General features: G+C 38.7%; 2 protein-coding genes across 3 annotated transcripts; one reads left to right on the top strand and one right to left on the bottom strand.

Moving 5' to 3' along the window:
• The first annotated feature begins 52,551 nt into the window (after positions 1-52,551).
• LOC103722587 (D-lactate dehydrogenase [cytochrome], mitochondrial) lies at positions 52,552-128,309 on the top strand. Of its 2 annotated transcripts, none has more exons than XM_039117739.2 (18): positions 52,552-52,984; positions 53,066-53,159; positions 54,889-54,989; positions 64,677-64,725; positions 64,929-65,021; positions 68,793-68,907; positions 74,611-74,671; positions 74,802-74,838; positions 74,920-74,981; positions 80,354-80,450; positions 81,255-81,329; positions 90,378-90,486; positions 94,497-94,606; positions 98,966-99,028; positions 107,004-107,083; positions 107,267-107,397; positions 111,963-112,006; positions 127,939-128,309. In XM_039117739.2, exons 1-18 carry the CDS (start codon positions 52,740-52,742, stop codon positions 128,056-128,058), a joined length of 1,686 nt encoding a protein of 561 aa, XP_038973667.1. In that variant the 5' UTR covers positions 52,552-52,739; the 3' UTR covers positions 128,059-128,309. The 2 variants fall into 2 exon arrangements, with proteins under 2 accessions (XP_038973667.1, XP_088577202.1); XM_088721076.1 differs by having other exon boundaries at positions 52,636-52,984; positions 74,795-74,838.
• On the bottom strand, positions 60,167-62,196 carry LOC149768537 (uncharacterized). The gene has a single exon (XM_089930485.1). It carries the CDS (start codon positions 62,050-62,052, stop codon positions 60,313-60,315), a length of 1,740 nt encoding a protein of 579 aa, XP_089786611.1. The 5' UTR covers positions 62,053-62,196; the 3' UTR covers positions 60,167-60,312.
• Positions 128,310-144,179: the final 15,870 nt, after the last annotated feature.

Below are 144,179 nucleotides of genomic sequence, written 5' to 3'. Positions count from 1 at the left end.
GGCCCATCTGTAGTCTATGTGGATTCCGGTACCCACTAAAGAATTAGGAGTAATTCTTCGGATTAAAGTAGAGGCTATTGATTTGTACAAAATGGTGGGAGGATCTTTGGACTAAAATCCAAATTTCTTGATTATATTGATTCATTTACTGATTAGGCTTTGTTGTCATTCTTTGCAGAAATGGCCACTCAATTGTCACTTAGGTCATTGTTAGATAATGATAAGTTGACCGGTCCCAACTTTTCAATCTGGCTTAGAAAGCTTAAGATCGTCCTAGAACACGAGAGGACCATGTATATAATTACTGATCCGGCACCTGAATGGCCTCCTGCTAATGCACGGGTAGCAGTCCGTGACGCTTACCAGAAATGGACGAGTGATCGGATCACTGTCCGGTGCATTATGCTAGCGGCAATGAGCGACAAATTCTCGCGGAGATTCGAGAGTGCTCAGCCGAACGAGATCATTCAAGTGTTGAATGAACCGTTTGGTGTTGCCCAAGGTGACAAGCCAAGAAGGGGGGGGGGGTGAATTGGTTCCTTTTAATTTTAACTATCTTACTTGTGTTAAATGATGAGTTAGTGAACTTAAACAAATCACAATACAAACAACAAGAAGTATCGTGGTTCGGTGCTCTCCTTAGCACCTACGTCCACTCCCCAAGCGACCCCTTGGGAATTCACTATAATTCCGCGGATTACAGTTGGATTGTTTTCCGGGCTCACAATCCAAAAATCTTTACACTTTGGTTTTTCGGGTTCACCAAAAACCTATGTTGGTTTTACGGGCTCACCAACGAACCTATGTTGGTTTTTCGGGCTCACCAACGAACCCTTACAATTGGTTTTCCGGGTTCACCAATCAACCTATGTTGGTTTTACGGGCTCACCAACGAACCTATACAATTGGTTTTACGGGTTTACCAACAACCTACGTTGGTTTTACGGGCTTACCAACAACCTACGTTGGTTTTACGGGCTCACCAACGAACCTTTACAATTAGTTTAATAAACAAAGGAAGAAGATTTAAACTCCTAGATGAGCAAATATAACAATATAATCTACAAAGAAGAGTTTAGAGAATATTTATCGCTTGATGTGACTTCTCTCTTCTTTGTCAAGGATGCTTCACTCTTCAAGGGTGGATAGAGCTCTTGATGACTCTTTGAATCTGCTCAACCACTTTCTTTTGATTCTTGAATGAAGCACTTGGATGAAGCTTGCCTTGCTAGGGTTCTCTCTTGAATGCACTTGATGTATTTTCCAAAGCTTGCTTCCTCTGATGAATACTCCCTCTTAAATACTTCTCCAACCTCCAAATAGTCCTTCCTGACCGTTGGATTGAAGAAACTAGCCGTTTATAGCCATTGGGAGTCCAAAAACCACTTCTGCACAACTAGCCGTTATGCTTCTGCCCGTGCTTGGGTCGACCCAAACTTTTCTTGGGTCGACCCAAACCTTGGGTCAGCTCAAACTTTTTCTTGGGTCGGCCCTCTCAGAAAATTCGGAACCTTGAATTTCAGCCTTTCTTCACTTGGGTCGACTCAACCTTCCTTTGGGTCGACTCAAGCTTGGGTCGACTCAACTTCATCTTGGGTCGACCCTCTCAGTAAATCCAGAGAACCATTTTTTGAGTTGTTTGAGGATCTTGAAGTTTGGGTCGACTCATGCTTTCCTTGGGTCGACCCAACTCACTGTTCATCTGTGCCATTTTTGCAAAAGTGTGCCAAATGATTTCTTGATGTGCCGGGGTCGACCCAATCATCCTTTGGGTCGACTCAATCCACACTTTGCTGCATCTCAAGGTTAGATTCATTCATATAAACAATGAAATGTATCTATATCAATTTATACAAATATACTGAGAGTAACAGACTTATAAATGAAGTATCGTTTTAACTTATAACATACTCTTATTAAATGCTTGTTAATCATCAAAATAACACTATCATTCTCAATCTTCCCCTTTTTGATGATTACAAAATAAAGAGTATGAGCCTATTGATACTTATTTTAAAATCAATTTTTTGAAAGGGCTTAACTTGCTGAATTTCAGCTTTTCATATATAAGAGTGAAGTCTCCCCCTATATCATTCAAATGTTGCCAATTTGACTTTTTGAATTGCTCCCCCTCGGATGCATATGCTTTTCTATATGATTTTCAAGTTATTTTACAAGTTATTTCGTTATTTCTCCTTCTTTCTTTACTTCTTCTCTTATTACTCTATCTTTACTTCTCCCCTATTACTCTTTCTTTACTTCTCCCCCTTTTTGTTACTCTATTTACTCTATCTTTACTTCTCCCCTATTACTCTTTCTTTACTTCTCCCCCTTTTTGTTATCATCAAATAGGTACATGGGAAAAGACACAATAAATAACAAACATTCAAACTTCATTGATCAAAATAGGAACATTTTAGTACAATCATGCCAAAAACAAAAGCAAATACAATGTTCCTCAATCAAGGTTCAAAATACATGATCAACACAAAATACATATGAGAACTAGATACATATCCTAGGCTCTAAACAAGATCGTGAGACTCTCCCGGATCGCTTGGCTACGGCTCTCTTGGGTCCCATTTCTCCAAGATATTGAAGTAATCTACTGTTTGGAGATGATTGGAGAAGATTTGAGAGTAGGAAATAGAGTTTTCGGAAGAGGACAAAGGGTAAACAGTGCCCTAGATAGCTCACGGGTCCCCCTTTTAACAGTGGGGTCCCAACGTTGGGTCGACTCAAGAATTTTCTTGGGTCGACTCAACGTTGGGTCGACCCTATTCTGGGTTGGGTCGACCCAAGTTCAGAAATTTTTCCTTTCTCTTTCTTTTCGCTTCTAAAATTTTTCCTTGCTTCCAATCCTTACAAATTCTTTCTGGGACAATGATACATGAGTAAGGAATCTATAGATTACAAGTTTGACTCATGTTTCATAGGTTTTTAGAAATGGGAGGAATGTATCATGAGACTGCTTGCTCCCTTTTATATCTCTTCAATAAAAAGGATCACATATGCCTAATTCCCTCCTTAGCGTGCAGAATCTATCTTCACTCAAGGGTTTTGTGAATATGTCGGCTAATTATTTTTCAGTGCATATATGCTCAATACATATGTTTCCATTTTGCACACGATCCCTAATAAAATGATATCTTATTTCTATGTGTTTGGCTTTAAGAATGAGATATTAAGGATGTAAGCCAGAAGTGATCTCTAAATGTAGATTCCAAAGATAGTTTTGAAATCAAGTGTAGATGGAATCTTTTTCAAGTTATTTCAAGGAGTATCAAGAATAATATTCAAAGAAAGCACGAATGAAAATCCAATACCCTTTTTTTTTAATATATTAAGTATATAGCAACATGAGAGCAATCTAATTAATTTTTAGAATATAGTATAAGAGCAGATAAAGATCAAAACTTATATACTCGAAAAACATAAGATTATGTTGAATCCTTAATTCTTAATGACTTCAAAATTCTTTCATGATATAAAAGTATTGGAGCATAGATACCAAAATATGAATTTATGCAATGTAAGATACATAAAATTCAGGGCTTTGAAAGTTCTTTTAAAGCTCTCTTAAAGACTTTCTTTTACTCCTTTAAAGATCATAGCATCAAAATCAATTAAAATGAATTGGCTCAGGATTGAAATACGAAAGTGCAAGCCAATAAGAGCTCATTAGTGGATTCCAAAGTAAATTTTCAATACTAAGACAAATGGAATTCTTTTCACTTAGTTTTCAAAACAAGTGATTTACCAATTAAGTACACATGAAAATCCAACTTTCAAAAGATATTCAATGAAGCACAAAGTCTAATACCAAAATATGCTTAAATTGATATCAGTTTGAAACCAATTTGACATTAAAAGCATGCTAAAAGTCCTTTGCCAAATTTACATAGAGTAATCTTTAATGATTTAGCTTTAAGTCATGTCTCTTTCTTGTATGCAAGGCTCTTGATATCAATTCATGCTTTGTAAGTAAAACAGTTAAATTCAGAAATTAACAAGAATGATCATGAATCAAATATAAAACATTCAAGGTGTATATTTATAAATTTCAATTTCTTAGTCATAGTTTCTCAGCAATGTATACATGAAGCACAATAAATCTTTTTAATATCAAAATAACATCATATGTTTAGAACCATTTGTTTGCAATCAAGATCATTGAAAAATGCATCATTTAGACAATTTTAATAAACTTATAAGATAGAAAATGATATGTTTCAGATGCGTATCGGAGCAAACAATCAAGGCATCAAAAGTAATTCTATTTTTCTTAAACCGTAGTTTTTATCTAGAAATCATATTGAGTTATTTTCCAAAATGATGCAATCATTGAAGCATATAATGAAAGTTACAAAAATGCAATGATAGAAGCATTTTTAAATTAAGTTTAAGCTTTTATACAAAATCAGATTCTGAATTTCATAAAAATTTTCAAGGAGGCTTTCAGGATTATAATTTGAGATATGCATCTTCTACATTGTAGCTTATCTTAAATTATTAAGATTGAAAAGACATATTTCAAGAACATTAGAGCACATCCAGAATCTTTGTAATTCATATTGAATTTTGGTACAAATTGGAGGACATTATGTACTAATGTTAGGCAAGATAAAAGATAAATCGGAATCAATTCATTTTGCCTAATTTGCAAATTCAAATTATTCTTTTCTTTTATTTTTCAAAATATATTCATTAAAACAAAATGATGTTGTTGTTGGTAATAACATGTTTCAATCAAATTTTATAGGCATGAAGCATTACAAGTTATATTTAGGAAAGATCTTTGTTATTTGAATATTGAAAACATATAATTCAAAACATCATGTGACATGCAAAATATATTATGCATTAAAATATTAAGAACAAGCATGTCAAGGATCAAAATCAATTCTTTTCAAATAAACTCCCTCTATTTAAATATAATCTTGTACTGATTTCATCCTTAAAGTGTGTTTTCAAGTGATTAAAAAATTTGACTTGATTCTTCTTATATACTTTCATTTACTTTGTCTTTCATTTTTACCTTCTTATGCTCTATACTCTATTTGCTCCCTATCCGGTGGAGTTGGAAGGGGCACGAGGTACTACCACTAGCCTCCCTCTTGTGCCGTCCCTAATATACCCTACACCGAATAGTTGGGTCAAATAGTGCCGGATACTACCACTAGCCTCCCCATTGGCACCATCCCTATGATGAGCAAAATAGAAATGTTAAAATGTTCACTTCAAACTCTCCCTGTTTAAGTGTAATTAATTATGGATTTTATCCCTTTCACAAGTCTCATAAATATGCCGAATGTATTATGCTTGTTTTTCTTTTCCTTAAGATTGAAGTTTTTTGCCTTTACTTAGATTTTACTTCTCTTGAATAAGATCCATTTTCTTTTCTTTATCTCTCTCTCTTTTTATTATTCTCAAGTAATTTACATGAAAGAGCAGAATAAAGAAATAATCTTATGTATCATATAGATGTATATCATGCAAACAACATTTTCATTATGCTCAAGAATTCATAGCTTCTCACAAGTCAATTCAAATCAGCATTTTAAGCACATACTTGTGTATTTGATGGTTATGATATAGGCAAAGGAACATTTTAGTTTGAGCAAACCATGAATCAATTTCTAAAAGCATAAGTCAATTAATACATATATAGACATGATATCAAGAAATTAATAATTAAAGATTTTAACTATGCCACAATAAGATTTAAGTTATAGACTTTGCTCAGCTAATTTATGAGAGAGGTATCTAAAATTACCGATTCATTCTATATTCTTCAAGTCAAACTAGATTTCTTATGTGTGAACGTTTGGCTGAAGAAGGTCCTCTCTCTTGTTTGCATGTGAATGTTTATTGTATCTTATGTGGAGGTGTCCTTCAAGTTGAAATCTCTCATTTTCTTGCTCAAGGATTCTGCATTATTAACAAACTTCTTTTCTTTCTTGAAAGAAAGTCATTAGTTGCTTCAAGATACAAAACATTCATACAACATATTTCTTAACTAGATGACTCAACATAAGATATGACAATAATTGAATGTTGAGTTACTTTACTCAAGAGATTGCCTAAATATAAGCAAGCACATGTCACTTGAACTAAAGAGATAGTTTCATTAACCAAGATGGTTCAAGAACAAGTATGTGAGGCAATAGGAAGATTCATCAAGGTCAAATCAATTTCTTGTTTTCAGAATCAATTTAGCTTAGATTCTATTTGCTTAAGATAACTATCAATAAGACGTGCTAGCTAAGTTTTAATCAAATTATCTTAAACAGTTGTTTCTATCAAAATTCAGATTGTTACATAGAATCAAAATGATAAACTATATTCTCTATAAAGGATCTAGTTTTAATAAAAATAGTATGAATTGATATCTCTACAACTAGTATCTTTTCATTGAATATTCTATATGCATTGCTTGAAGAGTAATATCCAAAGAAATATTTGTTTTATCAGATTTGACATTATTTTCATAAGAACATATCAAGCATGACATGTATGACTGAAAAATATAAAAGATATACAATATATCATTTTTTATTTTTCAGAAGATCAAAAGGAGTTTTCTAATAGAAACCATATGTATGACAAGCAATGATGATAGCTTTTAACAGAAATCATTTAAGTAGATGACTATCATACAACATTGTCTTTTTCATTTCTTCAAGGATTCTATCAACTCTATTTTATTTATGGTGTTCTTGGTGTAGAAACAATTGTATTCAATATTATTTTCTGTGCACAACTCAATAAGAAATTGGTTTTCAAAACTATGCCATGATACAATTTTATTTTCATAGTTTGCAAACCTTTTTCATTTGAACCCTTTTTGTGAGTTTGTGCCAATGCAGAAAATATTTTAATTTAAGTGCCAAGAACAAAACCAATATTAGCTTTGAGAAATTTTCCACAATTACAAAATCAGAATGCTTATCTCCTAGGTTCACAATCCTAGAGATCCAAATAAATTCTTATGGAGAATTTTCAAAGGCTAAAGGTGAAAACCATATTTTCAGATTTAGAAATGATTCTAGTTTATTTTTCTAGATGACATACATAGCAAACTTTGACCTTGCAAAAATTAATCTAAGTGAACCAATGACAAGGTCTTTTGAGATTAAGTCCATACTAGTATGAGTTGATTTTATACGCCAAAACTAGTCTATTTAATCTTGGTATTCTTAATGTATATATATAAAAAAAATATACCAAGTAGACATTCTTGTGTTTATGATCAATAGAAGATAATGCCGAGGATAAGAACTCTCAATCAAGTATATAGAGAATTCAAAGAGTTATTCTAAGAGTATTGATTAAGTAAATTATCCATCAATAACTGAAGCATAATATAGGAAGATGGAGTGATTTGGATATATTTTCTTTTTATACCAAAAGTATCACTTATATCACAGAAATGATTAATACTAGCTACAATTTCAATATGAGAGGATGCAAGGATTACTAATTTCATTATTTCTTCCATTTTGGTCACTCTTCTTAATTATATTTTAAGTTCTATTCTTTAACACGTGTCTAGAGAACCCATTGTCCAGATTCATTGGAATCTTGGGTAGCTAGACACATTTGCTAAAAATGATCATGTTTTCAACTTAGAAACCCAAGCTCTTTTGGGTCCTTGCAGGTTAGCTATAATTGTTCCTTTTGGAACCCATATTCTCTTAATTATCATTTTGTCTATTAGTTTGCAGGTTTTAGAATTACAAGTAATATACTTCTGCATATTCTTGCTAAATTTAAACAACATAGATTTAGCAAAAATAGATAATGAATTTTCAGTTTTCTGTTTTTGTTTATTAGTTTCACCAGATTTGTGAAAAATTATTTTAGGATGAATAGTGGAGGATTTAAGAATTATATTCTCGAAAGATTTTTGAGTGTACCAAGGTTGATATCCCAATCCAGCTTTGTCATATACAGCTCTTGAATTTTCTATCATTAAATTTAGTTTTTTAGAGCTGAGAGTGAATCTTTCAACAATATGTTTCAAATTATCAATTTCTTTAGTTAATTTTTCATTATCTTCTGAAAGCAGTTCATTGTTTTTCTTAAGTTTATTATGGCTTTCAGTAAGAAGTTGATTTCTCTGATTTAGTTCTTTATTTTCTTTAATTAAGATTTCAATTTCATTAGTCAGTTTTAGTTTTTCATCTATTAGGATTTGATTTTCATTCTTCAAGTTCTTGTTCCTACAAATAAGTTTCTTATGTTCTAAATACAAATCAAAAAAGACATCATGAAGTTTATCAAATGTAAAATCATCTTTAGTTTTAGCATGTACCTCATATATCTCATCTTCATGTGCCATTAAGCATGAATTTGCAATATGATGCTGCTCTTCTTCTACACATGATGTTTCAGATTTGTTAGTGTATTCATATTTAACTTCAAGCATATTCCATATTTCCTTAGCAGTTGTGCAAAAAGATATGCAATTAAGTTCACTATCATCTAATGCACAAAATAGCACATTCATGGCTTTTGCATTTTGCTGATCCATTTTCTTATCATGATTAGTGCTTGTGTGTGGTCCATTGACTATGATACTCCATAAATCATAGTCATGTGCTTGAATGAAAATGCAAATGCGTGCTTTCCAATATGTATAGTTTATGCCATTAAAAAGTGGAGGTCTATCAATTAATTGTCCCTCTTCTATAGAACATCCCACTTGGGTTGTCATGATCTTTAACTCTTGATTGTGAGATCAATGAGTACTATTGGAGCACCTTGCTCTGATACCACTTGTTGCCTAAGGTGACAAGCCAAGAGGGGGGGATGAATTGGTTTCTTTTAATTTTAACTATCTTACTTGTGTTAAATGATGAGTTAGTGAACTTAAACAAATCACAATACAAACAACAAGAAGTATAGTGGTTCGGTGCTCTCCTTAGCACCTACGTCCACTCCCCAAGCGACCCCTTGGGAATTCACTATAATCCCGCGGATTACAGTTGGATTGTTTTCCGGGCTCACAATCCAAAAACCTTTACACTTTGGTTTTTCGGGTTCACCAAAAACCTATGTTGGTTTTACGGGCTCACCAACGAACCTATGTTGGTTTTTCGGGCTCACCAACGAACCTTTACAATTGGTTTTCCGGATTCACCAATCAACCTATGTTGGTTTTACGGGCTCACCAACGAACCTATACAATTGGTTTTACGGGTTTACCAACAACCTACGTTGGTTTTACGGGCTTACCAACAACCTACGTTGGTTTTACGGGCTCACCAACGAACCTTTACAATTAGTTTAATAAACAAAGGAAGAAGATTTAAACTCCTAGATGAGCAAATATAACAATATAATCTACAAAGAAGAGTTTAGAGAATATTTATCGCTTGATGTGACTTCTCTCTTCTTTGTCAAGGATGCTTCACTCTTCAAGGGTGGATAGAGCTCTTGATGACTCTTTGAATCTGCTCAACCACTTTCTTTTGATTCTTGAATGAAGCACTTGGATGAAGCTTGCCTTGCTAGGATTCTCTCTTGAATGCACTTGATGTATTTTCCAAAGCTTGCTTCCTCTAATGAATACTCCCTCTTAAATACTTCTCCAACCTCCAAATAGTCCTTCCTGACCGTTGGATTGAAGAAACTAGCCGTTTATAACCGTTGGGAGTCCAAAAACCACTTCTGCACAACTAGCCGTTATGCTTCTGCCCGTGCTTGGGTCGACCCAAACTTTTCTTGGGTCGACCCAAACCTTGGGTCAGCTCAAACTTTTTCTTGGGTCGGCCCTCTCAGAAAATTCAGAACCTTGAATTTCAGCCTTTCTTCACTTGGGTCGACTCAACCTTTCTTTGGGTCGACTCAAGCTTGGGTCGACTCAACTTCATCTTGGGTCGACCCTCTCAGTAAATCCAGAGAACCATTTTTTGAGTTGTTTGAGGATCTTGAAGTTTGGGTCGACTCATGCTTTCCTTGGGTCGACCCAACTCACTGTTCATCTGTGCCATTTTTGCAAAAGTGTGCCAAATGATTTCTTGATGTGCCGGGGTCGACCCAATCATCCTTTGGGTCGACTCAATCCACACTTTGCTGCATCTCAAGGTTAGATTCATTCATATAAACAATGAAATATATCTATATCAATTTATACAAATATACTGAGAGTAACAGACTTATAAATGAAGTATCGTTTTAACTTATAACATACTCTTGTTAAATGCTTGTTAATCATCAAAATAACACTATCATTCTCATTTGGCGTCCCTGATGACGATAAAAGGTATAGTACCAGTTGCTGTATCTTTAACGCCAAACTCAGGGAAGGGGCCTCTGTTACGGACCATGTACTGTACATGATCGAGTTGATAGAGTGCCTGAGCAAACTCGGCTTTTTCCTGCATGAACAATTGGGAAAGGACGCGATTTTGAATTCCCTGCCTGATTCCTACCGACCATTCCTCACTCATTATAGAATGACAAAGCTTGTACTCAACTTCCATGGTCTTTTGGGGTTGTTGCAGAACTTTGAGAAGGATAACCAGCTCAGGAAAGGGCCGGTTAATGTGGTTGGTGGTGAGGCAGGACGCCGTCCCTTTGGGAAAGGGAAAAACAAAAATAAAAATAAAAATAAAAATAAAAGGCCTATGTCAAACGTTTGAAAGCAGATAAGCTGGAATCCAAATCTGATAATTGTTTCTTTGTCAGATATCCAAAAAAAACCTTAGGGTATTACTTCTATAATACTGATACGCAAAAGTTGTTTGTCAGTAATAGGGTTGTTTTCCTTGAGAAGGAGTTCCTTGGTGAAGGAGCGAACAGCTCTGATGTTGCACTTAAGGAAGTTCAACGTATACAAGAACCAGTACAGACTAAAGAATCGGATTTGATCAGATCAGATCCAGAACCCATTATAGAGACATCCGTGAGGCGATCCGGTAGAGTACCGCATCAGCCGGACAGATACTATGGTTTTCTGATTCAGGATGGCGAACCGGTTGGTCTCGATGAGAACACAGAGGATCCCGTCACATACATGGATGCTATGCAAAGGTCTGATTCTGAGAAATGGTTTAATGCCATGAAATCCGAATTGGAGTCCATTGAGGTCAATGATGTATGGACATTGGTTGACCCACCTGAAGGAATCAAACCCATTGGGTGTAAATGGATTTTCAAGAGGAAGAGAGGCGCAGACGGAAATGTGGAAACCTACAAAGCCCGTCTGGTTGTCAAGGGATTTCGCCAACGTTATGGCATAGACTATGACGAGACGTTTTCTCCTGTGGCAATGCTGAAATCCATTCGGATCATGCTTGCAATAGCTGCACATCTGGACTTAGAGATTTGGCAGATGGATGTTAAAACCGCCTTTCTGAATGGAGATTTAGAGGAGCAGGTGTATATGATACAGCCTGAAGGTTTTATTTCTGCAGATAAATCTAAGGTATGCAAGCTTCAAAAGTCCTTATACGGACTGAAGCAGGCTTCTCGAAATTGGAACATACGCTTTGATACGGTGATCAAGACGTATGGCTTCGTTAGGAACGGAGAGGAACCTTGCATATATAAGTGGGTAAATAGTTCAGTAGTGATGTTTCTTGTACTGTATGTGGATGATATTCTTTTAATAGGAAATGACATTCCTGCACTACAGGGAATAAAGATCTGGCTGTCATCACAGTTCTCCATGAAAGATCTAGGAGATGCATCCTACATCCTAGGGATGAAGATCTATAGGGATAGGTCTAAAAGGTTGCTTGGGTTATCCCAGTCCACGTACATAAATACTGTGCTGAAACGATTCAGCATGGCAAATTCCAAGAAAGGCTATCTTCCGATAGGTCATGGAATCACTCTTTCTAAAGGAGATTGCCCGACAACTCCCTAAGAAAGAGAGCGTATGAGTAGAATTCCATATGCCTCTGCTGTGGGATCTATTATGTATGCTATGACATGTACTAGACCAGATGTGGCGTATTCACTAGGAGTAGTGAGTAGGTACCAATCTGACCCAGGAGAGAGCCACTGGAAAGTTGTAAAGACTATCCTCAAGTATTTGAGAAATACTAAGGATAAGTGGCTTGTTTATGGAGATACTGAGTTGAGACTTGTCGGTTATACCGATTCAAGTTTTCAATCAGACCGAGATGATAGCAAGTCTGTGTCTGGTTATGTGTTTACCCTGTTAGGTGGGGCCGTGTGCTGGAAAAGTTTCAAGCAGCATACCGTGGCAGACTCTGTATGCGAGGCTGAATACATTGCTGCATCTGGTGCCGCCAAAGAAGCTGTCTGGTTACGAAAGTTCATTGTTGAGCTCGGAGTTGCACCCTCCGCTGATGGACCAGTCCCACTATACTGTGATAGTACCGGGGCCATCGCTCAAGCTAAAGAACCAAAGGCACACCAACGCACCAAGCACATTCTGCGCCGGTATCACCTTGTTCGTGAGATAGTAGAACGAGGTGACGTTGATCTTCAAAAGATTGACGGGAAGGATAACTTAGCCGACCCCTTCACTAAGGCCCTCAGTATAAAGGAGTTTGACCATCATTACTTGAAGATGGGTATACGATACTGTACTGATTGGCTTTAGGTCAAGTGGGAGTTGTTGGGAATTATGTCCTAAATCCAATCAATTGTTGATTGTAAATGTATTTGAATCAATTATAAATAACATGGTATTTATTCATCACCAGAACATCTTCACAAACTCCGATGTGATGAAGTCCTTAGGACTGCTTTGTGTAATGAAATATGATTTTGTCACACAGGTCCTTAAAAGTTCATGATCGTATGATATACTATTAATAGGACGATAGTATTATCGGGCGTAGGTCATTGTGTATCATATTTGTTGGTTGTCTTCTAAACCAAAGAGTATAGAGATACTAGTATGGTATACAGGTGAATGGTAGTGTACATTCACTGAACGTGACCAATTAATGGACTCTCTCTTGTCAAGAGTTGTTCCGAGTGGATATGGGTATATGTATCCTTTAGACCTAAGATTGCAACCGGTGGCTTGCAAGCAACTCACTGTACTTTGGTGCCGGACTACCTGGATTTCTAATCCAGCGACGGAAGGTTTCTGGGTCCAGTCAAGTACTTGTGGTAGTCAGTTGCAAATCAAGATGGGATTGACCTCCCTTAGGAATAAGGGTGAATGCCTTGTGTTTTCAATTAAGTAGTATCCTGGCCAGGGAAAGTCAAATCTCTATCACTTGACTTATTGAATTGAAACATATTTCCGGATGGATCGTTTCAGGGTAGACAGACTCTGAACCCACCCTGGGCATTTTCTGGTCAAGAGGATGAATTATGCGGTAACCATGGTCCATAGGTTCTAGAATGTTGCTTTGCATCTATTCGGCCTATCCGGTCCTATGATGAGTTAAGCGTGGCTCTCCACCCGGGGGCTCATATGATGAGTGCTTTAATAGGCACGTGCGGGTGTCACCCTATGTATTGGGACTGAGCCCGTGCCACATGTGATGTGCAGTTGAAGATTGTCTTCGACTGGTACCAGAGTTAAAATATCTAAAATATCAAGCATGTTATGGGTTAAAATGTTTAACCCGTTCTTTCCGCATAAAAATTTTCTGAAATTCATGCTTAGCCCTCTGCACGCATACTATCAGTAGAGGGGTTTTTCAGGGCTAGGTGGACGGAGATGACAGGGGGTGGGAGCCGAGTGGTGCTGCCGGTGCCTGGAGTCTGGATGTTGGAGGAGGAGACTGCAGAGCTGATTAGGCCGATGACGGCGAGGGAGATCAGGGAGGCAGTGTGGTCCCTCGAGGGGGACAGGGCACCAGGTCCGGATGATTTTCCACCCTTATTCTTTTGGAGGTATTGGATGATAGTGGGACAGGATGTAACGGTGGCTATACAGCAGTTTTTCAGTACAGCAGTGATGTCATCAGATTGGCAGAGGACCTTCATCACCTTGATACCGAAGCGATAGGATGCTACTGAGCCGGATCATTTCCGACCGATTAGCCTGTGTACCATGTTGTACAAGGCTACGGCGAAGATACTTGCCGTTAGGTTGAGGGATATTCTTTCGAGGTTGATTTGTCCGGAGCAGGGGGCTTGAAAGTGAATCCTAGGTTCTTCGGTGTTAAGCATGCTGATTTTTTTAAAAAAAAAAACTATGGCTGAATCTGATCGGGTTGCCTACGTACCCCTTCATAAGGGGGATCAAGTCATACGTAGTTCTTTTTAAGTTTTAAAACGCAGCGGAAAAATCGAATCAAACAATTTAATTCATGCATGCTTACAAGATCAAATCTAGAAATCAGCACCTTAAGAACACATAGGATTATGCCGGAAACGTTTAAACAATTATGCTAAAACTTTCATGCATGATTAACTATCAGATCTGAAACTTAAGAACTCTATTCTGATTAATCTCCGAATATCCATCGAATGGATTCTGGAGATAACTCCGTGAGGAGCCCCAAAGGAGGATAAAACCTCGGGGAATCAGACCTAGACCCTGACTCCAAAATAAAATATTGATGTGGGATTAATACCTTTTATGATGGAAGAAACTTATGGATCTAATCCTTGACTTCGCAGCCACGCACACGAATGGCCTCTATGAGAAGTACACGCAAAGCCCTAGGTAGATCGTCTTCCGCGGGAGTGCTAGCTCGCGCAGGAACGCAGCAATGGCTGAAACTTTCTCCTTCTAAACACTCAACCTTTGATTGTTCTTCAAGGAGATGGAGGATGGACGTGAGTAAGAAGGAGAAGAAGGGATGGAGGCCCTCAGAGAAATTTTTTCAGAATTTTTTGAAACATCTAAATATGGTATATCTTAAACCCAAGGCATGGGGGTCTTTTATAGCCAAAAGACCACCCCACGCCTCACACCTATTTTAGCCAACTAATTTGGCTGATAAAATTCCCAAAAAATTCTGGTGGTTTGGCAGCTAAGAGGAGATAAACATATCCAAATTTTGTGCATTTTGAATCCCTAAAAGATAGGAATTCATGCATCCAAAATTTAGCCGCAGACCACCCTATTTCATGCACCATGCAATCCCTACAAATTAGGAAATTCATCTAAATCTTTCTAGAAAGATTTAAGGCACCATTTTTATAGGAAATATAGCCCAACTCCTCCTCTCTTCTCACGCCAATTTTTGGCCAAAAATAAAGAGGATAGGAGTAGAAACTATTGGGGATAAATTAAGGTGTCATTCTTCTCCAAGAAGATAAGGATGGGTTCCTAAAATTTAGGGATTGTTCTCCTTATCCAATTCTGATTATTTGGACTCATAATCCTCATCAAATAAGGTCTTCTAATTGATTTGGATCAAGCCTAATCCAATTGGGTCAAGTCCCATCAATTGGGTCAAGCTCAATCTACTTGGGTTGAACCCAATCCAATTAGGTCAAACCCTGATGCAGCCCAAATTGAATCCTATTCAATTTGGCTCAACCTAAGCCCAATTACTCTATCAAATTGAGTTCATTAGCAATCTAATTGCTAATTAATCCTCCAATAATTCAATAATTATTTTAATGCAACTTTTGCTTAGGATAATTTGTCAATCGAATTGACCAAATTACCCCTGAATGATTCTTAATCATCAATCAGCCATTTGATCAACCTAGAAACTTCTATACGTGTGACCTCATAGGTTCGAACCTAAGCTGGTAGTATAGGAACGTCTTCCTATACTAATCGATGTGACCATCTAGCAATGGTATCCGACGTCCGGATAGGCCGAATATAAGCGAAGCAAATATTCTGGAACCCTGGACTATGGTTACTGTATAATTCAATCCCTTTGACTCCTAATACTAGGATGACTTAGAGCTCACTGTCAATCCTATAGTTAGTACATCCATTATGTGATTAACTTTAGATATCCCGTGACTCCTCACTGAGATTACCCTGGCCAAGGTTTTGCTAAATTAATCACAAGACATTATCTCCTGTTTCCAGGAGGGGTCAATTCCATCTTAACTCACAACTGACTACGCAAGTACTTGACTGCACCCAGTGACCTTCCGTCACTAAATTAGAAATTCAGGTAGTCCGGTACCAAAGTACAGTGAGTTGCTTGCTAATCACAGGTTGCGATCTCAGGTCAGAGGGCCAAACTTATACCCATATCCACTCGGAACATTTCTTGACAGTAGAGCATTCCGGAATTGGTCACGTTTAGTGAAATGTACTCCTACATTTCACCTGTATGGCATACCAGTGTCTCCACACTCCTTGGTTAAGAGGACAACCAACGTATATGTCACACAACGACCTAATCTCGATAATGTTGTCGTCCTAGTAACAACATATCATTTGGTCGCGAACAAGTTTAAGGACTCAAAGATAAATCCTCCTTTATCATAACATAAGTCCTAAGGACTTCATCATATAAGAGTTCATTTGAAGATGAAATGATGAATAATGCCAAATAATACTTTATTAATTTATCAATTTATTTACAAAATTCAATCATCAATATGCTGACGATTGACATTTAGGATACAATTTCCAACAACTCCCACTTAGCCTAAAGCCAATCAGCACAGTATCTAATACCCATCTTCGACTTGTATTCGTTGAACTCTTTGATGCCGAGGACTTTGGTAAATGGGTCAGTCATATTTTCTTTTGTATCAATTTTTTGTAGAATCTGCCACTGTGTGCTGCTTGGAACTCTTCCAGCAGATAGCACCACCCTTAAGAGTAAAGATATAACCCGACACGCTCTTGCTATTATCTTGATCTGACTGAAAACTTGAATCAGTATATCCCTCAAGTTTTAAGTCAGAATCACCGTAGACAAGCCACTAATCTTTAGTATTTCTCAAATACTTAAGGATGGTTTTTACAACCTTCCAGTGGTTGCTACCTGGATCAGACTGATATCTGCTCACTACTCCTAGTGAGTATGCCACGTCTGGTCTAGTACATGTCATGGCATACATTATAGATCCCACTGCCGAAGCATATGGAATTCTATCCATACTCTCTCTTTCTTGAGAGGTTGTCGGACAATCCCTTTTAGAGAGGTTAATTCCATGGCCCATTGGAAGATAGCCTTTCTTGGAATTAATCATACTGAACCTCTTCAGTATAGTATCAATGTATGTGGATTGGGATAATCCAAGCAATCTTTTAGATCTATCTCTATAGATCTTCATTCCTAGGATGTAAGATGCTTCTCCCAAATTCTTCATGGCAAATTGAGATGATAGCCAAACCTTTATTCCTTGTAATGCAGGAATGTCATTCCCGATTAAAAGAATGTCATCCACATATAAAATAAGGAATATAAATGCAAGGTTCCTCTTCATTCTTAATGAAGCCATATGATTTAATCACCTTATCAAATCGTATGTTCCAACTCCATGAAGCTTGCTTTAATCCATAAATGAATTTTTGAAGCTTGCACACCTTAGACTCATCTGCAGATATAAAACCTTCAGGTTGCATCATATACACCTCCTCTTCTAAATCTCCATTTAGAAAAGCGGTTTTAACATCCATCTGTCAGATCTCATAGTCTAAATGTGCTGCTATCGCAAGCACAATCCGAATGGACTCGAGCATTGCCACAGGAGAAAATATCTCGTCATAGTCAATACCATAACGTTGACGATATCCCTTGTCAACCAGACGGGCTTTATAGGTCTCTACCTTTCCGTCTGCACCCCGTTTCCTTTTGAATATCCACTTACACCTTATGGGTTTAATCCCTTCGGGTGGATCAACTAATGTCCATACATCATTGACCTTCATGGATTCCATTTCGAATTGCATGACTCCAAGCCATTTATTAGAGTCATACCTCTGCATTACATCCATATATGTGATCGGATCCTCATCGTTTTCATCAAGTTTGATAGGATCCCTGTTCCGGACTAAGAAACCGTAGTATCTGTCCGGCTGACGTGGTACTCTACCCGATCGCCTTAATGGTGCATCTAATATGGGTTCTGGATCTGATCTAATCAAATCCGACTCAACTAGTTTAGTAGATGGTGTCGGATCTTCTAGATGTTGAACTTCTCTAAGCTCAACATTAGAGCTTTTAGTTCCTTCACTAAGGAATTCTTTCTCTAAGAAAAGAGCTCTATTGCTTACGAACAACTTTTGTTCTTCAGCAAAGTAGAAGTAATATCCTTTAGTTTCTTTAGGATAACCAACAAAGAAACATCTGTCAGACTTAGGTTCAAGTTTGTCTGTTTTCAAACGTTTGACATATGCCGGACACCCCCAAATCCTAAGGTGAGAGAGCATTGGCTTACGTCCAGTCCACATCTCATGTGGTGTTTTATTTACAGACTTACTTGGAATCTTATTTAGAATGTAGCAGGCTGACTCAAGTGCATATCCCCAAAAGAATATGGACAGACTCGCAAATCCCATCATGGATCGAACCATGTCTAACAGAGTTCGATTTCTTCTTTCTGATACACCGTTATACTGTGGTGTACCAGGAGGAGTCCATTGAGAGAGAATCTCATTTTCTCCTAGATATGTCAAAAACTAACTGGTGAGGTATTCACCTCCTCGATCTGATCGAAAAATTTTAATACTCTTTCCAGCTTGTTTTTTCTACTTCATTACGATATAATTTGAACATTTCAAATGATTCAGATTTATGTCTCATTAAATAGACATAACCATACCTAGAAAGGTCGTCTGTAAACGTAATGAAATATGAATACCCACCTCTAGCATCTGTGCTCATTGGCCCACATACATCAGAATGTACAAGGGTCAATAAATCACTGGCTCGTTCACATTTTTCGGTAAAAGGTGATTTGGTCATCTTACCAAGAAGACATGACACACAGGTTGTCAATGATTCACAATCATTAACACTGAGGATTCCCTCTTTACTTAACATGTTCATCCTGTTCTTGTTAATATGATCTAGCCTATGATGCCAAAGGTAGACATCCGTGACATTATCTATTCCAGGGTGCTTACTTGACGTGTACATTACATTAACAGGTTGTGATAACAAGTAGATGCCATTGCTCAATCGTCCATTCATTACAGTAACACCATTCATAATGATATCACAAGAACATTTCTTTATTGAAATTTCATAACCGTTCATGGCCAAAAGGCCTACGAAAATTACATTCAATAAGAACGTAGGACAATAGTGACAATCACTCAAGACAACTATATGAGAATTGAAAACAAGTTTGAGATTTCCTAAAGCTAGAGCTGGAACAGATCTTCCATCTCCAACATTCAGGAATCTCTTGCTATTTTCAAATCTCTCATTGACCTGAAGTCCTTGCAACGAATTGCATATATTAAATGGACTTTCAGTATCTAATACCCAGGTCGAATTATCACATATAGAGAAATTACAAGGTGTTATCATATAAATACCTTGATCAGCAACTGATTGTCCTTTTCTCTTGCTTGGCCTATTCGGATCAAGTGAGGCAAGGTACTGAGGATAATTTCTCTTCTAATGCCCCTGCTTCTTACAATAGAAGCATTCTGTCAGATTGTGGTCAGCCTTAATCTTTTTGGTCTGACTTGGCTTAGCACGTTGCACCTTTTTCTTTTGATTCTTATTTTTCTTCTTTCCTTTCTTAAAGGTACCACGACCCCTGGACGAACCTCCCACTAAATTCACCGACCCTTTTAGGAGTTGGTGATCCTTCTCAAAAGTTTGTAGTAAACCCAACAATTGGTGATAATTTACGACCAGTTTCGTCATACGAAAGTTGGTGAGAAATGGGCAGTACGAACCAGGAAGAGAATTCAGTATAGCATCCTTCCCCAATTGATCATGTAGGGGAGATCCGAAAATGCCTAGGCGCTCGATTAACTCAATCATGTACAATACATGATCGGTCACCGAAGCCCTATCCTTCATACGTGCGCTGAAAATAGCACAACTAGTCTTGTGCCTTTCAACATCATCAAGAATACCGAAAGATTCATTCAACACTTGAATGATGTCTTCCGGCTTCGCATTCTCAAAATGCCTACTAAACTCATCATTCATTGCAGCGAGCATAATGCAACAGACAGTGATATGATCACTGAGCCACTTCTGATAAGTGTCTCTGACTGTACCCCGTGCATTAGCAACAGGCTGCTCAGGTGCCGGATCTGTTATCACATAAAGGATCCATTCATGCTCTAGCACAATTTTCAGTTTCCTATACCAATTATTGAAGTTGGGACCAGTCAACTTGTCATTATCCAATAATGAGCGAAGTGACAAATTAGTGGCCATTTCTGTATAAAAGAAAATTTGGCTATTAGTATATGAATTGACTAAACACATTAGACTTGGACTTTAGTCTAAAGGTACTTCCACTATTTCATACAAATTGGTAGCCTCTACCTCCAATTCGAAAAATTACTCTTAATTCTTTAGTGGGCACTAGAACCCAATAGGTCGCATATAGGCCCGAGTGTGGCTCGGCTAACCCATATGCACCTATTGGTAGGTTCTAAACCAGTTGCTTCACCAAGCAACTCTAGTGATAATTTTGCCCTAGGTTCTTCGGCAGGCGTGTGGCGCCTCCACCGAATACCCTAGTCAGGTCCAACCATTAAATGATAGGATTAAGTCTAATCAACTAATAGACGACCAAGCCTGAGTGTGGCTCGGCTCACCTGACCGCCTATTGAAGGTACACTTAACTCATCATATATTGAATGACAATTCCAATGCTTGATAAGTACCAGGCGTGTGGCGCCTCCAATAATTATCAAAACATTGGACCCATTATCACCCAACTTAATCGGAGGCTATGACCTAGTTATCCCCATAACCATTTCATTTTAAGGACCTAATAATTTTAGAGGATTTCTTAATTATGATAGATAAGAAGATCCGGTTAGTCTAATTTCTCCCACTGACTTCACCAAATCAGATTAGACTCAAACCGGTTAAGGAGGCACCTAAATCAGTCAAACTGATTTTTCTTATAGGCATGGGCTAACTCGAATCATTAAGTGATCCAATCAAAATGTGATTGACCATGTCGGCCAGGTAAGTGAGATCGGTGGAAGGAATATGCCATTAACTCGACAAAGACGAATCAGTGCGAGTAGCTCCCAATTAAAAACCACCGGTCAAAACTGCCAAACTTACCTTAGACACCGACTGGTTAATCAATTTCGATTTGATTACTCAAATGACTCGGGCTACACCTCTGAGCCTAAATCAAGTTTCATCTTGGTCTAATCAAAGACATGGACTTGATCCATCTACAACTATTGTAAATTGACCTAGAATTTCCTTGACCTAATATAGTTACTACTTAATTAGATTTGATCAATTAATTCTATTTGTCCATGTATGATTCTAACCTTAGGTCTAACCCAATCCTAGGAACTTGATTCAAGCTAACCCATATGCCCAAAGAATTATGCAATGTCAATTAATTGAGTTACAATTCTATTTCATAACACTTAATTCTCAATTAAGTTTAGACTTATGAAAGTTTTGATCATTGCATATTTCTTTTTAATTATATATTAATTACAATCTTTCAGTTCTTAAAACATATTTTCAGATCTGAGTTTTTGTAAGTAATCACATGTAATCAGATTTAATTCATGTTTAAGTCATTATATTTAATATTCATGCATCATATATACATAACAACATGAATTAATACAAACAACATACATCTTATGTATTTGTTTTTTCACTTTTATTTTCAGATCTAATTTGTTCATTAAAATCAGAGATCATATAAATCATAAACTTTATTTAGATCTAATCTAAATAATATTATAATTTCATATTTATTCATGTTACTAATCCTAATACAAACATGCATCATATGCATCCAAAATTTTAGATCTACTTAATCATGCATAATCAGCAATTAAATCAATCATAAAAAATACTTTAGATCTAATCTAAATATGTTAATGATTTCAGATTTAATTACAAGAATTAAAACATAAAAGTTTAAACATGAACCTGGCTCTGATACCACTGAAAGTGGGGGAGTCTCCACTCCTACATGGGTTCGGTCCTATTAAAAATAGGGTGACACCCATGTATACCTATCAGAGCACGCATCTCTATACGCCCCCGGACGGAGAGCCACGCTTCGTCACACGATCACGCGTGAGAGTTTTCGAAGATCGGTCACAACTCTTGGACCTTTGCTCTGATACCACTGAAAGTGGGGGAGTCTCCACTCCTACATGGGTTCGGTCCTATTAAAAATAGGGTGACACCCATGTATACCTATTAGAGCACGCATCTCTATACACCCCCGGATGGAGAGCCACGCTTCGTCACACGATCATGCGTGAGAGTTTCCGGAGATCGGTCACAACTCTTGGACCTTTGCTCTGATACCACTGAAAGTGAATCCTAGGTTCTTCGGTGTTAAGCATGCTGATTTTTTTTTTTAAACCATGGCTGAACCTGATCGGGTTGCCTACGTATCCCTTCATAAGGGGGATCAAGCCATACGTAATTCTTTTTAAGTTTTAAAATGCAGCGGAAAAATCGAATCAAATAATTTAATTCATGCATGCTTACAAGATCAAATCTAGAAATCAGCACCTTAAGAACACATAGGATTATGCCGGAATCGTTTAAACAATTATGCTAAAACTTTCATGCATGATTAACTATCAGATCTGAAACTTAAGAACTCTATTCTGATTAATCTCCGAATATCCATTGAATGGATTCTGGAGATAACTCCGTGAGGAGCCCCAAAGGAGGATAAAACCTCGGGAAATCAGACCTAGACCCTGACTCCAAAATAAAATATTGATGTGGAACTAATACCTTTTATGATGGAAGAAACTTATAGATCTGATCCTTGACTTCACAGCCACGCACACGAATGGCCTCTATGAGAAGTACACGCAAAGCTCTAGGTAGATCGTCTTTCGCGGGAGTGCTAGCTCGCGCAGGAATGCAGCAATGGCTGAAGCTTTCTCCTTCTAAACACTCAACCTTTGATTGTTCTTCAAGGAGATGGAGGATGGACATGAGGAAGAAGGAGAAGAAGGGATGGAGGCCCTCAGAGAATTTTTTCAAAATTTTTTGAAACATCTAAATATGGTATATCTTGAACCCAAGGCATGGGGGTCTTTTATAGCCAAAAGACCACCCCACGCCTCACACCTATTTTAGCCAACTAATTTGGCTGATAAAATTCCCAAAAAATTCTGGTGGTTTGTCAGCTAAGAGGAGATAAACATATCCAAATTTAGTACATTTTGAATCCCTAAAAGATTGGAATTCATGCGTCCAAAGTTCAGCCGCAGACCACCCTATTTCATGCACCATGCAATCCCTACAAATTAGGAAATTCATCTGAATCTTTCTAGCAAGATTTAAGGCACCATTTTTATAGAAAATATAGCCCCACTCCTCCTCTCTTTCACGCCAATTTTTGGCCAAAAATAAAGAGGATAGGAGTAGAAAATATTGGGGATAAATTAAGGTGTCATTCTTCTCCAAGAAGATAAGGATGGGTTCCTAAAATTTAGGGATTGTTCTCCTTATCCAATTCTGATTATTTGGACTCATAATCCTCATCAAATAAGGTCTTCTAATTGATTTGGATCAAGCCTAATCCAATTGGGTCAAGTTCCATCAATTGGGTCAAGCTCAATCTACTTGGGTTGAACCCAATCCAATTAGGTCAAACCCTGATGCAGCCCAAATTGAATCCTATTCAATTTGGCTCAACCTAAGCCCAATTACTCTATCAAATTGAGTTCATTGGCAATCTAATTGCTAATTAATCCTCCAATAATTCAATAATTATTTTAATGCAACTTTTGCTTAGGATAATTTGTCAATCGAATTGACCAAATTACCCCTGAATGATTCTTAATCATCAATCAGCCATTTGATCAACCTAGAAACTTCTATGCGTGTGACCTCATAGGTTCGAACCTAAGCCGGTAGTATAGGAACGTCTTCCTATACTAATCGATGTGACCATCTAGCAATGGTATCCGACGTCCGGATAGGCCGAATATATGCGAAGCAAATATTCTGGAACCCTGGACTATGGTTACTGTATAATTCAATCCCTTTGACTCCTAATGCTAGGATGACTTAGAGCTCACTGTCAACCCTATAGTTAGTACATCCATTATGTGATTAACTTTAGATATCCCGTGACTCCTCACTGGGATTACCCTGGCCAAGGTTTTGCTAAATTAATCACAAGACATTATCTCCTGTTTCCAGGAGGGGTCAATTCCATCTTAACTCACAACTGACTACGCAAGTACTTGACTGCACCCAGTGACCTTCCATCACTAAATTAGAAATTCAGGTAGTCCGGTACCAAAGTACAGTGAGTTGCTTGCTAATCACAGGTTGCGATCTTAGGTCAGAGGGCCAAACTTATACCCATATCCACTCGGAACATCTCTTGACAGTAGAGCATTCCGGAATTGGTCACGTTTAGTGAAATGTACTCCTACACTTCACCTGTATGGCATACCAGTGTCTCCACACTCCTTGGTTAAGAGGACAACCAACGTATATGTCACACAACGACCTAATCTCGATAATGTTGTCGTCTTAGTAACAACATATCATTTGGTCGCGAACAAGTTTAAGGACTCAAAAATAAATTCTCCTTTATCATAACATAAGTCCTAAGGACTTCATCATATAAGAGTTCATTTGAAGATGAAATGATGAATAATGCCAAATAATACTTTATTAATTTATCAATTTATTTACAAAATTCAATCATCAATATGCTGACGATTGACATTTAGGATACAATTCCCAACAGGGCTTTCATTGGAGGGCGCAGCATTTTCGACAATGTCCTAATAGCCCAGGAGTTCATGTTTGATTTGGGTAGGGCCCCGATGAGGAGGAGCTTGATGGGAGTCAAGCTTGATATGGAGAGGGCCTACGACAGGATGCATTGAGACATTTTACAGCAGTCTTTGCTGGGGTTTGGTTTTCATGAGACAAGGATTCGGTGGATCATGGGATGTGTCAGGGCTCCGTCATTCGCCATCCTGGTGAATGGCACGCCATCTTGTTTCTTCACATCCTTAGGAGGGCTGCACCAGGGATGTCCCCTATCCCCCTTGCTATTTATTATCTGCGCGGATGTACTGTCTAGAGCCTTGCATCAGGCGGTGATTACTCAGGAGCTGGAGGCTTACAGGCTAGTGGTGGGGGCTACACCGATTTTCCACTTGTTGTTTGCTGATGATTGCTTGTTGCTTGCCCGATCGATGCGGCAGGATGCACGGGTTATTTGCAGGATTCTTCGGGACTATTATGCCGCATCTGGATAGCAGGTTAATCTTTCGAAGTCAGCTATTAGCTTCAGCCCGAAGACCAGACAGGCGGTGAAGCAGTCTATTCTGGAGATCTTGGGGGTGGGCGAGCAGGATGGTACCATGAGATACCTGGGAGTCCCGATTCTAGGTCGGCGGTTGCGTGGCGGGGATTGCTCTTCCCTCGAGGTCAGCATCAGGCAGCGGTTGGAGGGCTGGCAGATGCACTCTTTGTCGATGATGGGTAGGATCACCTTGGTCCGGTCAGTTCTCTCTTCGATCCCTATCTACTTACTTTCTAATTCCTTCGTCCCAGTGTCGGTGTTGAGGTCTATTGAGCAGCTACTTAGAAATTTCATCTGGGGGAAGCATGGAGGGAGGGGCAGTGTCCATTTGTTGGCATGGGAGATTTTGTGTCAGCTTACCAGGCTTGGAGGTCTGGGGGTGCAGTCTTTACTGGTGAGGCAGGAGTTGTTGGAGGCCTGACACGTCGTAAGATTTGTTTTGGAGCCTAACAGTATGTGGTCCTCGCTGATGAGGGCAAAGTATGGGGTGTTGTTGCCTGGAGTGAGAGTTGCTCGCCATCACTCACCGGTGTGGAGAGAGATGTGTGCCAGAGCTATGTTGGTCCTTCCGGAGATCAGTTGGGCCATTGGTGATGGTAGATCCATCGATGTACTGGAGGATTGCTGGGTGACTACGCAGCCGCTCAGCCGATTGCCGACCATGGTGGATTCTGATCGATTGGCGGGCCACATGGTTAGTGATCTGATGTCCTCGAAGGAGGGTCGATGGAGGAAGGGGCTAATTCGGGAGGTTTTTGGGGAGCACTTGGAGGAGATGATCATGGCTATCTCGGTACCTACTCGGGGGGCACCAGACGGGTTAGTATGGACGCTGATGAGGCGGTCGCAGGTGCGTGAGAGGGACTTACAGGTTTTGTTCAGTGGGGAACCAGTACGGCAGATCGACGGAGGTTGGATATGGAGGATGTGGATTTATCCACGGGTGGCACTCTTCTTTTGGAAGGTGGCCTGGGGATGCCTTCCTACTAGTAGCGTGCTAGGAAGGCAGGGCATGCGGATTCCTGGGTGCTGCGGGGTGTGCACGGATTCTGAGGAGACTATTGGGCATGTTCTTCTGTAGTGCCCCAGGGCTAAAGAGATATGGAGAGGGTCACCAGTCTCGCTACCCCAGTCGGTGGTGTCGGTACAGGATTTGCTACAGCTGCTGAGAGACTCGTTTTGGAGCCCTAGATCTGCTGAGGTAGGGGTGATTAGAGCATATCTGGCCTACCACATTTGGTTGGACAGGAATGCGGGCTTGTTTGAGGGCAGGAGGTCTCCTCCGAGGTTGGTGGTCAGTAGAGTAGTGCTTCAGGCCGGGGAGGTGATTTCATGCGCTGCTATGTATTCTCTTGGGATGGCCAAGGATATCTGGGGTACCCACTTTGCTGTTACAGCGCCCAGGTATGCTCTTGTTTCTTGGGTGCCCCCACCCCCTGATTTTCTCAAGGTGAACTTTGATGGCAGCGTGGCTTTGGATGGGCGGTCAGGAGGGGTTGGGTTTGTGATCAGAGACCATCATGGTAGTTTGGTTGCAGCAGGGGTCGCGTACTCCAGGTCTCACCGTTGTCGTGGCAGAGCTTTGAGTAGCTTGGGAGGGTATATCATATGTGAGACGGGTGCTTGGTGCCGAGCGGATGTACATCGAGGGAGACTTATTGATGGGGATTGAGTGGATACGGGGTGTGGATAGGTTCGGAGATGGTCACCCCCTTATTCGTGACACGCACAGATTAGTGGCGGAGCTGGGCGAGTTCCAGGTTGTACATGCTTTTCGTGAGGCAAACAGGGCTGCAGACTGGATCGCCTCCTATGTTGCGAAGTATTCTGGGGAGTTCTTGTGGACGCCCACGGTAGAGCTCCCGCCCTCATTGTATTCTTTACTTTCTTCTGATTTGGCAGGATGTACTCACTTTAGAGCTATATGAATTGCCGCTTTAACCAAAAAAAAAAAAATTGCCTTCCGACATTCATAATAGGTACTACATTAGCTGATGAGGCACATGCTCCCTAGTGTTCACAACAAGAACTGAATTAATTGTTGGAATGACATACCTTCTAGTATTAGTTCCTCCCTCCATTAAAGTCTTCCCATTGGTCCCTTGGTATGACATTTTAGGTTCTATCCTAGCTGCCATGTTCGGCCTAAGGCCGGCCAACACAGCAATTTGTGCTTGAGGGACTTGATTCATTGCATTTGTGGATATGACATTATCTTGAACATACCCTTTTGTTCCATAGAGTTCAGCTAGATAGAATTTGGCCTTTCCTTTATCATTTATTTTTGCAAGTCTAGCCTCTCTGGAATCTTCATATTTCTATATTGTAGATCATGGCATGGTGGTTGTGGAGTGATTGATTATAACCCTATTTGATTTTGATGAGCTCAAAGCATTTGAGTATATCTTTTGTTTACTAATGAATTCAATCGAGTGTTTCAGTGAAAATCTTGTCTAAGTGTTTCTAGATTTGGTTCAAGATATTTTGGATAAGTTAAGAAATCAGTTTGAACCAAAGTCTGAGACTCGAGTCGACTCCAAGCGTATCAGAAGCACTGGCACGGGCTCGAGTCGACTCCGGAACATTACAAGTCGACTCCGACTGAGAACAGACAGATGAACAGAAAGACACAATTTAAAACCTGTCAGCGAGTCGACTCCTGAAGTGTGCGAGTCGACTCCGATGCTTACCGAGTCGACTCCGGAGTAGTTTGAGTCGACTCCAGGGAGTTACAGACAAAAAGTCAGAGAGCAAGTTTCGACCCTGAGAGCCGAGTCGACTCCTGAGGAACGCGAGTCGACTCCAATGGTTGGCAGGTCGACTCCAAAGAAAGCGAGAGTCGACTCTCAGTTGTATTCAAGGCAAAAGTCAGAGAGCAGTTTTGGGACACTGAGATTCGAGTCGACTCCCGCAATGCGCGAGTCGACTCCGAGACAACGCGACCCCAAAAAGACAGAAGACCAAATTGTTGTCTCTGAGAGCCGAGTCGACTCCAAGACAGCTCGAGTCGACTCCAAGGCAGCGCTACGCCAAAAGACAGAAGATAGGGAGTTCGGGCTCTGAGCGCCGAGTCGACTCCCAGGACTGTCGAGTCGACTCGAGTGGGCCAAGTTGAAAAATAGCTCCATGAATTCCATGGGATGAGCCGACTCCAAGAATGCCAAGTCAGCTCCAGTTTTTGGCGAGTCGACTCCGGGTTAAGTTGAGTCGACTCCCAGTCGAGGAGGTCACTTTAATTCAAATTCGGAACAGTTGCCGAGCCGACTCCAGAAAAGCATGAGTCGACTCCTGTTACAGCCGAGTCGACTCCAGATCGCGCGAGTCGACTCCGACCCCAACAGACACATTGTCAGGATGTGCAGAGTGTGCAGAACGGGCAGAAAAATGTGTCTAACGGCTAGTTTCCATGGGGGATGGCTTAAATAGCCACAGAGGACTGTAGCAAGGCAGAGAAGTACCATTCCACTCAAAGAAATCAAGCATCCTTTCTCGGCAAACTGATTTCAACGGAAAAGAAGGAAGAGGGCCATTAACTCCATTCAACCGACTCTTCCCAGCATTAAAAGAAGTCTCCTCCTGCCTTCAAGTCTTCCAGATTTTCAAGAGGAGACCCAAAGTTCAAGAAGCCCTTCTCTTCTCCAACTCAAACGTGTTTGAGGGCTCTTAACTTTACTCTTATTAATATCGCTGTATATCTGCTTTTTAGAAGCTCTGTTTTTCTATTTGTCTTTGTTCTTTCCATCTTGTCCTTACTTGATTCAATCAGGGGATTGAATCAAGGGTATATAGGTTTGTTGGTGAGCCTAGGTTGAAACCAACGGTGTAAGGGTTCGATTGTGATCCCGGAGAAACAATCGGGGTGGTTCTAGTTGGTGAGCCTGGAAAAACCGACCGAGTTCGTTGTGACCTCATAAAACAACAAGTTTGGTTGTGAGCTTGGAAAACAACCGGCTGTAATCCGAGGGGTTATAGTGAATTCCCAAGTGAGACTTGGGGAGTGGACGTAGGAGCAAGGGTTAGCTCCGAACCACTATAAAAACATTGTGTTTGTGATTGCTTGTGTCTCTCTCTCTTACTCTCATTTCACTCACAACACATGGCAACTAATTAATCATCTTGCAACAGTATTAATTAGTCATCCACAAACGTTTTAATTGCAAAATTATTTTAAAACCCAATTCACCCCCCCTCTTGGGTTGTCTATCTGGGCAACAAGTAGTATCAGAGCCTAAACTCTTCTACCCTAAGAGTAAAAAATCAAAATGACAACCCCATTTGGATCTTCCCACATTGAGGGTCAGTCCACCCAAAGACCCCCATTCTTTAATGGATTCGACTACTCATATTGGAAGGCTAGGATGAGAATATTTATCCAAGCCCAAGACTATGAGATGTGGACCATTATATTAAATGGACCATACATCCCATCCATCTATGTAGAGGGTGTCACTGTACCCAAACTTGAAAAGGATTGGGATGACCATGACATGAGAAAGGCACAACTCAATGCCAAAGCAATGAATGTGCTTTACTGTGCATTAGATAGGAATGAATTCAATAGGGTCTCTACTTGTAATTCTGCAAAAGAGATTTGGATAGACTCGAAGTGACCCATGAGGGCACGAATCAAGTCAAAGAATCCAAAATAAATATATTGGTTCATAAGTATGAACTATTTAAGATGGATTCTAATGAAACAATCACTTGCATGTTCACTAGATTTACTGACATTGTCAATGGCCTAAAAAGCCTTGGCAAAAACTATACTAACAGTGATCTTGTCAGGAAGATTCTTCGCTGTCTACCAAGGTCATGGGAAGCCAAAGTGACGGCAATCCAAGAAGCCAAGGACTTGAACAAGCTACCACTTGAGGAGCTTCTTGGATCCCTAATGACGCACGAGCTAACAATGAAGCAACACAGCGAAGAAGAGTCCTTCCATAAGAAAAAGGTAATAGCTCTCAAATCTACATCATCTAACAAAGACGTGTCTTGCAGTAGCAGCAGTGAAGAAGAAGATCATGAGGGAGATGATGATGAGGCTCTTCTCGTGCGTAAGTTCAGAAGATTCATCAACCGGAAGAAATCCTCACATCAAAGGAGATGCCCCTCAAATTCCTATCACAAGGATAAAGGTAAGAAAAGGGAAAATGAGGGGATCGGTTGTTATGAGTGCAAGAAGCCGGGGCACTTCAGAGCTGAGTGTCCCTTGGTGAAAAAGGGGAGCAAGTACAAGAAGAAGAAAGTCCTCGTCTCCACCCTACCGGACTCCGACACCTTATCATCATCATCGGATGAAGAACAAGAAGAAAAGGCCAATCTGTGTTTTATGGCCAACGACAATGAGGTAACATCCGCACCACATTTAGATTTTACTTTCGATGAATTATATGATGCTTTCAATAAATTAATGGATGAATACAAAACAATAAACGTTAAAAACAAAGAACTAAAAGTAACTAACCAAACTCATCTCCGTAAGTATGATTCATTAGTTAAGGATAAAGATGTTCTTATCAAAGAAAATGCAGAACTTAAAACAAGCAACCAAATCTTGATACAAAAGAATAATACCTTAACTAAAGAAAATGAAAGGCTGAACAAAGGAACATTAGAACCCAAAAACAATAAACATATAAATGAGAGTCTCACAAAAGAACTAAATGATCTAAAAACAGAAAATAAAAATTGACACTAGAACTTGAAAAATACAAGCCCATTGTAGAAAAATTTACATATAGCTCAGAAAAATTAGAGATGATACTTAATAGTCAACGAGCTGTATTCAATAGAGCGGGTTTAGGGTATAAACCTAAAAATAAGCAAAAACTCCTTAGTAACTTCTTTGTTAAAGCAGGAGAAAGTAAAACTAAGAAAATAACCTGTTTTTGTTGTGGAACTTTAGGACATAAAGCAAATGTATGTGATTATAGGAAAGGGAAAACTAAAAGAAAAATTAGAAGAATTTGGGTTCCAAAAGGAACCAACACTACTAACCATGAAGGACCCAAGAAAACTTGGGTACCTAAAACTATATGATTTGCTTGTGTAGGAGTGTCTTGCAGCCAAAGTCGACAAAAATTGTTGGTACTTGGACAGTGGCTGCTCAAGACACATGACGGGTGACAAGGATCAATTCTTCATCCTTGAAGCTAAGAAGGGAGGTGCTGTGACTTTTGGAGACAATAACCAAGGTCACATCATTGGTATAGGTAAAGTACAAATTACCCCTTCAACTTTTATTGATAATCGATATGTTGATGGTCTTAAGCATAATCTACTAAGCATTAGTCAATTGTGTGATAGAGGTTATGATGTTATGTTTAAACCATCACTATGCATCATAACAAACCCAAATGACAATAGTTTAGTTTTTAAAGGAATAAGACATGAAAATATGTATGTTGTAGACCTTGAGGATCTTGCCAAACATAACCCATGTTTAGTTGTTAATGAAACTAAGGAAAATGATGCTAGTTGGTTATGGCACCGTAAGTTAGGTCATGCAAGCATGGACACCATATCAAAACTAGTTAAAAGAGATTCCGTGATAGGTTTGCCAAAACTAAAGTTTGAAAAGAATAAAATATGTGAAGCATGTCAATTTGGCAAACAATCAAGGAACTCCTTTAAATCTATAAATTGTGTCTCTACCTCTAGACCTCTAGAACTACTACACATTGACCTATTCGGACCAACTAGAACCACAAGTCTAGGTGGAAATAAATATGGTCTAGTTATCGTAGATGATTATTCTAGATACACTTGGGTCATGTTCTTAGGTCATAAGGATCAAGCATTTTCAATTTTCAAGAAATTTCATAAAGAAGTAACAAATGCTAGAGACACTTCAGTCATAGCTATTAGAAGTGACCATGGAACCGAATTTGAAAATCATTTATTTGATGAGTTTTGTAGTAAAAAGGGGATAACTCATAATTTTTCTGCACCTAGGATACCACAACAAAATGGAGTTGTGGAAAGGAAAAATAGAACTCTAGAGGAAATGGCTAGAACCATGTTATGTGAAAGTAATCTCCCTAAGTACTTTTGGGGAGAAGCCATAAATACCTCATGTCATATATTAAATAGAGTTTTATTAAGACCCATTATAAAGAAAACACCTTATGAACTTTGGAAAAACAGAAAACCAAAAGTGAACTATTTTCATATCTTTGGATGTAGGTGTTTTGTTCATAATAATGGAAAAGATAATCTAGAAAAATTTGACTCTAAATCGGATGAGGGTATATTCTTGGGGTACTCTACAACTAGTAAAGCCTATAGAGTCTTTAATAAAAGAACCCTAGTTATAGAAGAATCCATACATGTCGTTTTTGATGATTCTAGTGATATCTCTTCTAGTAAGAGAGTTAATCTTGATGATGATGCTGAAATTCTTGAAGAAAAGATAGATGAGATGACATTACAAGATGATAATCAAAAATTAATTGGAAATGCATCATCAAGCCAAGAGGCTATTATGGATCATGGGCTAACTAAGGCTTGGAGGTTTGCTCACGGGCATCCTAAGGAATTAATTCTAGATGATCCATCTCAACCTGTTAGGACTAGAGCATCTCTTAGGAACTTAAACAATCATCTAGATTTCGTTTCACATTTTGAGCCCAAACACATAGAAGAAGCTGAAAAAGATGTAAATTGGATAAATGCAATGCAAGAAGAATTAAACCAATTTACTAGAAACAAGGTATGGAATCTAGTTGAAAGACCTCCTGAATATTCAATCATAGGTACCAAATGGATATATAAAAACAAACTTGATGAAAATGGAATTGTAATAAGGAATAAGGCTAGACTAGTAGCAAAGGGGTATAATCAAGAAGAAGGTATAGATTTTGATGAAACCTTTGCTCCTGTAGCTAGACTCGAGGCAATTAGATTATTATTAGCATTTGCATGTTCTAAGGATTTCAAGTTATTTCAAATGGATGTAAAAAGTGCATTTCTAAATGGGTATATTAATGAGGAGGTGTATGTAGAACAACCTCCTGGGTTTGAGAATCATCAATACCCTAATCACGTGTATAAACTTAACAAAGCACTTTATGGTTTGAAACAAGTACCTAGAGCATGGTATGAGAGGCTTAGCAAATTCCTATTAGAACATGAGTTTTCTAGAAAAAATGTAGATACAACATTTGTTGCCCAGTAGATACAACCCAAGAGGGGGGGTGAATTGGGTCTTTTAAAACTTTTATGCTACTTCTACTACTTTTTGATTAACTATGCTAAGTTGTATAGATGCACAGTGAAAGTTAAACTTAGCAAGGGTTTGATGTATAGACTTCGACTTGATTAAATATGCTTGCAACTAAAGGATGTGCGGATAAGAATTAAGCAAGCAATTTATCTAAGTAAGTAAGTGTGTTAGTTAGACAATAACTAGAGGCATTACAAATACAAAGAACATATAGTGGTTCGGTGCACCCCAGCACCTACATCCACTCCCCAAGACCTCTTGGGAATTTCACTATAATCCTACCGATTACAGCCGGTTGTTTTACAAGCTCACAACCCAACTTGTTGTTTTACGAGCGCACAACGAACTCGGTCGGTTTTTCCAGGCTCACCGACTAGAACCAACCCCGATTGTTTTTCCGGGCTCACAATCAAACCCTTACACGTTGGTTTTACCCTCGGCTCACCAACAAACCTAAACCCCGTTGGTTTTCCCTTTGGCTCACCAACAAACCTTAATCCCGTTGGTTTTCCCTTTGGCTCACCAACAAACCTTACACCGTTGGTTTTCCCTTTGGCTCACCAACAAACCTTTAACCCCTTGATTCAATCCCTTGATTGAATCAAGTTACAAGATATTAAAACAAAGAATAAAAACAAATCAAAGCTTCTTAAACAAGCAAATATGACAATATAAACAAATAGAGTAAAGAGAAGCCCTCAAACGAGTTTTGAAGATGGAGGAGCTCGGCTTCTTCTTTACTTGATCCTCCTCTGATTTGGCATGAAGTAGAGGATCCCCGAGGCAGCACACGGATGGAGAGGAAGCTTTCGGATTCACTTGGATGCTCTTCTTCTCTCTATTTCGTTTTGGATGGCCCTTTTGTGCTTATGGGAGATTTCCTTTGTAATCTCTTTGAGATCTCTTTCCTAGATGATCTCTCCCACTTCCATGATTTCTCCCCTAGCTCTCTTCTTGTTTTTATAGCTTTAGATGGCGTGGAAACAAGAATATAGCCGTTAGAGACAAAAATAGAGCCGTTGGACACAGTCTGCACTTCCTGACAATATTACCGTTGGGATCGGAGTCGACTCGCGCGATCAGGAGTCGACTCGCCTGTTGCAGGAGTCGCCTCGTGCTTTACTGGAGACGACTCGGCCACTGTTCCAAATTTGAATTAAAGTGCATGCCTTGACTGGGAGTCGACTCGACTTAACCCGGAGTCGACTCGCCAACATCTGGAGCTGACTTGGCATTTTTGGAGTCGGCTCATCCACTGAAGTCCGTGGATCCAATTTTGAATTTGATCCACTCGAGTCGACTCGACTGTCCTGGGAGTCGACTCGAATCTCAGAGCCCGAACTCCCGATCCTCTGTCTTTTGGCTCGTCCAGTCTTGGAGTCGACTCGAACTTCCTCGGAGTCGACTCGGCTCTCAGAGGCAGTAACTTGGTCTTCTGTCTGTTGATGGTCGCGGAGTCTCGGAGTCGACTCGTGCAATGCGGGAGTCGACTCGAATCTCAGAGTCCCAAAAATGCTCTCTGACTTTTTCTTTGTGTTCCGCTGAGAGTCGACTCTTGCTTTCTTTGGAGTCGACCTACCAACCATCGGAGTCGACTCGCGTTCCACTGGAGTCGACTCGAAGACTGTTCTTTTGAATTTTTCTTTTGATTTTACTCCTCCAATTTGAATCCTTTGAACTTTAAACTTGGGCCAATAAATTGTAGCTTTCTTCCAACTTGAGAGCATTGGAGGCCTTCTTGTGTTCTTCCAACTTGCTATGTTCCTTGCAAAATAAATATCTTTCTCCTTGCAACATAAACATTAGTATCTATACTTCAAGGTTTTGTGATCATCAAAATCAATCTATGAATCAATCTTTGGGTCATCAATCTCCCCCTTTTTGATGATGACAAAACTTGGAGTATGTGCAATATAAAAGATATTGATTTCTAGAAGTAATACATAGCTAAGTTGCATGAAGTGGAAAACATATATATTTAAAAACATACTTCATGATAATGCTTTAGATTTAATCAGCTTAACACAATCAACATATTTAAATTTTAAGCTGATTTGTATTCAATTCAAAGTAATAAAGCATTCTGAGTATATAGCATATACTTAGATATTTCTCCCCCTTTTTGACAACATCAAAAAGATAGTGAAACATTAAGTACAAAGATCAGAGCAGAACACATCGAGTGTGAATTCAAGAGGTTTTTTTTAATTTGATACCACAGATAGTTTTCTAAACAAGTGTAGGTGGAATCTTCCTTAGGTTAATTCAAGAAGTACTACAAATGATATTCAAGGAAAAACATGAGTGGAAATCTAACCTCTCTTCACTAAGTATGAAAGCTTGTTCATTTAAGACCTTTTGCCCAATCTATTAAGTATTTTATCAACCATGAGAGCAAATTAATTAATTTTCTTAATGACTTCAAAGTTCTTTTATGATAATAGGAACATTGGGGCACAAATATCAAAATATACATTCATGCAATTTTTGATACATCTTAGAGCTCTTTTAAAGACTTTCTTTTATTTCTTTAGAAAATAAGCACAATTTTGATACATAAAATAATGAATTTGCACAAAATTGAAGTTTCAAAAAGCAAGCCAATTAGAGCTCATTAGTGAAGTTTAAAAAATAGATTTTCTAAGAGATACTCAAGAAAAGTTAACACATTATTCTCCTCCTTTTTCATTAAATTAGAGGCTCTTAAGATTTGCAATTTGGTTCAAGAGTGATGCATGAGATATACTAACCAAATAACACGCCTCAAGGTGTATCATACAGATTTTCAGATTTAAATTTCAGATGATACATATTGGAGAGTATTAGAATCACTTTTCATTTAGTGTTCTTTCTCTCTCCTTTAGTTATAGATTTATGCGATTAAGTTCCATAAGACCTCTCCTTCTGAAATTTTCTTTCTCCCCGTCAATTGATCATTCCATTTAAGAGTTTAGAATCCTAAGATAATGTTCAATAAGATTGTCAATCTCAAAAATATATTTCAGCTTATTTTCATAAGACTCAAGGTTTGAGATAAGACAACCTTTATAGAACTCATCTCAAGGAAATTAAGGCATGTCTTGCAATATAAGGAGGTTCATCAAAATCAATCCATAAAATTCAAAGTATGCATCAAAATAAAGTGTCTTTGGGATAGAATACTGAATATCTAAAGCTCCCCCTCAAAAGATGCATTCTTCTTTAATCATTTTAAATTGTTGAATTTCAGATTTTAGTGATAAACGTGAATAACACTGAAATTCTGTAATATCGAGAATGTAGAGTAATCTAGTATTATTCCAAAGTTTGTAGTAATTACTCTTTCTAATCCTTTACGAACAAGTTATGCTTTCTCTTAATCTTAGAGAAAATGTATAGAAATATTAATCAGAAAATGATTCATTTGAAGCTCAATTTCTTTCAAAAGCATTTACATTTTCTTTCTTTTAGAGTCATTTGAGTGAACTGAAATATTTCTAGTTTTAAGATCATTCACTCTATTGATGGAAGTCTTTAATAATGTAGGAGAGAAAAACATATAGATGATCATTGAAGTATATCTATTTATAGAACTCAATTTCTTAATTATAGTTTTTCTGCAATGGATACATGAAGCATAATAAATCTTTTTAATATCAAAATAAACTCATATATTTAAAAATATTTGTTTGCAATTAAGATCATTGAAAGACACATCATTTAGGCCAATATTAGTATACTTTGAAGATAAGAAATGATATGTTTCGGATGCGTATCGGAGCTATCAACCAAAGGCATCAAAATTAATTCTGTTTTTCTTTCATTAAGATTTTATTTAGAAATCATATGGAGTTTAAGCTTTTATACAAAATCAGATTCTGAATTACATAGGATTTTCAATTGAGGCTTTCAAAATCATAATTTGAGATATGTATCTTCCAGATTGTAGCTCATCTTAAATCATTACATTTGAAAACACATATTTCAAACATGTAAGAGTATATTCAGAGTATTTGTATTTATGTTGAGTTTTGGTATGAGTTAGAACATTATATACCAAAGTTAATCAAGTTGAAGGATAAAAACAACTCAATTCATTTTGCCTAAATAGAGATATCCTTCTCTTCTCCTTTTTACAAATTTATTCAACTTTCAGGTTTTAACGATGATTGTTAACGACAAATCTGAAAATTTCTTTTCAATAATACCAAACAAAAGATGTTATGTAGTATTTCAAACATTCAATCAAATTGTCCAAGTATGAAGCATTTACAAAATATTGAGAACCCATAATTCAAGACATCATGCCACATGCAATATATATTATGTATTAAGTCATGCATTAAAATAATAAGAACAAGCATATCAAGGATCAAAATCAATTCTTTTCAAATAAACTCCCCTTATTTAAATATAATTTTGCACTGATTTCATCCTTAAAGTGTGTTTTCAAGTGATTAAAAATTTGACTTGATTCTTCTTATATACTTTCATTTACTTTGTCTTTCATTTTTAACTTTCTTATGTTCTATACTCTATTTGCTCCCTATCCGGTGGAGTTGGGAAGGGGCACGAGGTACTATCACTAGCCTCCCTCTTGTGCCGTCCCTAATATGCCCTACACCGAATAGTTGGGTCAAATAGTGCCGGGTACTACCACTAGCCTCCCCATTGGCACCATCCCTATGATGAGCAATATAGAAAGGTTAAAATGTTTACTTCAAATTCTCTCTGTTTAAGTGTAATTAATTATGGATTTTATTCCTTCCAAATGTGCCGAATATATTATGCTTGTTTTGCTTTTTCTTAAGATTGAAGTATTTGCCTTTTCTCAGATTTTTCATCTCTTGAACAATGTCCATTTTCTTTTCTTTATCTCTCTCTCTTTTTGTTATTCTCAAGTAATTTACATGAAAGAGCAGAATAAAGAAATAATGAAATGTATCGTATAGAGGTATATCATGCAAACACTATTTTCATTATGCCCAAGAATTCGTAGCTTCTCACAAGTCATTCTAAATCAGAGTTTTAATCATATACTTGTGTATTTCATGGTTATGATACAGCCATAGAAATATTTTAGATTGAGCAAACCATGAAACAATTTCTAAAAGTATAAGTCAGTCAATACACATATAGACATGATATCAAAAATTAATAATTAAAGAATTTAATCATGCCATAATAGGATTTAAGTTATTGACTTTGCTCAATTAATTTGTGAGAAAGGTATCTAAAATTACCTATTCATTATATGTTCTTCAAGCCAAACTAGATTTCTTATGTGTGAACTTTTGGCTGAAGAAGATTCTCTCTCTTTTTTGCATGTGAATGTTTAGTGTATCTTACATGAAGATATCCTTCAAGTTGAAATTTCTCATTTTTCTTTCTTGAAGGAAGGTCATTAGTTTCTTTAAGATACAAAGCATTCATCCAACATATATATATATTTTTAATTAGATGACTCAATATGAGATATGACAATAGTTGCATGTTGAGTCACTTTACTCAAGAGATTTCCTAAATATAAGCAAGCACATATCACTTGAACTAAAGAGATAGATTCATTAACCAAGATAGTTCAAGGACAAGCATGTGAGGCAATAAACAGATTTATCAAGGTCAAATCAATTTAGTTTAGATTCTATTTGCTTAAGATAATTATCAATAAGATGTGTTAACTAAGTTTTAATCAACTTATCTTAAACGTTTGTTTGTATCAAAATTCAGATTATGACGTATTTGTTATCAATAAAATATGATTAATTAAAGTTAGATTGAAGTCTTGCACAAGGTCACATAATGAGCATACAATCTGGTCTACTAGCTGTATGATAAAATAATTATTCTATCATGCTTCAATACAGCTTTAAACAATAGATCTACTTTGCTCATCCTTTACAATTTCTACACGATGGGGTCATAGATATACCTTCTTCACGCCAATCTTCTATAGGAGTTTTCTTGTGGACTAACGTTGGTCAATGAAGATCCCCTTTCCTGTTTGTCTTAATTTGGAGTTTGAGAGAAGATGTTAATTCATTCATCATACGTATTTCAAACTCTCCTTGCATGAGCTAAGTAAAGTCTTCATATAACTCTTTATTAGTAGAACCAAAAATGATGTCATCAATGTAAACTATGAGCAAGTAAGATATCACAAATTCTTCTTTTTGATGCAAAGATTTATCACTATTACTTTCTATCAAAAAGGTTGCTTAAGCTTTTGTATCATGCTGTTGATGCTTGTTCCACATTATATATTGCTTTAACATATTTGTAATGAGTGTTTTCAAATATGGTGGTTATTTTTCATAGATCTCCTTTTTAATGAAGTAACCACATAGGAGTGAATTCTACACATTCATTTGACAAAATATAAAGCTCATGAAGCAAGCACATGATAATGATGATCTTTACTTCTAATCATGCAAGAATCTTTATCAAGATCTATTTCCTCTTTTCTTGATTTAGTCTTTTAGTAGTCATCAATTTTTCTTCATTAAGTGCATATCTGAAAAATCCAATTTTGATTCTAATTATTAACAAGTTTTCAGATTGTTATATGTAAAAGATTAATGGTATACATATATAATTTAATTTTAGTATCTTCATAATAAATCATTAGTCTCATAAAGAATAAAATGAAATGATACTTCTACAACTAGAATTTTTCATGAATGTTCTATATGCATTGCTTGATGAATGGTATCCAAGGATAGAAATATCTTTATTAGATTTGGCATTACTTTTCAAGAGAACATATCAAGCATAACATGTACGACTGAAAAATATGAGAGATACGCTTTTTTATTTTTCAGAAGATCAAAAGAAGTTTTCATCAAAAATAGATCTAATAGAAGTCATATGTATGACAAGTATTGATGATAGCTTTTAAAAGGCATTTAAGTAGATGGCTATCATACAACATTGCCTTTTTCAATTCTTCAAAGATTCTATTAATCCTATTTTACTTATAGTGTTCTTGGTGCAGAAACAATTGTATTCAATATTATTTTCTGTGCACAACTTAACACAAAAATTGGTTTTCAAAACTATGCCGTGATTCATAGTTTGCAAACCTTTATCATTTGATCGCTTTTTGTGAGTTTGTGCCAATACAGAAAATATTTCAATTTGAGTGCCAAGAACAAGGCTAATGTAGACTTTTGAAAAATTAGTGTTGGAAACAACATCTCTAGATTTAGAAATTATTTTTGTTTGTTTCCTTAGTTAGCATGCATAGTAAAACTTTGACCTTTAAGAGGATAATCTAAGTGAGTCTATGGCAAGGTCTTTTGAGATTAAGTACATACTAGCATGAGCTGATTTCATATGCCAAATATGGTTTCTTTAATCTTGGTATTCATAGTGCATATATTCAAAAGCATACCAAGTACACATTATCATATCTATGATCAATAAACAATAATGCCATAGATAAAAACTTTCAATCAAGCATATAGAGAATTCATAGAGTTATTCTTAATAGGTTGATTAATCATTTAGCACCTTATCCAATAGTGAGTAGAATGAAATGATTTGATTATATTTCCAAAAGTATTTTCTATATCACAAAATTGGTCACTAATAGCAAATCATATCAGATACTAAAGGACAAATAATGATGAGATGCAAGAATTACTGATTTCATTTTTTTTTGTTAATAACTTTTTAAGTTTCTTTATGTTCCATGGGTACCTTGGTACACCTATGTGTACATCCTCATTTTCTCATTTTGGGTACCCAAGCTTGCTTGAGTCCTTGAGAGTTAGGACATATGGTTCCTTTTGGAACCCATATCTGTTTAATAGTAATAACTTTACCATTTGATTTAATTATACTAGAACGATAGGTAAAGTTGTTATTCCCATCCTTTTCATTTTTGAAATAAGTTATCTTATTTAATGGTTTGCTTGATGAATTGATAACCTTTTTCTCTAGAGATTTATTGTTAAGTAAAGAAATCAAGCCAAGTTTTGATTTATCACAAGCAACATATTGGCTTTCAAACATCATTTTTAATCGTTCTGAACTTATGGTGAATTTGTTAATAAAAGATTTTAATTGATTAATTTCTTTACTTAAGTTTTGATTTTCTTTAATTAAGCTATGATTTTTCTGAATCAATTCTTCTGAAAATGACCTTAAACTTTTATTTTCAGAATTTAGTTTGTCTTGTATTTCAGTAATAGAATTTCTTTCTTTTGAAATTTCCAAATTTAGCTTTTTAAGATTTTTATTTTTCCTAGCTAATTTTCTACATTCACTATACAAATCATGAAAAGCATTTAAAAGTTCATCATAAGAATATTTTTTCATGAAAGTCATTTGGTGTAAGATTAGATTCAGATTCTACTTTATCTTCTTGTACCATAAGACATAAGTTAGTTACCTCTTGTAGTTCATTGTTGCTCCTAACTTTCAATTCCTTGTCTGACTTTCTCTTGGTCAAGGTTTTCTTGCGCTTTACCTCTTTCTTCCTTTCTTCTTGCTTCCTCTTCTTCTTTGTCTTTAGGAAGCTGATTTGCCTCGGAGTCGACTCGGACCTTATTGGAGTCGACTCGACTAACTTGGGAGTCGACTCTGAGCTACTTGGAGTCGACTCGACTGAGGGAGATTCATCACCCTTTTCTGCAGTCTCATTGTTAGTATATAATTGAAGCATATGAGAGCTAATCTGAGATTTATCATAAATATTTTCTAAAGTATCCCAGATCTCCTTAGCAGATAAGCATGCAGAAATTTCATTAAACTTTGTTTCTTGAATAGCACAATATAATATGTTCATAGCATTAGCATTTAATTGTGCTAAGTCCTTCTCATTAATATGAGAGAGTGTGTGAAGGTCATTTATTATGATTTTCCATAGATAATAGTTTTGTGATTGAATGAAAATGCGCATGCGTATTTTCCAATGTGGGTAGTTTATACCATTAAACAGTGGAGGTGTATCAATTGATTGTCCTTCTCCTAGAAAACTATCTATTTGAGTTGTCATGATCTTTGGCTCTAGTCGGTTAAGACTACAAATAATATTTGAGCACCTGCTCTAATATCACTTGTTGCCCAGTAGATACAACCCAAGAGGGGGGGTGAATTGGGTCTTTTAAAACTTTTATGCTACTTCTACTACTTTTTGATTAACTATGCTAAGTTGTATAGATGCACAGTGAAAGTTAAACTTAGCAAGGGTTTGATGTATAGACTTCGACTTGATTAAATATGCTTGCAACTAAAGGATGTGCGGATAAGAATTAAGCAAGCAATTTATCTAAGTAAGTAAGTGTGTTAGTTAGACAATAACTAGAGGCATTACAAACACAAAAGACATATAGTGGTTCGGTGCACCCCAGCACCTACATCCACTCCCCAAGACCTCTTGGGAATTTCACTATAATCCTACCGATTACAGCCGGTTGTTTTACAAGCTCACAACCCAACTTGTTGTTTTACGAGCGCACAACGAACTCGGTCGGTTTTTCCAGGCTCACCGACTAGAACCAACCTCGATTGTTTTTTCGGGCTCACAATCAAACCCTTACACGTTGGTTTTACCCTCGGCTCACCAACAAACCTAAACCCCGTTGGTTTTCCCTTTGGCTCACCAACAAACCTTAATCCCGTTGGTTTTCCCTTTGGCTCACCAACAAACCTTACACCGTTAGTTTTCCCTTTGGCTCACCAACAAACCTTTAACCCCTTGATTCAATCCCTTGATTGAATCAAGTTACAAGATATTAAAACAAAGAATAAAAACAAATCAAAGCTTCTTAAACAAGCAGATATGACAATATAAACAAATAGAGTAAAGAGAAGCCCTCAAACGAGTTTTGAAGATGGAGGAGCTCGGCTTCTTCTTTACTTGATCCTCCTCTGATTTGGCATGAAGTAGAGGATCCCCGAGGCAGCACACGGATGGAGAGGAAGCAGTAACTTGGTCTTCTGTCTGTTGATGGTCGCGGAGTCTCGGAGTCGACTCGTGCAATGCGGGAGTCGACTCGAATCTCAGAGTCCCAAAAATGCTCTCTGACTTTTTCTTTGTGTTCCGCTGAGAGTCGACTCTTGCTTTCTTTGGAGTCGACCTACCAACCATCGGAGTCGACTCGCGTTCCACTGGAGTCGACTCGAAGACTGTTCTTTTGAATTTTTCTTTTGATTTTACTCCTCCAATTTGAATCCTTTGAACTTTAAACTTGGGCCAATAAATTGTAGCTTTCTTCCAACTTGAGAGCATTGGAGGCCTTCTTGTGTTCTTCCAACTTGCTATGTTCCTTGCAAAATAAATATCTTTCTCCTTGCAACATAAACATTAGTATCTATACTTCAAGGTTTTGTGATCATCAAAATCAATCTATGAATCAATCTTTGGGTCATCAACATTGTTTCTAAAGAAGAAAAACAAAGATATGTTGTTAGTGCAGATTTATGTTGATGATATTATTTTCGGTGCTACTAACAATCGCCTCTGCGAAGAATTTGCTGACTTGATGCAGAGTGAATTTGAGATGAGCATGATGGGAGAGCTGAACTATTTCCTCGGGCTTCAAATCAAACAATCTGAAGAAGGCATCTTCATCAATCAAGCCAAATACATCAAGGAGATGCTTAAGAAGTTTGATATGGAGGGAAACAAGTCAATCAGCACCCCCATGAGCTCATCATGCAAATTAGACCAAGATGAATCAGGTAAATCTGTAGATCAGAAGTTATATAGAGGGATGATAGGATCTTTATTGTATCTTACTGCAAGTAGACCTGATATCATGTTTAGTGTTTGCATGTGCGCTAGATATCAGTCTAATCCTAAGGAATCTCATCTAATTGCAGTCAAGAGAATCTTTAAATACTTAATAGGAACAAAGAATATAGGGTTATGGTATTCTAAAGAATCTAGCCTGAACTTAATAGGATACACAGATTCAGACTTTGCTGGATGTAAACTTGATAGAAAAGCACCAGCGGGTCATGTCAATTCCTAGAAGAAAACTTAATCTCATGGTTTAGCAAGAAACAAAATTCGGTTGCATTATCTACTGCTGAAGCTGAATATGTTGCAGCCGGGAGTTGTTGTGCTCAAATCATGTGGATCAAACAACAATTGGAAGATTACGGCATTAAACAGGATAAAATTCCCATTAATTGTGATAATACTAGTGCCATTAATCTAACTAAAAATCTAATTCAGCATTCAAGAACTAAACATATTGAGATAAGACATCACTTCATAAGAGATCATGTAATGAATGGTGATGTGACACTTCAATTTATTTGCACTAATGATCAATTAGCTGATATCTTCACAAAACCCTTGAGTGAAGAGAGATTTAGTGTACTTAGAAGAGGATTAGGAGTGATTGATCCATCCTAGTGATATTCTCTTCTAGTTCATTGATTTTGATGATTAGATTGTGGTTAATATAGAGTTTCTTTTCAATGATCATCAAATCAGACCATAACTTAGTGATTTTCCCTCATTCGGCACGAACATAGCATGATTTTTAGGTGCGTGCCAGAGTTCGAGTCGACTCGAGTAAGTTTCAGAGTCGGCTCATAAGGAGGAGTCGACTCGCACACAGACGGGAGTCGACTCGAGGAAGATGAAGCATAAGGGGAGTCGACTCGCACATTGACGGGAGTCGACTCAAGGCCAGTGGAAGCATAACGGGAGTCGACTCGCGCATATTTTGGAGTCGACTCGAGGTCGAGTCAACTCGCAACTCAGTGGAGTCGACTCGAGGTCGGGATCCAGGTTTTTAACCCTAATCCAAGCGTTTAATCAACACTTCCATTCACCGCCGCCACTGTTCGAAAACCCTAGAGCCGTCTCCTAGATCGTCTCCGACCATCCTTAGGACTTTTTCCGTCGACCTTCCTCCGTCCATTAGCGTTTTACCCCATTCTAGGTCGACCATGCCTCGTAAAGTCGTTGTCCCAAGCCGGAAGAGACCCCAACCCGTGACCGGTGCCGAGAGACGTTCCAAGGCTCGGAACGATCTCGTGAGGCCACAACCTCCGGTTCGTTCCCCGCCGAGGGAGGTTCCCTCGAGGCCGTGCGCCGGGAAGGCGGTCTCCACCGGGAGATACGTCGATTTTGACTATCTCTCCCAAGAGGGCTTTACCATAGGAGAGAGATTGCAGGCCCAGGGTTTAGAGTATTTTTGTTCCTTAGATCTCCCCACATACCCTGGCCTAGTTAGAGAGTTTTATGGTACTGTCCATAGGGGCAATGGGGGAATAGAGGGAACTGTAGCCGGTGTCCCATTGTTTATTTTCGAGGATTTCATAGCCCAAATCCTCCACCTTCCACAAGTAGGGGTAGCTCCCACACACCCCGAGAATAGGACTGAGGCCCTTACGGCCATTCTAGGATATCCACCCCAGTCCCCCTTAGATGAGGTGTCCGCTAGCTCACTTTCTGTTGAGATGCGGCTCCTCCTTAGCATCATCTCTAGGACCCTCTTTCCGAAGACTGGCCGCTTCGATTTTGTTTCTGAGAGGGACCTAGCCCTTATGTTCTACATCCTCCAGGACACCCCAATCAACTTCCCGAAACTCATTTATAGATATCTATGTGAGCCACTAGATAGACCTAGGCTCACCCTCCCCTATGGCATACTATACACACTTATCTTTAGGAAGGCCGAGATTTCTATTCCTGAGGGGGAACCCTCTCGCGCATTGCGATGGACAGATCGCATGCGTCCGGGAACCCTACACAGGATGGGGTTTCGTAAGGTAGAGGGAACCTGGGTTAGGAAATCATCTACCTCCACACATACTTCCAGACACTCCCCCAGTCCTGACCCTGATTCTGACTTCCCTACCTTTCCCTCCACCTCAGCTCCCACCACTTCAGCCGGACCCTCCTCCTCAGCTCCACCTACTCAGCCCATGGAGGTTCGCATTTCTCCTGAGCAGCTCCGGGAGTTGCGGCAGGAGATAGTGAGGGATCTTCAGGACGACCTGCTGAGGGAGCTCCGAGGTCCAGCGACTGCTCCCTCCCCTGCACCCTCTTCTGCATTGGTTCCTTCCCTGTCAGCCGTGACCGAGATGACGGCCCATGTGCGGAAAGAAATCTACAATGTCAGAAGCCTGGTACAAGCCCAATTCTCAAACATGAGCGATATCACAAGCAACACACGAAAGTTGCGAGATAGCATCCGACAGGATATGGGCACCACTAGTCAGGGGGTCGAGCGCTTGGCGAATGTGCTCATCGCCAAGCTGGACACACTCCAGGAGACAGTGACTGAGCTCTCCACGATACACAGCAGGGCCACCTCGGCCATTATCAGACAGTTAGAGCACGTCACCACTGCGGTCACCCTATTCATGGAACAACAGTCCAGACTGCCCAAGGGAACCGCATCCTCCTCGAGGAAGCCCTAGTTTATTTTGTTTATCTTGACATGTATTTACTGCTTTACTTATTGTATTCACAAATGTACTTACATATACATCAATACAATGAGTAGACAGCTTTTCTTCAATATTGTGCACATTGATCTCTACTTGCTTGTGTGTTCTGCTTGCCTCCTTTTTGATATGATGACAAAAAGGGGGAGAAATATTTAATAGATATGGAAAAGGAATCAAAATGAAAATCAAAAAAAAAACTCTTAAAACAAATTGACAGATTTTTCCTCTAAAAACCAAAAATTTCAATTCAAAAATTTCAATGCACTAAAAGAAAATTCAGAGAATCAAAACAAAGTTGAATGCATATGTTGAGGGGGAGAATCTAAATTTTTTAAGCAAAATCATTAAATATATATAAGCCAAACAATTGATTGCATGATATGAAGGCTTATATAATTCCAAATGAAAGGGGGAGCTTTAACTCCAAAATTTATTGTTTCACATCTTTCAAGTTTGGATAAATTAAAAAACCAGACACTTGAATTCATTTATAGATTTCATTTTCTTGTTTATTGAGCAATTCACTTTACATATACTCAATGTTTTGTCATCATCAAAAAGGGGGAGATTGTGGAGTGATTGATTATAACCCTATTTGATTTTGATGAGCTCAAAACATTTGAGTATATCTTTTGTTTACTAATGAATTCAATCGAGTGTTTCAGTGAAAATCTTGTCTAAGTGTTTCTAGATTTGGTTCAAGATATTTTGGATAAGTTAAGAAGTCAGTTTGAACCAAAGTCTGAGACTCGAGTCGACTCCAAGCGTATCAGAAGCACTGGCACGGGCTCGAGTCGACTCCGGAACATTACGAGTCGACTCCGACTGAGAACAGACAGATGAACAGAAAGACACAATTTAAAACCTGTCAGCGAGTCGACTCCTGAAGTGCGCGAGTCGACTCCGATGCTTACCGAGTCGACTCCGGAGTAGTTTGAGTCGACTCCAGGGAGTTACAGACAAAAAGTCAGAGAGCAAGTTTCGACCCTGAGAGCCGAGTCGACTCCTGAGGAACGCGAGTCGACTCCGATGGTTGGCAGGTCGACTCCAAAGAAAGCGAGAGTCGACTCTCAGTTGTATTCAAGGCAAAAGTCAGAGAGCAGTTTTGGGACACTGAGATTCGAGTCGACTCCCGCAATGCGCGAGTCGACTCCGAGACAACGCGACCCCAAAAAGACAGAAGACCAAATTGTTGTCTTTGAGAGCCGAGTCGACTCCAAGACAGCTCGAGTCGACTCCAAGGCAGCGCTACGCCAAAAGACAGAAGATAGGGAGTTCGGGCTCTGAGCGCCGAGTCGACTCCCAGGACTGTCGAGTCGACTCGAGTGGGCCAAGTTGAAAAATAGCTCCATGAATTCCATGGGATGAGCCGACTCCAAGAATGCCAAGTCAGCTCCAGTTTTTGGCGAGTCGACTCCGGGTTAAGTTGAGTCGACTCCCAGTCGAGGAGGTCACTTTAATTCAAATTCGAAACAGTTGCCGAGCCGACTCCAGAAAAGCATGAGTCGACTCCTGTTACAGCCGAGTCGACTCCAGATCGCGCGAGTCGACTCCGACCCCAACGGACACATTGTCAGGATGTGCAGAGTGTGCAGAACGGGCAGAAAAATGTGTCTAACGGCTAGTTTTTGTGGAGGATGGCTTAAATAGCCACAGAGGACTGTAGCAAGGCAGAGAAGTACCATTCCACTCAAAGAAATCAAGCATCCTTTCTCGGCAAACTGATTTCAACGAAAAAGAAGGAAGAGGGCCATTAACTCCATTCAACCGACTCTTCCCAGCATTAAAAGAAGTCTCCTCCTGCCTTCAAGTCTTCCAGATTTTCAAGAGGAGACCCAAAGTTCAAGAAGCCCTTCTCTTCTCCAACTCAAACGTGTTTGAGGGCTCTTAACTTTACTCTTATTAATATCGCTGTATATCTGCTTTTTAGAAGCTCTGTTTTTCTATTTGTCTTTGTTCTTTCCATCTTGTCCTTACTTGATTCAATCAGGGGATTGAATCAAGGGTATATAGGTTTGTTGGTGAGCCTAGGTTGAAACCAACGGTGTAAGGGTTCGATTGTGATCCCGGAGAAACAATCGGGGTGGTTCTAGTCGGTGAGCCTGGGAAAACCGACCGAGTTCGTTGTGACCTCGTAAAACAACAAGTTTGGTTGTGAGCTTGGAAAACAACCGGCTGTAATCCGAGGGGTTATAGTGAATTCCCAAGTGAGACTTGGGGAGTGGACGTAGGAGCAAGGGTTAGCTCCGAACCACTATAAAAATATTGTGTTTGTGATTGCTTGTGTCTCTCTCTCTTACTCTCATTTCACTCACAGCACATAGCAACTAATTAATCATCTTGCAACAGTATTAATTAGTCATCCACAAACGTTTTAATTGCAAAATTATTTTAAAACCCAATTCACCCCCCTCTTGGGTTGTCTATTTGGGCAACAGTGGTTTACTAACTACTTGGAGATTTCTTTCTGGCACTTGTGCAATTCGGATGTATTGGAAGATAAATGTGGCAATAGATGCTTATCGGCCAAAACTGTAATTAGCCTCTCAACTTGCTTAGCAATTTAAGTCGAAGAAGAGTCCTACTGATTAACAAACAGCCTCATGACTATAGCAACTTGACTTGTTACTGCTTTCAGAAGATCCTTCTGGCTTTTATCCAAATGATACTTGAACTATGTGATAGCATCATAGAGCTGAGTCACTATCCATTGGAACAATCCCACATAAGGAGGTTATCCTTCATGGCCAAGATCCCTTTATGGGGGTATTTCCTATTGAGCTCCAGAACCAGCATATGGAGATTGCCGTATTAGTGGACTATTCTGCAATAGTTTTGCTTATGCTATCCCTCCATGGTAGCAATATTTTTCATAGGATTCTTAGACTAAGTAATGCTTGAGATTTGTGCATCACTTCTTTTTTCAATAGTATTCCAAGTAATTAGTCCTATCAGGCATGCCAAAACTTATTTCCCTCTTTTTCTACAAGATGGGATAACAAGCTTGCAATTGGATTGAGAAATTACATGGATGTGCCATTGGTTTGTTATCGGAATTAGGAGGAGAAGATGTTGGGTTTGAGTGCCTTGAACCTTCAAGAATTTTTAATTACTAGAATGCTACCTAATCTACTGATAAACTTTTGATAAGCTAAAAGATAATGAAGAAGAAAATACTGAAAAAAACAAAAGATTCATTCAAATTCATGTATTGTCCGAAGAGTCAACTCTTTTCTTTACCCATTTTCCTTTTATACTTTTCATTCTCTTGATTAACAACTGTCTGAAAATGTCTAGAATTTAGTCCACTGCATGCATTGGTTAATTATGGCCGGTAATCCACTTCTTATGCTAGTTATCAATTTTAATTTCAAATTTGAAAATATCACTCCAATTCTTCATTACTCGCCACTCTCCATTTAAAGCATAATAAAATGTAACCTGGGGCTTAAATATCCGATTAATTTTATGTAACTTTAGCTCCTTAATAATGACAATGTTCGGGCCCACCTTCTAGAATGAATTCTGCCAGGTTGATATCTTTTCTGAGTTCTTTTTCGCCCTCTTCTTATCTAGTACAACGTTATCTGTCTTCAATTTCTTCTAGTAAACAAAACGTTTAGTCTTCGTTCTTAAATATTATCTATCGGCCAACTTTCATTGACACTCTTAACTGATGATTCTTGCCTAAAAATGTGCTATATCAAGACATGGTGCAAACAAATGGGTTCTTGCCTAAAAATGGCAATCAATGTTGCCATATATGAAAAGGTTCATGATAATTAAAATTCTATAAATATTAGGGGTTGGACCAACTAGCAACCAATCATATGCTGAGTGGGATTTTTTCTAAAGTTTAGGATATTTTTGGTATTGCATTTGTTTTATTAGAACAGAAGGAGAAGCCTGAAGTTCAGTTTTTTAGCTGTTCGTAAAAGTATTTTTCTGACTTTTTTTTCTTATAAATACATTCTTTGATAATATTATTAATATTTTTTAAACATATTTTTATTTTTAAAATTACAAAAAAATTTCTTTAAGTAATATCAAACACATGCCCTTAGCCCTATCATGCCTGCAAATGCTGATGTTTTGGGACTAGGGCTGGAAGTGGGCCGGGCTGGGCCGGGCCACACCCCTACCCAAGCCCGGCCCGAAATTTTTTTCCGGGCTTCGGGCCGGGCCAAGGCCCGAACAATTTTACAGGATAGAGGCCCGAGCCCGGCCCGAGCCCGGCCCGGGCCCGGCCCGGTCCCATTTGGGCCAGCCCGTTTGGGCCGGCCCGTTTGCCAATAAACTTCAAGGCAGTCTCTGTTTACAAGGATTTGGTTTCGTGGAATACTACCATCACCTGCTACACTCACAATCTCCATGACATCAGATTATAGCAGTAATATGGTCCCTCTTAAGCTCTTCAGATGCCTCCAGTCCATAGGAACAGAATTTGATGAGTTCATTATGGCAAGCATTCTGAAGTCTTGTGCTATGCAAAAGGATTTAGAAACAGGAAAGATGATCCATGCTTGCATTATGAAACTTGAAATAAAGTTGGACGCATATGTGATCAGCTCACTGATTGATATGTATGCCAAGTGTGGGATTCTTGAGGCATCTCTCTGTCTCTCACAGTGTTTCAAGATAATCTAACATTTCATTATACATCCAACGAGGTAAATGGTTTCATCTCAAACACCTCAGCTTTAAGATTTAATCAGTTTTTACATAAGGGGGACAAAATTATCTGCTGATACCTTGTTCTGTTTGTCAGTATCATGATGATGGGTAAAGTAACTGCCGGCCGAAGTGTAATCAACCCAGGTCCCAGCGACCGGCGACCGGCGACCGGCGACGAGCCGACAAGAAGCGGAGAAACCCTAGCTCCACGCCTCCGCCGCTCGGCTGCAGAGCGCCTCGGCAAATCCCAACCAAAACGAAGAAGATCCCAACCAAAACGAAGAAGATTCATTCGTAAATGTAATCGTACCTCAAAACCTAGCTTCGCCGATGATAGGTGGTCGGGACTCCTCTTCACCACTTCGCCGAGCTTGGACGGTCGACGACGACGACGACCGGTCGACGACGACGACGACGACGACCGGAGAAACCCTAGCTCCAGGCGGACCACGCTTCGTCGCCTCCGCCGCTCGTCCGCGCCGCCTCTGCTGGCCTGCTCTGCAAATCCGTCGGGCTGCAAATCTGAAATCCCTAATGGGCAATGGCAACTCAGCCGCGATTCGGGCTAACTGGCTAAGGGCCTAAGGCATTCGACAATCGGTGGCCCGCGTCGGGCTGGAAATGGGCTCGGGCTTGGACGGGCCCGGGCCGGGCCAACCAAATACCCGAGCCCGGCCCGAAATAAAAATGGGCTGAATGATTAAGCCCGAGCCCGGCCCGAAATGCAGTGAGCCGGGCCCATAGCCCGGCCCGCGGGCGGCCCAACCCGATGGGCTTCGGGCCGGCCCGAGCCCACTTCCAGCCCTATTTGGGACCGTCGCCGCCCGTACCCGTAGGCCATTTTTGACCTTGGTGCAACAAAATCCGGGACAAACTCATTGAACACTCACAAGAACTAGCCAGATAGGCTGGAATAAGAAAAATGGGGGGCACGAAAGGACAATGAACGCGTTGAGAAAGCACGTGTCCCAGAGAGCGAGGCTCCTCCCCTCGCTGGCTTTATTAGTGCCTGCGTTTTACTCTCCACTACCGCCGCCACGTCACTCCCACGGATCGCGGCAATAAGGCCAACCAAAAACAAGGAAGCTCTGAGCTCTCCAGACTAGTCTCTCCCATCCCTTCCTCATCGACCATGGGCTTCCTCTCCGCCTGGCTCTCTCGCCTCGCCTCCAGGCCCTTCTTCTATCGAGCCCCCCGCCACCCCTTCTCTCCTTCTCCAGCCATCACTGCCCTCGCTCCTGGATCCGACGCCAAGGAGCGCCTCCTCTCGTGGACCCGCTCGCTAATCCCTCTCGCCGTTGCCGCCGCTTCTGCTGGAGCCCTCGCTCTCGATCTCCGTCCCCATCCATCCCTCTGCGATCCCGCCCTCGACCACCGGTTTCACATCCTTAAATCCTCTCTTCTTGCTCGATTTGTTCATTAATATATGTAGTGATGGTTTATTCTTGACGGTTGTAGAATTGGAGGGAAGGACAGCACCGAGCTAGTGGTACAAGGTTCTCGCAAGGAGCTCCCGAAAGAGTTCATTGAAGAGCTGAGATCTTTCTTACAAGTAAAATAAGGAATTCCTTTTGCATTCTTTATGGTTTGTCTATTGGAGATTATTGGTTTGCTTTCTTTGGATAAATGTTACTTCTCTTAGTAAATTTTGCTTCTCATTTTCTACGTAAATCAGAAAATTTGAAGTCTCCTTTGTTTTTGCTTTTATTTTCTGTTTCTGTTTTCAAAAAGCCAAGAACAAAAATGAACTAGACTGAACAACAAATATGATAAAACCATTTTTGTTTTCTTGTGATGTCTTTAGATCTTCTGGTAGCAACGACTTCTTGCTTTCTAAAGGAGTGAAAATAGAAGCAAGAATAGTAGGAGTTTTGCGCAAATGCTATTTTCATTGTAAATCTCCATATGGTATTTCACTAATTTCTAGAAGCAAGAACGCAAAAACAACAATGATACCAAACAAGTCCTAAGTTACGGGAGTCTCCCCATGTGTTAATGCAAATAGAAAGGCAGCGGGCTACTCTCAAAGATATGGTGAACCTCATCATGGCTGCTTTATGGTGCACTCTGAGAAGATGGCACCATGGTGAATGTGAACCAACCTTAGAACAGATGCGAAGGAAAAAAAATAGAAAATACTCTTAAAAATAGGGATCATAGGCCTATAGGAGTACTCCTTCCCATTTCTTGTTCTCTTGGGGATGCCTTAAAAGCATCACTCCATGAATCTCTCTTCATGTTGAAAATAGTATTTACTTTGGAAGTTTAAAAGAGGTTGACTGTTGGAACCAAGTGGAGCTACCAATGGCTGTCAATTTCTTTTAGTTTTGATGCCTTTTGGAATCAAGCAGATGCTGATATACAGTGGACGCATCTTATGTCTTTCTATATATTGGAATGCCTCTCGCAGGGGCTAAAATAATCTATTTTCCCTTAGATGTTGTGGTTCTGTGTGCAAAGAACCTAGAAATAATGAACATTCTCTCTTCCACTTTTTTGCATACTGTTAAAAGTTTTTGGAGTGACTAGAGGCTAGGGGTGTAATCGAGCTGAGATTAGGTCTGATTGAGCTTAATTTGTGACAATTTTTAGCAGCTCGAAGCTCCTCTGCCTCTCTCTTTCTATCTCTCTCTCTCTCCCCCCTCCTTCCTCCTCTCCCCCTCTCCCTCTCCCTTTCCCCCTCTCTCTCTACTCTTCTTCCCTCTCCTTCTTCCCCTTGCCCTCCCTCTCCTTGTTTCAATAGGCTCCGGCATGGTACGGTATGGACCCGTATTGTACCAAGCTAGCCATTGGCCAGTACGAGCTCCGGTATAGGTCCAGTAGGCCTTGATTGAAAGGACAATGTCATAGATGTGCCTCCATAGCCCGGGCCATTCGTAGGCTTTTTCGTTGTCTATTTAGTATTTGTTTTATGCTTTTATTTATTTTTTTATTTACCATTTGCTGATATAATTAACACATATCCTACACATGTCCTCTTAAATCGTAATTATTTCTGACTCTCCATGTTTCTCTCTCTCGTAAAGGCCACATACCTTCATAAAGAGAGGCAAGGAGGTCCATGCCTCTAAGGATGCATCTTATGGAAATGGTGTTCCTTGGAAATCCACCATATCCTAAGAGATATAACTCTTTAAGACATCCGTAAGAGAAAAGCCAAATTCAGAACAAAATATAAATAAATTTAAAAATTGGAATCACCATATGATTGAAAATTGGGAAAATAATCTATAAATTCTAATAAAAGATTATAAACTTTCTTTGCTGGGATCATTGGACAGGGTAACATCACACTGGACTATGATGAGAGATTCTACCATGGGAAGCCACAAAACAGTTTCCATACTGCTGTAAATGTTCCTGATGTGGTTGTCTATCCAAGGTGCATTTCTTGCTTTTATTTTCTTGTATTCCTCCCCTTCTTCAGCCTACTTTATTTATACATAATGGGATTTATTTTAGTCTTTCATATTGGCTGTTTGTGGTGCATGCGATGATTTACAAAACCTAGCTCCACTCTGTAATTGATAGTTACTTTAATGTGATATGTGTTCTCTGCATGGCCATATGCCTTAAAGTATGATTGGCCTTTCCAAAAGTGACTCTTCTGGCATCTCTCTCTCTCTTCTCTATTCTTCTATATCTTTATACAGGTTTAAAAGGAATTATTCTATTTAAAAAAGGAACTGCATCTTTAAGCGAACTGCACAGCATAAGTTCTAATATGTTTAAGGGCAAAGGAAAATGTTGCAGCAGCATGTAAAGTGTAGAGTACTCAAGGCATTGCAAAATCAGTCATCTTTAAATTGCACTAAGCTGCTTTTATTATCTAAGAGAGGTGATGGATCATGTTCAAAAGCTTTCTGCTACAAAGCATAAAGTGAGAAATTTACTGAACCAAGATAATGTAAGTGGATTTTCTCTTGAAAACAGTCATTGGTTTCACATTCTTTGAGTTCAGTTGTATGCATCTGTTAAAATCTTTTAGTATAGAGTTGATGATTCATTTGATCAGAACATGATGATTCCTTCTTCTATCCAATAACTTTAATGTGAATCATAAAATTAAATATAATGTGCTTGAGATTTAGTTGCACATTTTGGTTAGGTTATTATTTAATGATTAAATTTGGTTTTATGCAGAGTGAAATATGACAAACTAGACTTATAGATACACACTCAAGGCATATTTTCTTCAGTTGTCATAACAATAATTATATGTGTTGCACTTTGTTGACTTATGAAATGGAAAAAGGTGTTTTAGTTGCATTAGTAAATCTCATTTTCTCAAACTTAACGTAATTAAAATACTCTATTGACTTCTATAATGCAATTTCAGTAGGTCAAAGTCAATAACAAAGAAATTTTGTGGGACAGTTCCATTAAATTTCTTGCATGGCTACCAATTGACTTTTAAAGGATTGCTTGTTTATACCACTTCAGCTTATCTGTTGTATGACATTATTCAAGTTCTTCAAATGGCAATCAGTTGACTTTAACATTTCTTGTTATACCACTTCAGCTTATGTGTTGTATGACATAATATTTGATTGCCTATGAATGTCTAAGAATGAGGAAAAAGAACAAATGCTAAAAGTTTTTTTGGTATGGAGGTTATAGGCTGGAGCGTTTGACAACCCCTTAGATATTAATAGTGATGTGTTATATTTTATTTTACACATGTCATGCTTTGATTGTTATGCAGAAATCAGGGATAAACTTTGCCTCTTGTCACTCCTTAAGATAATTTCTGAGCTAGATAATCCAATTTTGTTTGGCAATTGACCAAGATCTCACACAAATCCGCCACCTTCATGTATTAGCCAATTTCATGTTATCATTGACTATATTTACTTATAATGAGAAATCTAATATTTAATTGGTTTTTGATGGTTGACAATAGTCAGCTGCCTTTGAATTGAAAGTTCCTCGACAATTTGTCGTAATAATGTAAAAATCAACCATCTTTTTGGCTGATGCCATCATCGCATATAATGACCACCATTTTGGTTGGTTGATTTGATGATTGGTGATATTTGACCATCTTTAGTTGATAAGTTGATTTGATCAGCTAAGGGTGGCCATTTCTTTGTTTTCAATGACTATTTCTTTGGGTGCTTCAAATATAATAATATGATTGAATTAGGCTAGAAATTACCTTTTTGTTCATCCAGTCATTATGCTTTGGTTTGTACTTTGGTGTATATCAATTACCTAATGTCGGTGTAGAGTCCAACGAAATTATCATATGAATTATCTATGTCTTGTGTAACAACCCATTTTTTCTAGATTATATTATAAAATAAGAGAATTTGATTGTTTTGTATTGAACTTTGGGGTCTTGGCAATTGGGTAATTGAAAATATGAATTATCTCCATATCGGACGCCAGGAGCCCTTACATGATTACGTGCATTGATCATCACATGAGAGTAGCAGGATATGCATTTCATGGCCAAGGAGGATATTAAGGTGGTCTTCGATTCATCGAGGAGTCAAGGTTCACTCATGCCACATAGGATAGGGACCATAGTACATGACCAATAGGCGGTGAGGATATGATTGCATGCAGAAGATGGGGTCCTTGAAGTTGTGAATGCGAGGTTGCTAAAGATGACATAGCACATGGGGTAGGATCGACGTATCAAGTTCAGAATGTTGTATGGGATCCTATTACCCATAGGCTGGCTACTTTCCTTATTGATATGGTGCTTCAGATATGTCGCCCTCTAGTAGCTACCTAAATGAGCTTGGAGCACTTTACAGGTCGGAAATTCATGCCGGCATATTCAGATGTGTCGCTCCACAATCACTGTATCGAGTAGACAACTCCTAAAGCGACACCATCTGCAACACGGATAGGGACTATCTTAGCTATGTACCCTATGGCAGTCCGATGAGCTTATAGGAGCAGGCGACCATGTGGATAAAGCATTGGGTTGAGCCCATTGCATATGAAGACAATCCCAACATCTATGAGAGACATCGCCACTTCACAAAATTTTAAATATTGATATGTATTTAAATTGACTTTGTATTCTATATTTTATTGATTTTCGTTATGAATATAATGATTTATTTTCTTTAACTGCTTTTACCATTAAAATTATGGTCATTTTGTAAACAAGAAGCATGAAAAAAGAAATGACACATTAAAGAGCATCAAAACACCTAAAAAACATCAAAATTAATGTTCAAATCACTCAAAAAATTCTTCAAACATCATTAAATATCAAAGAGTTTGGAAAACAAAAAAAATGTAAGCCGATTCAGAATTGGTATGCTTGACCATACCGAGTGTCAGTATGGTACCATATCGGTACCTGATTTTTGCAGGCGTCGGTATTGGTACAGAAAATCTTGCATTCAAGAATTTAGTGATTATGTTGATGAAAGTTTTTTCTGTTAATAATTTGTGAAAAATACAGTAAGATCCCACCAACTTAACTCAAGAAACATCTTACTCCCAAAATTTTAAAATTGTCAAGGGGCTAATTGAAAAAAATTTAAATTTTGGGGGCAAAGCGTTTCTTGCAAGGTTCACAATCTCGGTACCGGATACCATATTGGTACCTTATTGGTTTGGTATACCTCTGCTTCGGAATAGCTCTTACCTATTTTCTCAATTTTCATCTTGATATGCCTCGGTACGAACCAGTATGTATCTTAGTACGCCATGGTATAGGTCGGTACGCTTCAGTATAGAGTGGTACATCTCGGTATGAGTGGTACGAGCAAGGTTCGCGGTACCGATCGTACCGACGTACCGGTCGGCTCCGTATCGGTACGGTACCGTTGCCGAACCGAGCCGAACCGATACCGTACCGATAGGGTACATTTAGCGACCCCATCGTCGTTTTTTTTTTGAAGTTTTTTGGATGTTTTTATGTTTAGGTTTAAGGTTAAAACTAGATGATGCAACTTATTACTTCCAAATGATTCAAATAATGAGATGAAGAACATAAAAAATTTTCAAATTAAGATACAATCAATTACATACGTTTAAATCACTCTCGAATATCTAAAATCGGGTCGAATGGCGATGCTTCTCGTCAATATCTGGATCATCAGCATAATATGGAGGCAGATCAACCCATCCCTCTAACCAAGCGGCATTGTAGTCTTGTATGCTCAATCCTCGAGGAATGCGCGTTGGATCATAAGAACTCTCGGATCTCTCGCTGAAGCTCTGGCTCTGAGAGGTGTCTTGATAAGGGGCCCATCCGAATATGCCGGCACTAAAATCCGATCCGTAAGATCCTCCGGGTTGCACAGGATAGTAGCTACCGGAAGATGACTCTGATGCACCATATCCATAGGCTGGTTGAGGCCGCGGATAATAGGAAGACTCGAAACTTGATACATCAATGGATTCGACTCCATATGGAAGGTCATCTGCAGCTGCATCCTGGCGTCTTGAACGACCTCGAGGAGCTCTTCTTCGATATGCAATGGTATCTGACCGGCCTATATCAGACGGCCTACCGTGGTCCGTATCTTATGTAGCATGTGTAAACTGAGACTCACCGGTTTATCGAAAATCTCCCTCCGGCTGTGTCTCATAACTAGTACCATACTGTCCTCCACTTCCTCCATGGCTAGTAGATCCATCACCACCAGAATCTTCATCGCTGCTGGTCCAAGTCTCCTCCTCGACACTCTCCATTGGGGCCCTTTCCTTTCCTTTTCTTGTTTGTTGGGATTGACGCCCTCCTGATCGAGTCGACTGGGTAGTAGAGCGTCCTCGTCCTCGTCCTCGCATGAGAGGATCATAACGGGAGCATCGGACCAGTCATGCGGTGACTGGCTCCCCTCTAACCACGTCATATCAGCTGTAGGAGTGCGTGGAATGTTGCGCTCAGCCCATTGCTGTGGATCGACCATAGCCTTGGTGGCTATGATACTGGCTGGTCGTCGAGGCGATCCCGGCTCATCAAGCTCGGGCTCCTGCTGCTGGGCCGCAAGCCAGTCGAGCATAGGATTATCATCATCATCTGTAAAAGTTCTATAGATGGGATCTGCATACTTGAGCTCCACTTCTTCTTGAATGCATTTTAGCCTCAACCGTAGATTGTAGTGCACATAAACTAAGTCGTTGAGGCGCTTTTGTGTCAAACGTTTCCTTTGTTTGCTGTGGATGAGGCCGAAGGTGGACCAGTTGCGCTCACAGCCAGTCGAGGAGACCGTTTGGGAGAGAATCCGGATAGCTATCCGCTTAAGATTTTTTGCGGATCCGCCAAAATGAATCCACCATTCAGCTGCAAAAATATTGAAAATAATTACATTTTATATATATGATGGCCTCATAGTTGAAGATAATTCAGATGCAAAAATGTCTTGCAGATTTGTATTGTACCTGGATTCATAGTTGTCTTGCTCACGACAGCTGGTCGCTGTCCAAAGCTGTGGCTACCCTCTCTAAATAATTTGGTCTGTGGAAAGAAGCTTGTTGTAGTATGTCAATAATATAAGATCTGATATATTTACATATGTTACTAAATCATAGTTACCTCTTCTATACATAACGCGGCGACTTCTGGATCAGGCTCCATCTTATAAATAACATTACGCAGAGCATGAAGAAGTTCATCATCCATACCAATTCCACTCTCGTACTGAAACCGGGGATTCAGATAGTATGCTGCACATAGATGACACCATCTTAGTATAACTATACAAATATATCAATCAATATAATTATCAATATTATCGCTTACCTACTAGATGCAATTCCCTATCCATTTGGGCTCCCCACCGCCGCTCAATGATGTCGATGTACTCCTGGGCATGGGCTACATCTGCCTCCATGATCTGAGCCTTTGCCTTCTCCATCATGTGATACAAAAAGCCCATCTGGGGATACCTCTCGCTATCCACGGCCCGCAGCATTTCATATAATGGTTTGATAGCCTTGACTATCGCATTGGCCCGCTGCCAGAATGACTGCCTGCTTACCAAGTTTTCCATCCTGCTTCCTTCAGTGCCGGCCTGGGCATATCTACTTTCCTGCCACTCGGGACTAACAAACATCTGACGTAGGGCTCCTTTCTTCTCGATAAGGCTATCAAGTGCAATGTAATTCGTAGCAAACCGTGTGACTCCTGGTCTAAGAATTTCTTCCCCTGCATACCTTCTCATTAATGAAAGAACCCAAGTATGGCTATAAATATACCTGGTGATGCGTTGGGCTATCTCCACCGTATGTTGCACCCTACGGATCTTTCCAATATCCATCAGGATGAGGTCGATGCAATGTGCAGCACATGGGGTCCAGAAAATTTGTGGTCGCCGCTCCATCAAGACCTGCCCGGCCAACTTATATTGCGGTCCGTTATCAGTGACGACCTGCACGATATTCTTCTCTCCAATCTGATCAATCACCTCCTCCATAAGTCTGAGGATGTATGAGGCGTTGTGCACCTTATTCGAAGCATCAACTGACTTGTGGAAGAAGGTCTTCGTATCACAGTATGTCAGAAAGTTGATGATGGCCCGCTTTGTCGGACCGGTCCAACCATCACACATCAGAGTGAGCCCATATGTGGGCCACTTGCTTTTATATGAACCAATCCAATTCTCTAGCTCCTCCTTATTGTTGTCAAGAAGCTCACCGTAAATGTCCCTCGGACCTGGAGGATCAACACCGGGACCGGCAGTCTGTATGGCAGAAATGGCAGACTTGTAGTATGTATTGTCTGCAGCATTTGCTGGAATGTGGCTGAAGTGGAACCAGGATCCAATAGCTCGCCACATATCCTTCTTCTTCTCCTTCTTCCACATTGTGTCTACTCTTTGCTGCTTCGAATCTCTTCTGGGAAAGGCATGCGGATCTACATCATGGATTGACGCACCTGGTGGAATCCCTCCGGAAGACTTCTTTCGGCTACCAAAACCACCCAGGATAGATGCAATCCGGCTACGTCCTCTGCCCTCGCCCTTCCTGACTGATGTTGTCCTTTGAAACTCTGGATCTTGTCTGCTTCCACCAGAACCGGCGCCCGACTCAAAAAACGAGGGCCCAAATCGAGCCTGATGCCTCGCCAACTCCTCCTGCTGCCATCGATCATCCAGACTCGCCCGCATGGCAGCCTGGATCTGTGCCTCCTCATCTGGACCCTCGACCTCCTGTGACTCCATCAAGTGATAGGAAGGTGCTTCTGCAGCTTGGCGTTCCACCTCCGCTTTCTGCTTGGCAGCCCTCTCCTTGGCTGCTTTGATCTCAACGAGGTTTTTCCTCATCAGCTGACGGATGGTCGGTGGGCACTCCGAGCATGCAGATATCTCACGAGAATTACCGGCTAAGTGCTGCTTTAATCTGGTTACTCCTCCTCCTTTGAAGCACTTGTGGCAATAATTGCACTGAAACTGGTGACGTTCACCGAGCATCTTCCCATGCTCCCAGCCAATATTACGCTCTTGGGGTTGCCCTCTCCTTGATGGCTCCATTCCTACGACCACATTAATTTTTTTCAATTTTTATTTTTTTGTAATTAAAAATTAATTTTTAAATTTATTAATTAAATTATAAATTATATAAATTCTGTAAAAAAACAGTTAATGTCATTGAATCATTGAATCATTTCCTAATTTTTGGCAATTAAATTAAATTATATATCAACAACATATAAAAATTTCAAAACGAAATGGAATCATTGAATCATTTCCTAATTTTTGGCAATTTTTGACTTAATTTTTTTAAGCAATTTAAATGAAATATTAAAAAAACAATGTAGGGGAATTTTACCTTATTTTGTTTTTGCTGGATTTTTCTTCAAGAAAAACGACGCTCTCCGACCTTTCTAATTTTTTTTCATGCCTTTGTCTTTGCCTTTCTCTTCTTTTCCTCCTCCTTTCTCTTTGCCTTTCCTTCACTTAAGCTGATGGATTTGGCTTCAGCCTTCAGCATTCGGTCGGCTTTTATAGCCAACCGTTGGGTCACTGTGGCACTTTGAAAAGTGCCACTGTGAGCCACAGCGCGGCACTTTCGAAGTGCCGCACAAAGCGGCACTTTTGGTCGCATTGCCGCACAAAGCGGCAATTTAAAAGCGCCGCTTTCAAAGTGCCGCGCAAAACGGCACTTTGAAAGCTCAAAGTGCCGCACAAAACGGCACTTTGAAAGTGCCTCTGGCCAGCGCTGTGGCACTATCATAGTGCCACAGCGCTGGCACCTCATTTCCAGCACCGAACCGGTACCGGTGCACCGGTTCGAGCATGTACCGGTGCGAACCAGCTCGGTTCGCACCGGTATGGTGCTCGAAACATTCGGTTCCGACCCATATTGGGTCGGAACCGATTTACACACTGGAACCGGACCGGTTCCAGTCGGTACCGGTCCGGTTCGGGCTGAACCGACCGGTACAGGTCGGTTCAGCAGACCCTGGGTACGAGGCTCTTACCAACTTGAATGTGTGTTTTGTACTGATTTTCTTTCGGTACGGTACGCTCCGTATCGGATGGTACATGGCAGTATGGCAGACCTTAGTTTCTCGAGAAAAGTTGGACGGTCTTACTATATCTTTTCCCTTAAAAATAAGTATTTTTATTAATTTAGTTCAACTTGGTTGAGTCATCATTGGTTTCGAGATGTTTTGTGGTTTCTTTAAATTTCAAGCTAAGGTTGATATGGTTAAATGATGGTGGTATCAAAAGGGGGTGGCTGACGGTTGTCCCACTGCTATGTGGGCGAAGTTGAATATGGCTTTCTGAGTTCTGCATTCAAAGCATAAAAAAGTGTTGCTATTCCACATAACCAAATTTTTTGCCATGGTAAACCTATCCTGTTGCTTGAATATGGCCTTTCAAAACTTGGAAGCTTCATGCTATGAAAGTTTATGGGATTGAACGGAAGTAGGATGATACAAAAGGAAAAGGAAGAATTGAAAAGGGTCGTGAATTCTCCTCTATTTAACTTGGGATATTTGTTACATACAAATGGCACATGTATATTAGACCTTGATAGAATTTGCACAAGTTTTAGAATGCTAATATATTTACTCAGTTTAAACATTCCTTCAAGTTGGAGCATCTGGTGTCTTTTCTTTTTTTGTTGGAATGTATGTAAAGTTCTACATAGCTGGAAGATTGTTTTCTGTCAATTTTACATTCTAAAAATTGTCTTTAGATTGGTTAAAAAAAATCTTTTCTTTGCAAGATTTACTGCACACTAGTTTCATGTATCACAAGAAAATGCTTATTTCTCTTTTGCTGAAAGAAAGACGCGATGTTCTTCACTTTTTCATGATGGTTGATTTAAAGTTTTTATGACTTATTTATTTATTATGTATTATTTATTTTTTTCTCTAACACTGTTCACATGAACAGTGTTTTCACGAACACTATTCATATGAACAGTGTTTTCGGCATTTTGTTTTTGTTTTTTTTCACTGTTCATATGAACAGTGTTTTAACTGGACACTGTTCATATGAACAGTGAATCGTGAATATTTAGTTATTATTATTATTATAAATTTTATATGAAGGCGGATAACCAATTGGTTGGGAATTGGCTTTGGATTTGAGGTGGGTCATGATCGTTGATTTGCTTAAACTTGTTCTTGAGCCCAATGTCTTCCAAATTTAATTATTGCTAAACTGCTTCAGACTGGACTCAACAGGGCTAAAAGCAGGATCGTGATTTAATAAGAGGGTTAATCAAATAAGAGGGTTAAAAAAAATCTTTTCTTTGCAAGATTTACTGCACACTAGTTTCATGTATCACAAGAAAATGCTTATTTCTCTTTTGCTGAAAGAAAGACGCGATGTTCTTCACTTTTTCATGATGGTTGATTTAAAGTTTTTATGACTTACACCTTTGCTTGCTTGAATATTCTAGTTATGCATGCGCTAAAAGAACATAATACACTTTAGTTCTTCCAAATTTTGGAAATTTCTCAAACATCTTATATGGTGGTACACGATATGATCAGAATTGAGTACCTACTGTGAACAAATCCTCCAATTTACCTCCGATTACAGTAAAAGGTTTTCAGTATCTCCTGAAATCTAAGCAGAACTTCAATCTAATTTTGCTCTTGTTTGAGTAAAAAATATTCAATTTCTTGTAATTACAGGTCACATGATGACGTACAGAAGATTGTCACATCTTGTAACAAATACAAGGTATTGCTTCTTTAATAAAACTTCTTTTTAAGTAACCAGGCTTTTGAGTTTAAATGGTGCTCGTCTAATATCTATATGCTGATTCAGTTTGTACGAAAAGTTCAGTTAAATTCTCATGATTCACACCCTTATTCCTGTTCTGTATATTTGGTCATGTTTGGCTTCTAATGAATGCTTACCTGGTAATTTTGCTTTGGAAGCAGGTTCCTATTGTACCATATGGTGGAGCTACGTCAATTGAGGGCCACACTTTAGCTCCTCATGGAGGTGTTTGTATTGACATGTCATTAATGAAAGTATGCATTGAGCTCATAGTGTCTATTTCATATCCTAATTATAATTTGTGAGTTATCAAAATAACTGTCTGTCTTGTTGCCATATCATTGCTTATTTTATTTATATGATTATCACATTGTTATGTTAACACTTGCGGAATATTATTTCACTAGGGTGTAGAAGTATCACTAAGTTGAATGCCTTCATATATTTTTATTATGTTAAAGAAAGAGATGGATGTTCATCCATGTTAGTTTATCTAACGACAGTAGTTGCTAAGTTGGTAGAGAGATTGGAAATACAGAAGATATCCTTGTAGATAGGGGATGTAAAACCTAAATTTCCTCTTTGCTTATGTATGCATCAATGGTAAGTATGTAGATTATCTTAGAGATGGCCTGCAACAAAGTAAGTAGGAGATCTTTTAGTTTGTCAAGAAAAATATGAATTTTAGTGGACAACTCTGTTTATAGGGCTTTTGGCTCCAAAAAAAAGTCTTAAGCAAAGGTATCCCAATTTCTGTGTTTTTTTCCTTTTACGTGGGTTGGGTCAATTTGTGGCTTCACTTTTGCATACTAGTTGATCTTATCTCACATATTGCAAAATATTATACTTTCGGTTGCCAAATTGGTAATCTTTGAAATTCATTTTATTTTCGTAAATATAAACAATTAATATTTATTAGGATGATCTTACTAGAGTTGGTATAACACCAAAAGCATGATCCATTTGGATGTCCTCATCTAGTTGACCTTATGTTATTTAGTATTGGATGCTTTTTTGAAAAGCCTTGGTCTGTAGGAAAATGTTGATATGGATAATGGAAGAGGTTTCTAAGTTTCAATGCTCTATAATGGGGAATACTTATGTTGCTACAAGATGAAGGATCCTTGGCCTCCTAAGCAATTTAGGGCCTGTTTGGATGCCTGCACAAACTATTCCATGGATAAAATACCCATGCAACTGATTTTTGAAGAGAGGCAGCAGCTGTAGAGAAAAATTAGACAGTGAAATATCTGGATAAAATACCCGTGAAATATCTGGAGCTTTCAGACCATTGAATTCCTTAAAATTAGGATAGTAGAATCATTATCAAATGTAATTTCCAGTATCTCAACATTTTTATATTCACACGAGCCAAAGTTTCCTTGATCTGAAACATTTCACTCTCTCATGCGAACCTCTTGCTACCGTTTACCATTAATTGTTTATCATCAAAACAGCTTATCTAGGCATCTTAATGTTGTCTACATCAAAGTCCCTGTCTTGGTGCTTGTAAAAATTGGGGATTGGGTCGGTTTGATATTGGGATGGTAGGGTACTGGCACTTTGTATGCATTTATATCCTGATGCATGCACTGGGACACCAATACATTTTATTTTTCTTCCTTTTGATGTTCTTTATCATTGCTTAGTTTTTTTTTTTTTTATGTTTGTCTAGGTCATAAGTCAAGGCTATATGAGGTTTTGATGTTTTTCCTATGCTTCATTTTTTTTTAATTTTCAAATTTTCTCCCCTTTTCCCCTCTCTTTCTCCCTTCCCCTTTCTTCCTATCCTTGTTTGAATGCCAACAACAAAAAAGGGAGAGGGGGTGGGTGCCTTTGTTGCCTATCTCGGTAGATATTGGTGCATACTGCTGGTTTTGATCCCCATTCCTCTTGTTACCAGTCAATAGCAATTGATAGTTTGATGCCAACCAGGATCAGAGGGGATAGGGTTCCTCTGTTCACCTTAGCAATTGATGTTTTTTTTTTTATGTTTGTCTAGGTCATAAGTCAAGGTTATATGAGGGTTTGATGTTTTCCTGTGCTTCATTTTTTTTAAATTTTCGAATTTTCTCCCCCTTTCCCCTCTCTTTCTCCCTTCCCCTTTCTTCCTATCCTTATTTGAATGCCAACAACAAAAAAGGGAGAGGGGGTGGGTGCCTTTGTTGCCTATCTCGGTAGATATTGGTCTGTACAGCTGGTTTTGATCCCCATCCCTCTTGTTACCAATCAATAGCAATTGATAGTTTGATACCAACCAGGATGGCTCGGTACGGAGGGGATACGGTTCCTCTGTTCAACTTAGGACTCCATAAATCACCTGTACAAGCCAACATGCCTGACATAGAGCAATTCTGATTGTGACTTAAAGCTTTGCTCCACACAACTATGATGGTTTTTGAAGATGGAATCATATTGCAGTAGATTTTTCTTGCTTAAGGATTTTGGTGAATTTAAACTTCTTGAGTATTGTTATTACCTAATCGTAGGATTAATCTGATGTTCTCAAAATTTATAATCAGCCATTTGAATTGTTTGGCAGACAAATGTTTGGTATGATTTAAGGAATTGCCAAATTGTTTTCTTAACTGCTCCTGAAAGTACATTTCTTACTAGTTGTAGTTCCTTTGCTTATGCAGAGGTTGATGTCAGGAAATATACTGGTTAGATACTATAAACATATTCTCATAGTTTGTTGTACCGGCTAGAACCGAGCAGTATGGGACGTACCATACTGATTCGGTACGGAAGGTATACCGACCCTCAGTATGCCAGAAAGACTCCGTATTGTACCATACCGACACAGTGCTAGTGTGGCACCAGTACGGAATCTGGTATCGAGATGGCGAAGCTTGCATATTCGTAGACATATCATTTGCTTTTCGTGAACTAAAAGAAAGGGCTGGTTGATGCGAAGTTCCTACCATTTGAACTTTAATGGAATATTTTGTACTAAAATAAAGAAAATTAAGACAATATATTTTCAGGGAGAGGGTGGATTTGGTATTGCATTCTAGTGTTCATAATGCATTGATCTTGTTACTACACTTAATATATCGTGCTTACTCTAACTATGCCTATCAAGTAAAACTATTATTCTTGAAAATTCACCTGGCATTTTGAGTACAGTATTGCATGGAATTTTTAGGAATCATTGAATATATAAGAATAATAAAAGTGTAGAAGTGTACTAATATGGAGGTTCCAATACCGAAGAAAAAATTTTGATTACGGGAATACATCTTACTCTTCAATCAAGTGATTTTCCCTGTCTTGAAATGTAGATTTTGGATGAACCTTGTCAGATGTAAGGAAATTTGTAGTGTCCTGTTTCCTCAATCATGAGTCCTATTTCCTCAGTCATGGGTCAAGCCGGTGTGTCTTGCATGTAACCTAGTCTATCAGTAAGTTACCATGCTGGTACCAAACACTTCTAGATATGGTACCATATGGGTGCGCATTATATGCCTTTTGCTATGTGTGCCAATAGGTATACTGTGTCTCAATATTGTACTGTACCATATCAGTAAGGTACCGGTAAGGTTATTGTTGTCCTGGTCCTTGTATTAAACCTTGCATTCGTATTTCATGGGCTTGAAAAAAATTATCGAGAATCATAATTCATTGAAATTTAAAAATTTGGAAACATTTTAAGGTGCATGTAAAGAAAATTCCTAGGAGACTATACTTTCTTGATGAGTGTTTGGACATCGCTGGCTGCTGAATTTAGCTGTGGCATATTTATGAAACCTAGCTCTATAGATGGATTTCTAATATTTGTAGAGCTTCTAGAAGTGCATCTGCATAGGTGGTGTTTTCCTGGAATTTGTGACTCAATATGATTTCTCTTTTTGATATATATAATTATTTGTTCTTTTGGTTTGACCGTGCCCATGTGCTTTCCCCATCTTTTTGCCTTTATGCTAGCCAGTTATTCACTTTTTGTCAAACTAAGTACCTCTTGTCCTCTACCAAGAAAATTGCTTTTCTATCTAATGATAACCTTTTGATCTTGTCTACTGCAGAAAGTCAAGTCATTGCATGTTGAGGACATGGATGTAGTTGTTGAACCAGGGATTGGATGGATTGAACTTAATGAGTATTTGAAGCCCTATGGTCTCTTTTTTCCACTTGATCCAGGCTAGTAAATGTTTATCGTTGCATTCCTGTTCTCCTATGATGCAGTTTCTTATCAAGTTCTATCAAATAGGGAGCTTTTATATTGGTGATTATTTAATATTTGATATGGAAGCAGCTTGTAGTTTGATCTGAATTTCTATTACTTTTCTGGATTGTTCGCTTGTTTTTATATGATGAACCAGAGTAGCTGTTTTGTCCTTTCATCTGTAATCCTTTTTTTTCTTAATTAATTTCTACTGCATTGCTACTTGGTATCAAAGCATGGAAAAGGGGAAAAGAATCTCCATCGGGGAATGAAATAGAACATGAAACTGTGAGCTCCCAAGCTGTGGGAATGTGATATCTGACTACATGCTTGTTGAACAAATGAATAATAAGGTGTACCTTTTTCAAAAGATACATATAAAACATTGATAATGATTTAGGAGGAAACAATAAAATGATATCAATTCAAGTCCTAGATCTCCAGTTGAGATTTAACACACAATTTACAAAAATGCTGTCATGCATATTTCTTATGCTAGGGAATGGTCATTTATATAGCATTGAGGTCCACTAAAATCAATGCCCTCACTAATACCATATCAGTAATCAAGTCAAGGAATAACTAGACTACACTTCTTTAAGTGTTTCCTGCTCTTTGCTACAATTTAATATTAGATGAGGAACCCATGGTGATGATAAATCAAAGACATGTTGGAAACACTTATAAAATTTGTTTTAGATTATAATTCTGTGTTCTAACAAATTTTTTGTTTATCCATCATCCCTCCCTGACACAAGTGTATACATATATGATCACTTCCTGGTTATAAATTTGACATTTTCTTCCATTAATGTCAAAAGCGAATCTTGAGTTGAAAATTGATTGTTCTGTGTTCATTATCCTATTAAACCAATGCTTGGTAGTACTATAGTGGAGCCAAGGTCTGCAAACTTGGTGTTCAGAACAATATTGGTACCTTATCCTATAAAACCAATGCTTGGTAGTTTATGTACTATAGTGGAGCCAAGGTCTGCAAACTTGGTATTTGAAACAATATTGGTATGCCACTTGTTTGGTATGGTACGGTTGGTATGATATGGTATGCACTCCATACCATGGTACTGTCCGAAACTAGGTGGTATGGTTCAGTACCGTGTGGTACGGGTTTGTATAGATTGGTACGGGGTGGTTTCACTTGGTTCGGACTAGTACGGACTGATTTGGCTTTTATATGGAACCGAAACTGAGCACCATGGAATGCCGTACCGGTCCGGCCGTGGACCGGTACCGGAACGGATAAAAAACCGGTATTTTCCGGTTTTTTATCCGAACCGGCCGGTTCGGAGCCCGTACCGGCCGGTTCGCACCGGTACGATTTTTTTTTTTTTATAGAACTACAGCGCCGCGCGCTGTGGTTTTTGAAACTACCGCGTACCGGCCGGTACGGAACCGGTACCAGCCAGTACGTACCGGACCGGTACCGTACCGGTCCGGCCGGCCACCGGTACGCCGATCGGTACTGGTACGGCGGACCTTGCTGAGCACTATACTAGTACCTTACCAATACAGTATGGTATGGTCAATACAAGGTGGTACGGTTGGTAGGCAGACCTTGATTGGAGCTAATCTATCAAAAAGATTTGCAAGCTACATTTAGATTGACCATAAATATAAGTTGAAAAAGAACTATTAAGAGAGCTGAAAGTCCCATCAACTCCATTATATTAAAAAGCAGATAGCAAGCATGGAGCGACTGGGAGAGTTTCATAGTGGATAGTGGATAGCAGATGCTACAATGGGCATTATGAACCCAAAGCAGGCTGTTAAAACATGTGAATTTTTTCCTTAATAAGTATGCAAAATCAATACTTTACATGAACATAATGCAAAAACAAATCAAGGACAAGCTGTAGAACATCTGCCAATCTAACATCATAGTATACTATCAACATTCATATAATATAAAGGTCTACAATGTAGTGACAAATAGCATCATGCACCAAATATAGTAACATCACTCAAAGATTTCCATAATCATATTCGTATAACATAATGTACCAAACAAAACATCATTATCAACAGCTAATAGACTTCACTAGAGTCCAGACAAGAAAGTTAAATGACAAATGATGATTGATTATCTTAATGATCGATCATCATTCGCCACTTCTAGGAGGTTTGCTTCTTTATATCACAACTAGAGGAATCCAACATTTCAACAAAGTCCTCACTTGACTTAGATGACTCGGACACAATCTCATCTTTTGATTCTTTGGTTTCTATGGCTGTAAAATTGAAGCAGCTATTGTATCTCCAACATCCTTAGATCTAGCTCTCTTCCTTGTGTACATCTTACTTGCTTTGAAGCCTTCCTCTCTTTCTCTTTGGCGAAGGTGGTGTGCCAACTATGGAGCACATGGTGTTGGAGTTTTGGTGACACAATGCTTGGAGGGATGCCTTTGTTCTTCGCTTCACTTCTTTCTACTCTTTGTTCGGTTAGGGCACCACATAAATGAACCAGCCATTTTGTAAATGGACCCCTAAATTGGTCAAAATATTGCTTAATTGCTGAAATGGTTCAATTAGAATATGCCCAATCAGCATTGGAGCATAGCACCTACTAAAGCAATAGCATTGTGGCCGTTGTAGCGGCTTTTCACTTACTATATCAGATGCCAAGATTTGCAATCTTGATATCGGGTACCATATCGGTGCCTTATTGGTTCAGTTCGGTTTGATACACTTCAGTACGAGCCGTTACGTACCTTGGTGCACCTCTGTATGCCTTGATATAGGCCGGTATACCTCAGCATGGGGTGGTACGCCTTGGTACGAGGCTTATACCGATTTAAAGTTCAGTTTTGTACCAATTTTCTCTCGGTTCAAAAACTTTATTTCTTAAAAAGGTTTAATCCTTTACCTCTCAATAGCATATTTGAGGAAGAATATACATTCTCACGATTTGTATCCAAAGGCCAATTAGAAATTGAATAAAAAAGATTGGATTATGGATATGGAGTCACGAAGCATAATTTTTTTGAATTGGATTAACTCTTCCAATTGAATGAGTATGAGTAAAGAATCTATGGATGAAGATACAAAAGTTTATTTCCAATTGTAACTAGATCTTCAATTTTTTTGTAAATGGGAAATTGAAGCCAAATAGCTATAAAACGATGGTTTTGGTTTACTAGAACCATCAGCATATTGTTTCAGCTCAGTAGAAACCAATTATTTTCTCAGGATCCTGCGAGTGGAAATAGGGAACGAAGTAACTAGACTAAATGGATTTAGTATAATCCCCCTCCTCTAGAGGGATCATCTAGAAAGCAAGTAGCTTTGGACGGATTCATGCAGAAAAGCTAACATAGATGTTATGGATCTAATTTTTCTCTTTGGGAATACATCGATCTTCTATAGTCATATGGTAGACCAAGTTGGGTGCTATAGGCCTAGGCACTATATGAAGTTGCCATTCCTCATGATATAGCAAACCGCTATAGCTGCCATAATAGCTGATTTGTGAAACATTGATCATCTCAGATTTTAATGAAATAAAGTGCAAAATATGAGTCAGTTGACCAGAGGAACAAGTTCTTTCTTTACCCCTACGGGTAGGAATAAGAGGCTAAACCATGGTATGCCGTATCGGCCCAAACCAGACATCATCTCAGATTTCAATGAAATAAAGTGCAAAATATGAGTTAGTTGACCAGAGGCAACAAGTTCTTTCTTTACCCCTACGGGTAGGAATAAGAGGCTAAACCATGGTACGCAGTACGGGCCGTACTGTATCATATCGGTTCAGTACTGGTACGTGGTGTACCGACACTCAGTATGCCAAAAAAATTTTGTACCGTACCGATAGTATGCTGGTATGGCATCGGTATGGGGTTCGGTATTGAGACGGCGGACCTTGAGCTAAACACTTATATTGAGGTAATTATTTAGTTTCTTTTATTTTTTCATTGGTGGGGAATAGTAAAAATTTCTTTTGCTTTTCTTTATTGGTCAAATTATGGAATTTTGAATGCTTTCCTAGTCTAACTTTTAAACTCTTTAAGAATAAAATTGTACTTAGCCATACCAGATTTAACAAAATGTAGCAATGCTGCAACATTTTTGAAGAGAATAAAATAGACACTAAGATAAATAAGCCTTTAAGAGTAATGATGAAAATTCACTATCCATATGATCTTTTAGGTCTTGTGTTATTCCTGAAGTTCCAATAGATCTCCACCCTTTTGGATCTTGATTTATTAATCTTAAGTGCCTTCCTGGTCAATCTCCATTAGTTTGAGAGATCCAAATTTAGATGAGAAGCATGCATGTCTTGATGAGCAAGTAGTGTAGCTTTCTTAACTCTTTTCAAATATTTGTTTGTCTTTGTCATTTCATTAATAAACTTTGACACCACTTTGTTGAAACTTTATTCACAATTTTCACAATTTTATGCTATTTAAGTCTAAGATTTTTTCCCCTAGGGGTTTCACTATCAAATACATATATATTTTAAGAGGGTGGACCTTGACGCAACGGTAAGGTTGCTTCATTGTGACCTAGGTGTCACAAGTTCGAACCAAGGAAGCAACGTCTACTTCAGTGAGATGTAGGTGTGGGGGAGAACCATTTTTGGAAGAGCAGTACGGGTTCTCCACTAAATCTCATGCTCGTTTACGTAACTTAATAAAGAAATGTCAGTTCAACAAATTTTTGGTCAACCAGGTCTTGCCCTAGTAGTCACATCTCTGCTTAGCAACTAAAGGTTTTCAGTTAGATTCTAGTTGGTGCATCCCAAAAATCTGATCTGGTAATTAAAGTGCGGGTGAGGTCTCCCTCTCCCTCTCCCTCTCTTTCTCAAAACATAAAGAACTTCTGAATGTAAAATCAAACTATTATGGAGCAAATTCCTTCATTAGATTGGTCCTTTATGTCGTCAATTAAAAGAACAAAGATGCCTTGGTGATGTGCATTTATTTATTATGAAAAAATAAACTGCCTTACTTGTGGTGGATAATCAATGAGCCTGTGTTTGGAAAAAAAAGATCATGTGGTGACAATAATTTCATAATATGACCACTTATATTCCGCTGAAGATTACTCTTATTATGTTCCTACGATTGGATTTTTCATATGTATTATAAGTATGTCCACTGATATATGAAGAATTTTTAAAATTGACTGTTTTATGACCTATCTTTTAGACACAAGTCTGGGGACAACCATCTTTTTTTGTGTTAGCAATTTGAATTATATTTTGTCTTAAAAATGAAATAGTTCTTTGTATTTCTTGTGTTCTTGATCCTGTCTAGACTCTCCAAGTCTAGGGAACCTTCAAAGTTCAAAGATTGCCCCTTGGTTGCATGAGCATAAATTGCATGACCAATATATAGGTCTCCTACTTGCCGGTTGGCCTTTGAGTGTTATGGCATGATGTCTCTTGCTTGTATTTAATTCTGTCCATTAATTTGAGATGGATTCAAAAGAGACTACCATCGAGTTCGTAAGTCATAACCATTCATAATTTCATATTCCTTTCTTGATTTTTGATGCGATATTACTTGATTTATAAGTCCAACCATGTATTAGTGGAATGAAATATTTTAGTAGTTAAGAATTTGACTTTTTGCTGTTCTTCTCAAAACCTTGGTGTTGGCACCAGATGTCCCTTTAGTTAAATTAATTTTTCCTCATCTTGCTAGCCCTTTGACATGCAGGACCTGGTGCTACTATTGGGGGCATGTGTGCTACTCGTTGTTCTGGTTCTTTAGCTGTTAGGTAGTGCTAAACTTTGGCTATTATGCTAAACATTACAAGCTCTCAACCAGCATATTCTTAGCTCAATTTACCAATTATTAGGTTGAATATATTGTTAATTAGAATTGATGATTTAATTATCAGTTTTCAGGTATGGAACTATGCGGGATAATGTCATCAATCTTCAGGTAGCTTTATTAATTTATCCTTTAACTTTTTTTCAAAGAGTAATTTCTTGGTACAAATTTTCAGGTGTTATCTCTTTGCAGGTTGTTCTAGGAAATGGTGATTTTATAAAGACAGGTTCACGTGCTCGAAAGAGTGCTGCTGGGTAGGCTGAAGCTTCTCTTTGATGTGAAAAGATACAGTCTTTACTTATTTAGTCCAAGTATTGCTTTTGGGGCTATTTAATTTAGCAACTACTCAGTGTTTTACTTGGATCAGCTTTTTTTCAACTTAGTATTCATCATCCATCTCTTAAACATTTGAGTTTTTTTTTTCTGTGCATGCCATATTTTTATTCTTTACTTATGTGTATGATCAACTTGACACTTAAACTGCATAAATTTTCAGAGCATATTAAAATTTGATTAATCTTTTACCAACTTTTAAATCCATAATCTCTGAAAAGAATATATTATTCTCTTCTATAGAACTGACAGATAGGAAGTCTTCTTATTGTATCCAAATGAAACTTATTAACTTACCTTATATTTCTACTCAAATAAATGATCTACTGATATATTCTGATATTTCAAGTGAACACTTTCTGTTTGTACATTCATAGTAAAGATATGAATAGCCTTTTTTAAATATTTTTTAATGATCGACTGGTTTAATGATCATGATGAGATGGCTATGTAACAATATCTCATCATCTGCTAGATTACCTGCAAGGTTGTTACCTCTTTAAAAAGGACCATCTATCTCAAAATTATATTAAGGTTCCTTTCAAGAAGTCCGCATTTTATGAAGTTTGATTTCGCAAATGAGGGATGCATGGCGTCGTGGCAGGGTGTCTTTTGAAATTTCTAGTTTTGATTTATTATTGTATGATTTGGCTGACTCCACGAGCTTTAGAAATAAAATTTCTACAACCATTTGTTTGGAAATTTATATCCAGATTATTATTTTAGCCAGGGGTTGAAATATTGGTTCAAGTATGATGGTACCTTTACCTATGCCTAATCCATGAAGTATGGGCCAATGTAGTATTGTACTGACCCATGCTACACATCTTGGTGATGGCACTGTAAAATAGAGGTGAAATTAGGTGTTGATATGATACTAGCATGGGGTGCTTTCTGGTATTGGTATCTTACTGATATTACCTAGTATGGATGGGGATACATTAGCTCAAGGTTTTTTCTCTTCCTCATACATCTGATCTTTCATCATTGTCCTTAAACTCCGATCTTTATGTAGTTGAGAGTTCTCCAAATTGTATTATAAAGCTATGCTACCTAGACATTCATGTCCAATGCTTAGAATCCATGTCGTGTGTGTATCCAAATTGGACATACATTTGACCAAGGATCCATGTCTTGGTGGTACAGACGTGCCCCACCAGTAATGCAGTGTTCTAGGAAGAAAATGGTGCTTTGAAGCCTGATGGGTGCTGGATGCTGCTTCTGTCTTGAACTGTGATGCCCCTACAATGTCGATTGCATCCTGACATGGGATGGATTGATAGGGATGAACTAGGGTTTTGGTTCGTCTAGACTCTTGGCCATAATTTGCCATCCTTGTTCCATACTATCCAAGGAGTAAACTAAGATGGGACTAGCACCGAGATTTAAACCCTTGTGTTAGACACTCGGTCTTCATTTTTTTCTTTGATTTCAGGTTGTGAAAATTGGTAAAGAGTTGGATTGCTCCATCGAGCAGTTCAACCATTATCATAATGGTAGGAGATTAGTCAAAAGCATGGATATTGAATTAAATTTGCAAAATGTCATTTTTCAAAATCCTTGAGCTAAATAGGAAGTCTAGATGGGAAACATGCATATTTGAAGACTTTGATGAATAATTACTTTTCTAAAGGGGATATTGCTTGGTGAAATGGTAAAGGCTTACGTTGACAAGCACAAAGGCGTAGTTCGAATCCTGGGGCATCCACTTTGTGCAAAAGAAATGCCAATAGTTAGGACTGCCCTTTGTTTGCCCCTTTCAGGTCCTCGGATTGTCAGGACTATAACGGGTAATGTTCTTTTTCAAGGGTGGTCCTTGGTAGAACTGTAGGTTTGCTCCACTATGGCTTTGGTGTCATGGTTTTGAAACTTGAAAACGGCCTCTTGACTCACGGAGGCAAAACTATGTACATCAAACCCTACTTAGATCCTGCAGTGGTGGGAGCTTGGTGCATGTTGATGCCATGTTTTACAACGTTAAGATACATATATTAGTCAAGATTATTTAAGATACATGTATTAGTCAAGATTATTTTTTCTACATATCTCATATCTCTTTTTTCTACTATTGCTGATTCAGATACTTGGGCATCTCTCCAAATCCAATTTTTTATATTTATGCAACACTTGTATAAAAGGAAATAATAGAATGATCTTGGAAATAGGTCTTGACAGCAAGTTTGGAGTGGCTTTAAGCTCTATATTATTAGACTTCTAGTCAACATCTAATCTTTAAATGATGCATTGCCATGCACATTCTTCTTCCTTGCAAATAATTTTAGTAGCCTATATGCCTAAACACTCTATAGTTTCAAGCGAAGACTCTATACTGTTTTTCATTGGAACGATACGACATTGCCACGGTGCTGATACCAACATATGGCAGAAACTAACAGATTTTAAGAACTTGAAAAGCTATCTATATTGATTGGTATCATTAGTAGTCAAGGTCCGCTGAACCGGTACTGGGACCCTATTGGTTGGCGGACGGGTCGCTATGGTACTGATGCATGTACACTTGGGCTGCTAGTGGAACCGGCACACTCTTTTCTTTGAGTTTTTCAAGTTTCATTAATTAGTAATCAATCTTTTTCAACTTTTTTTAATGATAATTTGATGTTTTTTGATATTTTTTGAATTTTTTTAATATTTTTTGATATTTCTATGATTCTGGTTTAACCTAAATAATGCATTTTATTGTTTTAAAATGTTACAAAATATAAAATGATTAGTAAAATGCTGCATGCTATAAGAAGCAACATGAAATATCCTAAAATCAAGTTGTGAGGTAAAAAATATAAAATAATACAATCAATTAAATATATTTAAAGTACAACATACATATCGATGTCTAAAATTTCGTCGAATAGCGATGCCTCTTGTATATATCTGGATTATTAGCATAGTCAGGAGACATGTCTGACCATTTCTCTAATCAAGCGGCATTGTAGTCTTATATGTTCATCCCATAAAAAACGTTCTGAGTTATAAACACTCTCGGATCTCATGCTGAAGCTCTGGCTCTGAGAGGTATTTTCTGGTGGATAAAATGCATGATAAAATAGCTGTGAATGGGTCCATCTGAATAAACTGGTAGCAGAATCTGATCCGTAATATGCTCCAGGCTACGTAGGATAGTAGCCACCGGAAGATGCCTTAGATGCACTATATCCATATCTGTATCCATATGGGTCATAGGCTGCATGTGGCTCTACGTAATAGGATTCAATATATGACTCGGAATCTGATACGTTTATAGATCCTCCTTCATGTGTGAGGTCAGCCAAAGCGAGGAGCAGGATAGTCAGATCCAGTGAAGATGAAAGTGAGGTGGTTGGATCTAAAAAAGATGAGGTGGTGCATGTGAGATCTAGTAAGAAAAAAAGGTCAAGCAACTGGATCTAGTGAAGTCGAAGTTGAGGGCAACTTGATCTTGTAAGGATGGTAGCAAGGTAACCTGATCTTATAGGCGTTGAAGTGTGGGTAGCTGGATCTCTATGGGAGAGAGAGGTTAAATGATTGGATTTGTGGGGAAGGAAGCATGGTAGCTAGGTATTGAGGAGAGGGCCAACAGAAGGATAGGCTGTCTTGCTCTTGAGATAAGAGGGATCGAGCTTTAGCAATATGGGTAGTTCATCCATCAATATGTGGTTAACCTGCAACCAAACCAGGAACCTGTGACTCAACCACCATAGCAATTCAATCCAGGGTCACTGAGTTCAGAACATTGTTTATATGATCATCCATCTTCTTAAGCTGTCAGTTGAGCACGAGCATTGTAACTATGATCTTGCAGCATGTTGCTTGTGTATCTTGTAGTATATGTTTCTCTCACCATGCTCTTCCTAGTTTTCCTCTCTCACCTACTAGTGCATTTTGTTGATCTCAACCATCTTCCTCTTGTTGAGTGTTTGTCAAGTAAAGCCTTTATTCCTTTCATCCCTACTGCCACCTACTATTCTGCCTATTGTTAGGCCAGGTCCCTTTCTACTAAGGCCTCTGACCCTCTTGATTCACTTTTAGTTGATGGCTGTGCTACTTCAGTGTTTCTATCTTCACTGCAACTGCTTCTCAATTGGTTGGACGACCTTTTATTGTCTCTTGCTTCGGTGCATGACAAAATTTCAGTCAACATTTTTTGCAGTTTTACAAAGTTGTTCTCCACCGAGCGTAATACAAGACAATCTGCATTTAAACAACGCTTGATATCTAGGTGGTCATTCCTCTTGTATATGAGACCCATGCTTCATCCGCATTGTAGTTATCTTAGGGTACAAGACCTCTTGGAGCATCCATGAAACTGCATGCCAGACACAGGAAGGTTTAATCTGAGTGTTCATTGAAGATACAAATTTCCCTTGGAGTTCCCTATGGCGTTGTTGTTGAAACAACCTCCCCCCCCCCCCCCCGCACATCAAAACCAGGGAAAGGGTCATCATGGTGTGCTTCCATTGTGGCACACAGTGCCCTATATCTACCTAGCTCTTCCAGTTTCTGTTGACTGTCTGGTCATTGGGATCCATGAGGGCAGCATCAGTTAAGCTCCTAAAGTTCCTCTTTCAGGTAGTCGCTATCATGTTTTCTTTGGAAAAGATTTTTCTACTTTTAGAACATGAAATTTTGATGCCAAGAGAATTGTGAATTTGACCAAGCTTCTATGTTTGAGACACCCACCCAGAATAATCCCTAAGACCATTAATTCTGTGCAAAACTGCAAATACTCACCATTGAGTATAATATCATCATGATAGACCAAAATCTAGTGGTAACACTGGATTTCTTGTGAACAGATTGAGTGATTAGAATTCAAGATGACTCTGAAATATCCCATGTGAGTATGCAACTATATCTTATTTTTCCAAACCAAGCTATGAGAGATTGGTTAAATCCAAAATTATATTCTGCACCATTTCAGTATATTCTGTAACCTACTTGTTTCCTTGTTGGTTATTTTGCTGATGTTTTATAAAGTGGCATCCTTTTGTGCTTTTGTCATGTTTATAAGTATTTTGGCTTCAACAGATGGTTGTGCTTATGATATAGAACCAACTTGCATAGCTCTTGAAACATATTTGTGTAAGGAGCATGTTGCTAATAATTTTTTACCTTTTCCTCTCAATGGCTTGTTGGGATGTCACCTTAAACAATATGCTTCTCATCTCCATAATTAACACTTATTTTGACAATGCATATGTAAGTTTCTACAGTTACGAGGATGCATATCTGACAAAGTAGGAAAGGACTCTTCACCAGGATTGGCATATTGCTAACGTTTAATATTGTTATGTATCAGATATGATCTTGCAAGATTGTTGATTGGAAGTGAAGGAACTTTAGGTGTTATTACAGAAGTCACTTTGCGGCTTCAAAAACTTCCTCAGCATTCAGTGGTATATCTTATTTCCTTTTGTACGCATTACATCATTGCACAATAATATCTATATTTTAGGCACATATATTTTCCTCAATGTTGCTGCATGCCATTCAACTGATCTCTTGATTGTTTTTATGGGAGAATAATCAGGAATCTACTGATAACCTGGTGAAGGATTAACTTGGTTGAATGATTTCTTAGTTATTTTTCGTAATTACAAGAAGAATGACACTTTCATCTTCCCTGTCAACACCATCAAATGGTCTGTACAGCAATAGAACTTGATGGTTTAGTCACTTTGTCTGACATTATTGTGGAAAACTGATGATAGGATACAAAAATATCAGATGATACTGATCTCCAGCACTTTCTTAGAGGAATCTGTTAAGGGCACAATATTACATGCTATACTCATTGATAAGAATTTATTTTTTCTAAAATAGATGGGACCTTGAAAGTAATCCTCAGTAAGTTTCAGCAAACTCCATCTCTGTCCCCTCTTCTCCCTATACTGTAATGAGAACATAGGTTTTGCAGCCGAAATATTTGTTACTGCTACTATGCTAAGAAATTTTATAGTTACTATATATTTTGTATTTTTTTCTGATTATGATTTATCCATTATTAGTTCTTGAGAATCCAATCTCTCCTGAAACAAGAAGGAGAAAGATATTGGATACTATATCTTGTTTCATGCTTGCATATAAAATATTATTCACATTTTTTTTAAAGTAGTACTATCCGTAATATTTCTTACAATTTTCTTCTGGTTTTTCCTTTGTCATTTTAGTTTTTTCAGAAGAATATTTTATTATTTCAGGTTGCAATGTGCAATTTTTGCACGATCAAAGATGCTGCTGATGTTGCCATTGCCACAATGCTTTCTGGTATACAGGTAGAATAGATAGTGAATCCCCATCTCGTGTATTTCTACTTTTTGGATGGCCTATTGTGTTTTTACAACATTTCCTCGTCTTCATGATTATTTAGAAATATATTAGAGTTTATATGGCATCTTAAATTATTTTCTTATAACATGTTCGATGGTTCTAATTTGACAATATGTGTTCTCTTCAAAAACAAAAAGAAATAGGCAACTTGCATGAACTTAGATATTTTTTACATGAGTTGCATTGTTTATGGATAGTGAAAACCTCCTTTATGCCCTCGTTTGTTTTTCTTACAACTGTTTACACTTGTTGTCACGCCCCAAACCCAGAGCGTAATAGAGCCGCATACCTGTATGGCGGACCATACAGGCATGCAAGGCTGTAGATCATATCGAAGCAATAATAATTTCTAAAAAAATATTTAATCAATATCTTATTCAAATAATTCTTACAATATCACCAAGGTGATGTAAGTCAACAATTGCTAAGTACTAACATAATCCAAATAAAATATTCTAACTAGATTGACTAAAACTTTAATGACTGAAAGTATCTTTGAAAGAACTAGTACACTCCCCAAGTTCCGAGCAATCATGCATCTGGATTTGAAAAATAGAGAAACATAATAATAAGCTACATTAGGCCAGTAAGCAACATAATACCCCAAGTGGAGTCAAAGCATACCAAATAATTTAGTTAAAAGCACATAATATTGACTGAAAAATAAATTAATTTTTGAATAATGTATTTTTTTTGAAGTATACCATAATTTTTACCAGGAATGCCAGAAACAGAAATTAGAAATCAGAAATTAGGCTATAGCCATGTAACCCAGTGGCATGGGTTACACAAAGTGCCAAAAATCATTATTATTAACCATCGGTGGCAACGGTGTTCATTATTCTAATCACCGGTGGTACGGTGTCGAAACCGGTTTCTCATAAATTACGAATCGACAAGCCCAACGAACAATCTCCATTGGCGGGGGCAGAACAGATCATAGCTATGCTGAGAATGCATATTTATAAAACATATTTTTTATGATTTGCCCGGTCATTTTTCAGATTTCATAACATAGCACAACATATTTTAAAATAATCATAATATTAACATGCTTGACTTCAACTAATTAAATTTAATCAACTAATTATTAACTAAGTATAAAATAGATATCATGATTAAATTTAATCAACTAATTATTATTTTACCAAAAATTTAGAAAACACACTTTGACGTATTAGGTTTCTTACCTCTTATCACTTCAAAATCTCACTCTAGTTAGACGAGTCAGGTGCACCTATTTTAATATAATTAAAATGTCATAAATTTCATCATCATTGCAGAAGTCAAAATTAAATACTATTGGAGAACGACCACATGACCCCAAATCAGGTTGGTCAGGTCATAGTGTCCAACTGCCTAGGTCGGTTCGAGCCATGTTATGCTGAACTGGCCTTGACCGATACGGTTCAGCTATAGAAAATGGTACACAACCCGTACCGACAGAATCCAGCTGGAGCCAGAAAAGAAAAGAATAAAAGAGCGAGCGGGGGAGGGAGGGAGAAGGAGAGGCCTTCGCCGCCATCGAAGGGCTTTGGGGGCGGCGGCGGAGGCTGGGGGGGGGGCGATGGAGGCCACGGGGGCGGCTGCGTCCCTTCTGATGCGGACGCAGAAAAAAATTTGAACATTTTTAAGTGAAGTCTGCAAGTGAGTTGCCATCTTCACTTAAAAAATCTTAAATTTTTTTCCACGTCCGCAAGAAACAGGGGACGCGGCCTCGGTCTCCATCGCACCCCTGCGGCCTCCGCCGGCCCTCCGCTGGTGGCGGAGGCCTCTCCTTCTCCCTCCCTCCCCCACTCGCTCTCTCTTTTACCTCGTCTTCTCCGGCTCCGGCTCTCGGTACGGGCCTAGTATTGAAACGGTACCTACAACGATGAACCGGTCTGGTAGGCCACCGATATGCCTACCGGTACCAATTCAGAATAACTTTATCCGAGGAAAGAGAATTTAACTAGTCAAGTAAAGATCAAAAGTGGCCAAATTTCAAAAGATCTAGCTGGGGCTGAAGTAATAGGCCGATCTACCGCTCGGATATCGGAGCGGTTCAGGGCCTTCAAATTGGGTCAACTTGGATCTAAGCAATAAAAAAAATAAAGCTTACACTAGAATCCCTAAGACTTTCTTGAGAGAGAAAGAGGGAGGAGAGAATCTCAGCTCGAGTTCGGCCAGGGGTTTGGGTTTGGTCCATCAATGGAACAGGCCATCTTGGATCATCAATGTATTCGGTCCACGAGTCAAGTAGAGAGAGAAAGTCCTATAGAGAGAAAATCAAGAGAGAGAGAGGAGAGAGAAAGAGAGAGAAGAGAAGAGAGGAGAGAGAAAGAAAAGAGAGGATACTCTCTTCTTTCTTCTCAAAATAGGGGACAGCTCATTCTCCTCTTCTCGGAATAGGGGTGATGCGGCCAAGGGTGGTCGAGCTCCGGCAATGGCCTTTAGCCGTGGCACCACCGGTAATGGCAGTCGGCCGACGCGGAGAAGAAAAGAGGAGGGAGAAGACCATCAAATAATTGATCAACTCGGCATGAACTATGGCGAACTCCCTAACTGTCAGCTACTTGCTCTTAGGGGTCCTAGATGGCAGCAAAGCTTGGCCCTTTTCCGGCGACCAACGGCGATGAACAAGGAAGAAAAGGAGTCGGGACAAAGTACTCTATTTTTGGATGAGGGCTCGGTAATTTTGCCGCCTTAACTCAAGGAAGTCGATGTCTAGATGACCAAAGGAAGAAGAGAGGAGGGTGGCTCGGGTCTTACCTTAATCCAACGACGATCCGACAAGGTTTTTGGTGAGGAATCGAGAAGACTCGGAGAGGAAGACTTGAAATCGGTGGCATTTTGCGACGATTCTGGTGGCGGAAATGAGAGGAGGGGAAGGGAATTAAATAGGCAAGATGTTTGAGTTCGATTCGAACTCGAATTACCCTCAGGAAGCCTTCTTGTCTGCCGGAAATCGGGGAGGAAGAAGACTCTTCTTTGCTTCATTGTGCCACAGGCACGGTCAGGCTGGGCTTGGCCCCTCTTCAGGCCGGCCCACGAGCCCACAGAACTAGGCTGGTCATGGATTGGGCTGGGCCTGGCCACTTCGGGCCAGCCCACGAGCCCTAAAGATGTTTTTTTTTTGGGTTATGGCCCAAATTCAATTGGGCCAATCAAATGGACCAGGCCCAAATTGCTCAAAGGGCTGTGACTTACACTTGTTATATTTGTGATTATCAAGAGTTCCATTAGAGTAAATAAACTATGTCCCTGAGTTGTATGAAGAAAATGAGCACAATTACTTGGAGCTGTTTGCTCCACCAAAGGCCTAATGGCAAAGTTCATTATAGAAGTAAAGGTTAATTATACCACCATATGTCAAGACTCCTTAAACAAAAAATAGCAATAAAAGGAAAACCACAAAGAAATAGAATGTAGAGCATATTTCTTTCGTTTGACGTATGTCTATTGCCTTATCTGGGTGCCATCATATGAGGGCTATACTGTTCTTTTCTCCCTTAATCAAACCGTTCAGTTTAAGTGTTGAAGTCTGGAAATTTTCATGGTAACGGTTTCCATGACTCCCATGTACTATCTTCAAGCATTGCATTAACCCATTGTACCAATACCTTTATAAATGCTTTATGTTGCCTTTTAACCACCTTTCGAGCAATCATTGCTTTATGTTGCACTTCTTAATCTGCAACATCGGGCGAGGTGCTTGTAGGAATTACATCAGATCCAACCTTTTTTTAGGCATGAGACATGGAGAACAAGATGTGTCTTTGATTCTTTTGGAAGGTTTAGGAGATAAGAAACCGGATTGATCCATTATGACAGATGTTTGCTTATAAGGTGCAAACATGAAATAAAGTGAATACCCTTTTTAAAATCAATTTAGTTCTTGTTTGATTGGTCCTTTATTCATCCATGTTCCTATTGAACATTATCTTGTAGAATTCGCATCCTTGATCCCAATTATGTAGTTCGAAAATACAGCCAGTGCAAATTAGACTTTGTAGAATGTATATAATTGAAGGTACGGGAGCAACTTTCGCTGAACCACCCTGAATTGCCTGTTCGGGGTGTACCAACTACAGTTCTAGTCAATTTGATGACAAAAAAGATATCAAAACAACATCAAAATCCTAAATTAAACAGCCATAATAATTAAAATAATAACTAAAACAAAAAAGATTAAAAAGCAAAAGAATGAAAAATAAAAAAATTAAAAAAATGGTGTAATGTTCAGATGACTGGTATGCCATATCATATCATGTATTGATATGGTACTAGACTGGTACCATACATACAGGTTGCCAACCGGTATGGTATCCGGTACTAGTTCAACAAACCTTTTAGGGAAGGCTGTCCATACATGACTTCTTATATAGATTCATCTTGATTGAGCGACGAAAAGTGGTGTTATAACCAAATACGTTTTCTGCTGAGTAACAATGTCCATGTTTTTGACATTAGAAATGCAGTCCATCACCTCAAAATGCCAGATTACATGCTTGACAGGCTTGTGGACGTGTAAAAACCCACCACATACATTGAAGCATTAAATATTGTTTATTGTCATTTAAGTTGAGATGCTTTGGAGATTAATACATTACTTTTCTTGCTGGATTTCTGGGCTTTAGCCATGTCTAGGTAAAATAAATTTCCTTTAAGACTTGAGAAATAGACAAGCATTTAAAAGTTGAAATTTTAATTCAGCTCTGAAAATCTGGGATATGAATTGAAGCTAAGAAATCAACTTTTTATTCATAAATGATTCGAAGTTGAATATATTAATGAAGTCAAAGAGGGGTTTATTCCATACTTATATAACACCTATTATATAGTGCTAACACCTGCAATACTGAATGCTTTTGTTATTTTAAAGTTCAAATTAAAATTAACATTAAAATACTAACTTAAATTGGGCTTTGGTAGCAGTCGGAATTCAGCTCAGTAGGAGCCGAGGCATTGGTTGCTAGTCTGAGTTGCCAGTTGGTAGAGAGTTATTGTTATAGTCCCAATCATATTTGGAATGTTTGAATGCCTATGTGTTTCATTTGGTAGACTTGATTCTCGTTAGGAGTATTAGTTATAATAGGTTATGCTGTAAGAGTTGGATTGGGATTTAACTTATGTTGTGGCCTATATCCTAAAGTTCCAAGGAGAGATTATGGGCACTGATGTTGATTCAAATTAGGAGAAGTGATGATCCGACCTTTGTTGGCTGGGACTAATAGTCTGTTGGCCGGATTCTTTCACTATCCAAACAGTGATAGCTCTCAAAGGTGTTGAAGTCCATGTCTTGGACTATTTTATAAGAGTTAAGCAAGTCTAATGAGTTGCTGAGTTTTCTTTATTTGTTGCTGTGACTGAGAACTTGGGAAGCCTTGGGTCTTGTGTGCTGAGAAGTGTTGACCGTTGGGTGATGGTACACTTCTCAGTTGAGCCATGGTTGTCTTAAGTTTTCATTATAAAATATTTTATACTTCTCTTGAACAGTATTTTAAGCATTCAAACAAAAATTTCTGCATATGTTTTTTTCTTTTAAAAAGAATTCTGCATAAAATAATTTCTGTCAAAACTCATTTCCAGCAAACATAGTCTGTTTTAAAGTTCTGCAATATAATTTTCTGAATATCGTAATCTAGTTTCTAACTTTCTAAATACTAGATTGTGTATATCAAATTTGTAACATTATTTTCTGTAAAATAAAAATTCTGCAGATAAATTTCTTTGTAATAATTAACAGTTCTCTAAATTTCTGATTGTTAAATTTATTTGTATGTTATTTCATAAAATTAATTATGCAAAATAAAATTTTATTTATTGGATTCTTTTGAATGTAATATTCCAACTGTTAGAAAAAATTCTGTAAATTATTTTCCTGGAATTCAGAATATGGAACTAGTGGTTAAAATTTAAATTTGCTAGATCCTATGCTATGTTGTTTTGTACAAAAAAAAAAAAAAATCATGTTTGGGCTTTATTTTCATATTGGTCAATTCTGTGTAGATCAAGAGGGCTTTCATGCTTATTGGCTGTATCTGGATTTTATTTTGGGCTGAGTGTCACACGCTAGCATCTTTAACCTTTTCCAAGACTTTTAGGTTTCTTTTTTTTTTTTTTGGTGAAAGAAAAAGGGGAAGGAGGGAGGAAGGGACAAGCCCACCCCCGCGTAGCAGCCCCCACTGGGCCCCCATCCCACCAGGCGAATGTTCGATGCGAGTAGAAATGACCATGTGTTGGGCACCTCGGCCGGTTTTACTCATACCCTCCCCACCCGTGGGCCTGGCTCGGTTATCCGTCTGGACTCCGGTACGAATACCACGTGTGAGTACATCACACCTGGCACCACCGAGGCTACTAGCAGAGCGATACGCTCTTTCAGACCTCGTGTCCGAGCAGGGAGCATCCGGTCTCCACAATTTAATCAACGCCCGTGTGTTTGACTTTTAGGTTTCTAGAAATAATTTTAAAAATTATTTAGGGATATAAGGATTCTAGCAATTTATGAAAAACTATCTTGGACTATCTAAGGATATAAGTTTTCTAAATGACTATCTAGGTCCTTGCAAGGTGGCTTTCATGTATCTTGGACTTTATTAAGGTTGTGTGGTTGAGGTAGGATTGAGATAAATTGCAATTTTTGGGACTGTTGGTTTCCGTAATTGAAGAGGAGAAGTTGTAAGTGGTTATAGAAAGTATTCGTTGATTTTGGAAACTAAATGTACAACTTTCAATTTGTTTTTTATAAACAACCTTGAAGTTATTAATTTGCTTTTAAATCTGATTTTTGTGCTTCAAATGTATCTTTGTAATGATAGGATAACATTGTACCAATGGTGGGCATTCATCAGGAGTCAATCATCAGACAGAAGATTATTCAATGTGGCTTTACCTTCAAGAACTTGATGCAAGTCCCTGTACAGCAGAAGTGAATTATGGAGCATCATGTCATGATGCATTAGGGGGCTGCAGGACATAGGAATCTCTTGTAGACTTAAATTTAGTTGTCAATTTACTATATTTTTGTTAAATTTCTGATTTTTTTTTTTACTTTTTAGTGGCATTTTGAAGAAAGACCGTGATTAAAAATTCTTAAATCTTATTTGCAGCTTGATGACCATGAAGCTGAAGTGGTTTATGGAATTGTTCATGGTACTGTTCATGGTATGCCGAATTGGCATGAACCGGAAGGTATGGGGCGTATCGTATCATATCGGTTTGGTACTGGTGCCTGTTATAGGTGGCATACCGACACTCGGTACGCCAAAAAAAATTCGTACCATAGCGCACCGACACTGTGCTAGTATGGCATTGGCATCGGTATTGCGACGACGAACCTTGGTACTGTTCATAAACTTCATATTGCTATAATTCTGTGTGAGGACCCGTGCGGGCGTGTGTTTAGTCCCACATCGGTTATTCGCTGGGTAGATTTTGGGTACTTATACAGGATCAAGGAACCCAAATAATACCTTCCGGCTAGCTATTTTGGGTGAGGTCCTGGGTTGTTACAAATGGTATCAGAGCAGACCTGGCCCATAACTTATGTGGACTAGGGGACACTGCAGCACGGATCCATTGGGGTTACCACGGACCGACCGTGGTGTTTGTGATTAGATTTGAATGGATTTGAACCCTTAGCCTGACGAGGACATCAGGGCTTGAACGGGAGGAGTGTGAGGACCTGTGCGGGCGTGTGTTTAGTCCCACATCGGTTATTCGCTGGGTAGATCTTGGGTACTTATACAGGATCAAGGAATCCAAATAATACCTTCCGGCTAGTTATTTTGGGTGAGGTCCTGGGTTGTTACACTCTGAATGGCAACCATGCCTTTATGGGGGTTACTTTCAGGATTAAGAAGAACTGTTTGAGTTTCTTTCCGTTTGAAATATGGTCCTTAAGTATTCTTTCAAATTTCAATAGAGTTGGATGATTCATAATCGAAAATGATGATCTACAATGTATTTTTGCTCTCCTGAGTTGTGGTGTGATTGTATAATGGAGGTGTGAAACCTTCAAACATTAGATGTAATTTGTGGATTCCAGCGTAAGTTTAATTTTATAATTCATCATCCCTTTACTCTTTTCCTTCCATACTTTTCTATTTTTCATTTTGCATATCCTGATTTTGTGAGGATCTATTTTTATTTTCCTATTTTTCCTCCAATATTAATCCTTAAACTTTATTGATTGATCTATAGCTTGCCATTGTCAAGCTCTATCACTTTGTTAACAAATCAACTATTCAAGAGCCCCTTCTAGTCCTTTGTTTTCTTTATATATGTACACACCTGCGCGCGCACACACACATACATATGTATGTATGTATGTATGTTTATTTCAAGTCTTAGTCCACCAGTTATTACTTAAATCCTAAATCTCAGCAATGCATACAAATCCTGAATCTTAGCAATGTATCTGTTTCATCCCTATCATAGACCCCCATAGATCCTTTCCATAGACTGTCCATTATCTAATAATGAGCTAGGACTTCTCAAATTTCAAGCAATGCCATAGGAAAATTACATCAATGGAGTCAAGACTGGTAAAGGACAACATTCAGTGACTTTGACCCTGGGCAAGATAGTGGTAATCATCATTTCAATTTTCCTTTCCATGTATGATCTACTTCTTATGAATTACATATTTAAAATTTATTTCTGAAACTATAGGTGCTGGGCCTTGGCTCCGATCAGATAGATAAAACCCTGAAGTCAAGTTGACAGATTAGTTGTTGAAAGAGACCTAATAATGAAGGCAATGCTGACTTGAATTTTTCACACGGTTATGTTTGGTTCTCCATATAAAAGTATTCCACTTTAATGGTATATGAGATGGTGAAAGGACTTTAATTCAGAAAGTATAAAGTGATTCTATTTTTGTTTACGAATTTGTTCTGTTAATAACTTAATATCATTCACCTTTCGCATTGATTTATTTCAAAATTTTCAAGACAATCAATGTATATATATAATTGCATTTTTCTTCTTTTTCCAACTTTATCCAGGTCTCGAGAGTGGAGCTCTTGGATGAGGTTCAAGTAAAAGCAATAAATGTGGCAAATGGGAAAAATTTACCTGAAGTTCCCACCTTGATGTTTGAATTTATAGGAACAGGTAAACTACAATACTATGTTGTATGTTTGGCAGTACTACTATTGCTGAATTTCTTTTCAACAATAAGAAAGTAATCCTTCAGAAGGACAGATGCGATAATTTGAATCATGCTAGTTATTCAATTGCTAACAACTAAAATACTTAGTATACGAAAGTGAAGGTCCTAAATATTAGTTATTGTGCATTTCTCATTAACTTGTTACTTTTGTTTTCTGCACTCCCCAACTGTATTCTAGTCAATTTGTCTGTATTATCAAGATCATTCAATGCTTCAAGGTTCAGATCAAGTATCAAAATGGTTATTGGATACTTGACTGCATATTCTCTTGGTTTCATGACACTCTTCATTATCTTGAAAGTTGTCAAGCAGGTGACAGGTCCCACAACCAACAACCACTAAAATATTCTCTTTTGTGCCTATAGTCTTCCTTTCTTCTTATTGAAATGATTTGTCCCTTGATCTTCATCCTCCAGATAGACACAAGTTTTATCCATAGTTGCTATTTACATTTTAGTGTGCAGTCCATTGGACTTGCTTGTTTGGGTTGTAACTTTGTTTGCACCATTATTTCCCCCTCTCGTCCTCTCCTTTGTTTCTTCTTGGTGGGTTTTGCCACACTCCAATTTAATGAAGATAGGCTTGACCTTTTTTTCATGCGATCCTATATTTTCATTCCTGTTTACTCTATAGTATAATTTTCAACAACTTAGAAAGGAAGATCATCGATGTCACTATAAAAGCAATTTTTACGAAGAATCATTTACATCCAATTTCATTTATATAACTGATGAAATTTTGATTGACATTTTTCTTCCCAGAACTAAAGTTTTTTTTTATTTTTTTTATTTTTTTTATTTTTTTATTTTTAAGTTCCATCTTCTGTGCTATTGGCATACATTTTTGTTTAATCATAAAGGCTTCTGTCCTTGGTCACTCTTCCATTTGTTTGCTTTCATTGTTTTACTGATTTTAGACTAAGCATTCCTCTATTTTCCCTTATCAGTCTATTTTTCTTTTAATGCCTATGGATTTTTATTAGTATTTGTCTGCCTTTACCAAATTTTCCACTAATTTATTTAATATTTTATGTAATGGATCTTATAAAACATAAGTTTTATATAAACTATTCTCTGCAATGATGGTGAACATAGCATTCAACATGTGTCTAAACTCAAAAGTGATTTCTAAGATTTTTCCACCAATTTATTCATATTCTATGCGAGCCTTTCTAACTAGGATATAGCCATATCGCTGAAGTATGCCTGACATATCTTTTGGCCATTGCAAATAGTAACAGGCCTCTCAAATTTGTTCATTGTAAAACTTTTATGTCCTAGTTGAAGCATGGTTATTAATTACTTGTTATACTGCACATGTTTCAGCACATGTAACAAATAAAAATAACTTAAAATAATAACTTGTAATTAATGTAAATTGCAAAGTATATATGTTTTTCAAATAATTATCTTCCTATATTTTTCTTTTAATGTTTTGAATTGATGAAAGGTGTTTGTACTGAGAACATATGCATGCTTTATATTTTATGCCTAAATTAAATTTCACAAAATGTGGATATAAATGGTCTGCCGTACCAATCGGTACGGGCCGGTACGGGCCGGTACGTACCGGTACCGGACGAAACCGGTACGGTACAGCTATATTTTTCGGTTCCGACTATTCGCAACTCATATTGGTCGATACCGGCCCGTACCGAACCGGTATTGGCCCGTACCGACCTCAAATTTTTTTTGGCTTTTGGTCCGAACCAGCCGAATCGGTACAGTACCGGTTCGGTTCGGTATGGCACCGGTACCGGTACACTGGTATGTCGGTATGGTCGGTACAGCAGACCTTGGATATAACCTATAAAGCTCAAATCACACCTAGGCTCTATCAAATTGACCGGAACCACTAAATGGTTGAATCGTTGAAGGTAAATTCTCCTAAATTATATGCAGTAGTTGTCTGAGTTTGATAGATTCTTCTTCCTTTTGCATTATAATTTAATGAATTAATTAAAAGATAGGTTGAAGTCGAACTGTAATAGTATTGACGAGGTGCACTTGATGCGATGATAGCTGGAATGATGTAGATATTGAGTCTTCACACGGATGGCTATGGGAACCGTTCAGTGAATCTTTGAGATTGTTTTGGATGCCAATTAGTTCAGCCGATCACTTGTGTTAAAATAATCCTGTGGTGGATCATAATTTCTCGACCGACTCACTAGTGTATTTTGGGCATAAAAAATTGAACATAGGCCTATTTTGGGAATAAACTCAGCGGAATAAATTGCGTGGACAATTGCTTGATCTTCTTGGAACCTGGAGGTATATTTTGGGAATAACAAAATGAAATTTTATAAATATATTTTAAGAACAAATTTGATGTAGGGGTGTTTTTGTTGACTCTTATTGAGATTTTTTTAGAAAAATACCCCTTAGTTCAGCCGATCACACATGGTAAAATAATATTGTGGTGGGATCATTTTAGTTTCTCATCCAACTCTTTTGTGTATTTTGGGCACAATAAACTGAAACTCTATAATCCAGCATAATTAATTTCATTGGCAATAAGTGGATCTTCTAGGAATCTAGAATAATGTTTTGTAGATAACAAATGAAACTTTATAACTATATTTTGATAATAAACTTAGCAAATGGGTATTTGGCTTAATGAAAGTTGTCACATGCAAGAAATATTGAGATTCTTATATAACAGTAAGAACTTATTTTTTGAGTAAAGTTTGATGGTTATTCATAATCTACTTCCCTGTGTCTCCAACTAAAAAGGGAAAAAAAATGTGGTGAGTTTGTTGGAGCATGGATTTGCTGCAGAAAATATATTATAGAATGGAAGTTGCTGTTGGGTCATCATAAAAATAAGGGGGTTTTAAGGGAGGATTATTTCACGAACTTGCAAAGAGAAATGATGTATATGGGATTAAGGCTTAAATGTGTTTAAAGCCAGGGAGACCTGAGGGAACTTAAGGCTTGCATGGATAAAGTGATACAGGACTTAAATTAGATGATTGCTAATTTGCAACAATGATCAAGTAAAATCTTTGAAGTGATATAGGATCGTAGATATGGAAACAGGTGAAGGAAGATCTAATAGTACCTAAATTGGAGAGAAATATTGTGGTATTTATAAAACTAGCTTCTTAACAGCATCTCTGTGTGTGTGTGTGTGTGTGTTTGCGTGTGCCTTGATGGGCGACAGCATCTGGATGGTACCCTTATTTCTTTTGGGAAGTCAGAATATAGCTCGCTTTGTGTTGTGGCTCTCTAATCACCGAGCCAACCATAACTGTAGCTTTATGTAGTTTTGAAATTGTTCTTGTTTTGACCATGTTCACTATATAGCTAATAACATCACCAATGCTTCAGATGATTGCCCTAATCTGTTTAGCTGAACCATTTGCTGCTATACTGCATTAATCCATTTCCTAAAATGGATACTTTACCATATAGTGAATAATGTTATACACTGATTAACTAGATCATCTAACATAATGATATGGTCTCTAATTGTCTGACATAATGTTAAGTTTGTGTTTCCTCAAATTGATTTTGTTATTTTTGGTTAAGCAAATCATCATTATAGTGATTTTTAATGTAATTATTCCTTCTTGACTTGCTTGCAGGTATGCTACTAAAAATTGTAAGCTTGCATGTAGTGTAAGTCCTTGTAGTTTATGGTACTGCATGGCATTAAGTAATTATCGAGCATCAATCTTGTGTCAGACTTGCAATTTCTTGATACACTCTAAAGTTCTCACCTATGTCAGCCTTAATTCTATTATTTTCTGACATTACTCTGTTCACAAGGAATAGTTTATGAAATTTAACCTAAAATCTACTTTGTTACTAAATGTGTCATTTTGGATATTTGTCCTGTATTATTAAGTGCATCTTCTCTGAATATAGTTTCTTATGTGGTATGAAGTAGTCTCTATTTTCTAGTCTTCTGTCCTACTGAAACTTTTCTTTCCCATGCATTTTGTCAGAGGCATATGCAAGGGAACAGACATTATTGGTTCAGAAGATTGTATCTGAACATAATGGCTCTGATTTCATCTTTGTGGAAGATGCTGATGCCAAAAGGGAACTATGGGAGGTCAGATAACAAATCTGATTAAATTCTTGTTGTTAAAGGGTTTCCTAACTTATAAGAATGCAATCTATTCCTGTAATTTTGGAATTTCAGATATGTTGGATTGTTAGTTTTCGTCCTTTGGCTATCATATTAATATTTAGTACTCTTTATAATGTTAATGCTGTGTCAATTTGATGCGTATTTAAGAGACCTCCAAAACACATGATCTTTGGCTTATAATCAGCCTAAATATTCTAGACCAAGAATTGCCGAACCGGTACCGGTAGGCATACTGGTCGGCCACCGGACCGGTTCGAACCGGTACCACTAGTTCGGCCTCCAAAAGCCAAAAAAATTTGACCTCGTACGGGACAGTACGAGGGCTGGTACGGGGCTAGTTCAGACTGGTTTGGACTGGTACGGGCCGGTACTATTTTCACTGCTATACCAGACCGGTCAGGGACCGGACTGGTTCGGTACGGGCTGAACGGCCGGTACGGGCCGGTTCAGCATACTATGTTCTAGACATTCCTCAATGGTGTGGGTCCTCATTTTAAATGGCCGTGGTTGGTTTTGCTCTAGTGTGACTGACGCTTCCATTCTACCAAGTGTATTCCATTCATCCAACATTGGTAGGTCATGTTTTCTGATCTGTAACCCAGCCTAGTATGGGGTCATTCTCATCATGGGCAAAGTCCTCGAATGTGTCATCTTGCTTACGCTCTTTCCTCTATTCACGTACTTGAGCTTTAGCCTCATCCTGTAGTAGACAAAATCCAGATCCCACACCATGAGTTTAGGCGATTTTTGAGTTTCATGTGGACCACAATAAATTTACTCCAGTTGCACTCACATCCACTTGATGAGACAGTCTATGAGAGGACCCAAATGGTAGTCTTTCTTAGGTTTGGTTCAAATGTGCCCCACTAGACCCAGCATTTCCCTGCATTCAGAAAATACCTAGCTATATATGAACTCAAGTCCTCAGCTATACATTGATGATAGGGTAGCAACAATTCTCCTAATTATACGTTGTGGTATTTTAGATTTTGATTTCTCTGCTTTCTCTGTAAAGCTCCTTTTCCTCTCAAAAATTTTCTACTGCTCAGTCAACATAGATTTCCTGATAGTGGTCATTGATTTTAATAAGTTTTTTAATGCATAAGTACACTAGCAGTCCTACTATCATAGGCATCTACTCTTTTATTATCTCACTTATTGTCTACTCTTTTTGCATTCAAGTTGCATCACCTTCCAGCCTGTACACCACATTTCTTGCAGTCATCAGCAGCTCTTATCCAAGGCAATATTATGGTCATACTCTTACTAGTACTTAGGATTTAAATTGTAGACTATACATAATAAATGAGAAAATTATTAATTTTTAAAAATTAAATGAAAAACCATAAATTCTGAAAAAAAAATACTCATGCTTCTAAATTTCATGCAGATGTATCTTAATTTTCATCAACTTTATGTTCTTTAATTTTTCCAAATTCTAATCAATCGTCTAGTTAATTACTATAATTTAATTTGATTATTTTAGATAACTATTAAAATTCATGGTAAGTGCTGAGAAATTAGCTTTAAGTTGCCGATATTTGTTCCACCTTTTTCTACATTTAATACATAGTTTCTATTTTTAAATATGTTTTATTAAAAATTATTTTAGAATCACAGAAATTCTGAATATAATTATTCATGCATCTAAATTACTTGAGGTTATATCTTAATTTTCCTCAACTTTATGCTCATTATGTTCATTAATATTCCAAATATTATTCAATTATCTAATTAATAATTATAACCTTAACTTGACTATTTGAGAAAATTATTGAAAGTCATGATAAGTATGCAGATATTAGCTGTCTGTTGCCTACACTTGTTACACCTTTTTCCACAATTTCTACAATCTTTTCCTAATTTAAAATAATTTTTAGTTAAAAATAGATTTAAAAATCAAAAAATTCTGAAAAAAATTGCCTATGATTCTTAGTAAACATGCCTTAAAGATACTTCATTTGTTTCTTCAAACATGAATAGTAGCATTTTGGCTTCATTTGCTGTGTATATTCAGATGTACTGAATGTGCTGAAACTTTTTCAAAACATGAAAAAATTAAGTAGCATGTCTCTAATAATAATCTAAACATGTTACATTTTTCCTACATATTTTTCTATTATTTTAGTAATTAATTTTCTGTAATAATATAATCTTATAAAAAGTAAATATACATTGAAAAAGAATAAAAATTACATTCTTGTAGCTTGATCCTTACTTTGCATTCTACATCATATCACAATTTCATGTCGAAAAAAAAAAACTGGGCATCTTTCCCCTATTTTATTTTATTTTTCCCAAATTATCGGAAAAATTTCTATCACAATCCCTCAATCCCAGCACAGCTTTCCTCCCCATCCCTTCCCTTCCTCTGCCTTGCTTTCTTCTTTCTATCCACTCCTTTCTGCTTGATGCCTCAATAATTACAAGAGGCAGGCACATGTGGGACCAAGTCACACTGTTATCTGAGAAAAAACAAGACAAGGCACCTGTGCATCCAGCCATCATATCTTTCATCCAACACACAATAATCCTAGACTGAAGCAGTGAAGTGTGACTCGTGCTATTTTTAAAAATGAAATGAGTTTGGTAGTTGAGAGGTAAGATTGTGGATCATCAACCATGAACACATGGACCATGGGCAAATGGAGAGAGGATTGGAGCTTTTCCATTTGAAACAAGAAAGGAATGGACCTTCACAAATTAGGACTAAGGTTGTTTCCTTCTTAGCTTCTCCTATTCATTTTCCTTTACCAATGAAAGCTCCGAACTCTGAAGCTTCTCGGCTTCTCTTCGTTCCTCTTTCCCAGTGAAGGCTCTGAAGCTTCTTGTCCTCTCTCCATTCATCTTTCATGATGAAGCCCCCGAAGCAAGACAACAAGACCTTTACCCGGGAAATCTTCACGATGAAGGCCCTGAAAGAGGGTCTTCTCTCTCTTTGCCTCCCTCTTGATGATGCTCTATGGATGGGTGGATCAAGAGTCCCAAACTACTGGGATGGATGAGCATCCTTGACCTGGATGGGATGTAGGCGAAATGGGTGGGACAGCCCTTGAACATGGCTTTTGGGATCCTGCAAGTCCCAAATCCGTTAACTCATGGGAATGGGACAGGATGGCCATGCCCTTGTCATGCTAAGATTTGAAGCCCTGCTCTAAATTGCTCAATAGACTGAAGACAAAAGCACAACTATATTCTTACATGTTTCAGCCCAAATGTCATCATTCTATTTTGATGTACTATACCTGATTGTAATACACTAGAATGCTGATAATGTGCACTGCAATTTTGTTATCATATTATTATGGAAAAGCGGTTTACTTTATTGGCTAAATTGGATAGAAGGCATTTAGTTAAATAACTACTCTAGAAGTAGACCACACTGTCTGGGATGCAGGAGAGGCCTGCATCCATGAATCCGTTTCCCTCGTTCTTCTTCATTCTTTCTTGTTACATTTTCTCTGCTACTAATAGTCCTGTATAGAGCTATTCTTGATCTAATGCCTGTCTTCTATGATAGCCCCTCTGTTTATCCTATGATTCTTAGGTTCTGTTCTTCTTTGGCCCATATTAGAGGGTCAATCCAACCATCCACAATAAAATATATCTCATCTTTGAGCCCTTGTTCATCCAAGTCACCTTCACTTTGGGACTTAATAATCTTTCATTCTTTTCATGTTAACAATGAGTTGTGATTACAAAAACATCTTTAAACGTTCAGTGTACATATTATTTGACATTTACACTCTGTTACTCTTATAACCTTGAATCATGGACTACTGTGTCAAAACCAGGGCTCAGACCGGTTGTCTAACGGCACGGGTCAGTACGACCCCATGCCATCCTGTGCCAGCCCCGTATTGACATAGTAGACGGGGCAGGGGAGAGGGAGTACGGGAGAGAAAGAGAGAGAGAGAGAAGGGGGAGAGAAGGGAGAGAGGAGGGCCGGGTGAAGGCCGGCGAGCTGCGCGGAGGAGGCAGAGGAGGGGCTTTGCCTCCGATTCCTCTGTTTCGTTCGAAACAAGAGGCCCTGAGGGCCCCTTTTTATTTTCGTGATTTTTAAGTGAAGTTGGCAAGGGGCTCGCTATATGGTGTGCTTAAAGGTTTTGTATGCTTAAAGATTTCTAAATTGAATCAAAAATTGCTTTTCATTTAATGTGATAATAGTACTATGTACTATCCCAAATGGGATAGCAATACAAAAGTTGATTGCCTTAGTCCAAAAAGATCCTACCTGCAGATCGTGGAATTTGTAAAGAATTGTCACTTTTCTTTTGACATATAGCTCAGTAATTTTACTTGGATGACGTTTGCTTGCAGATAAGGAAGGAGGCACTTTGGGCTTGCTTCGCAATGGCACCTGACTTTGAAGCAATGATTACGGTTAGTCTATTAATGGAACAACTTTTACTATTCTATTGAATATTTAGTTGAGTTCTAGTTCAAAGATAATTTGCATAGAACTTTCTTGATATGATGATGAGTTAAAATAAACCCTTTTAGCCTAAACCTGGTATATATAGTAGATAATTCCTTAAGTTGTGATGCATGTGGTCAGAAAAATATGCAAGCTGCCCATCTGCCTTGTATATTTTGTCATGAGTGACTGGGGAAGCAATTAATTGAAAACTCATCTTATGTATATTATTAGAATTGTTGGTTAGTGGGGAATTTTGTTTTCTCAGATGTTTATAATCTTTTTGTACCTAATTCGTGGTTACTAGCCTTTCTTTCTTCTATTTGATAAAATTCCTCTTTATTTCTTGAGATCAGAGCTTTTTATATATAGGGCGTACATGAGTTTTTATTAAGAATTAAGAAAATGCCTAATACAACTACTGTTCCCTCTCTTGATTCTTCTTCTTCTTCTTCTTCTCTAAATTCTTCTTATTTCTTCTCTACTTTCTACTATTCTCTCTTATATATTTCTGTTTCCACTCTTCTTTGCTGGATTATTGACTGTAAATTGATTTCTACACACTTAGAAATCTACGAGTCAAGTCAACTAAGCCTTAATCTCCAAACTAGTTAAGGTCAGATACATGAATCCTTTTCCTCCATTCCACTTGGTTTAGGGTCGTACTTTCTGCAGGATGTTGAGATATCAAGTCCTTCATTCCATATGATTTTCGCTCTACCTTTACCCCTCTTCATTCCTTCTACATGCATCAAATTATTCCTTGATATTGGAGCACGCCTCGGCCTACGTTGTACATGTCCAAACCATTGAAGTTGTCCTCTCAGGTTGTTTTTAATTGGTGCTGCCTCCACCTTTTAATGAATGACTTAATTCTTATTCTATCTTTTCTTGGATTACCACACATCCATGTCATCGTTCTCATTTTGGCTACATTCATCTTGTGCATATGCTGTTTTCTAATCACCAATATTCTATATCATAAAGTGTAGCTGGTCTTACGTCTGTCATATAATTCTTTTTTTCAACTTGGCAGGTTTCCTACAATCATATAATATCCCATATCTACTTCTTGATTTCATCAAGATGCTTTTATCATCTGAATAACATCCTCTTCAATCTTCCTTTCTTTATAAATAATTGATCCTAAATACAAATGATCACTCTTAGGAATTTTGTGATCATCAACTTTTGCTTTACATTTATCTCCATTTCAAATTTTGCTAAAACTGCATTCCATGTATCCCGTCTTGATTCTACTTAACCTAAAACCCTTGGATTCTAACATACTCCTCCATAATTTCAACTTATGTTTACCCCTGACCTTAATTCCATAACATGCATCAAGGAATATTATCTTGAATATACCTAATAAGTTCATCTATAACTAGCGCAAGAAGGTAAAAACATAGAGCCGATCCTTGGTGTAAACCTATTGTGATTAGAAAGATACTAATATTATCACTAGTAATTCTGACACTAGTAACCATTTCATGATACATGTCCTAAATCATATTAATATATCTAATAGAAACTCTTTTTTTCTAACACCGGCGATGGAACTTCTCTAGGGGCTCTATCATATGCTTTTTTCAAATCAATAAAAACTATATGAAGATTTTATTTCTTTTTTTTATACTTCTCCATCAACTTCCAAAGGAGAAAAATAGCTTCCATAGTCAACATTCCTGCCGTAAAACTAAAATGGTTCTCTGATACTTTTGCGTCACACTTGAATTTGTGCTCAATCACACTCTACTGAAGTTTTATAGTATGATTAATGAGTTTAATACTATGATAGTTAAAATAATTTTGAATATCACTTTTATTCTTATAAATTTGTACTATAATGCTCTTCCTCCATTCATCAGACATCTTTTTGATCTTTAAAATCTTATTAAACAAATTAGTCAACAAAGTTACACTTACACCACCTAGACACTCCAAACCTCAATAGGGTTTTCATTTGGTCCAATTGCTTTTTCTATTTTCATCTTTTGATAGTTTTGTTTATACGAGATGCTTTAATTCTACATGTATGCTTAACCATGGAAGGTGGTACCATCCCAAATTGCTTGTTTGAGGCATACAGGGCTATTACCAAGGGTGGACCGGCATGGTTCTGCATCTTAGTTCCAGAAACCAACGAGGGAAGGGGAGAGGGAGAAGGAAAGAGAGAAAAAGAAGGGAGAGGGGGAGGGAGGAGGGAGGAGGGGAGAGAGGTCAAGAGAGCGAGAGAGAGGGCTTCCCTTTCTCCTCCAACACGGCGTAACAGGGGCGAAGTCCCTATTTCGAAATAAAACAGCGGTTTTGTTCCCTTTCTATTTTTTTGAGTTTTTTAATGTGAAGTTGGCAGCTACTTTTGACTTCACTTAAAAAAATTCAAAAAGAAAGTGAAGTTAGCAGTTGTTGCTGACTTTACTTTAAAAAAAAAATCAAGAAAAAAGGGATGGAGCTCCTGTTTCATTTTGAAACAGGGGCTCTGCTCCTATTATGCAGCATCGGAGGAGATGGGGCTCAAAAGTCCTTGCTTCCCCCTCCCTCTTCCTCCCTCTCCCTCCCTCCCTCTCTCTCTCTCTCTCTCTTTTCCTCTCTCTAAACAAAACAGGGCCCCACCCCTATTATGTAGGCTCAAAAGCCCTCTCTATCCCTCTCTTGGCCTCTCTCTCTCTCTCTCTCCCTCTCTCCCTCTTGCTCTCTTCCTCCCTCCCTTCCTCCCTCTCCCTCTCCCTCTCCCTCCCTCCCTCCCTCTCTTTTCCTCTTGCTGCTTATCCCTCTCTTGAAGAAGTTACTTTGTTCAGTACGCACCGGAATAGCACGACACAATACTGTACCATATTGTATCACTGGTCTACTGGCATGGGTGCCGGTTTCAATATTGCAAACCTTGAACTTAACATTTCTATCTCAATGGAGCTAGTAAGGTATCCTAGATTGTCTACATGTGAATAGCTTATCAAAGTAACTTCTTCTTTCTTTAACATTTTGATCTTCATCTTTGATGCATTTAATCCGAGTCAAGTCTCTAGTTTTTCTTTCTCTTAGCTTCGTAATTTTATAAATGCCTTTCTTCCTATCCTTGGTTTTTAACTTGCGATATAACTCTTCATATGCCTTGAATCTAGCCTCTTGTATTTTCTTAATCTATTGGAATATCATCATCCTTGATTTCATTCATTCATCTTTTTGCTGATATTTTCTTGATTACCTTATTTTTGCATTGCTGAATCATGTTTCTGCCATGATCGTAGCTTGATCTGATACAGACACTTCCCTTTTACTCCTAATCTCTGAGCCTATCTTGTCCTTAAGATCACCTAGTTTGACATTCTTTGAGCCCTAGAAACTCTTGTGAATGTTTTGAAACCTCCTACACAGCAAGCATTTAAAACTTTCAAAATCATAAGAAGCCTTATTCATATATCCCATTTCATCATGTGTGTTATATGTCATTGAAATTAATTGTTTTGTTAATTATCTTGTTTAATTTGTTATTCTTAGTCACGGTCAGCGGAACCGTTTCGAACCGGGCGGTTCCGGTCGTACCGAGCCATCTCGGTGGCGGACTGGGACGGTTCCGATAACGAAAACGAAACTCGTTGCCGGAGGAGGAGAAGGAAAGAGAGAAAAAGAGTGCTAGCAAAGGAAGGAGGGAGAGGGAGAGGGAGAAGAAGGAAGAGAGAGGGAGGTGGAGGCCGGCCAGCGGAGGGCCGGCGAGCCACGTGGAGGACGCTACTCTGGGCTTTGCGGTTGGGTCTCCTGTTTTGTTCGAAACAGGGGTCCGGTTTCTTTTTTATTTTTGCGACTTTTAAGTGAAGTCGGCAAATTGCTTGCCGACTTCACTTAAATATCGTGAAATTAAACTTACCTACTTCACTTAAAGTTGCAAAAATAAAAAAGCAGCCAGACCCCAATTTCGAATGAAATAGGGGACCCAACTGCTAAGCCTCCTCCGCCAGCCTCTGCCTGGGTCGCCTAAGCCTCCTCCGCCAGCCTCTGCCTGGGTCGCCGGCTTCCGCCGAACCTCCTCTCTCCCCCCTACCCCTCCTCTCTCTCCTATTCGCCCTCTCCCGTCTCCTCTACTGTGTTGGTATGGGGCCTGCACGGAACGATACGGTTCCAACACAGCAGACCTTGGTTTTAGTCAATCAAGATAATTTGGCATGCTAGAAGAATTCATCATTTTCCTAGCTTTTTGAGTGATTATTTGGAACTTTGTGAAGGTTTTAAGCATCCCCTCTATTGCATTTGTGTTGACATATTTTGTGTCACGACTGGAAACCCAGCCTTGCCAAGTCCGAGTATTGCAACAATTTCAATTGATCAATGGCCATATTCATTTCGATTAATTGTTGCATAAGCATATAATTCTTCATTTTAAACCTTGAGTCATGTTATCTTAAAATTATTGGTCATTCAATCATCCAAAATTAGACTAGTATAACTTGTGGCACCGAATGAATCAAGGTCCATGTACATTACTTAAAGTATACATATCTCATCAAAACACATTTATATTTTTTCCAGCATGTATAGATTTCAATACTCCTGCTCCTGTACCTTTGTCACACCTTACCTTATGATACACCAAAATGAGACTAAGTTCCTTTCTGAAGGAGGCTCTGATATGCACATTGGACATAGTTCGAGCCCTTTTAGCAGCCTAAGTACAAACACTACTTATTTTGCATTATATATATATATATATATATGTATGTATATATTTGAAGTACATAGCTTCATGCAGCTTCATGAGTAGCTAAACATAGCGATTAGTATAGTATTAGGAAAATAGAACGATGGAAGCAATAGGAATTCTTATTAAAACTCAAATAGTTGGTGAACATATTTTATAATATCAGATAAGTGCATTTATTGATACACCTTTGTTCTGGAATACTAGACTGCCTTTGAAACAATTAGTATCATCAATATACCCACCTTTTTGTGCAAAAATGTTGAATACACTTGTTTGGGGAAATCTGAAACATGTAGAATAATTGAATACACTAGGTTACACTAAAACACTTGAATACATGGAGATTTCGAAATACTTATCACAATCATTTCAATATGAACTAGTCAGTAACCAACTATTATACTTGCTGGTTAGGGGTTCACTAATGCCAACTATTATTTCTGCTAGCTAGGGTGCACAGGGTCATGCCTCTACTGAGAACATTAAGGCCAACAATTTACTCCTTGTTGACCAAGGTCACTGCATCGTGTCTCTATTAAGAACTCAAAAGCCAACAACTTACCTCTTGCCAGCCACGGTCATTGCATCATGTCATTGTCAAGAACACGAAGGCCAGCAACTTAGCCCCTGCTGGCCAGGTTCACTATCATAATATGACTGACCAGAAGTGCTCATTTCATTTTACAACAAATGAAACATTTCAGTTTTAGACAATGTAATAATTAATGAACATTCCGAATGACAAGAGTCAAATGCAATCTCGTTGATACATTGATAGAAATTCAAATCATGATAACTTACAGTTGATACATTCAGATGCCAAATAGTCATTCAAAAAACGTACCTCTCAAATTTCACTTGCCACAAAACATTAGAGAAAAGATCAGAAATTCATGCAAACTTCGATCATTTACTGATAACATGCATATGTAGCATATAGAAATTCACAGTATCCGATACATTGCCAAAATTAGAATTTATAAGCTACCTCAACTTTTGTTAGAAATAAGGACTTTGGAAACAATCATGGAGAGTGGGGAATAGAAGTTCTGAATCACCATAAATTCAATGCAATCATTTATAAAAATAGGGTGTTGACTATGTAAGGATACGTGACAAGGTATGTTCCAAATCTTCACAGCACAACTTATGTTCTAGCTTGTTACCACTGTTTATTTCCTTTCTTCACTTGCAACTTCCTACAAGTAGTTGAGAATTTTAGAGTTGAAAAATAGTAGAAAGAGGGGAACACCCTCCTATTTATAGATGGACTTGTAATCATCAGGTGTCTGGCCGCCACAAGCTAGCTGCTGGGTGTCAAGCTATAATTTAGTTGGTTGGCAGATTAGTACACATGAGGTGGTTAATCTAATAGGACAAGCATGAGGTGTTAGATCAAACATGTGGTATCACTTACGAGGTGGTAGGTTAAGCATGAGGTTTCAATTCCTACTCTAACATGAGATGGCTTTCATGCACGAGGTGACAACTTCAACTTGTGGTGGCACAAGCATGAGGTGGATGCTTGGTACCAAGGTTCGCCTTCTCGGCGGTACCAAATCGCATACCGATACCATCCTATGAAAGTGTGGGTATGCGGTACGACACCAGATGGCAAGGCATACCGAGTATCGACATGGTACGAAACTGTATACCGGTTCGGTACCGGTACAGTACACCCAATATGGTATGACAAACCTTGCTTGGTGCTATTCATGAGGCATCACTAAGACGAGGTCGTGGCTTACTAGAAAACATGAGGCGACCATCATTTCTAGTATTACAATGGTCATTGAACTTTTCTTATTCCTACCTAGTCTTATCTGTCATGAACCTTGAGTCCTCACTGATATTTAATTTCCATACATGGGATTCAGTTGTATGATGATCCTATTTACATGTATCAATAGTTGATATAATATAATGCTCACATATGCAAATGATCATGTATGGATATTAATATGTTGGGGTGTTACATTTCAACTTTCGAGTCAATTAGATAGTATTATCAACAACCTTATCCTGTAGATGGGGGGTTTGGTTTTTTTGGTCTTCACACTTTGAAATGCAACTCTTTATACCTGTACTTAAATGGCTGATTTTCCAAACTGTGTTTTCATGACCCAAAAAAGCAACCTAATTCTTGTGCATGGGACTAATAGTGGAGTTTATGAATTAAAGGTCATTGGACCAGAACAGATCCTACCTTGTATCTATCTGAGTTGATCTTTTCTTCTTTCAAAAATGCTTTTCCTCTTCAAAAATTAATAGCTTTTTCTTGCTAAAGGGACTAGTGATGGAGTCTATGATTCAATTTTCATTAGAATCTATACCTACTTTGACTCATTAATGATGATAGAGTTATATGCCAAGACAGTCATATTTGAAGGTAAGAATGACAGATCAAATAGTTGCTTCTTGTACTGGTTTTATGAGGAAAAGCTACCTAACTTGTATATATTTGAATACACCATTGCTTTTAAATGATTTGAGCCCAAAAAAATGCTTGAATGCTTTCTCATGGGGGTCATCGTGCTGATCCATGATGCACTTGTGATGTGTCCTTCCTACACATTCTGTTGGACAAGATGTGATACCTTTTCTTTCCACCCTTGCACATTATAGCGACTGTTCTGATGCCATTGGATCAAACACTTTATTTTTACTGCAAAAAGATGTAATATAGTGCTTGGGCAGCCAAAAGACTTTAAAAGTCTCTAGACAGGGAGGCATGGTCAAGCCCGCTCAAGAATAATGAATGTAGAAAACTGATAATTATGATCCAAGAAAATGATATGTGACATAATAAATAAGATGTAAATCAATGGGGAAGCACCAACATGGCAAAATTCAAGTACTAATTCATGCATAAAAGTCAACCTCCATAACATTATGAGGAGCACCTAAGTGACCTGCCTAGGACTTCAAGGTAGCCATGTTTTTAAACATTGCTTCAGCATTTAGGCAAATTGATGAAGGCACTCCTGCTTCTGATTTTAGCACCTTCCTTTTTTTCTCCCCCTTAGAAGGAAAGAAAGAGGGTCGATTCATTGGAAAAGGGACTACTTACAGAGGCATGATCAGATAAACGTGGAGTTAGGGCTTTGGAGTTTGTATTTGACTGTAGAGATAGAACATGGTGTAGAGAGTTTGCCTGCTTGGCCTGTAATTATAGATACTCATAGTCTATTTCAGATAGATGAACTTCCCAAGCATCTCTTCTCACAGAGCTCTTCTTGCAGGATGTCTGTGTTCCTTTATCAAGGCTTGCAGAATGCATATCAAAATCTAAGCAAGAGCTTGATGCATCACCATTGTTGTGGTATGTAATTGTGTTTAAATGTACAACCAAATTGGATTAAATTAGAATAAAATGCTCGTACCATACTAATGGTATACTTGCATAATGAAGCAGTAAAAAAATGTGCCTTCATTGTTCATGTAACATACAGAAAGTCAACCACTGATTGTCTAATATTTTCAGAAATTCTGTCCATGATTGCAGCACGGTTATTGCTCATGCTGGTGATGGAAATTTCCACACAATTATTCTCTTTGATCCAAACCAGAAAGAACAGCGATTAGAAGCAGAGAGGCTAAACCATTTCATGGTTCACACTGCCTTATCCATGGAAGGTACTTATTTCATTTGAGAGGCTATGATAAATTAGGTTTCTAGTTTCTACCAATCAAGATCAGATACATTAGATGCATAGAATAAAAATGTCTACTAACATGACAGGTCATATTGTATTGCAACTTGTTTCTGCATCTACAATTTGATGCTGATAGCTGATATTTCCATGAATTAAACCATTTTACTACTTTACCGACAAAGAAGATTGTTTTATTGAGACAGACAGTTTTACATGAACCATTCTGTGGTATGTGGATTGTGTTGGACAGGCATGATAAGCAATTAGCATGTTGTTTCTTATATCATTATATGATTCTGACAAACTTTATTGAGGATTGCTTGATGCAAGAATCTTCAACCAGGAAATGCTAGTGTAATGTCACTCAACATTTTAGTTAATAAGCTACTAGGCAATCCTAAGCTGTGATCCATTGAAGGCCTAGGTAAGGTACGTACACAGCTAGATGGGTTCATAGAGTCAAAATTATATAACACTTAGTTTTATTCAAATATTTTAATGTACAGCTTATGTAGTTTTCAAAGTTTCCAAACAACATAATACTAAAATTATTATAATATTTACAGGAACGATAAAGCGTGAGTTTACAAATATATATACCTATAAAATCCCTTTAGTTTCTTAGTCATTTAGGTAGAGAAAGGGTTATCTCACAGATGATAAGTACGTAGGATTGACATAAGGAGGAAGGATTATTTGATGGATAACTGTAATCACATTAAGCAATCAAGCATTTCAAATTCAAGGATCAAAGACCTTGTTCTTCCTGGTCTGTCCCTATAATCTTGGATTGGATTAATGAGGAATAGGGTCTTAGGATAGGTCTGGGGCCTCGGGATCTACCAAACCGGCATCTTGTTTCGTTCACCTGGTAAGGGTACCCACTAGAGCTGAACTAGGACCTACCAACTAGAACCATTGCGACCTGGGGTGAAAACTAGTCGGAGGCTCTTTCTCTACCATACCCGCGTGCTGGAGGAGGAAATAGAGGGAGAAAGAGTAGAGAAATAGGAGTAGGGGCTGGCCGGTTATGTGCTTCTCTATGGTGGTGATAACGACCTTTTCAAGGTGGATGATGTGGGCGATTTGGGCTCTGATGTCCTCATCCTAAAGGCCAATGGCCTCGACAGCCTCCTTATTCTGATGTTAAGGATCAGTGTTGGCCAAGGCGTGGATCACAAAATGATTGAGGGGGAAAAGAGATAGCGGGGGAGTCTGGACTAGAGTGAGTGGAAATGTTTTCTTTCCAAATATTTCATTGGGATGCTAGCTGCCCTCTGTGCGTGCACGGAATTGTCTCAATTGTGTCCTAACCCAGCACCTAACCTAATACAAGTCAATAAGGGTCTCAACACCTTGATTTGAACCCTTAATTAAAAAAAAAAAAGACTCAGCTTTTCAGACTTTTCTTGCCTCTACAGTAAACATTATTTGGAGAATCTTGCATTTACCAAAGAAGAAGTGCACGTGTATTAGTTAATAAAATATATGCACTCCTAACTTTCGTTTCTACAGTCCTCGTCTATTTTTCTCTCTGGTGTTCATACATATAAGAATTTCAAATGTGGAAGGAGGGATGACATATTACTGTTACAGAATAAAAATATAGAATAGCTTGTAGATTGCCAGTTGTGTGCTGCAATCAAAGAAGCTCCACAATGAGTGACCTTTAAGTGTCTAGCCACCAAACTAGGCACATGGCTGATATCCATGTGTAGGAACTCTTAACGTAGCAGGTGCCTTGCCTATTGAGCTACCCAGGCAAGTTGGTGGGACTACTTAGGTGCCCGGACACACCTTTAGCAACTCTACTAGGGATTCTGTTGCTCATCTAGCTATCATGAATTATGAGGTTATGCTTCCTTGTACATCAGTCAACTAGCTTATAGTGCAAGTTATTTGTAACGTAAAAGAGCTGCATTCTTTTGTTACTATTTTTATTAGGCTTGATTCACAGCTTTACGTTGTTAATTTTAATTTTATACTTATAGCTTTACTCTGATACAATAGCACACCTTTACTAGAAATGGATTGTAAGTGTTACTCTGAGAGAAGACGTAATATTCTATTAGATTTGGTGGCAACTTACTTGGTACTTATGTGTCAGGAAGCAAATTGGTCATTCTATTACTCCATAGAATGATGGTCCAAATCATTTGAGTTGTTTCTAAATTTGATTTTTCCTTTTGACTCTTTGTTTAGCTTTGGGCTCAAAGCTTATGGCTAAATATGCTTTCTTTCTAGGTCAGAGCAGTATGTAAATACCATATTCGGTTGTTATGTGGCTAGCTTAGAGGCTTTGAGCTGCCTTTTAATGCAAAGAACATCTGGTTTATTTGTGAAGATGCCCATGATGAGTTAAACCAGGATCTCTTTTAGTTCATGTTTATATGATTATCATTTTTTGATGGGCTCCTCTAGCCTGCTTCACTGTCAGATTACATAAAAGTAGCAAGTAAACGTGAATACTTCGATTAATGATGTCTTTAACAATGAAACATTAAAATAGACATTTATTTTATTATTTTGTATTTGTTAAATTTCAATCACAGTTCGGATGTGCATGTTTTGATCTTTTCTTGAGCAAGGGTGGATATGGTATGTGTGCCAAATTGCATGCTGTGCCTATGCTTTGAAATGATTGGTACACCCATGGTACAGTTTTTTTTACCTTTTATTTTTTTTTTGTTTTCATGCAATATTTTTTTCAAGAAATATGGTTCAGTGTTCTAGTCATGGTTTTCATTGTGTGCTGATGTTTTTGTATTGCTAGATTATTATATGGCATCACATAACTTGCAATCGTAAATCCATTAAAAACTTTTGTATGTTAACATTAACAATTGAAAATGAAACAGTTCCAAGAAATCATTGAATTAGATGAACATTTCCGTTTTCAATTTGATGAAGCATATGAAATCATTTCCTGGAACACATAGCATTCATTTAATTAATGACAATATGATTGCAATTTGATGAACCATGCGAGTATATTCTTAATGGAAATCATTAAATTTAAGATTAACAATTGAAATGATTCACAAGGATTAATTGTGTAGGTTCATCAAATCTGAAAAAATCTGTGGAATATAACTTGCAATTTTCTACCAATTATTCTTGCTTTTGATGTTGGATTCAGGCTTTGGGGATTGAATCTGTTAATCAAAGGTCATTAGATCCACCAAGCCACCAACAACAAGATTCCCATGCTATTTCTTTAAATCAAACACTAAATAATCTTTGAATTTTTCAAAGAGATTAAAGAAAGGTGGAAATAGGATACCAGGCTAGAATACCCTTTCTAACCAGAATCTCCAATTACTTGATTCAATCCTGCAAAAAATGCACCAAAGGGATGCAACCTTCTTCTTATACTTTTTCCCACCTTGAGATGGTGGAGAATGAACACTAAAATCATTAAAGACCCCATCGTAAGGGAAAGTGAGGGTATTGCTTTGTTCAGCATTGAGTCAGCTTTATATGGGTAGAGTCAATCTTGATACAGCCTGAGTCACCTTGATATAGGTTTAGTTGGGGCTGGTACACGCAGTTTGCCCTTGATTACCATGAATACACACCACAACCCCCTGTTAATCTCCTAATCGGTACTTTATGTATCATCTAGTATGGGTCTGGTAAAGTTGGTTTCTGGAAATTTACTTTCAATATGCATGTGGTCATTGGATAAGTAGTCTTAGCAACAATTCTATAACATAAAGAAAAAGGATAATATGCATGTGGTCATCTAGGCTGTCACACCCTGTGCGATGGCCATTTTTGGCTGCGAAGTGGGGGTTTCCCCTTTTTCTTATTGTTTGAACCTTCTCCTTGCTTGCTAGGTGGGCTGTATTTGATGCATTAAAATTTACTTTGCACAGTCATTTCGAATCAATCTATTGAATAGGTGTATATGAATCTCAACATATATAAAAACTACATACTAATGAAATTGCAAGCTAATTCAGTATTAAAGATAACATTTCCATTAGAACTTAATCATTATCACATACACAAATTCTAGACCATCTTCACCTTGCTGGCCCTGAGTGCATGGCAGGCTTGTAAATGCCCTTGTTCGTTACCAGGTTCATGATGTATACTCAGTATAGTTTCAGATCACTGAGTATATGGGATTTGAATAACTCCACTTATATTTTCAGGTTGAACTCAAATTACACAAAAGAGTAGCTTGAGAAACTGCAATTATGATAGCATGTGCATGATTTTATTTATAACATACTGCCATATTTCTTTTGAAATGTTACCTTTTTAATAATAATAAATACTCCTTAGAAATTAAATTTTTAAAGAAGTTCTAGTAGGGTACTAGAAAACAACCCGAATGAGCATCATTTTGTTTGGTTATTCCAAATTTGAGGAGTTCCTTTTGTGCAGCCCAATATACCTTCTTCCGTACGTCCTTTCTTTTATTGGCTCAAAAATAAATGACTATGAACTATTTTCTAGATCTATAATATGAAGATGTATACTAATTCATGCATGCAATAATTGTATCTTTTATCTAAACTTTTTGTCATTAAACAGGAACATGTACAGGAGAGCATGGTGTGGGTACAGGGAAAATGAAGGTATTTCTTCTGTTTTTAAAGTTCAGCCATTGATTACACTTGACATGGTATTTGGCATGACATCATGCTTAAGTTGTGTTCAAACATTCAATTGCTATGGGCGCATTATTGCAAAGTGTGGGAAATATCAAGTTAAAAGAAAGTATTTTAAAAAAGTATAATGGAAAAATTAAGCCCATTTTGCAGCACCTAGAAAGTGTTCATCTGGTAGTTGGATTTATTGCAAAAGTTGTAGAGTAGTAATTGTATGGACCATGATTTCTTCTTTCCTTTCTTTTTTTTTTCCCTTTGATGAGAAGAGAGGTCTAAGCCACCTGATATTTAAGATAAAATACCAATGTCAATTACAAAAGCTGGAGCTCTAAGCTTCTCCAAGTGGTAGTTCCCCTCCACCCCTTTACAATAGCTAGTCAACTTTTTCCATAAGAGTACAAAACTTTATAAAGCTTTTCCCATTATTGCAGTCAACCAATTTGAAAACAAACTTAGAGAGCCCCTTAAAGTCTCGTAACAAGAAGTTTCCTTCGTAGCAAGGTTTGCCGAACTGGTACTGGGATCCGTACTGGTCGGTGGATGGGTTGGTATGTTATCGATTCGATACCGCATCGACATGGTATGCTTGAGTCTGCCGGTTCCATACCGGATGCTTAAAATTTTTTTTGAGTTTTTTAAGTTCAGTTAATTAGTAATCAATCTTTTTCAATGATTGTAAGTCTAATTTGATATTTTTTATTTTTTTTAATTTTTATGATTCTGGTTTAACCTAAATGATGCATCTTTTTCAATAATTAGTTTTAAAGTTTTTTAAAAAAAATAAATATAAATATTTAAAAAAATTAATTTCAGCTCAGATCCATGTAGAATCTAACAATGGATGCTATATATATTTTTCTAAGCCCGTGGATATGCATTAAAGATTATTTCTTAATTTTTTTCAAATTTAGGCCTAGGCCACTGTGCGCATTATGGTATCAAAACTTGAATAAATAGATACCAAATTTTTCTAGAGAGTAGCATGCGTGCCCTTAAATACGCTTCTAATTTTATAAGTTATATAACTATTATTTTTTATTCTAAAAATATATTTTTAATTTTTAAAAATTATATATAACCCAAAAATTAATTTTTTATCATCATTTAAATCATTTATAGATCTACAACATATAATAAAATTATGCCCAAATCGAAAATTTTGGCATGATCTTCTCTTATTTTGCAAATTTTTAGCTACTTTTTAAAGTCTCCTTTCAGAAAATAGAGAAAATGAGATAAAAAAGAGGAAGCACACTTTATTTAGGCTTGGATCTTTCAATCGTGCTGAATCAGTGTGATTTTGCAAATTGCGGAGAAGGGGGAGCCATTTAGGCGTCTTAAGGCTAAACGAAGCAGAGGTGTTAGGAAGGCCTTCCCAACACCTTTTAACAAACGAAACAAATGGGGAGAGGGCTTAGTTCTGAACCGGGTCTACTCGGTGCCAACCGGATGGTTTGTACCGATTTTAAATAGAACCAATCGATGTTGAACGGTTTCGCCTGTTTTCGGCCGGTTCCGGACAGTTTGGAATCCGTTCCGGCCTAGAACCGATATTAATGGGAGAACTGACCTGGTTCCTCACTGGGTCGGCTCGGTACGGGCCTAGCCGAGCGGTCCGGTCCGATTCGGCCTACTTTGCTTCATAGTGAAGATTCTTCTAATACATTCCTTCCAGATGCTCCAAATCACCACGAAGCCAAATAGATCCCAAGCCAGTCTGAACTGTTTCGGAATTCTTTTCTTCCTCAACTGTCCACAATGACGACTATGAGGGAGCATTCCCTTAGATTTTTATGGTTTGAAGTAAGGTTTACAAAACTGGCACCGAAATATCTTGGGATGGTATGGTCAATATATATAGTATGACCCGATACTGAGATAGGCTTCCAATACTGATTCTCATTTTCAGCCATGGTACCACTCGAAACCAGATAGCATTGTTCGATACCGGGTGATACAGGCGGTTCTGCTCGGTTCAAACCAGTATGATCCAATTCGGCTTATATACCAAACCAAACCTCAATACTGTACTGGTACCAGTATGGTCTAGGGCAAGCAGCATGGGTTGGTATAGCAAAGCCCAGTCTGAAATATTTCCTTTCAAATTTGTTTAAAGAAATTGCAACTTAGAAATAAGCCAGAAGCATTTTCCTCCTATTAACAAAGTACACACTGTACCTTTACCATCAATCCTTTGCTCATATTATTTTTGGTACTTGGTCCAATGCCAGCTGCATGAAGATTCTAACCCCATCATTAATAAGTTTATACATTTCTTTCACTGAAATCCTTCCTTCTAAATATCCTTTCTATTTCACCTTATGTCCTTTGATAGAATTCTGGACTAACTGCTTCCAAGCATTTCACTTTGTGCATTCTTCCTGTACCTCCTGATTCAATGACCTGTGAAATGAAAAAGCCCAACCATTTTTGGCTTCCGCTAAATTGTTTAGCCATGGTGCAAGCCTTTTTATCCACTGTCTGAAACAAAGATGGACAAAAATTGCAAACTGAATTTCACTTAACCAGGCAGTGATCCAAAATCTTATGGTCTTACCACCATGGGAGAAAGTTGATTCCATAAATGCATGGTTCTGCAAATGTCTCTCCACAAAGGTAACATCTTCCTACAAGGTATAATCACAAAAAGCTTCAATCTGATTTTCCTGTGATAGTTCAAAGAGACCATTCTTTCAAATGAAATCTTCTTGTCTCAAATATCTCCATCCTCATATAGCAAGCAGAGCCATATTCATCCTTTCTAGGTCTTTTATCCTCTTGAGTTTTGCATCTGTTCCTGATTTAATGAGACAAGAAATCCCTGCAGCTTCTGTATTCTTTCCAGAAAATTGTTTTACTAATACCATCAATTCTTTTAATCACCCAATTAGTTAGGTTACATAATGGCATATGGTACACCGAAATAGCTGGTAGAACTGAATTTGCCATTGTTTGACTTCCTCCAAAGAAGAGAATTTACCTTTCCATGCAGCTAGCCTTCTATCTACTTTGTTAATCTCTTCCAACTGTCTATTTCAGTTTTTCCATCTGACAACAGGAGTTCAAGATAATTAATAGGAAGATTATCCCACTTGAAGTCCAGAAGTCAGGACCAGGGCTGCAACTCTTCCTGTGTTTCCACTCAAGTTCACTGACTTTTACTAAGTTGACTGAGAGCCTGGTTAGAAGTTCAAACACATAAAAAATAAGTTTAAAGACTGGTACCTGCTTTAATCTGCCTCGCAAAACAGCATTATATCATCTGCATATTGTAAGATAGTAGTGCCTTCTCCCTTTTAGTTCTCACCAATTCCTGTTAGCAAACTCCCAATGATTCCAAATACTACTGTCACGCCCCGAACCCCGCACCCGGGTCCGGTACGCGACCGGCCGCATGAGCCCTAGAGCAGTGCCCTAAAGATCATGCAAGGCCTAAGATGAACAAAAATCCGATAATTCCACAGTTAATCACTTAATTCAAATAGACAAGTTCGACATGTCTAAATAAACAAATTAGTTTAATTACAAGATCTTCAAATGTTCATCGACATCGACATCAAAGAAAGATAAACTAACTAGCTAGCTAATGACTTTGATACTCGCGCTCCGCGCCCAACCCATCCATGTTTATGCATCCTGCAACACTGAAAAGAGAAAACAAAAAGAAGGGGGGTGAGCTTTACAGCCCAGTAAGAATCCCTACACATCCACACCAACACAATAATAATATAGATTTGAAAACCACGATAAATCGATGCACATTTCATGAAAACATAAACAGTTTCCAAAAGACTCAAATAATCAATAAAAGTATGTACATCAAACATCAATAAAAGTCCAGTCACACAAGAATGATATAGCATATCATAGCTCATAAACCTTCATTACTGTTTTCAATGCTTTTTCTTTTCATTCTATATTAACTTGATCCGGATCAATTATTTTTCCGACTTTGAGCTACATCCCGGTCACGTTTCCGGCCCGTGACGGGGCAATCGATAGTATCACATTTCCAGCCTGTGATGGGGCAATCGATAGTATCACATTTCCAGCCTGTGATGGGGCAATCGATAATAACGAGATAAGCTAAGTCCCTGTTCATTTAATCAATTCACAAACACACATCCATTCCCTTTTTCCACTTTATTTCCGGCCTAAACTAACCATGGTCACGTTTCCGGCCCGTGACAGGGCAATCAATATAACATGGTTAGTCCATACCACCACATCCATAAATCCAAATATGCAGGTATAGGTTATACACATACATGCATCCATCATAATACCAATCACAAGCCATCACGATCAAAATATAATTAAATATAAATCTGTTTTGCTTTGTCTGGATCATAGCATATCAAACATATATAATGCGAAAATATTTTTATCATGTAGGATTGGCGTACAAGAATTCTTACCCTTTATTGAAAACTCAGACAACTAATCACCCGCCCTCACGGCGATCTATGAACTGGAATGCGCAGGACTCTGCTCAGCGTCCTCTTGTCCAATAGATTGTTTCCCTACAGAACCAAGTCATCATTAAAATTTATCAAAGATATATGATGACTAGGACCCCTGTTTAATCCTCTAAAGGGTCTTCTAAAATCTAGCATCCCAAGACTATCTAGAGTCCTCAAAGCCATGATCTCCCTAGATCCAAGTGTAAGGAGGGAACCCAACAACAAATAATATAATAAGAGGAAAATATAATAAGAGAAAGGGAGTGGAAAGACCCTCTCTCTTTCTCTTTTCTTCCTTCCCGATGGAAAGGGGAGAAGGGGGGTTCGGCAGCAGGTGGCCCACGGCCGGCGACGCCCCCTGGTCGTCGGCCTGTGGCGGTGCCGGCGGTGCCACACCCGGCGAGATTTCAATTGTACCTGTCACCACGGTGTTAGAGGCGTCGGTATCATGTTGTGTAAGAGCATAGACTCGCCCCTGAGTTCTATGCCTCTGATGTCCTCGTTGTTCATTCTGAGTTGCTTGGTTGGTTGGAGCTCCCTGAATAGGCTGAGATGCCTGTCGAGTTTGTTGCTCTCTGTGATTAGGACAAGTGTCTGCCCTATGGCCCTGTTGACCATATAAAAAACAATTCCCATTAAACCAGTGACAGTCTCTTCGATAGTGGGGGCCACCACAACTATAGCATTTTACAGTATCCTTGTGCTGAGTTTTATCATTCATAGTAGTTTGTTTCTTGGGCTTGGATTCAGTATTTCTGCCCTGCTTATTTTGTAGCTCAGCTTGTCTGTTCCTCTTTTTCAAAATTCTTTCCCTCTCTTCTTGAGTGTCATTTAAGCCCCTTTCAACTACCAAAGCTTTGTTAACCACATCCTTGTAGGAAGAAAGCTCGAAGGTAGACACCTGTTGTCTGATTCGGGCTCTAAGTCCACTTTCAAACTTCTCAGCTCGTTCTCTTTCATTCTCCACCTGTCCTGGGGCATACCTGGCCAATTCCTCAAACTTTGCAGCATACTCTGCGACCGTCATATTCTCCTGCTCTAACCGGGTAAACTCTCGAAATTTCTGCCGTCTCACGCTTTGGGGAATATACTTGTCACGGAAAAGCTCCTTAAATCCTTCCCAAGTCAAAGATGTAGCGTTCTGTCCCATCTTTCCTCTTTCCACATTCCACCAAATATCCGCTTCTTCCAGCAGCATAAATGTAGCAAAAGTAACCCTATCCTCATCAGGGCATCTCAGAGCATTGAAAACCTTTTCCATTTCATTCAGCCAAGTCTCAGCCTCTAAAGGGTCAGAAGTGCCTTTAAAAGCTGAAGGTGCAAACTTATTGAATTCTGCCAAACTAACATGATGCTCCTGCCGACTCGTAGCCCCCTGTAGGTACTGAGGAGTCACCTGCTGCTGCTGATGTTGTAACTGTTGCTGCATAAATTGTTGCTGCTGTTCCATGAAGCGTTGCATCTCCATCATTCTCATCATGTCTGAACGGGAAGTAGCTTGTTGCATCATTGTTTGCATCATCTGAGAAGCACTCAGTGGTTCATTAGGCTGAATTTCAGGCTCACCCGAGGTTCCTGTCCTTGGAGTTTTCGGGGTTTCCATCTTCAGAGCACTACCAACAGGGTTGACGTGGTGTTCCTGAGGGTGCATACTCCTGGCCGGTGAGGGTGGAGCACCTTCTTGTTGTTCGGAGGGCGTCCAAGCAGCGGAGCCATCGGCAAAGTGAGTCGGCCTCCTATTACGCCCACGTCCACTCCCTCGTGCCATATCAACCTGCACAAGTTACTTTTAACATTTTAAGATTGCAAAGAAAATGTATCTATGGGGTACTTTAGTAAGTTATTTAATATTCTTCCCCCACTCACTCAAACCTGAACCTAAACCCTAGGATACCTTAACCTTAAGCTCTGATACTACTCTGTCAGGCCCCGAACCCCGCACCCGGGTCCGGTACGCGACCAGCCGCATGAGCCCTAGAGCAGTGCCCTAAAGATCATGCAAGGCCTAAGATGAACAAAAATCGGATAATTCCACAGTTAATCATTTAATTCAAATAGACAAGTTCGACATGTCCAAATAAACAAATTAGTTCAATTACAAGATTTTCAAATGTTCATCGACATCGACATCAAAGAAAGATAAACTAACTAGCTAATGACTTTGATACTCGCGCTTCGCGCCCAACCCATCCATGTTTATGCATCCTGCAACTCTGAAAAGAGAAAACAAAAAGAAGGGGGGTGAGCTTTACAGCCCAGTAGGAACCCCTACACATCCACACCAACACAATAATAATATAGATTTGAAAACCACGATAAATCGATGCACATTTCATGAAAACATAAACAGTTTCCAAAAGACTCAAATAATCAATATAAGTATGTATATCAAACATCAATAAAAGTCCAGTCACACAAGAATGATATAGCATATCATAGCTCATAAACCTTCATTACTGTTTTCAATGCTTTTTCTTTTCATTCTATATTAACTTGATCCGGATCAATTATCTTTCCGACTTTGGGTTACATCCCGGTCACGTTTCCGGCCCGTGACGGGGCAATCGATAGTATCATAGTTCCAGCCTGTGACGGGGCAATCGATAGTATCATATTTCCAGCCTGTGATGGGGCAATCGATAATAACGAGATAAGCCCAAAGTTCCTGTTCATTTAATCAATTCACAAACACACATCCATTCCCTTTGTCCACTTTATTTCCGGCCTAGACTAACCATGGTCGCGTTTCCGGCCCGTGACAGGGCAATCAATATAACATGGTTAGTCCATACCACCACATCCATAAATCCAAATATGCAGGTATAGGTTATACACATACATGCATCCATCATAATACCAATCACAAGCCATCACGATCAAAATATAATTAAATATAAAACTGTTTTGCTTTGTCTGGATCATAGCATATCAAACATATATAATGCGAAAATATTTTTATCATGTAGGATTGGCGTACAAGGATTCTTACCCTTTATTGAAAACTCAGACAACTAATCATCCGCTCTCACGACGATCTATGAATCGGAATGCACAGGACTTTGCTCAGCGTCATCATTAAAATTTATCAAAGATATATGATGATCTAGGACCCCTGTTTAATCCTCTAAAGGGTCTTCTAAAATCTAGCATCCCAGGACTATCTAGAGTCCTCAAAGCCATGATCTCCCCAGATCCAAGTGTAAGGAGAGAACCCAACAACAAATAATATAATAAGAGGAAAATATAATAAGAGAAAGGGAGTGGAAAGACCCTCTCTCTTTCTCTTTTCTTCCTTCCCGACGGAAAGGGGAGAAGGGGGGTTCGGCAGCAGGTGGCCCACGGCCGGCGACGCCCCCTGGTCGTCGGCCTGTGGCGGTGCCACACCCGGCGACGCCCCATGGTGGTGCCACGCCCGGCGACGGCCGGCCGGAACGGAAGGGGAGAAGGCTGAACAGAGGCTCGGCTTTCCCCATCTGCCCGGCGGCTTCCCGGCCACATCCCCAAGGAAATAATAGCCAAAGACGAAGGAGAAGAAGGAGAAGGTGCTCACCTTGCCTTCGGCGAGCTCCTCCCGACCGGCTCGACGGCGAAAGCTCCGATCCCTCCCGCGGCAAGGTAGAACCCAATCTCCCTTCTCTTTTTTTTTTTTTGTGTGTGTGGAAGGGCCCTCGGTTGATGCCCTAGGAAAAGAAAGGGAGGAAATCTCCCTGATTTGGTATGGTTTTATCACCTTATAACCTCCCCTCCGATGGATTCGAAAGGAGGGGAGAAGGGTTTGAAAACGGGGGAGGGAGCCAATCGGGAGTCTCCCTCCCTCCTTTCTCATGTGTTGGGCCGCCTTGCTTGGAGGCCGGCCCAACCACATGCGGGCCTTTACATTCTCCCCTCCAAAAAAAGAATTTCGTCCTCGAAATTGACATACCTGAAGTTTCAAAAAGCTGCGGATATTTGACTTTCATCTCTTCTTCGAGCTCCCAAGTAGCCTCTCTTTCTATATGATTATTCCATGGTACCTTTACAAAAGGAATGGCTCGGTGTCGTAGTACTTGATCCTTTCTGTCCACAATTCGTACCGGAAACTCCTCATAAGTCAAATCCTCCTGAAGATATAATGGCTCATATGCTACCACATGACTCGGATCTAGGACATATTTCTTCAACATTGACACATGAAAAACATTGTGCACACTGGATAAAGCCGGTGGTAAAGCCGGTCGATACGCCACCTCCCCAATCTTGTCCAAAATCTCAAATGGACCAACATACCTAGGTAAAACATTGACCAACCCCAAATCTCATCACACCTTTTGTAGGTGACACTCTCAAGAAAACATGATCTCCAATTTGAAATTTCAGTTCTCCTATTATCAGCATAACTCTTTTGGCGACTCTGAGCTGTACGGAGTCGTTCTCTGATCACTTGCACCTTATCAACAGTCTGTTGTACTATCTCTGGGCCTAATAATTTTCTCTCGCCCACGTCATCCCAAGAAATAGGAGATCGACACTTCCGGCCATACAATGCCTCAAAAGGAGCCATTTGTATGCTTGCTTGATAGCTATTATTGTAAGCAAACTCTATTAGTGATAAGTGGCCATCCCACGCTCCTAGATCCATAACACAGGCTCTCAACATGTCTTCCAAGATCTGGATGGTTCTTTCTGACTGTCCATCGGTTTGGGGGTGGAAAGCTGTGCTAAAGCTCAATTTGGTTCCAAGAGCCTTACGAAGACTCTTCCAAAACTGTGATACAAATCTACTGTCTCTGTCTGACACAATGGTAACTGGGACCCCATGCAACTTCACAATATGCTCTATATATAAGCCTGCCAATCTCTTTAAGGAGAAACCAACTCTGAAAGGCAAAAAGTGTGCTGATTTGGTTAGCCGGTCAACAATTACCCACACGGCATCATTACCTCGTAGGTTTTTTGGCAAGCTAGTCACAAAGTCCATGGTGATATGCTCCCACTTCCATTGAGGAATAAGTAGAGACTGTAATGGTCCCGCAGGTCTCTCATGTTCTGCTTTTACCTATTGACATACTAGACACTGAGCTACAAATTGAGCAATATCCTTTTTCATACCACTCCACCAAAAATGTTTCTTTAAATTCTGATACATCTTTGTGCCTCCTAGATGCATTGTATAAGCCGAGCTAAGAGCCTCCTCTAAATTTTCATTTCTTAATTCTGGAACTTTAGGGACGCACAATCTGCTACCAAATCTTAAGGAACCATCCTCATGCACATGGAATTCGCTTTGAACACCAGACTCTACTATTCCCCTTACCCTCTGTAATTCTGAATCCTCTTTTTGAGATGACTTAATTCTTTCAATCAAGGTAGGCTGCACCATAAGATTAGCAAGTCGTACTTGAGGATCATGCAGTCGTACTTCAATTTCATATCTCTTCAAGTCCAACAAAATGTTTCTTTGTGTAGTGATCAGAGCCGCTAATTTACTTGAAGATTTTCTGCTTAGAGCATCGGCCACAACATTTGCTTTTTCCGGATGGTAATTGATAGTTAGATCATAATCTTTTAATAGCTCTAACCATCTTCTTTGCCTCAAATTCAGCTCCTTTTGAGTATAGATATACTTCAAACTTTTGTCGTCCGTAAAAATTTCACAATGTTCACCATATAAATAGTGCCTCCATATTTTTAAAGCAAAGATCACAGCTGCTAACTCCAAATCATGTGTAGGGTAATTCAGCTCATATGGTTTCAACTATCTAGAAGCATAGGCTATCACCTTCTCATTCGGCATAAGAACACAGCCGAGGCCCTTGCGTGATGCATCACTATAGATGCTGAAGCCTCCTGTTCCAGATGGAAGGGCCAATATCGGAGCTGTCACCAATTGTCTTTTCAACTCCTGAAACTCTGCTCACAATCCTCCTTCCATTCAAATTTTACTTGCTTTTGGGTTAGGCGAGATAGAGGCATGGCAATACGAGAGAATCCCTCAACGAATCTCCGATAGTATCCCACTATTCCCAAAAAGCTGCGCACCTCGGACACATTAGTAGGTCTACTCCAATGAACTACTGCCTCTACTTTCTTTGGGTCGACAGAGATGCCATCCTTGGAGATCACGTGCCCGAGAAAGGTGATACTGTTTAACCAGAACTCACATTTCTGCAACTTGCCATAAAGCTTGTTTTCTCTAAGAGTTTGTAATACTATCCTCAAATGCTCCTTATGCTCTTGTGGACTTTTTGAATAGACTAGAATGTCATCAATAAATACTACCACAAATTGATCCAGGTAGGGTTTGAACACCCGATTCATAAGATCCATAAAGGCTGCTGGTGCATTTGTTAACCCGAAGGGCATAACTAAAAACTCATAGTGTTCATATCTAGTTCTGAATGCTGTCTTTGGTATGTCTTCAGCCTTTATTCTCAACTGGTGATATCCGGAGCGTAGATCAAGTTTTGAGAAGATTTGTGCCCCTTGCAGCTGATCGAACAAATCATCAATTCTCGGTAAAGGGTATTTGTTCCGCACTATTACTCCATTTATTTCTCGATAATCTATGCAAAGCCGGAAACTGCCATCTTTCTTTTTCACAAATAGTACAGGAGCACCCCAAGGAGAAACACTAGGCCTGATGAAACCCTTGTCCAACAGCTCCTGTAGTTGTTCCTTTAGCACTTTTAATTCAGCTAGAGCCATCCGATATGGGGCCTTAGAAATCGGTCCAGTGCCAGGATCAAATCAATGGAGAATTCAACCTCTTTCAGGGGGTAATCTTGGCAAATCCTCTGGAAAGACATTAGGAAATTCCCTCACAATAGGAATGTCTTCTAGTTTGAGTTCTTCCAGCTGGGTGCCCATTACCATGGCTAAGAATCCTTCATCACCTTTCCGAAGGAGTCGCTTGGCCTGTATGGCTGAAATTACTTTTGGCGGAGGTGACATTCTGTTGCCATTAAAAGTACACTCTAGCTGACCAGAAATTTGAAATTTTACTGTTTTCTCGAAGCAGTCAACAGTGGCATGATATGCTGCCAACCAGTCCATCCCAAGGATCATGTCGAAATCCTTCATCCCTAGGACTAGTAAATTTACTTTCATTTTCCTGCCTTCAATATTCAAGATACAATCTTTGTAGACAGAGTTAACTAAGATTACATCTCCATTAGGGATGGAGACACACAGTTCAGTCTCTAGTGGTAAAGAAATCAATGTACTATTTCTTCCGACAAAATCAGTAGATACAAAAGAATGAGTAGCTCCAGGATCAATCAAAATATAGGCATTCGTGGATGAGATTTCAATTGTACCTGTCACCACGGTGTTAGAGGCGTCGGCATCGTGTTGTGTAAGAGCATAGACTCGCCCCTGAGTTCTAGGCCTTTGATGTCCTCCTCGTTGTTCATTCTGAGTTGCTTGGTTGGTTGGAGCTCCCTGAATACGCTGAGATGCCTGTCGAGTTTGTTGCTCTCTGCGATTAGGACAAGTGTCTGCCCTATGGCCCTGTTGGCCACATAAAAAACAATTCCCATTAAACCAGTGACAGTCTCTTCGATAATGGGGGCCACCACATCTATAGCATTTTACAGTATCCTTGTGCTGAGTTTTATCATTCACAGTAGTTTGTTTCTTGGGCTTGGATTCAGTATTTCTGCCCTGCTTATTTTGTAGCTCAGCTTGTCTGTTCCTCTTTTTCAAAATTCTTTCCCTCTCTTCTTGAGTGTCATTTAAGCCCCTTTCAACTACCAAAGCTTTGTTAACCACATCCTTGTAGGAAGAAAGCTCGAAGGTAGACACCTGTTGTCTGATTCGGGCTCTAAGTCCACTTTCAAACTTCTCAGCTCGTTCTCTTTCATTCTCCACCTGTCCTAGGGCATACCTGGCCAGTTCCTCAAACTTTGCAGCATACTCTGCGACCGTCATATTCCCCTGCTCTAACCGGGTAAACTCTCGAAATTTCTGTCGTCTCACGCTTTGGGGAATATACTTGTCACGGAAAAGCTCCTTAAATCCTTCCCAAGTCAAAGATGTAGCGTTCTGTCCCATCTTTCCTCTTTCCATATTCCACCAAATATCCGCTTCTTCCAGCAGCATAAATGTAGCAAAAGCAACCCTATCCTCATCAGGGCATCTCAGAGCATTGAAAACCTTTTCCATTTCATTCAACCAAGTCTCAGCCTCTAAAGGGTCAGAAGTGCCTTTAAAAGCTGAAGGTGCAAACTTTTTGAATTCTGCCAAACAAACATGATGCTCCTGCCGACTCGTAGCCCCCTGTAGGTACTGAGGAGTCACCTGCTGCTGCTGATGTTGTAACTGTTGCTGCATAAATTGTTGCTGCTGTTCCATGAAGCGTTGTTGCATCTCCATCATTCTCATCATGTCTGAACGGGAAGTAGCTTGTTGTTGCATCATTGTTTGCATCATCTGAGAAGCACTCAGTGGTTCATTAGGCTGAATTCCAGGCTCACCCGAGATTCCTGTCCTTGGAGTTTTCGGGGTTTCCATCTTCAGAGCACTACCAACAGGGTTGACGTGGTATTCCTGCGGGTGCATACTCCTGGCCGGCGAGGGTGGAGCACCTTCTTGTTGTTCGGAGGGCGTCCAAGCAGTGGAGCCATCGGCAAAGTGAGTCGGCCTCCTATTACGCCCACGTCCACTCCCTCGTGCCATATCAACCTACACAAGTTACTTTTAACATTTTAAGATTGCAAAGAAAATGTATCTATGGGGTACTTTAGTAAGTCATTTAATATTCTTCCCCCACTCACTCACCTGAACCTAAACCCTAGGATACCTTAACCTTAAGCTCTGATACTACTCTGTCAGGCCCCGAACCCCGCACCCGGGTCCGGGTACGCGATCGGCCGCATGAGCCATAGAGCAGTGCCCTAAAGATCATGCAAGGCCTAAGATGAACAAAAATCCGATAATTCCACAATTAATCACTTAATTCAAATAAACAAGTTCGACATGTCCAAATAAACAAATTAGTTCAATTACAAGATTTTCAAATGTTCATCGACATCGACATCAAAGAAAGATAAACTAACTAGCTAATGACTTTGATACTCGCGCTCCGCGCCCAACCCATCCATGTTTATGCATCCTGCAACTCTGAAAAGAGAAAACAAAAAGAAGGGGGTGAGCTTTACAGCCCAGTAAGAACCCCTACACATCCACACCAACACCATAATAATATAGATTTGAAAACCACGATAAATCGATGCACATTTCATGAAAACATAAACAGTTTCCAAAAGACTCAAATAATCAATATAAGTATGTACATCAAACATCAATAAAAGTCCAGTCACACAAGAATGATATAGCATATTATAGCTCATAAACCTTCATTACTGTTTTCAATGCTTTTTCTTTTCATTCTATATTAACTTGATCCGGATCAATTATCTTTCCGACTTTGGGCTACATCCCGGTCACGTTTTCGTTCCGTGACGGGGCAATCGATAGTATCACATTTCCAGCCTGTGACGGGGCAATCGCTAGTATCACATTTCCAGCCTGTGATGGGGCAATCGATAGTTTCACATTTCCAGCTTGTGATGGGGCAATCGATAATAACGAGATAAGCCCAAAGTCCCTGTTCATTTAATCAATTCACAAACACACATCCATTCCCTTTTTCCACTTTATTTTCGGCCTAGACTAACCATGGTCACGTTTGCGGCCCGTGACAGGGCAATCAATATAACATGGTTAGTCTATACCACCACATCCATAAATCCAAATATGCAGGTATAGGTTATACACATACATGCATCCATCATAATACCAATCACAAGCCATCATGATCAAAATATAATTAAATATAAAACTGTTTTGCTTTGTCTGGATCATAGCATATCAAACATATATAATGCGAAAATATTTTTATCATGTAGGATTGGCGTACAAGGATTCTTACCCTTTATTGAAAACTCAGACAACTAATCATCTGCCCTCATGGCGATCTATGAACCGGAATGCGCAGGACTCTGCTCAGCGTCCTCTCGTCCAATAAATTGTTTCCCTACAGAACCAAGTCATCATTAAAATTTATCAAAGATATATGATGATCTAGGACTCCTGTTTAATCCTCTAAAGGGTCCTCTAAAATCTAGCATCCCAAGACTATCTAGAGTCCTCAAAGCCATGATCTCCCTAGATCCAAGTGTAAGGAGAGAATCCAACAACAAATAATATAATAAGAGGAAAATATAATAAGAGAAAGGGAGTGGAAAGACCCTCTCTCTTTCTCTCTTCTTCCTTCTTCCCGATGGAAAGGGGAGAAGGGGGGTTTGGCAGCAGGTGGCCCACGGCCGGCGACGCCCCCTGGTCGTCGGCCTGTGGCGGTGCCACACCCGGCGACGCCCCATGGTGGTGCCACGCCCGGCGACGGCCGGCCGGAACGGAAGGGGAGAAGGCTGAACAGAGGCTCGGCTTTCCCCATTTGCCCGGCGGCTTCCCGGCCACATCCCCAAGGAAATAATAGCCAAAGACGAAGGAGAAGAAGGAGAAGGTGCTCACCTTGCCTTCGGCGAGCTCCTCCCGACCGGCTCGACGGCGAAAGCTCCGATCCCTCCCGCGGCAAGGTAGAACCCAATCTCCCTTCTCTTTTTTTTTTTTGTGTGTGTGTGGAAGGGCCCTCGGTTGATGCCCTAGGAAAAGAAAGGGAGGAAATCTCCCTGATTTGGTATGGTTTTATCACCTTATAACCTCCCCTCCGATGGATTCGAAAGGAGGGGAGAAGGGTTTGAAAACGGGGGAGGGAGCCAATCGGGAGTCTCCCTCCCTCCTTTCTCATGTGTTGGGCCGCCTTGCTTGGAGGCCGGCCCAACCACATGCGGGCCTTTACAACTACAGTGATCTATTAATGCCACTACCACTATGCTTGCTGGCTGAGATATTACAGCCAATATGTTTTGATTTTTGTATGTGTTTGATTTTTGGATGCTGAAAATATTTGTTAACTTAAAACATGTTCCTTTAACCCTCACCCTCGCCTTGGGAGACCCACATCCATGAAGGCACATTGCTAGCATTTGTGGAAATGACAGGAGAAAACTTGCTTTATGCTTTTCTTATGGATTTATGACTGTAGTATAAATGATTCTAGTTATATTTTTCACAAATGTATATGTCAACTTTCTGTACCAAATTATTATGTGTTCTCAGATCTGAGAGGTGGCTGTCATTAATTCTATAAGCATATGTTTAAATTTATCATTGGGCTAGTATACATTGCATCACAACATTTAGGTCAGGATAGAATCTCAAGTACCAATCATGTTCAAGTTTTTTGGGTCCAGCTTATCAGTTGATTTAACTTATAGAAAAGTCTGAATTCTGCTTTAAACCCTCTCATGCATAAGATTTCTAGATTTTCTTGCTTTTTTCCCCTTTGGTGCGCGAGATTTTTCTGATGCCATATACTCATTTTATTCCTTTCAGTACCTTGAAGAAGAGCTTGGCATTGGGGCATTGAGGACTATGAAAAGAATAAAAGCTGCGTTAGATCCCAACAATATCATGAATCCAGGGAAGCTGATTCCTCTTCATGTCTGCATTTGATGTCATATGTCTATTTCTTACACATCCCTGTTCAGAACGAGTGTTACAGAAAGCTTTTCTATTTGAATAAAATAAAATAAAGCTGTGAAGATGGTCAAAATGCGCCATGGGAGCGATGCTTGCAGGAATAATAAGGGCTTCACAATCTCCTGAAACAGCTTTCTGACTAGATATCTTGGTAGCTTTATGATAAATAAAAATTTCCACTGACTGAATCAATGAATATATGAACACCTATTTCTCTGCTCTTATTGGCAGATTGTGCAGCTTGAACCTAACAGCAAACATAATCATCATCCATCTGTTGTTGCATGCTAACCAATCATAATGTTAGTTTTTGCATTCTGACTTATGGCAAGATCCATGGAATTAAAATATAATTTCTTCATTTTCATAGAAGACTCATAAACATGCCACATGAATCTCAAGCAAGACTCCAAGCCTTCTATGATGTGCTCATAGAAGGGATGTGGCTTCTAAGACAGGATATGCTCCCGAATTTGGAAAAGCATTACTCATTGAAGAATTCTCAAATACGCTTTGGAGAATTGAGAAATATTATGTTATGTGCCTGAGTTGTGTTGGTAATTGTATGTTTGAGTCTGAAGCTAGGTAGCAAATATATTAGTGATGGTAATATTTCTTTTCTCCTCTTTTCAATCTTTTCTTCATGCATTTTTTTCAGTATTACTTGCAAGTATGTGATAGGTGCGGTAGGCCGCCTAGTCTTGCCCTCTTGTAAGTTTATCTCATCCCAAATGCGTTTTGCACTACCTGAAATTCTAACCTTCCATTAAATTCCCCTAAATATTATTTGTAGGATACGGCTGAATGGTATCTTTTTTTAACTAGGATTTGGATAAAATGATATATTAGGTACAACTGTATAAATCTAAGAGTGGCAGAGTAGTGATTATAGAATATATTTGGTTGCACAGAAAATTACTTGAAAATTTTAATTTTTTAAAATGTCTAGTTTTCTATTTGTTTCAAAGAAAAAAAATGATGAATGTGGAAAGTTTGTAACTTGATTGCTACAGAACTCTTTCAACGAAAAGTTTTCCGTTTCCATTTCCGTGGATGTATTTGCAACCAAAGATGCACTTAATATTCGAGGGAATGTTGATTAATTATTCCATATCTGTTAGCAAAGAAATTTCAAAATGATAATACTCATTATTTCCTTTTGTTATCATGTCTAAAATGATAACATGCTGTGAGGTGGAGCCTCTCTAAATTGCAGAAATTCATTCCACACATTGCAGAAATATAGTTCATATTAAATGTAATCATCACTGAAACTCAAAACTTAAGAATGTGATAGAAAATTTGGCCATAAAACATGAAGAGTTAATACCTTTGAATGTGGATGGATCTGGATATTATACGAGCTCCAAAAATATAGAGTCAAAATTTTGACATGTAATTTGCATATAAAAAATATATATGGTAATGCTTTAACTCGTTAACTTGATTCACCTGCTGCAAGTCGGCTGGAATTATTTGTTTGGATTTTTCACCTGTTTTATAAATAGGACGGTGTTAGGTTGACATATTTTTGATCTATCCTGCATTTGACCTGGCTCGTATCTCATCCGACCTTACCTAATTATCTAAAGCAATACAATTATATTCTATATGTGTACATCCACTTAGATTTGGTACATAAATGGATGTAACATATGCACACATATATGCAGACATGCATGTATATTTTCGAAGTAAATAGCTATGTTGAAACGTTTCAATCATGTTGACTAATTGTGTTTTCTAGGATTACCATAGAACCATAAACCCAAAGCAAGATGTTTCACTTTGGCTAGCAAATCAATGTCTTGATTTTCCTCACAAAAAATGCCCTAGAAGTGGTCGGAGGGCTATGTTTGGTGAAATATTGTAAAACCAGCAAACTGGGCCGGTCCACTTGACCGGCTTAGAAGGTTTGGCCCAACGGTAAAAAATTTGGATGCATGTGCTTGCACGTGCAAGAAGGAAAAGGAGGTTTCAACCTCAATTAAACAGAATCTAACTCTAGGCCAGGTTATGATCGTGACCGAGCCTCTAGATGTTTCAACCTTGATCGAAGCTCACTATTAAAGTTTCTCTTTGATTTTTTTCTTCGAACGCCGACAACTACCAATATTGATGTTGCTGCCAATTGTCGCCAGAAGGTATGTAAGAAACTGACAATCTTTGATGGACACTTCTTCTCTTTCTTCCATACTCCTTGGAGCCTCGATTCTCACGGGTGATCACCAGATTATGATTGAGAAAGGCAAAGCCTTGTTTTTGGAAGTTTAGCCCTTCTTTTCCTTTTATGGCTGTTATTTTCCACCAACGCTCGTTGTTAGCTCCAGAATGCTTGGTTTCCACAGTTTAAGGGGTTGACACCCTTGTTTTTATACTGATTTAGGCCCTGTTTGGGGAGCTTTTGGCACTTTTTGGCCCTCCAAAAGTACTTTTAGATAAAAAATGGTGTTTGGTAAAATTTTCAGAAAGCTGTTTCAGCTTTTGCGGGAAGCTGAAAATAGCTTTTGGGGAGAAGCTCCAATTTGGAGCTTTCCGAAAATGCTGTTTTCAGATTTATCGGAAAGCTGTTTTTTGGACCAACATACCCTCATTTAAATCTCACTTTTTTCCCCAAAATCCTCATCCCACCTCTTCCTTTCTCACCCATCCTCTCCCTCTCCCTCTCTATCTTCTTCTTCCTCTCAACGCCGCTGCCTCTGTTCCTTCTTCCTTTTCTTTTTTTTTTTCTTTTTTTTGTTTTGGGAGCTCGTGGCTGCCCACGGTGGCAGCCACCATGCCGGCCACCACCCATGGCCGGCGACCCTTCTATATTTCAATGAAATAAAATAATAAATAAATAATTAAATAAAATAAATAAAAAGAAAAATAATGAGTGAGTGGCAAATAATCTGATCTAAATAAATAAATAAATAAAAATATTAGTAATTATTTAACCAATTTTATCACCTAGTTAGAAAATTTATTAGAGAGATAAATGGTCATTAGAAGGATGAAAAATTAATTTACACTAATAATTATAATATTTTTTATATTTATTATTGTATTATACTATAAATATAATATTATATTACATTATATCATAATACATTGATATGTTATGTTAAATAATTTAATATTATATTAAATTATTATTCTATAATACATAATGTTATAGTACTATATTATAATAATATTATATTACATTACATTAATATTATATTATATCATATATTTATGTATTAATACGTATTATATTTTATTATGCTCTATTGTATAATACTGGTAATGTCCTTTATGGTCATTTTGTCACACAAATACATGTTAAAGTGCCACAGCACTTTAGAAATGTAGTTATCAAACAGCAAACAACTTTTTATAAACGCTCTGCTTCAGACAGCTCTACTTTCAAAAACTCTACTACTAACAGCTCCCCCAAACAGGGTCTTAGTATTGCCCGTGCCAGTTGTCGCCAACCACTGGCCACTGTAGGTCCCCTAAGTTCAAGCACTGTCCAAAGCCACCTTTTCTCTCTCTCTTCTTTGGTTGGAGAGAGAACATTTGTTCTTTCTTTCTCTCTTTTCTCTCTTTCCCATCTTCTCTCTCTCATTTCTCTCTCTAGGGTTGTTGGACTTGGTAAGAATGCCTCTTAGTGATTTTTGGATCGACTCTCGTGAAGAGTTCCGATCCAAGGTGGTTGGGTGGCGTGCCATCCCCTACCCTGGCCTTTACCGAACATTGTTAGATTTGGTCATTCTGATCTTCATTAAACCATCTATACCCTAGTCTGACTATAGTTAGATAAATTTTATTTTTAATCAGATTGACCGAGGTGCCAGCCAGCCTACTTGCTCAGCCCTATAGAGGGTTGGAATTGAGGATTTTATTTTTAAAATAATTATAATAAAAAATTTTTATTCTCTGATAAATATTTTTGAAATTAATTGGATATTGATATTGGATTGCGCTCGCAAGGTAAGTAATTTAATTCTTTTTTCATATTTATCGATAAATTATAAATATTTTCTGAATTGCATAATTCTTAATTTATAAACTTGATGCATAATATTTTATTTTTATGTCTTTTCTGAAATATTGTATGATTCTTGATCAAATGTATTGACTGTGCTCGATTGATTTTGATACCGCATGACTTTATATATCTTATAATTTAGAATAGTGAACATGCTTTTGAGAAAAAGAGTTTTGTTCAAAATGAATTTGGACTCCTAGCCAGACTATTTTTTGATACCCTGCCAGCGTGGGTTGTACGTTGACATTTCGATACCCTGCCAGTGGGAGTTGTATATTGGCACTTCGATATCTTACTAGTGAAAGTTATATATTGGTATTTTGATACATTGCCATTGGGGATTATGCGGTTACACTTTAATGTAGTTATAGCTCATAGCTATTGAGATAAACTGGATATTTTGAAAAAAAAATGATTTATGAATGAAATTTGAAATTTGAAATAATTAGATCGTATTTAGATTTGGTTATAAATTGATATATGTTGTATGCTTATTTTCAGCATATTAGTAATTATTTTATTACTTAATTTATATAGCTAAAGTGTTCATGACTTATTGGGTTGTTTTGCTCATTATTCTATAATCTACTATTTTTACAGATTCAGAGAATTAGCTTAATCTAGGGGTTTGATATGGGAGAGTGACTAGCAGAATTTTTGGCAAAGATTATCTTAGACTAGGGTTTAATTAAGTTGATGCAATATTTTAAAATATTGTTAGAATTGTGAGGTATTTAAATTTTGAGTTAGCTATTTAAAATAAAGTTTGAATAATATTATTTAAATTTATTTTGCTGTATATTTATGATATCATATTGAGATGCTTAGCATGCTCGTAGGAATAGTTTTTTATAGATATGCGACAATGACATGACCTCCGGTTCGCAAACTCTGAAGCATGATAATTTGTAATGTCCGGGCCCACAACCTACTAGGCCCAATAAGAAATGGGCCCAGTTAAGGGTTTGGGCCCAAATTTCACTGTGGGCAGTGCTGTTATAATGTTTAAAAAAAAACGAAGGGATAAGACCGACAGGGAAGGGTGACCCTCACCCCTGCTGGCAGCCGATGCCTGCGCACCGGAGACAGGGGGCGGCGGCTAGTCCCGGAGAGGGGAGGAATGGAGCGGATGGGACCTCTCAGAGGGGGGTCTCATCCTCTAAACAATTGTTTAAGCCTCTGCCGGCAACCCTAAGTCACAAACCCCCAAGAACACTGAACGAGAGAGAGAGCCGAAGCCCTGGAGCCGAAGGCGAAGGAGCCCTGAAGCTCCAAGAGGAAGGAGGGACTACCAGGGGGAAGAACTGCCCAACGGTAACCAGCAAAAAGCCAGGTAAGCCCCCTGCCTTCTCTCCCCCTGTTTTGTGCAAGACAACAAAGAAACAAAGAAAGAAGGGAGGAAGGGGACTGCTGGCAGACCAAGGGAGCGGCCGCGGGCATCCCGCAGTGCCGCCGGCTTCTCCCGGCATCTCTTCCCCGTGGGAGAAGAGAAGGCCGCCGCAGGCGCGGCCGTGGGCTCAGCCGCAGGCGCGGCCGTGGACGCCGCGAGCTCGGCCGTGGCACCGCCGATTGTGGCTCGGCCCTCCCAAACCCCCCTTCTTCCTTCACAGGGGAAGAATGAAGAGAGGAAGAGAGAGGGTTTGGGAGTGAGAGAGAGAATATGGGGGGTTGGTGAAGGGAGGTTGAAGAAAAGATGAAGAATGAAAGAAAGAAAGGAAGAGGGAAAAGAAGAGAGGAAGAGGGGACTCATCCTCGTCGTCGTGTGCGGCGGCCGCCGGCTTCGGCCGCGAGCACCGTCGACGCAGGCGCGGCCGAGAGTGCCGCAGGCTCGGCCGGGGATGCCGCGGGGCTTGGCTGCGGACGCCGCCGGTCGTGGCCCGTCCCCCTCCGCTCGCCGTCCTCCCTTTCCGCTCGTCGTGCTCCCATCGTCGGAGAAGAGAGGGAGGGGGAGATCGGGATGAAAGAGAAGGGAGGAGAGGAAGCTTCGGGAAGGAGAAGAAAAGAAGAAGGAGAAGAGAAGAAAAAGGGAAGAAAAAGGGAAAGAAAAAGAAAAAGAAAGAAAGAAAGAAAAAATATAAAAAGAGGGGGTTTAGCCAAATTTGACTAACCTAAGCCCAATTAGACTGGGCAAGTCTAAATCCGAGCTCAATCAGATTGTGCTAAGTCTGGACGAGCCCAAACTGCAAATTGGGTCAAATCCGAACCAAATTAGGCCCAAATTGATTTGGGTCCGAACCCAGTTGAGTGGAGTTAATCCCAGCAGGCCCAATTAATACTAAATTAGGCCCAGTAAATTGACAGAGGACCCAATTGGCTAGAAAAGGTTGGACCCAATTATAAACGATGCCCAATCCTTCAATTAAAAACCCAATCAACCCATGTGGGCCCAATCTGGTTTTAAACTGAGCCCCAAAGGCTCTAAATTGGGTAAATTGGACTTGGCTAGATCCTTGGATGGGATCCAAGCAAGTAAGTTCATAGTATGATGAACTAAGAGATTTTATAATAAATAAATGGGGAATAATGTAAACCCTATGATGTTGTTTTAGGTGATTAAGGATTTGTCACCTGGACTTGAGCAATTTGGAAAGCGAATTGAGGTAAGTAATCTGTCTTAATCCTATCGTAGATCTTGTATTACGTTTTATAAGATGAACCAGTGTTTTTCATACAATTTGAATTGTATGCATGATTAGTGAAGAATGTAAGTAACCTGTCCTAATCCTGTTATGGATCATGTTATGTTATTAATGTTTCCTAAGTATTTATTTTAAGTATATATGTTTCATACATGATATGTTACAATGCATAAGTAACTTTAATGATCCCAGAAGCTATGGCTATGTATGCAACATGATGATACTGATATTATAATCATGCATGTAAGTTTATAAAGTCTTAGCTAGCCCAGAGGCACTATAATGGGCTCAAAGATGCTACTGAGAATGACTGAGCCGCCAGTGGCTGAATAGTAACTGAGCTGCCCCGCCAGTGGCTGAATAGTAACTGAGCTGCCCCGCCAGTGGCTGAATAGTAACTGAGCCTGCCCCGCCAGTGGCTGAATTGGAATTGGGCCTGCCCCGCCAGTGGCTGAATAGTAACTGAGCTTGCCCCGCTGATGAGAGCACAAAAGTGTGCGGTGCCCGATTGTGGTGGAGGTATTAGTACTCTGAGAAAGTCATGCGATTTGATACACACTACACTTTTATATTTCCTTGCTTTGGCAGTTGCCATGCTTGAAAATATATATCAATTAATTACATGTGTATTAGCTTAAGATTTATTTCATATTTCTATTAGAATCTCATGTCATATCATTCATGATGTTTGTGGGTAGCGTCCCTGAAAACCCTCACGAGACAACACTCGTCCACTAGGGTAACCTAGGGGTTTAACGGCTTGTTGCACGTGCTAAGTGTAATCGTGATTCCTACGAAAGTGAATATTTATCTTAATTTTATACAATTAGTTCTAATAAAACATCAAAGGATCAACCAACACTTTTTGCACTCTCATTTTATTATCTGCTCGTTAATTGCTAGAGACTAGCAATAAGCTAGTTGGGGGGTGTGATGAGAGCACAAAAGTGTGATCTACACATCACTTAAATTAGTATTATTGCTAATAAATAATGATAGAAGTGCTGTATTAATATTATATTTTTGTGGGGTGCAGGTGATCAGAACCACTTCATCGCAGCTTCATTTTTCTGCAAGCCTAAGCATCTGCAAGCCGGCATCTATTCCACGTGTCCGCCCGCGTGGAAGAAACGAGCATCCTCCTCTTTCCCCGTTTCAAAGGCTTTTGGAGTTCACAATTTATCTGCACCCACCGCTTCATCCACGTGTTCACCCAGCTCCAACGATCAAGCCCAGCCGTCCATCATCCATGGAGCTTCTTCCGCGAGCCATCCACCATGTCACAGCGCGTCCTAGCATCAACAAAGCATCCGAATCCAGTGATCACATCCAAGTTCCCAGCGATTTCAGCTCTCCCGAGATCCCAGCAATCGTGATTCCGATCCACCCGCGCTTCCCAGCATCTTCGAATCCTTCCGCGATGGAACAACAGAGAATCCCAAATCCCGCGATGCATTCCAAAGCTTCCACGATCCAGCTTTCCCAGCATCCCAGATTCTGCCTCATCCGCGAAGATCCCAGCGTCCGCATGGAGTTTCTTCCGCGAGCCATCCACGGTTCAGGTACCACGCACCCTAACCGAGTCCGTGATTCCGGCATCCCGTGATTTCAGCATCGGCGATCAACTCCCGTCTGCGTCTTAGTTTCATCTCAGCCATCCAAGAGTCTTCATCCTTCGGCATCAGAATCCACCCGTTGATCTCCACCGCGAGAGATCAGGGAACATCGCTGGCCCAAGAGTTTGTGAACTATATGAGGCTCTCTCGGTCAAGGCTGGGGGATCCTTGATTCGAGAAAAAAAAACAGAGGAGCTCCCCCTGTCATTAGAGAAAAGAAGAGAGGGAAACAGGGGAGCCCCTGTTTCCGAAAAAAAAAAAAAGAAAAAAAAAGAAAGAGGGAAAAATGAAAGGGGGATTAATGCATGAAATGAGTGGCTGATTTCTTAGGAAGGGTGATGGAGGAACCTTTGATGTATTCCTCTTTGAAGTAAATTCTAAACTTTTGCTTTCAATGGTTTATATTTATTGATATGTTCTTGATTCATGCGTAGTTATTTCATAGATAGATCTTTAATGGATTATGATTATTGATATATGGATTGCTTTAGTATTTGATTCATCGTAGACGTAGAAAGCACGACGGATGCTTAGAAATTGAGTTCATATGTTCATGAAACATATACCATGATTAGATCTATCCTACATTTAATCTTTAATCAAGAACCATAGAGTTTATTCCTTGGATGCAATATCATCAAGGGGGATTCCAGATCCCTACCATCTTTATTTCATTGAATTTTGTTTATTATTCTTTGTATTTAATTTCTGAAAACCAGAACATCGTTTTAATCTACAAATTTATTTAACTGAAAATTACATCTAAAAATTACGCTAATAATCTATAGATCGTTCCCTGAGGATTCGACCTCGGACTTCCGAGATTTTACTACTTGTGCGATTCTCCTGCACTTGGGAGAACAATTTTAAATTTGCATCAAGTTTTTGGCGCCGTTGCCGGGGAACGGCTGATTTATTAGTATAATTTTTAGATTTAATTAGTACTTTAGTAGTTAGTCTTTTTGTTTCGAAAAAAAAAAAAAATCTTTATTGCTGTTTTTTTTATTCCCTGCACAGTCTGCATCAAACTCTGATATCTGAGTAATCCACCGTCTGATTGCACTCAAATTTTGTCGGCTGCTGTAGGACACATGTTTCTTTCATCTGAACGGTCTGATTGATATTCTAATACTTTTACAACCATTAAATTAATATAAAATCTTGCTGCTGTCTGCTTTGAATTTTCTGTGTTTAATTTTTTTTAGAATCAGAATTTTATTCTCATCATATCTCATTAACCCTTGTTGCTAATTGAAAATTGATAAGAACTTTAAGAAAAGATCAAGGATAATCATTGAAAAAAAAAAACAAACAAAACAAAAAAAAAAACAAAAAACAAACAAACAAATAAATAAACTCTAAAATTTGTATGCTAGGTTGGAATAGGGACAACACTGGGCGTCTGAGTCGACAAACTTTTGACAATTCCTTAGATCATACTATTGAAACTCTTTTGCAAAATCTCTGATCTAGTGAGATGGCTGATGATGATGTAGGAAGTCACCATGGTAATGAAGGTAGACCCCTAGTTATGACACTTCGACAATATTTACATCCCACTAGGACTAGTCAACCTTCATGCATGATTATTCCTGAAAATGTTGGATACTTTGAAATCAAACCAGGGGCAGTTGAAATTGAGAATCCACAGGATGGCAAAATTTTTAAGGTAAATGGACATAGATTAAAACCTTTTCTGGAGAATTTTGCAGATGAAGAGGACTCCTTTCTCTTGGAGGAGCCTTCTTATGACTGAGCATGACGACCAAGGTATGTGTATATTAGTTAGAATTAAATTTTTTTTTTCTTTCTAGTTTTCTTCTTATTTTGTGGGTCTTCTTTTCGGAAAATCAACAGCTCAAGGTATTCTTCTTCTCTCTATCATTTTCTCTATTGTCTCTTATATATAATTTTTTCTGTATCTTTTACATTGAGGACAATGCAATGTTTAAGTTGGGGGGAGAAAAATATTTTGATCTAAAAAAAATAATAATAATAAAAAAATAAAAACTTGTTTTTGCATTTGATTTATTCTATTACTTTCTTTTCTGAGCAAATGCACATGTATTTTCATATTGAGTTTGTGCAACTATTAAGGCAAGGAACACATGCATACTATGATTGATCAGAGACCTATTATTAGATCCCCACACGTGTACTTAATGACAATTGTTGCCCAAGGTGACAAGCCAAGAGGGGGGTGAATTGGTTTCTTCTAAATTTTGGTGCTTTAAACGTTTTCTTAATTAAGTGCGGTGGACGCTTTCTTAAGCTATTTGAGTGAGTTAAACTAACGCAAGAGTAGAAGATGATGCAAGAGTAAATGAAAACACAAGCACAACACAAACACAACAATATATAGTGGTTCGGTGCTCTCCTTAGCACCTACGTCCACTCCCCAAGCGTCCCCTTGGGAATTCACTATAATCTCGCGGATTACAGTTGGATTGTTTTCCGGGCTCACAATCCAAAAACCTTTGTTGGTTTTACGGGCTCACCAACGAACCTATACACTTTGGTTTTCCTGGTTCACCAAAAATCTTTGTTGGTTTTACGGGCTCACCAACGAACCTATACACTTTGGTTTTCCGGGTTCACCAAAAACCTTTGTTGGTTTTGCGGGCTCACCAACGAACCTTTACAAAGTGTTTAATAACAAAAGGAAAGATTCAAACTCCTAAATGAGCATATGAAACAATATAAGCTACAAGGAAGAGTTAGAAAGTATTTATCGCTTTGAAGTCGCTTTGCTCTTCTTTGTCAAGGATGCTTCACTCTTTAAGGGGGATGGAGCTCTTGATGCCTCTTTGAATCTGCTCAATCGCTTTCTTTGATTCTTGAATGAAGCTCTTGATGAAGAAGATTAGGGCACTTTTGTATTCTTGGGTACTCTTTGATATTCAACTCAAAAGTTGTTCTCTCTGATGAATAGTGCCCCTTTAAATAGCTTCCCACCTTCTTAGGACAAGTCCCAATAGTTAGATTTGAAAAACTTGCCGTTACTCACCTTGGAAAGGACAAAAAGTACAGTTGCAGAACTAGCCGTTACTGTTCAGCCCGTGTTTGGGTCGGCTCAACCTGTCCTTGGGTCGACCCAACTTTGCCTTGGGTCGACTCAAACATTCCTTGGGTCGACCCTCTCAGAAACCACAGAAACTTCAATTTCAGCCTTCCTTCCCATGGGTCGACCCAACCATTCTTTGGGTCGACTCAAAGTCCACTTGGGTCGACTCAACTTCTTCTTGGGTCGACCCTCTCAGTAATTCCAGAGAACCATTTTCTGTCTGTCTTTCTGTCTTGCCTTTGGGTTGACCCTCTCAGGGTTTGGGTCGACTCAAGCTTGGGTCGACTCAACCACTGTTTGGGTCGACCCTCTCAGTAAATCTAGAGAGCATTCTTCAGTTGTGTTTTTGAGGTTCTTCAAGGTTGGGTCGACTCATGCTTACCTTGGGTCGACCCAACTCACTGTTCATTTGTGCCATTTTTGCAGGAGTGTGCCAAATGATTTCTTGATGTGCCGGGGTTGACCCAATCAACCTTTGGGTCGACTCAATCCATACTTTGCTGCATTCTCAAGGTTAGATTCATTCAAATGAACAAGGTCATGTATCTATTTTCAATTAACCAAATATACTGAGAGTAATGAACTTATAAATGAAGTATCAATTTAACTTATAGCATACTCTAGATAATTGCTTGTTAATCATCAAAATAACACTATCATCCTCAATCTCCCCCTTTTTGATGATTACAAAATAAAGAGTATAAGTCTATTGATACTTGTCTTTAAAATCAGTTTATAAAAGGGATTAAATTGCTGAATTTCAGCTTTTCATATATACTTGTGAAATCTCCCCCTATATCATTCAAATGTTGCCAATTTGACTTTTTGAATTGCTCCCCCTTTCATTTATAATTCATTAGCAATGAAACTTCAAAAATTTGAGATAAACTCTGAGTTTCAGGTTATGTATCGGGGTGCGAGAGGTGCGTGCCAAATTCTGAATTTATATGTGCCAAATTCTGAACTTTGATGGAAATTTTTGATTTAGTCAATTTCATTGTTACAAATTGCTCCCCCTTAGATGTATAAGCTTTCTTATATGATTTTCAATTTGTTTGCCCATTTATTTCTCTTTTCTTTACATAACTTTTATCTTTATTTCTCCCCTTTTTGTTATATTTCTTTACTTCTCCCAAAATTAATACTCTTTCTTTACTTCTTAAATAAAATACTCTTTCTTTACTTAAATTGAATACTCTTTCTTTTCTTAATACTCTTTCTTTTCTTAAATACTCTTTCTTTTCTTAAATACTCTTTCTTTTCTTCTCCCCCTTTTTGTTATCATCAAAAATATATATATGGGAAAAGATGCAATAAATAATAAACTTCAAACTTCATTGATCAAAATAGGAACATTTTCATACATTCATGTCAAAAACAAAGACAGATACAATGTTCCTTAATCAAGATTTAAAGATACATAAGATAAAAACAAGATACATAGGAGAAAAGCAAGATACATGTGAGAACTAGATATCTAGCCTAGGCTCTAAACATAGACGCTAAGATCAGCCTAGGGGGAATCTAATGGCTGGGATCTAGTCCTCATCCTCCTAGCATACGTGGCGAGGGGAGGTCGAGCCTGGTGAGACTGTGTCTGGCGTGGAGCACGACGAGCGGGATGACTCTGTGCCGATATCTCTGACTCAGCAGCCTGTGGCACAGATGGTCCATGTGTCTCTCTCTCTCTCCGGAGTGCTCCTATCTGCTGCCTCAGATCACTGATCTTAGCAGACATGACATCCAACCGGGCGTCCAATCGGCTCGTGAGCCCGTCAGTAATAGTCCTCGCCTGAGCTGTCATGAGCTCTGTCATCCTGCTCCAGAAGTCATCCGTATCTGTCGGAGGAGCGGATGACGATGGTCCAGCCTCTGAGGGTGCAGTAGGATGATCCATAGGCTCCTCATCCTCATCCTCTGGTGCCTCTCCCTCTGGTGCCTCACCCTGAATGCCTGCACCGGTGTGAATCCACTGCCCGTTCACTTTCGCATATCCCATGCGTATGAGTGTCCGTGCAGTGTACGTGTCCGTGTGATGCAGACTCTTGGATGCCTCCTCCTCAAGAGGTAAACCATGCTGATGGAAGATCAATGTAAGTATCATACCATAAGGTAGTGATACCCTGTTGCTGCACATCACCTTCCTCATCTGCCTTAATATCATAGCCGGAAGATTTAGAGGAGTCCCCCGAATCATACACTCCATAACTGCTAGATCTCGCTCTGAGATGAGATCAAATCTCCCGGTCTTCGGAAATAAAATCCTATTTATCATATTGAGCAATAACCTCATCTCAGCGGAAAGAGAACTAGCTATTACCTTCTGAGAAAAATCGAAGTTCTCGTTTTCCATGATCAATTGCAGAGCTCTCATTTTGTCTTCTGGCATCTCCGGAGTGGCTCCTATGCAGGGTAGGTGTAGTAACTCACTCAAGCTCTCCTCGGACACACGGATCCGAACCCCTCGAACTTCCGACACAAGCCCTCCCATACCAGTCTTGAGGAAGGCATAGAACTCTTGTACCAACCCGGGGTAGATGACCACATCTAGGGAGCAAAGATACTCCCAACCTTGTCTTTGGATCCATTCCCAAATCCGAAACCCTTCTTGATTGAAAAACTCCGAATGGATCCTTCTCCCGGTAGTAACCGGCCTCCCCGCAAATCTTGCAAGGATCACTGAGGGGGAAGGAGGAGGAGGGACCTCCGCACGTGCCTCACGTCTTGGAGACACGGGAGAAGGCTCGGTAGGGTGCCTTTCCTCTTGTTGGACCCGGGTCACTCTTCCGGATCTCTTGGCTACGGCTCGTTTGGGTCCCATTTCTCCAAGATCCTTAGGAAATCTACTGTTTGGAGGAGTTTAGTGGAGACTGGAGAGTGGGGGCTAGTCTTTTCGGAAGAAGACAAAGGGCAAACAGTGCCCTAGATGTGCTCTCGGGCCCCCTTTTAACAGTGGGGTCCCGACGTTGGGTCGACTCAAGATTTTTCTTGGGTCGACTCAACGTTGGGTCGACCCATGTTCTGGGTTGGGTCGACCCAAGTGCAGAAATTTTCTTTTCTCTTCCTTTTTGCTTCTAAAAAGTTTTCCTTGCTTCCAATCCTTATAAACTCTTTATGGAACAATGATACATGAGTAAGAAATCTATAGATAACAAATTTGACTCATGTTTCATGGGATTTTTGAAATTAGAGGAATGTATCATGAGACTACTATCTCCCTTTTATATTTCTTTAATAAAAAGGATCACATATGCCTAATTCCCTCCTGAGCATACAGAATCTATCTTCACTCAATGGTTTGGTAAATATGTCGGCCAATTGTTTTTCCGTGCATATATGCTCAATACATACATTTCCATTTTGCACATGATCCCTAATAAAATGGTACCTTATTTCTATGTGTTTGGCTTTAGAGTGCTGAACTGGATTTTTAGTGAGATTGATAGCACTAGTATTATCACACTTAATAAGAATATTATCTAGTTTGACTCCATAGTCCTCTAGTTGTTGCTTGAGCCATAATACTTGAGCACAACAACTACCAGCAGCTATGTATTCAGCTTCAGCTGTGGACAATGCCACTGAGTTCTGCTTCTTACAAAACCATGATACTAAGTTATTTCCTAAGAATTGACATGTGCCACTTGTGCTCTTCCTATCTAACTTGCATCCAGCAAAGTCAGCATCTGAATATGCAAGCAAATCTAGACAGGAGTCTCTCGAGTACCATAATCCAATGGTGGTAGTTCCTCTTAAGTATCTAAGGATTCTCTTAACAGCAGTTAAATGTGACTCCTTAGGATCCGATTGGTATCTAGCACATATCCCTACACTAAATACAATGTCGGGTCTACTAGCAGTAAGATAGAGCAAGGATCCAATTAGTCCTCTATAGAGCTTAATATCAACACTTTTCCCTTTTTCATCTTTGTCTAACTTACTAGTAGGATTCATTGGAGTGCCAATTCCCTTATGATTTTCATTCCCAAACTTCTTCAGTATTTCCTTTGTATACTTAGTTTGATGAATGAAAATGCCTTCTTTGGTTTGTTTGATTTGTAATCCTAGAAAGAAGCTTAGTTCTCCCATCAAACTCATCTCAAATTCTCCATGCATTAAATCAGCGAATTCTTTGCATAGAGTATCATTAGTGGCACCAAAGATTATGTCATCTACATATATTTGCACCACTAATAGATTTTTGTCCTTTCTTTTGATGAATAAAGTTTTATCTACATTTCCTCTACAAAAATCATTTTCAAGCAGAAATTTACTTAGTCGATCATACCAAGCCCTAGGTGCTTGCTTTAATCCATATAATGCCTTATGTAGTTTAAACACATGATTTGGCAATTCATGATTTTCAAATCCTGGAGGTTGTTCTACATATACTTCCTCCTCAATAATACCATTTAAGAATGCACTCTTCACATCCATTTGATATAATTTAAAATCCATGAAACATGCAAATGCCAGAAGCAATCTAATAGCCTCTAATCTAGCTACAGGAGCAAATGTCTCATCAAAATCTATTCCTTCTTCTTGATTGTATTCCTTAGCTACAAGTCTAGCCTTATTCCTTATAACTAATCCATTTTCATCTAATTTATTTCTAAATACCCATTTTGTTCCAATTACTGAATTATGCTTTGGTCTTTCAGTTAATGTCCATACATTACTTCTTTTAAATTGATTTAATTCCTCTTGCATGGCATTTATCCAGTTAGTATCTTTTTCAGCCTCTTCATAAGTTTTAGGTTCTA

This window comes from Phoenix dactylifera, chromosome 1 (assembly GCF_051530095.1).
Source record: "Phoenix dactylifera cultivar Ajwa chromosome 1, Ajwa_hap1_PhDact_Kaust_v1.1, whole genome shotgun sequence".
Lineage (NCBI taxonomy): Eukaryota > Viridiplantae > Streptophyta > Magnoliopsida > Arecales > Arecaceae > Phoenix > Phoenix dactylifera.
Note: the sequence above shows the minus strand (reverse complement) of the source record. Positions and strands in the feature narration are given on the sequence as shown.

Excerpts from the sequence above, each read along its gene's own strand:
- LOC103722587 (XM_039117739.2), top strand. The coding sequence starts at position 52,740 with ATGGGCTTCCTCTCCGCCTGGCTCTCTCGCCTCGCCTCCAGGCCCTTC. Across the intron at positions 52,985-53,065 it reads GATCCCGCCCTCGACCACCG|AATTGGAGGGAAGGACAGCA; the intron begins GTTTCACATCCT and ends TGACGGTTGTAG. Across the intron at positions 68,908-74,610 it reads CTTTTTTCCACTTGATCCAG|GACCTGGTGCTACTATTGGG; the intron begins GCTAGTAAATGT and ends TTTGACATGCAG.
- LOC149768537 (XM_089930485.1), bottom strand. The coding sequence starts at position 62,052 with ATGGAGCCATCAAGGAGAGGGCAACCCCAAGAGCGTAATATTGGCTGG.